The sequence below is a fragment of the Erythranthe guttata genome, chromosome 4 (assembly GCF_056151865.1).
Source record: "Erythranthe guttata isolate IM_541 chromosome 4, IM_541, whole genome shotgun sequence".
In the NCBI taxonomy this organism is placed as follows: Eukaryota; Viridiplantae; Streptophyta; class Magnoliopsida; order Lamiales; family Phrymaceae; genus Erythranthe; species Erythranthe guttata.
This window is the reverse complement of record NC_142536.1, coordinates 6,375,725-6,492,826: the sequence shown is the minus strand read 5'-3', so window position 1 is coordinate 6,492,826 and position 117,102 is coordinate 6,375,725. Positions and strand designations below refer to the sequence as shown.

The window sequence follows — 117,102 nt, the reverse complement described above, 5'->3', positions numbered from 1 at the left end:
GTAGTTCAATGACTATACGATCGTTCTAAGTGTTATAATCGGTACGTGCATGACTTAGAGAATCGAATTCCCTAATCATCACTTAGTCAGCTCTGGCCAAAGACTTATAGATTACACACTATGAGAACACATGCCATACATGACTATTCTAGCGATTGAATCCCCGATTACAATGCACATACCTCCCACTAGATTTCGGACTGCACGAACACTGGCCCTTAGGGCAGTCCTCGGTGGAACTCAGGGACATGTCACGATACAGCTGGTCCTCTAGTGAAGTTACGGTGATGTCTAGGTCTTAAGGACTAATGGTGTACAACTATACCATAAAGATCTCTACTCGATTATTGAGAACCACTTAGAGATTTCTAGGGTGAGGGAGTTCAGTGAACTCTCAACTTACGAGCACCAACTTATGCATGCCGATATTAGAATAGCATTTATCGATGAGACGCAGTACAATACATACACTAAGTGCTAGTCTCTTAATGGAAAATGCCGATATCATCATTGGTGGCGTAACCCTTCGACTAGGAACACTGTTTAACAGTTAAAATACTTAAGTAAATATCTCACGATCCTAAAAAATCAATTACAAGTAATTGGAATAACTGTAAGGACCATATCTATGTTTGAACAAGGGACAAAGATATAGAATGCCGAAGTGTTTTATCATTAATACGAAAAATGATTATTTATTATAAGAATAAATGGAAAGACCACAGCCACAAGTTGGCTTGTTGGTCACCTACTCTAACAGCGCCGCCGTCGCCACCACTTGTACCAGGCGTCGATGTGGTGGTGTTGGATGAGGGGGGAGACGATCTCCAACATCGGCGGATGAGGGCATCCTGTATGGGATTTTGGTCGGCCGGCGGTTGAAGAGTATTGTTGGTCTGGCGGTGACGAGTGCGCGAACAACGGTGGCATCTCTGAGGCGGACGGCTAGATGAAGTGGGGTGAGCGGTTGCGATCGATGGCTTGGGTAAGCGGAGTACGACGGTGGTGTGAAAAAAAAAGGGAGAAATGCGGCGGCGGCGATTACAGATCTGAAAAAAAAAAAAAAAAAAGAAAGAGAAATTGAGAACGAGAAAGTGTGAGAGGGAGTGAAAGAGAGAGTGAGAGGTATACAAGATTGAAAAATAAATTTATATCACGTTAAAAACCTAACATATAGATGCACTTTAGTCTTATTATGTTTGGTTAAGGGGTCTCACTAGTTCAGATTGCAATTTGAATTAAGCAAAAAATCTTTAAAGTTAATTAGATTTAATTTAAAATATTTTCTGGTTATTGAATATTACCCCTTCCAAATTAGATACTAATAGTTTAGTTTGAGTTTCAACAATAAATACAAGTTACAGTAGTATTCCAACTTTTCGAAAATTTGAACATTTGTGGGGTGACTTATCTAAAAGACTTCAAATTTGACCATTCTTTCTTTCTTTTTTTTTTTTAAAGAAGAAATTTGACCATTCCATTGACAAATAAAACTAATAAATTTAAACTAAAAGTAAACAAATGAAAAAAAAAAGTGGGAAAAGAGAGAACCAAACTCAAAAGCTATTTAGTATTTCCCCACAAATTTGGGAAATTTTGAGTTTCTTGAAAATATTTATCTATTTCATGAACCATATAAAATTTAACCTTCATACAAAAATGCTTTATTTTTTAATAACATAAATTATATTTCAGATACATCATATAAATCTATAAATTTATAATACTTTTGATAGTATATTTTTACTTTATGAAAAAAAAATCAACAAAAATGATCGAAATAAAATATTCATATTGAAATCAGAAGCTTTCTTTCAGATCAGAATTTTGACAAGATTCGGAATTATTTTATTTTATTTATGTATTTATTTAATAAATAAAATAGAAAAAAAGCAAAGGAAAAAGATAAATCGAAAAGAAAAAGGAAGGAAAATCGGAATCGGTAAAAAGGAGGGGCAAGGGTCAAACCCAATCTTCTCCCTCCATTCTTCTTCTTCCTCCTCTCTCTTTCTCTCTCTTACCAACTTTCTCTCTCTCTATCTTGTGTATCGGGATCTCAGCTAAGGAGGCTCCGATCCTTTCCTCCGCCGCATCCTCCAGATCAGATCGCCGCCGCCGCCCTAATCATCAAGATGATCACGATTCCCTACGTCACCGCGCTGACCACATACTTCAGCTACGGCCTCCTCTTCGCATTCGGCCAGCTGCGCGATTTTTTCCGCAAGATTTTCGATTGGTGGTCCAAAAGCACCCTTCAGGTATCCCTATATTGTATGTATTTTACAATCTTCTACACACACACACACACACACACACACATGTATATATATTTTCAAATGTTTGACTGCCGAATTTGGTTTTGATCTGAAATATTTCTGTTGTTGTTGTTCTTTTTTTTTTTTTACTATGTTAGGGCTACGCGCCGATCTGTCTTGGTCTGGAGGATTTCTATATTCGGAGATTGTACCTGCGAATTCAGGTTTCATTTTTTTTTTTTTTTTTTTTGTTCTTTGGATTCTTTAGCTTTGTTTTTGGTTGGATTCGAGGTGATCTATTATATATGTTTGTAAATGATTGTTCATTTACGATTTGATATTAGACTCTCAGAAGTTAACAGTTTTAAAAAAAAAATGATTTGAGAGTTGAGATTGGAGCTTCATCAATATGAAATTATAGTTGCAGAAATCGGAAAATTTAGCATTCCATCTTCCATCATCGAAAGAAAAGATTATGGGGTTTAAATAATTGACATCTGTTTTGATTTGCAGGATTGCTTTAACAGACCGATATCAAGCTCTCCCGATGCTTGGTTTGATGTTGTCGAGCGTGTGTCCAATGACAATAATAAAACATTATTGTAAGTATCTACTTCCGAGTTGAGACTATGTCTCGTTGCTTATTTTTCAACATTATTTTGAATTATGAAGCCATCACGTGCACTTAGAAATTGAATAGAATCTTTTTTTTAAGAACATGATTTTTTTCTACTTAAAAGCCACTTTTCTTCTTAAATAATATCCTCACTTCGCAATATCTTATATAGGCGAACCACAAAAGTTAATAGATGCCTCAATTTGGGATCATATAACTATCTGGGATTTGCGGCAGCAGATGAATACTGTACGCCTCGTGTGATTGAATCCTTGAAGAAATTTTCACCGAGCACCTGTAGTACTCGGGTTGATGGAGGTTAATTTATTTCCTTGGTGCTATACATTATTCCATCAAAGCATATACTTGCCTCTGCTTGTTATTATAACAAAATGAGTCACACTATGTGATCAGGCACAACCACATTGCATGCCGAATTGGAGGAGTGTGTCGCAAGTTTTCTAGGAAAGCAAGCTGCCGTTGTTTTTGGGATGGGTTATGTAACAAATTCAGCCATTCTTCCTGTATTAATGGGGAAGGTACAAGCAGTTAACTAGACTTATGTTTTATCTGATGGTTTGCAATTGTGTTGAGTCCTTATTTTATAACATTTGCAGGGAAGTTTAATAATCAGTGATTCTCTGAACCACAACTCTATAGTTAACGGTGCTCGAGGATCTGGGGCCACTGTTCGGGTTTTTCAGCATAACAGTAAGTTTAAGATCCTTTTTCATTTGTCTTTTGAGCCAAATATCTTGAAAGATTATTGGATATTTGATCCTTTTGCATTGAATTGATTATCATTTTTCCTGTAGCACCATCCCATCTGGAGAAAGTTCTGAGGGAACAAATTGCTGAGGGGCAACCTAGAACGCATAGGCCTTGGAAAAAGATAATGGTTGTGGTGGAGGGAATCTACAGCATGGAAGGGGAACTCTGCCAGCTCCCTGAAATTGTTTCCATATGCAAGAAACACAAGGTAGATATGAATATAAGGTAGCTTGTCTTGTATTGGATAATTACCTGTCACCACGGTTGTCTTATGCTTGAACGTTGAAACCAAAGTTAGTTCTGTTGTGTTTGCAAATCCTTAAAAAACTTGCATTAAACTTATTCTGATGCTGTTTGACCCTTTGACTTTGAACAACCTTTTCCTCTAGAATAAATCTAAAAAAACAGCGTTGATAACCAGGATTCAAATCGTACTCGTCATTGTAACAGATTTTGAATTTATGAAGGGCAAATAACTGTAAAATGGACAATGAATACCTTCCTGTGCATTACTCCTATTTATAGTGAGAAAGATATCTGACTTTATTATTTGAAGCCTGCTAAATAACAACTTATATATTTTTATTTTTGCCGTTTGCTGTTCTGATTCAATTAAATCAACTCTGTATGATTTTGCTTTATGACAGGCATACGTGTATCTAGATGAGGCTCACAGCATCGGGGCTGTTGGGAAAAGTGGAAGGGGTGTCTGTGAGCTCTTAGGCGTTGATACCTCGGATGTTGATATTATGATGGGAACTTTCACTAAATCATTTGGATCATGTGGTGGATATATTGCAGGATCTCAGGTTCGTTATAATTACTATTCAAGTATGCTTGTTAACATTCTGTATCGAGTGTTTTATAATCTCAACAGAACAGAGCTATATTATTTTTCGTTTTAGACATCTCATTACTCAAATGTAGGGGAAGTTAACATGAAAAATGTGAAATGCCTGCTTATAGATGGTTTTGCACTCGTTACTAGGAACTTATTGGATTTTATTCTGGATGTTATATCTTCTTTTCTTTTGCATGATTATTAAATAATCTCCTGAAATCATATTATATTGCACACTTAGGAAGGAAAATACAGGCATTTTTTTCATGAAAGATGTCGATAATTCCTCTCTCCCTAATGGAATTTTGCCTGCAAAGGACTGACTACTTCCTCACATGTTATTCTTGTTACTACTCTTTGAATCTCTTTATTATGGCACATGATAACGCATCATTGCACATTTTTCAGGAACTTATTCAATTCTTGAAGTACACTTGCCCTGCTCATCTTTATGCGACATCAATATCGCCACCTGCAGCTCAGCAAATTATTTCTTCCATTCAAGTCCTTCTTGGAGAAGATGGTTCTAGCAGAGGTGGAGTTTCGTTTTCCTTCTGATTGCTCCTAAAACCATATCTTAAGTCATTCCTATCTAGTACGTCCAATCACGACTCACATATGTGTAATTTTTCAACACAGGGGCTCAGAAACTAGCCAAGATTCGCGAGAATAGCAACTTTTTCAGGTCCGAACTGCAGAAAATGGGTTTTGAGGTTCTGGGTGATAATGATTCTCCTGTCATGCCCATAATGCTCTATAATCCAGCAAAAATTCCCGCTTTTTCACGAGAATGCCTCAAACGAAATGTAGGCATTGTTTAAATTTTCATTTCTAATAAAAATATATAGTCATCTGCGAATTGTTTTTTTTTTTTTTTTTTTTTTTTTTTTTTTTTCTGTTTACGACTTTGTGCTCTAAGTCATAACTCGTCGATCTTGGATGTAGGTGGCTGTTGTGACTGTTGCTTTTCCAGCCACTCCTTTACTGTTAGCACGTGCCCGCATTTGCATCTCCGCCGCTCATTCAAGGGAAGACCTTGTCAAAGCTTTGGAGGTTAGAGTCTTATCTCATATGAGTCAACTTTCTTTTCCCTTCTTAGTCCACCCTCTGCATTTCACTTCCTGAATTATACTTAGGCCTTGTTTGGTTACTAAGAAAAGCCATGATTGATTAAATAATAAAATCTTGTTTGATGTTTGGTTATACGCCCGAAGTTACAGAAAAAATGAGCTCATATCGTAGCTTATTAGGGATTGTGTTTTTGACCTCCCCTAGTCCAATTATACAATCGAGTTATCAGAAGATTGCATAATCGTATCCTGGAAACCAAACGAGACCGTATCGCAAATATTTTATGAATTATCAACGCCTTCTGCTTATAGACTTACAATTTAGAATCAAAAGAAACGATAAGAAACATTTGGATTTATTTCACCGTTCAAGCATAATATCTGCTGCCTCCTTCTCAATATGAGAAATAGTTGTAAATAGATAGATATATGGAGCCAATTTAGTTCCTTCGAGCTTGCATATAGTTATGTATTTAGTATCTATTACATTTTTTTATTTTTTATTTTCTCTAATTAATGTATTTGACACTGTGTATCAGGTTATCAGCACAGTAGGAGATCTCGTAGGTATAAAATACTTCCCTGCCGAGCCAAAGAAACAGCAGCTGGAGGGAGACAGAGTTAAGCTGGAATAGCAAGAAAATCTCGTCTCCTTTTTATAGCAAGAGTCGATAAAATTTGCACAAGTAGGTTTTTAGAAATTGTTTCCATCAGTACAATAGTATATCATTTTTCTAGCCCCCCCATTGGCTGCAGCACATTTTTTACCTGTGAAATTTTGTTATGTTGTTTGTACATATAGTTTGTAATTTTGTGCTTTGTTACAAGTGATGAAGTTGTAAGTTATATATGTTTCTTCTTGTCTGTAATTTCACACAGGAATATAAGTTGTTCTTTTCTTATTGCGGTGGATTAAACAGGTCTCGAAATTCTGCGGAAATCGATTCAGTTATTGCAAATATTCTCGGGTCGCTGTAAAATGTATGTGCATCGAACTTTTCTCGCAACACTAATTTTCATTTCAATAAAAAAATCGTGTGAATTAGACATACCTGCAAATGATTCTTAATCGACAAACAAGAATTATATCACAGGCCCCAGCAAAATCGAAACGGAACATTACGCAAGAAACTCACCAACTACACATCAACACAAACACACAAGAACACAATAAAGTGTATATAGCACAAAATCATCGATTACAAAAGTGCTCACAAAAGAGTCGTTTACGATTTTATCTACGTTTTTCCAACTAAAGCTATATATATATACCACCATGATAAGAGCAAAAGTATACCCTTAAAAGTCAGCCATCCACAAAACTAACTACATTACCATAACCTGCAAAAACAACACAATAACCACCAAACACTACACCTATATATATATATATATATATGCTAAAGGCTGCAAGAGTATATATAAATATGTCCTAAACAAAAAATCGAACTTGCAGACGTCAAAAAAACCCCACTTCTACGCTCGTTTGTTGCTTCGACTTCTTGCCATTATCCACTAGACGCAATTTCAAGAAAACCCTTGACCGAGCTTCTGAATCGAACGGTACATTTTCCTCCTCGATCCAACCGCACCAATTCCCATTTCCTTAAGATCATCAAAAGTCAAAAACGGCAAAATCGCATCATCCACTTCGTGAAACTCGAATATGTTTGCGTATTTCCCTAACCCTAATTCATTCAACCAAGCCCTCACACCATTCTTTTCTTCTCCATCCACCAAATCGTGATCGCCACTCATCAAATTCCCCTGTTTTTCGACTACATTGTCACCATCGTAATCATTATCGCCATCGGTTAGTTTCTCGTTGTCGAACGACACTTCGTGATTCATGCGGGCCCCACTAGCACCCAAATTCTCTTCCTCATCTTCTTCGGCTGTTCGATTTTCACTTTCGCTGCCGTTGGACACTTCAAATTTTTCGTCTTTCTTATTGATGGATTCCGAGGAAAGCCGTTTGTTGAAATTCGAGGGCCCCGGTCGCTTCCGCTTCGATTTCGAGCCGAATCCGCTATCCCTTTTCGATGAATTCAAATTCTTCCAACTCCCTATGACCATATCATCATCATCATCATCATCATCGTCATCATTATCGAGATTCGAGCCCTTTGTTCCTTCGGCATTGATTAATTTACCGTTTTTCGAATTACAAGTTTTGAGGGTTTTCGATTTTCTGGCTCCCTCCAAATCTTTCTTGAAAGCATCCCACCGCCGCTGCACGGGGCCGCCGCGGCCGTGGGCGGCGTTCACGTAATAGGGCTGGTTCAGCCTCACATTCGGCCGCCGCACCCGCTTCGTGGGCGGCGCCGCCGCGTTCGCCTCCTCCTGAGTGGAAACCCCTCCTCCTCCTCCGCCGCCGCCGCCGCCGCCGTCCTGCATTCTTCCCTGCGGCTGTAGCTCCGGTGAAATTCCTTCTTTTTCTTTGTGCATGAAGTCAAAAACTTTATGAGGGGTTTCCTGTGAGAAAAAAAAAGCAGCAGCAAAATGAAAAATCACAGAAAAAGAGAATGAGAAACCGAAGCGGTGGTGGGGTGAGAAATTTAATGGAGCAGCCGGCGAATGAAAAGAGTGGTGACTGCTGAGTGTGTGAGTGTGTGTGTGTGGAGACAAGGGAAAATGAGGAGACACGTTCGTTGTTTAATGATTTTTTGTTAAGAGGAATATTTTGCTTGATTCTTCAATTTGGGTAATAGATTGTCTCATGTTGTTACTATTATATTAAAATAATAATTATAATTATAATAATCACAATTTTTTTTTTAATTGAGATACTGAAATCATATTTTATTCATCTGAATAATATTACACCTTTCATCTCGTAATCTTGTCGGACCAAGGAATTTCGCCTTTTGGTACAAGCTTTCATTTCTGACTCGAGTTGGAATTGGAACGAAGTTTTCGAATTCGAAAAGTTTCAATTTTGAAATAATGTTTTTTTTTTATTATGAATTCGGTAATTCTCATAATGGATTCTTTTGATCTTTTTCTTATTGGAAATTGGAATACATTTGATCTTCTTAGGGGTGAAAATTAGATGAAATGAATCGGAAATAGTTTTTTCAGAAAAAATATTTTTTTTGAAGTAAAAAATGGGTTCCAATTTCCGTTCCAAAAAAATCGGAATAAAAAAATTCATTCATATTTTGGAATGCCCTGGATTCGGCCGAATTTTGAAATTTACAATATTTTATAATGGAAATTTTCAACAATATTTTTCTTGTTTTTGAAATTTTGCAGGAAAATGCAAGAAAATCCAAAAGATAGTTCGACAAAACGCAATAAATAAAAACACACGTAGGAAAAACAAATTGAAATATAGATTTTCTTATGAGGAAAAATGCAACATAAAATTTCTGATACCTATTAATATTTTCTAAGGTTTTAATTTACTTGACCCTTCGATATTAATATTTTTCATATAAAATATAACATAAGTTATATTTTGGAATTACAAAATATATCATAAAATTATATTATATATTTAAAAAAATAATAGAAATATTAAGAACTAAAATTAGATCGAAAATCGGAATCTTCGTTAATTTTATATGCCATTCCGAATCCGTTTCAAATCAATTTAGAAAAATCGAAAATTGGAACTTCGAAAATGGGAATGAAAAATACGATTCCGGATTCTTATATTTTCGGATGGGAATTGACGGAATACGGAAATTCCATTCCGATTTCTAGCACTTGATATTCTGATTTTCTATCCAATCTTCAATTCCAAAATAATTACAAAAAAATCAAGATTTTATTAATTCCTCTTTGACTAACTAATTTTTAGTTAGTAAAAACTTTGATTCCTTAGATTAGATCTTGTATCAAATGGCTTAATTTCACTTTGCACCCTTGAAATATACCATTTTGGCACTTTGCACCCTCGAAAAATAATAATAGCACTTTGCACCCTCAAAACACAATAAATCATTCACAATGCACCCTCAATTGAATAATAAAGGCAATTTTATTTTTCATTGGTGTTTTTCTTTTTGGGGTACAAAATAAAAAAAAATTGTTGTTTTCTTGAACCTCAAACCTAATTTCGAGCGGACAAAGTGCGAAAAAATAAAAATTACACCGGATTATTTAAAAAAAACTACATTATCTTACAAAAGAAAAATAAAAAAAATAATCTTTTATCACTAAATTATTCGATTGTGGATCTTTTATGTCACTGTTTGTAAAATATTAGGTGAAAATATTTGGAGAAAAAATAATTTTCAGATAACTTGATAACGTAATAGCTGAATGATTTTTTTTCGTAAAATATTTTATTTTGATAAAACAATATAATTTTTAAATATGTTGATGGAATGTATTTTTATTTTTGAACTTTATAGTTTCAAAATGATTGATGAATAAAAAAAATATTTGACATTTGGCATCCTAAAAAAATATCACTACAAATATTAAATTTATATTTTTTAGCTTTAAAAAATCATTTGGGGTGCATTATGCATGATTTATTATATTTCGAGGGTGCAAAATGCTATTAATTTATTTCGAGGGTGCAAAGTGCCAAAATGGTATATTGCAAGGGTGCAAAGTGGAATTAAGCCTGTATCAAATATACTAAATTATAACATTATATGTAATTTGTCTATAAAATTTCTTATTTAACAAATTTAAATACTAAAAATGTTTTTTTTTTTCCTCTTTCTAGTCACTCGTACAATGTTAGCCCCAAAATTAATCATAAGGGAGAAGTGTTACTAACTTAATAAACTAGTAACATATAAATGGTTTTCAACCTTTGTAGTGGGTTAGTAGCAAAAATATGCGCTAGTTAATTGTCGGAGCGCTTAACCAACGAAAAAACACGACTCGAAGAAACTAGCTGCTAGATATATAAAAACACTTCAATGTTAACATTTTACAATGTTAATAATAGCTCTCTCCGTTAGGAAAAGCCGCATCAACGTTAATTCTAAACCTTCCCTAAGTTGGCAGGTTCCACCTCATCATAACCGGAGGTTGCCTCTCCAAGCGCGGTTGAAAATATATATTATATAAAAACTTAAACCTTTCGTATAAATAAATTTCAAATAGTATATACACTAGAATCTCGATAAATTAATACTCAGTAAATTAATAACTTTAATTAAAAAATAGTTTCTCTCAGTTCTGACTCGGTGAAAACGTGTTTAATCATTAACTCGATAATTTAATAATTTGCTAAATTAATAGAATTTTCCTAGTCCCGATTGTATTAATTTATAGAGGTTTTAACTGTAATTATTCAAGTTTATTGAACTGTTCATTGTCCTATTGGATTATACAATATATATAGACACACACACACATACTCACATAAATTAATTAAGAAAATAAAACATTTGGCACCCATTTGAAGCAAAAATGTTTTGCATGCAGAATCATATACAACAACTGCACATAATATAATTGGCCTCAGAAAAATGGTGGCACTTTTCTCCCTATCAAAAAGAATTACAGTACATACCCCGGACAAGTCGATTTCATCTTTTTAGAAAAGAAAAGAAAAATTAAATAAAAAAAAGTCGGTTTCATAATCTTTGTGGAACGGTGCAGAGGAGACCATGTCCTGGATTGTGTTCCAAAGGATACATAGTGGTGCCTTTTACATATTTGTGATGTTCAACGGCTGCTTTTCTCGAGCCCCATTCCACTCCAAACTTTCCATTGATTTGCTTCTCGATTATCGAACATGCAGCTAGTGGATCTGAAGATCCAGCTCCAGTTCTCCTATACACAAACAAAATAAAAATTAAAAAAATTGGGCTTTATTAGATGTTTGGTTAGTCCAATAATCTTGGCTTTTTAAAAATTGTTGATTCGACAATTGGACGGACAATAAGATTGCAACTGAGCTATAAGATTTCGTATCATTGTGCCTTGACCTTAAACACTTAAAGCAGAGGGGCAACTGAAAAGCAAATAATATGCAAGAAAAATTTGAGTTGTGGTAAGAGAAAGCAACTGAAGAATAATTACCTTAACAACTTCTCTGATGCGATACGAGCAGCAGTAATCAAACTATGGCTCGGGACCCACTTGACAACTCGATTTGGATCCGCCCTCATCGGAGAATGGATTTTAATAAGCTTATTGAACACAAAAGATAAGGAATATTAGAGGTGGAACCTAGTAACAGGAAGACATGTCAAAAAGAGTAGGATCTTTTAGGCTGCGTTTGGATAAGATGATATTATCTGAGAAAATAATTTAGAGCTAAGAATTGAGAAAACCTCGATATGGGTATTGAGGGATTTAAAATCATACTAACTCAAGTTTTTCCAGATACTGGCTTTCCATTGTGGATTTTAATCCTTCGTTTCAAATAATTCAACCGACCACAGACTAAGGATTTTTATAACCAATTAGAAAACATAATTACAACTATAACACACTAAAAAGTAAGCAACCAAACGTCAAAAAATCGAGGAATGAAATGTGCGATTAGAGATAAGTTTTCTATCGTGAAGATGCAGGAACAAACGCAAATACATCACAATGATCTTATATTGATCAGAGATTTTCAGCATTAAAAAATAAAATAGTAATAATAAAGTTGGGACTTACTCCAAGACACTCCATCATTTGGTAGTAAGCCCTACCCTGCAGAGGGGTATGACCTTGTCGAGACTCTGAGAAATATCTCGTCCTGAGATTATATTAAGATTCCATCTTTAGATAAACAGTACAAAACCCAATACAGTTTTCATTTCTTGAATTATTTCAGCGATTACTCACCATTCTTTGTAACCAGGGTCGACAGTGAAACCATACATGTCAACAGTGTCACACGTGGAGAGAGCAAACTCAAGAGCCTTCAGCCCAGTACCTTTTGCAGCTGATCCAAAGGATGCACCCAGCATGAGATATACACGATTCAGAATAGGAACTTCCTACAGAGTCAAAATTCAAATACTATGTGAGATTTTTCCACAAGTCAACAGCAAACTATTCACTAACACCAGCAAATTTGTCCTAAATGCATAATTTATTTTTCTGAGGAAAAACTAGTGCGACTTGCAATGAACAGGCGAAAAATATCAGTCAAAAAATAGAGAACTACTTGGAAGAATATCGAAGTTAATTTATTTACTCAAACAATATGAAATATGTACAGACCCGGATCATCTTGTTCATGATATCGTGTATTGTTGTTTTGACTAACAAGACCTCCTTTCCCTTATCTGCAGATTCAAGAAAATATTAGCATGTACAAATATGGGAATAAGAGCTAAAGATACTGATGCGTTAGTACCATACAACTCCGCAACTTTATCAAGCGCTTTAGCTGAGCCCCTGTTGAGCAGGCGAAATGTGCTTTTTGTACCAACATGGTCTGTATAGTTCTGGTTAATGAAAATGTGATAGAAAAGAGTGAGCGAAAATATAGATTTATAGTTAATTGAGGTAGATGGAAACACTAGATATTAACCTGTATAGGTGCTCCGTTCTCCCTTATAACTGCATCATAACCATCTATTTCTTTGCCGAATTTGGTTTTCAGAAGATCTCCTGAGTTACCAATGACAGCACATTGACCAAACTGTCTTGGTGTATAGGGTGGTCTGTCTGGCAGAACCAGAGAAAGTTTCTCCATACACAGTGTTTTATTCTCACATCTATTCCTGAAGCAAATGATTCGTACACATTAGTTTATCTTTCAGACCAATGATTCATCAAGGAATGGTGAAAGAGAGATACACACGAGAACATCATAGCACAACTTACAGATTTATTCCCTTATTGATCCTCTGCCAAGCATATTCTTCCCATCCATTAGGTAAAGCATCAATGAACTCTCGAGTCAGTATTGTGGTACTATTCCGCACCTGAGCAAGACCTCACTAAATAACAAATCAATTGTAGCATACAAAATAATACCAAGAAGTAAAAAAAAAAAAAAAACCCCCTAGATCTTGTAAAACAAAGATTATGCATCCTGATGAAAAATCGTAGCAAAAATAATTTCTAATATTGACATGCATAATATTTTTCTAACAGACGCATGCCTAATATTCTCCAATAATTGCAATGAGTCACATGCTAACTTTCTGATTATTAGTTGTCATCCTTTTGAGGTAATATAACTGAAAGGCATTCTTAGTAATACAAATTTTGCGGAAAGGACACTGACCTGTTCCCACGTAGCTACTGCTTCACATAGGTTAAAGTCAAAAGTCAAGCCTTCGAGTTCACCTGTTTTGGGATCTTTCTGTTTAGATGTTTAACAAATGAAATTTTGTAAGAAAGCATGACGACAAATGTGGATACTATACATCTCACTCTTTAAAACCAAGGACATAATGAATCTAATTTTCTATAATGTACAATCTACAAATTCTATAGGACTGACTTTCTACAAGTAGAGAGGCTATGGACCCCGAATCCTGATATACTGCAAAAGACAATTAAAAAATAAATAAAATCGTAACATGGAAATTTACCCATTTAGGAATCGTGTCTTGAGGAAATTTTAGAGAAACCTCGCAATTATCCTTCCCAGGTACAGCTTGTAAACCTAATCCATTTGCACTCTGCACGGTGCAAAATCTATTAAACCGACAACGACGCACACAGACTAAACACAATCAACACAATCTATTAATGGACTATGACGTACGCAGACTAAGTAAAACATCTTAACCATATAATTATACAAATTGGGCTACAGCTCATTATATAGTTAAATACATCAAATAAGATGAATTTCCATACGAAGCATGGAGCCGATTATATCGAGACAAACAATCAATACATGCTAAATCATGGCTGACGAATCACGACCAATTTATTATTTCCGCTCTCTCTTTTTATTAATAAAAATGCACGTAATACATCATCCTTCGATGGGATACTCGAAAACAGAAAACCAAATTAGCATATAGTGAAATTAGCCATTAACATACTGAAAGAAACAAAATCAAAATTTCAAATAATTTCAGTCCCATCCCCAAATTTTTCCCCAAACATTCACAAACAAATTTCTTATCAACACTTCTTATTTACCATGAAAGAACAAAAAACCATGAGAACTGAAAAAAAAGAGAAACTCACCACACACTTCTGGAAACGAATCTGCAGTGATTTCAGCGCTTCCAGATCTTCACTAGAAATACTAAACGACCCATCTGCACATAAATAAAGCACACGTATTCTCGAATTTATACATAAAAATTCCGTCCAAGTTCATCAATCTAGAGAGAGAAAAAACGAAGTGATGATTGAATTTAATCTTAAAAATTTATAAGAAAAATAAATAAATTACCCAGATTGGAAACGCCATTGATGTAAACGAGAATGGCAGAAAGTCCAGAGATCAAAGCAACAACAAAAGCTAAATGCAACAGCCTCATCGAACTCTGAAATCGGTCCGAAAATCTATACCAAAAAATTAAATAAAAAAAAAAAAAAAAAAAGAATTTGATTATGAACTGAAATTTAAATTTATTTATCGTAATGGATCTGAATACGGAGCAAAGGTTTTAAAACTGGCTGTTAATGACAGTATTATTGAGTGTGAAAAAAGAGGGAGGAAGTTGGTTATTTTTATGGTCACCCTTGAACTTCTGTAATATTACTAATTGAGCCCCTAGATTTTGTGTCTCCTTACTCGAAATGGCCTATCATTAAATTGAATTCCATTGCCTCTATTAAATTGGATTTTTAAATAATAATTGAACAATGACAGTTTTACCCTTAGGTCTCGTTTGATTTTTAAGATAAAATTAATCAAGATAAAATTAGTCAAAATAAAATTAAATAATCTAATTAACCCAAGAGAAGGATGTTGCAAGATAGACTATACTTAGGACCGGCAATTGAGCCGGGCCTGCCCGAAGCCCGATGGCTCGGCCCGATTTATTTGAGCCAAGCTCGATAAATAGTGGCTCAGCCCGAATAAAGCCCGGCTAGTAGTAATTAATTCGTAAATTTAATCAAATCCAAGTGAAAAGTTTCTTAAAGTAAAAAATACTAACCTTTTCTTCATTCATATAAATACAAAACCTAGTATATACAAAATCCTAACGCTAACAGTATGTTGCAAAATTTAAATTGAGGGTTTCTCTTGTCATCAACGGAGGTAATTAATCTTAATTTATCACTCCTTTTTTCTTTCAATGACTATTATAGATATAAGTTTTATCTTAATTTATCATTGTTTTCGACTTGCAATGAGTATTCTTAATTTTTCATAGTATAAGTTGTTTTCTTTTTTTTTTTTTTTTTATAAATGTTCGGCTATAAAGTTTTAAAATATGTAATTTATATATTGTTCGATATAAGTCTGTTATAAACCTGAAGCCCGAAAAAATATGTGAGATGAGTTTGAGTTTATAGACACGAGGCCCGGTGGTATTTGAGCTTGAGCCTATAATAACGAGGTCCGATGGTATATGAGCTTGAGCCGACCCAAGCTCGGCTCACATGGTCCGATTGCCATCCTTAACTATACTATAATAACATTAAAAGTTGAATTTTGTACAACAGTAAGGACTCGATTGTAATAATTTTAAAGTTAACACGAGATATGAGATAAAAGAAAATTATTAAATAAATATAAATAAGGGTAAATTACAAATACCCCCTGGGGTATGGTCAAATTAGAAAACCCCCCTCTTGTTTGGATAATTACATCTACCCCCTTCAACTATGAATTTTTCCTACACCTCCACCTTTATGGTGCCCAATTCAACATAATCATCTAGATTCCGTGAAATGTGCTCTAGTTTGTACTCGTTTTGTGTAAAAATACAGTTTTCGATGCACCACAAACTGATATATACAAGCTAAAAATCTCATATTATGATCATCTAGCTTCATAATGTAGAGTTTAAATGGGATAAAACGGATACAAAAGTGATAATATTCCATATAATCTCGAAGATTCCACTAAATTTGAGGAGTTGAGGGGGTGATTGTAATTATCCAAACAAGAGGGGTATTTTTGTAATTTGACCATACCTCAGGGGGGTGTTTGTAATTTACCCTATAAATAAATAAACATAAATTAATTAATTATTAAATAATAATATAAATAAAAGAATTGATAGAAGTGGTGGAAGCACACAAACTCTCATCAGATCAGCAGCAGGGGAACCCCATTCGTCCAATCTTCGATTTCCCACGAAAAATCAAATTCCTGAAAATTTCAATTTTTCTGCAGAATTATTCGATTCGATCAACCGGAAATTGGCTGTAATGGCGACTCGTTACTGGGTGGCGTCTCTCCCCGTCGGTCAAGGCACCTCCGCCTCCTCTCTATGGAGTCGCCTTCAGGAATCCATATCCAAACAATCGTTCGACACTCCTCTTTACAGAGTAATTTGATTTACACTGTCCATGTTTTTTTTTCCTTGTAAACAGTAGATCTACTTTCAGAAATTCTGTTTTTTTTTTACCAATCAAGTAAAAAAAAAAAGTTAATTTTATATATATTGGATTTGGATTTGATTCGATTTTGCAGTTCAATATTCCGAATCTGCGTGTCGGCACCCTGGATTCGCTGTTGTCTCTGAGCGATGATTTGTCGAAGGTGAGTTGTTTGATTTTTTTATAAACTGACTTTATTTACATTATTTAGGTTTTTGATCTGAATTTGTTTATCTGATTGATGTTGGATGTTTTTGTGAATACATTTGTGTGCTTTCTGTTGCAGGCAAACAGCTTTATTGAAGGAGTGTCGCACAAAATCAGACGACAGATTGAGGAATTGGAGAGGGTCTCGGGAGTTGTTAGTAGCTCCCTTACTGTTGATGGAGTTCCTGTTGACTCTTACCTCACTAGGTAATTGTTCTTTCTTGGAATTGTCTTAACTTGATTTTTAAACGTGAGTTGCAATTGATTTTGGCAAATATTTTATGATTCGTTTAGGTTTGTGTGGGATGAGGCGAAATATCCAACAATGTCGCCACTTAAGGAGACTGTGGACGGAATTCATGTACAAATCGCCAGAATTGAGGATGATCTCAAGGTACATTTGCTTATCTGAAGTTGATTGCAGCTCACATTGGTTTTTGATACTGTTTGTTTTTCCTAATGTCAAAATCCCTTCTTTGATATATAATTGTGGAAAAGCGTATATAATATTGTCTTTTAAGTAAATTATGCCTTGGAGTTGTGGTGTAAATCCTAACATCACTAGAAGTCTAGAATAACTTTTCCTGATACAGATGTGTTTATGTCTCATGTTTGCATTCCTTTTTACCATTCAATCCTGTTTTGATTGTATGGGTGGAATGCTACAAGATAAATGTAACATGGCGCACTCAATGTTTCTATAACTGTGTTTGTTATCTAAAAGTTTAATGATTTTCCCAAATCTCATGCTATTCCATAAGTTTAAATTTGATAAAACATCGTAGTTTTTTTGTCTTCTAAGATTTTCACTCTCACTGTGTACCATGGTAATCCACATGTAACATCTCGGTTTTCCTTAAATCTCAGATTTCCAGCAGACTTCTAAATTATATCCTGTGTTTGACTTAAAGTTCCTAAGTCATTAATGTTTTCTTACCCCTGCAAAATTGATTTCTTCCATTTGGTACATTCTTAATTAGGTCTAAAGGCTCGAAAGTGTAAACACTCTCACAGCTGATGGAACAATCTTCTTTAACTTAAGTCTTTTCAGCTTTAATATAAAATAACCAACTCTTCGTAGCCAAAATCTCTCTTCTCAAACCACCCTGTACTTCTTTGTATGGCACTGCAAAATATCATAAGCAGTGTAAAGAAGTACTATAGTATTAAAGTGATTATGTCTCCATCTCAAATATTCTCTGCAGCGTACTCCTCTTATGTAATAGATAAATTTGAAGCTTTACGAATGCGTAAAAATAATAGCTTGAAGTGTCAAACAGTTGGACCCTCTGTAGATTGGTTAATATTAACTTTTTCTTAATCCATTACAAAAAGTAAAAAAAAAAATGGTGTATCTGTTTTGTCAATACATATAACTAATCATGCATTTTCTGGTTAAGAAGCACACAGTTAGAAAACAGCTAAATGAAATTCATACTTCTCCTCAGCTAAAACAATCCAATCAATTTCAAATTTAGGGTTAAGATGCAGGTTTTCTTCCAATGTGCCATTACATTTTAGTAACTTTGGATATTAGAAAATTAAGCGGATGTTCTATGGGTCAAAAGTGTGGACAAAGTTGACAAACAAGTTTTATTAACTTTGAAAATATAGAACCAATTATCCTTTTCGTATGACTGCTCAGTGCTCAGCAGTCAAAAAGTATCAGCATTTTCAAAGTAGCTGATGACATGGGATCATCTACTTCCAATTATGATGAATGATGGATGACCTACTCTAACAGTAACCTTTACCTTTTAAGGCTTCAAAAGTAGAAGTATGATGGAGTCATTTATTGGAAATTGAATAGGCTAACCTGCAAATCACAGAAATAGTGCTGTTATGGTGACACTTAGTTTTATTATTCCAGGTAAAGATCTGCAAAAGTATGTGTTTATCATTTATTGAAGGGTTTATTGGTCACAGCAACAAATCTATCAGTCTAGCATTACCTTCTGTATTGTAATGTAACTTAACCGAGTATTTTCGACCCTTCCTTTGTTGCTCTTTATAAATTAAATGTAGTTCTAGACACAAGAATTTCATAACTAAGTCTATTTTGTTAAAGCCTTTTCTAAGCATGTGACAGCTGGGTGGATTTTGTGTGACAGGTTCGTGTTGCTGAGTATGGCAATGTCCGTAGCCAACTGAATACCATAAGTAGAAAGCAGGCTGGAAGGTATGTGATCTATCCGAAGCTTACTGATCTTGATTCGGAACTGTGGCAACTAGTACAAGCAGGATACAAATGCTGCTCTGTTATGTCTTCATCAACTATGATACATGTTTCTTAATGAGTACATGGTTCTTTTTGCATATAATGGTAGATAGCAAATAAGTATATACGACATTATGTTGCCTTCAAGTGAAATATACAATCAGCTGTATACTTTTAGGCTGCAACTGGCACGATTTGTTGGAGGAGTCCTATTTATTATTTGTCTTACCAGGTGTTAGTTGTTTTATAAACCGACTTGGAACTTTTTTGGGATAAAAAAATTTTCTGCTTACAATTGGAGGATAAATAGTTTGAAGATTGAAAGGTTTAGTTGTTCAGTGGAATCTATCCTGCAAGACTCGAAATGCACTTCTAATAAATGGAATCATATCTAGAAGTGCTCTGTGACAATCTTTGGATATGGGGAATACACTAGGTATCCAACACTGGGAACTTCTCAACTATCCCTTACTCAGTCGGTATTGCAAGTTGAGCTTGTGCTCAAGTGACTATGAATAAGCAATTGGACTTGCGGTGAAATGTGATATTGATTTTCCCATCCGAAAAAATCTATGGATGATTAATCAAATCTGATCTCTCTTTCATGTTGTGAGTGCAAATATTCTTGGGCTTGGATTGAATTGTAGACTTTGTTGGTGGTGAAAGTGGGAATATTGTTACTGAACACTTAAAAGACCGCCATATTTAATTACAACTGAAATTCTAGTGTAACTTGCATCTTGAGCGTCTGACTGATCCAAAATAAATTTTCATTGCAGCTTAGCTGTTCGTGACCTTTCCAATATGGTAAAGCCACAGGACATCATTACTACGGAACACTTGACAACCCTCCTAGCAGTTGTTCCAAGTTATTCTCAGAAGGACTGGTTATCTAGCTACGAGACACTTACGACTTTCGTGGTAATTACATTTAATAGCTAAAAAGCAGTATTATTACACTCTTGGAAGCTCCCCGTCGATTTAATCATTTAATTCACCAAATTAACCTATTGAGTGTGTGAAATCCAAGGATAAATAACCATATTTCTCCATTACTGGCTTTGTGCTTGTTTGATGGCCATTAAACTTCTAAATTTCTATTGTTATTTTCTTACTTATTTTAAATATGTTTTGTGTTAGCAAATCCCACATTTTGATTAAACTATTGTTTTAGGTCCCCAGATCCTCAAAGAAGCTCCACGAGGACAATGAATATGCTCTATTTACTGTAACATTATTCACTCGTGATGCTGACAATTTCAGAACTAAGGCACGCGAGAGAAGTTTTCAAGTGAGTTGTGATCTTTCAGTATCGTGCAATCTGTGTGTTGTTTCTAATAATATCTTGCTGCACTAAATGTTACCGGTATTGAGAATGTATGACTAGCGCATCAAGAGGAATTCCCCATTAATAACATGTTCATTTTTGTGTGCTTTAGATTCGTGATTTCGAATATAATTCGGAAACACAAGAGAGTAGGAAACAGGAGCTTGAAAAGCTGATGCAAGACCAGGAATCATTGCGAAACTCTTTGTTGCAATGGTGCTATACTAGTTACGGAGAGGTATCTTCTTCTCCTCCTATTAGTTGCTGAAATTTAGTTTTCTCATTTTTGTGTCTGTTGTGCTACATTATTATAGAGAACTATTTTGGTCTTCAAGTGTGCAAGAAGTTGTCTGCTAAGTTGTTGAATGGTAACTAGAGCTGTTAGTGTTACATATCATATTTATGTAAGATACATCATCTCTTCTCCTCAAGTATCTTTAGATAAAAGTCAACCAGATGCACTAAAGATGAGATGTAATATTGTAATTTATTTGATCGGATGTGAAAATTACCATATGATACCTTCTAAGGACTTTAGATGGGTGCTATTCTCTATTGCCCAAGTACGTACTATCTTCTTCCTGTTAGAACATATTTATGTAAGTTTAGAATCTGTCTCTGGTAGTTTGAGCCTAATTTAGGGTAGGCGATTTTTGTCTATCTTTGTAAGAATTTTTCTTTTGTTAGGGTAGGCGATTTCTGTTCCCTTTAGATGTTACAGATTACCGGAAGACGTCTGGAGATGCTTCTTTTTCCAGATTTAATTCACCGCCCTAAATATAGCCTTATAGCTTAACATTTCACTTAATTAATGTGTAGAAATAAAGTTTTATTGTGGAAGTAGAACCTATTCTATAGCCCTGTGTATAATTTCATCATCAAAAGCAATTTATATAATACCCCTTACACCAACACAGACTCAAAAATCAAAATATACTCCAAAACATAAAAAGAGAAAAAAGTTTCAAAGTTCAACTGTTTATCTCATATTCATGGCATGTCAATATTGTGATTCTCTAGGAGTTGACTGTCATTTGTTCCATAGGTTTTCAGCTCATGGATGCACTTCTGTGCTGTGCGTGTCTTTAGTGAAAGCATTCTGCGATATGGTCTGCCTCCATCGTTTCTGGTAAACAACTGCATAACCCTATGACTTATGTTTCTTTAATTTTTTATCTTTATTTGATTCATGCTACAACTAAAAATTGCTATGCTCCTATAAATAAATTTTCTATTTCAGTCTGTTGTACTGGCACCATCTCTGAAAAGCGAGAAAAAAGTTCGCTCCATTCTTGAGGGACTGTGCACAAGTTCAAATAGGTATGCTACCTTTACTCACTTGTGAGCTTTAAATTCATTTCCGTTAATTTCCTTGTGACATTATGGTCGATTGGCCCCCTTTTCAATTTCTTCTCGCTCTATGAAGTTGTGCTTTTCAAATTGGATTTCAACTTTTTCTTGGGAAAACTTCTATTTTCTATCTTGATTGTTAAAGTCGCAAATGTTTTCACCAAAATACAAACAAACATCGATTCGTTTTTTGAACATCTTCTAAACTCAATTTTCTCCTAGACATAATTTGAGTTTCAAAAAAATTCAAAATACCTTTTTCCGAGTTCATTTAGACACATTTTGACTGTTGTCTTGTTCATTTTTCGTTGAAAGAACTGAATTTAAATTGCACAGCACCTCATCTATTTTGTCCAAAAGTTCGAAAAGAAAGAGACATCTATAAACCTCTGCATGATTTTGATGATTTTAGCATGTGTTCAATGATTTTTTTTTATGGTCCCCGAACGAGACAAACAATGTTTTTTTTCAAATATTTAACAAGAGAAATCTATAATTTTTGTATATAATTCGTTTTCTTTGTGTAATTACAGCACATACTGGAAAGGAGAGGATGAAGTAGGGATGGGTGGTTTCGGAGGCGATTCGGATGCACATCCTTATGTCTCGTTCACCGTCAATCTTGTCTAATAAGCTTTTGAAGCAATTAGTGTATCTGTCCATTTTGCCTTATTTTCTCATGGCCATCACAAATAAAGGAGAGAGTTTCTGCTACACTTGTATTATAGAGTAAATTATTCAATTCATTTCTTCTTTTAAGAAGTTATTTATACACTGCTTGTAAAAACATTTGCGTATATTTTGTTTTTGCCTTTCTCTATCGTGTCTTTCTACCGGCTTCTGCTTTGTGTGCAGTACAATCCGAAGCATTTGTTGTCGAGTTTGTGTTGAAGAGCTACGGAATTGGTTTGTATTATCACTGAGATGTTATTATTATTTAGTAAAATAAACTGTTCTTTTGTGCAACATTTTCTTGATTGTGGTATTGTTCATTTGTGAGGCTGAATTCCCCTTTAGATAGTGCAGGGTTTGTTTTATAAACTATACTAAATAAAAAAAATCAGGGTCGTACTATATCATACACGTGTATATTTGTGCAATTTTTTTTATACATATTCGCACATATACGTGTGAGATTAATGGGGGTGTGGTCTAGATTGGTGCCCGAGCGACCACTCCCGACGGCATTCCACGATTCTTGGCTTGCTCTCAAATGTATCGAAATGAGAGGGTTTACGTGGAACTTTTTCTCAACTGCCCATTTTTTGGTAGAGATGATCAGGTTTGTGGTTGAGGATACAAATGCGACGATTTTTGGAAGAAATTTTCGAGGAAATTCTCGGGTTTTGCTTACCCGAGTTTTCGAGTTATAACGATCCATTGATAAACCCGGCGAGAATTAGGTGTGGTAGAGAAGGTAGAAGAAATCTGTTTTTGGGTGACGAGTTTTGGTTGATTTGGATGATTGGAGAAAGGATTTTTTTGAAAAAAATAGGAACTAAATTGAAAATAAAAAATTAAAAAAAAAAAAAAAAAAATTGGGTCTTACAAAATTTTGGGTGTGAATCCGTAATTTCTGAAAATTTATTTGACGGGTACAATATTTGAGTGTTTTCAAGTTAGAAAACAAAAATACACTTGTATAACCTACGACTACGTGACAGGGGAATTTATGGCTTTGACTAAATTTCATAGGGGGTTCTTCCCTAATTTTTTTGTCAAGGGATTTTTTTTCAGAAATTAGACATTACACATGGATGTTGAGTGAAGAAAAACCCGTGTATTTTGCCACCTTGAAACGAAATAGACTAAAAACGAAATTGGACCAAACATTATTGACCAAAAGTACAATTCTCCCTTGTTTTACCCTAATTTAGACTTATTTATAGTCAGAGTCCGTTGTACTTGACATTTTTCTGTTAGTTGCTAATGGACATGAAACGAAATGATCAAATGTATATTGATATTATATAATGTGTATTTTGTCCACCTTAAAACAATCAGGAAAAACAAAATTGAGCCAAATATTATGAACCAAAAGTATAATTCTCAACTGCAGAACATGGTCAACTACACTTGTCAAAATTTAATATTTTATATGACAAAAATTGTTAATTTTTGAGTAGTTTAATATTGTTGACCCCTTAAAAAAGTTGTAGTATATGTTAGATTTTCACATAAATAAAATCTTAACTTCGCCATTGATCACCATTCGATGAGTTGATCTATAAACTGCTGTTAAATCGTACTTAATTTTCAACATGATTTATAAAAATTACACCAAGACACATAAATAACTTACATATTATTTTGACTACATATCATTTTTTATATAAATTTATTTTTTTGCTCATTCATAGGGTAAGAATCCGTTCCCTCAACATATCAAAGAAACAAAACCAAATAATAATTAGTTGAAGAAAGAGAAAGAAGCAAGTAGTGCAGTCTAATTTCGATAAATGAATACTCAACGAATTAATGTTCGATAAATTAATAATCTCGTTTATAGAATACATTTTCCATCCCAACTTGAGGACAACATATTAAAAGGTATATTATTAAATTAATATTTCACTAAATTAATAATTTTTGGCTGATCCCAACTATATTAATTTATAGAGATTTTACTGGAGTTAAAACACTAGTCAAATTTACTAGATTAGGAGAACCTTTGCCTTGGTCATAGATGCATCACATGATAGAGTATAGACACTACCTTGTTATCTCTCTCTCTCTCTCTCTCTCTCTCTCTCTCTCTCTCTCTCTCTCTCTATATATATATATATATATATATATGCACACAATTGAGGGAGACAAGGGAATTTAATAGTTCAACAAAATACGCCTCAATGTTTATGTACCACCATACCGCCACCACCGGCTGCCACCGCTAACGGTGGGGGGCCACGGCCCCACAGGCCTATACCCAGTGGCGGATCCACTATGGTTCTAGGGTGTGCAACTGCACACCCTTGATTTTAAAAAAAAAATATTCCATATTCATTTATGCTGTATATTTATTACGATATGTATTTTTGTTGTAATGTTGTTCTAGCTTGTATGGTAAAGCATTGAAGTACATTTTTGGGAGGTACAGAGTTCAAAACTCATATAGTGCAATTTACATGGTCTTTTTTTTTTTTTTTTTGTAATATTTATAACTTTTTTAAATATTTATGGCACTATATTTTAAATATACCTTTAAATTCTTATTTTTTTATATATATTTATGGTACCACTATTTAAATACACATTTTGCTACCGGAAACTATTATTAATTTACAGTTTTTCGAACATTTTTACCAAATTTGTGTACAAATATTTTCTAAATTATCTCAAAGATTTATAAATGATCTTTTTATATTTGAAGTTTTACATATTCCTATTATTTTATGTGTATATTATTTATTAAAAAAAAATCAGGGGCGCTGCCCCCGAAGCCCCGTAAATTTTTAGTCCAATCTCGCACCCCCTTGGCGAAAAACCTGGATTCGCCACTGCCTATACCTAAATGAACCGCCATCTTGTGAGGGCATGATATATACAATGGGTTAATAAATAAATTGACATACTTAAATATCATGTACATAAATGACAAATACACACACACAACACATTACACATGCATAACAATGTTATCAAAACAAACATGAATTAATTTTCTATTGAGTTAGTTTGCTGTTTGTCTCTCGACACGAACCCAATTGTTTGTCCCATCTATTGAATTTTTTTCTTCCAAGTATTTATTTCATTCACATTGCAATAAAATATATTGGAAGAAAGCTTAATTAAATCTATTTCAAAGGACTTCAAATTTCCCGCATTCTTCCCTTTTAGATTATAGTTGATGGTTGAATTAATTTGAAGTCTCGATAAGAAATAATATAATATAATATATTATTGATATGCCTAATTGGGTCAGCCCAATGGGCCTACAATTTATTCATCTACTGGGCCACAAGTCCGATTTATGAAAGCTCAACCATCTTCAAATAAGGTTTGGGCCCAACAATTTTCTTGATTAGTGATAGAAAAGCGTTTGACCAGACTTTTTATTATCGGAGAGAGACACAACTTCGACTGGGCAGAGGCCAAATGCTTCAAGGATATAATTGATGAGAAGATAAATGCTCCAGAAGATCAGTTGAGCGAACTTGTTGTTATTTTGAAGAGTTGTATCAGTGCGGATCCTGACTGTCGACCTAGCATTCATGGTGCAGCTATTGTTATGAGAAGTTTGATAATGAGATCTACAAGTGACAAAATTGAAGGAAAAAAATTGCGTCGAGCTCCATCGATTGAAGTATCGAATTAAGCTACTGTTTTTAAAACAAAATTGGGTGGGCTAAATAATAATATATGTAAAATATAGTGAAAGAATTTATAATTGAGGGGGCTTGAGTCAACCCTAGATAGGGGCTGGACTCGCCCCTGGTTATAGTCCATTTTTTTATAAAGGAACTAGATCGTTTATTTTATTTCCATGATGAGTTTGATTATAATATGTTGTATACTTGCTTTCTTTTTAGAATATTAGGATTAAGAATAACATAATACGCAAGGGTGAGTTCCCTCGTGAGATTTTGCTGTTTAGCACTTCTAGGCCTAAACAAATTATTATGTCAATGTCGGAATAAACTATATCGAGAGAATGAGATTAAAAATAACATATTGTATGTGTGAATGCCCGTATATTAGGGAAAAAAAATAGAAAGAAAAAAAACCTCACACGTATATTAAAAAAAACGACCGGTTTAAATAAACTATATCGAGAGAATGAGATTAAAAAAAAACATATTGTATGTGTGAATGCCCGTATATTAGGGAAAAAAATAGAAAGAAAAAAAACGACTGGTTTAAATAAACTATATCGAGAGAATGAGATAAAAAAAAAAAAAAAAAAAAAAAACCTTCAATACAAAAGAATTGATAAAAGATAAGGTGGTGAATTTTTTTCTTCACAATATCGAACTATAGTTCATTAATAGTCAAGTTAATATATATATATATATATATATATATATATATATATATATATATATATATATATATATATATATATATATATTACTTTTATTTATATTCGTGATGATAATTACATAGTCAAATTCAAATATTGAAATTACAAATAGACAGTGTGCGGCCGAATGCAAACCTACCATGAATTAAGAGTTCATGGCGTGCGGCCAAATGCGAAACAACCACGAATTAATAGTTCATGGCGTGACGTGAAACAGCCATGAATTACTAGTTCACGGCGTGCGGGCAAACACGAAATTATTTATTTTTAGAATTTAATTGATTATGTGATTTATATCTAGTTAATACCTAACCTACTCTAGCATATATAAACATATGCATACATACGTACTATACATACATACTTTACATGCATATGCATAATATATGTATATATATAAACTGTGTATGATGCAAGTGGGGTAATTAAAATATATAAATAAATAAATAAAGGAATTATATTTGCATGCCTCTTGTACAAATGAATTATATTTGCATGCCTCTTGCACTATCACCTCCTCTTTTTGTGTGGCATAGTCACTACACTTGTCCACTACACATCTCCTATTAGTAATGACTATTCTCTTTCTATCTCCTTTTATTACCACCACCGTAACATCCCCACCATCATTCATACCTCCAAGCATATGAAGAATGCTCCTCCCTCTCTCTCTGCTCTTATTCTCTCGGCCAAAACAAACACCACCATAGCCCACCAATAAATATTATCCATATTTTCATCTTTCCACTACAATTATTTCAAGTTCTATTTTCATCTTCAAATCCTCTCCATAGCCATATCTCTAGAGTTCCTGCAAGAACTCCATAAAAACTCACATCTCCATCATAGTGGAATTTCTTGAAGCCTTCTTGAGTTTTTTTATTTTTTATTCCATAAAGGTAAGAAATTCCGATTTCTTGATGCAATTAGAAGGTATCAATATTATTAAAGATATTTTTCAAGGTTATCTAAAAGACTCAAAAGATTTTCGAAAATTAGAGCTTTTTGGGGAAAATGGAAAAGTTGTGTTAATCTTTAATTTCTTGTTCTTGCATGTCTATTTTATGTTTATAATAAGTTGATAAAAATTTTATTTGGTTAAGGTCTCAAAGATTTCGGATTTGTCAAGATTTTTGCAAGAAAAATAGATTTTTGAACTTCTAGTGAATCTAGAAACTTTGGGACCAAATCTGCAATTTTTCGAAAGATCAGCTCTATGTAAGTTTTCAACTTTGTTTTCCAGTAATTACTAAGTAAAACTAAGTAAAGATTTCGGATTTCCAAAAGGGTTTCTAAGAAAAATGGATTTTTGAACTTCTAGTGGGTTGCATGTATAAATCTAGAATTTTTTGGATCAAATCTTCAGCTCCAAGTTAGTTTTACACTTTGTTTTACAGGAAGTATTAGTGGTAAATAATTTCATTTGGGAAAGATTCATGATTTATTGGAATCTATGAAAGAAATCAATTTTTGGCCAAGAAAAACATTTTCTAAATTTTTATTTATCAAAAATTCGAAATTTTTTAAAACTGAAAAATAATTTTTCAATCTTGAACTTAGGGAGTTAAGAGTCTTATAATTTAATTTGGGGATTTTTGGAAGTCATTTACTATTATTTCGAAATTAAATGATTATGTGTTATTTATGATGTTTTTCTGATTTAATTGTTACTTCTTGGCATGGTGTGCTATAATGATGAATCATGGGATTATACACTTTAATTTACAGAAGGAACATGTTTAATATGTTGTTGGAATTTATTGAGGTGAGTTAAATGTCTAAAAGTGATAAGAAACTCATTAAATGTTGGAAAAGAAGTGCCTTTGCTTTACAACTTACAAGCATGATTTGGCTAATTAATATATGTGTTGATGATGGTTGCATTGTATGTGTGTGTATATGTTGTGTGTAGGTATGTGCACCGCGTGTGTGCAGTGTGCGTGATTGAGATACATGAATGGTTATTTAATTAGTCTATATGATGATATGTGAATTAGTTATGTGATAATTGTGAAGTTTAAGTGTTAATTGCACGATGCGTCCATTTAGGTAGTCTAGAATTCATGCACTTCACGAGCTTTTGAAAGTTTGAAAAATTAACGAAATACTTGGTTGAATAAACAACGGATACGGTTAGACACGGCCATTTAGTGAAGCGAAACATTTAGTCAATACTCATAAGAAAGATTTCGAAAATCACAAAAGTGTTTTTTAAATATCCTAAAGAAGGGATTTTTACTAGTTTCATTTCTATCCCATTCCAAAGTTTGAAAACTTACAAAGAGATCCTTTTTTATACTAGCAATAAAATCCCTCAGATGAACAATAAATAGTGATATGTCCAATCCTTAAATCTTCATTTTTGATACTTCTAGAAATTTTAATTCCAATACTATCCTTCTGAAATTATAAATCTCTTACCAAATAATTTCACGTTTCCCGCTTTCATTAATAATACCGATATAATTGGGATTTTTTCCCACTTGATATCCCAGCTCCATAAAATCAGCCAACAAATTAAAAATAAAATTAAAAATCTGCTCAATATCCCGGCTCCGTAAAATCAGCCAACAAATTAAAAAAAAATAAAAAAATCTGCTTCGCCACATGAAAAATCAAAATGCACTGATCAAACTTTGCACGCGTATGGTTTTATTTTATTTTTTATTTTTCATTTTTTTTTATTTTTTTAATAAATATTTTTTTTTAATTCTTTTCAAACGTAAAATTGGTTTTTTTTCCCGATAAGTTTACTACGCCGAATATGACGATAGTTGAATATGACTATAGTCTAATATGACGACTATATGTGACTATATGAATTGTAGTCATATTCTTTCTTTATATTGTTTTTTTTACAATTTCAACTTAAAAATTCTTATTATATAGTGTAGTACAGTCATGTTCACCAAATTACAAAAGAAAACCCAAGATTGGCCTATTTATTTACGAAAATAATCCAATCAACATCCACACAAAAAATCACAATTTGAATATTGTTATTACAAGTCAACTAAAAGCAAGAAGATAAAACATATTCGAATATGACTACAGTCATATTTAGAAAATAGTCATATTCGAATAGAACTATAGTCATATTACTGTTGCTGCTCAAATCTGAAACTGTATGTTCAGATCTAGAGAATAAAAAAAAAATAACAAGACTATAGTCATATTCGAATATGACTATAGAAAGTTAGTTTTGACTGAACACTGTTTGATTTTCAGTTCTTGCCTGAAACTTGGTGCTCTTCTTGATGTTTTGTCCTTGCATTTTAGAACAACCAATGCATCTTAAGAACAAGAGAATTTTGGATCGAGTTAATATTATTATATAAAAAAAAATTCATGCGAACATATAGTTTCAGATTCGAAAATTAAATTGGCCAATTAAAAAAAGAGGAAATATGCAGTACCCTTCTCAAAGGAGGCGGCGTCGATGGTGCTAACGAGCGGCGACAGTGGCGTACAAATTTGGAAAAAAAAAAGAGAGAAATCGAGAGAGATAACTAAGAAGAGAGAAAGAGATTTTTGTGGAGACGAATGAGGCGTCGGTGGGGGCGGTGGCAGTGCAGGTGGAGGAATGTCGGATTTTTCGGAGAGAGTTGATGGATTTAGGTGGAGAGATGGAAAAGAGGTGTGAAGAAAGTGATAGAGGTGGGCGGAAACAAATAATTAGATTTGGGGCTATAGTAGTTGAGGGTATTTTTGTCTTCTCACGCTAGTTCAGGGGGGTCTCACTAATTTAGAATGAAATTTGTTTGAAGACAAAAGTCTTTAAAGTTAATTGAGTTCAGTACAAAAATATTTCTCGGTTGAAGGGATATTCCATATTTCCCATATATATATATATATATATATATATATATATATATATATATATATATATATATATATATAAAAGTATATATATTTTTCATAGTATGAGAGATTAAGTGTTACATAGGGTATTATACAAGGGTAAATTGTGTTTTACCCTATAAAAAATATATTGATCATAGAGAAAGAAAGAAAATGTTGACAGATGGAGAAGCAAGATTGGCTGAGAACTCAAAATATTTGGGATACAATTTAAATAGATCCTTATCATATAAGTATTTAAGCTACCATTATACTACAAAAAACTTTAACCATGGTAATATTATAATCTTATCTTATAAAATGTCTAATTAAGTACAGACAATGAATATTGAGATGCTGATTTCTACATTAATTAATTAATGTAATGAATAAAAGGTGTTGAAGTTTTGTGTCTGATTAATAATTCTTTGTCTTTGGTCTTCCTCTTCCCACAATACCTGTCTATGCCCCTGAAAATAAATATATAGTAATTATTTTATAATATTTTTATTATATATTTAAAATTTGGAAAAATAAAATAATTATGTATTAATTACCTGGGAAACAGAATTATTTAATGGATTAATAATTTGGGGTTGTTGTAACAGAAGAGAATTAACAGAATTATCCATGATGCATTCTTTCATGCTTGGCAATGGTGTTAAATTCTGCATGCAATTAATTAATTAACACCCAAATTAAAAAAAAAAATTATATTGAAAATTTTAAATTGTTTCTAAATAACGCAGTTTTAATTAAATCGTAATTTTTTTTAATGTTGTGAATTCGAAATTGGAATTTAAATGTTGATATAATTAAAGTAAATAAAAAAGGAAATTAATTAATTAAATAATATTTGAATATTGGAATTAAGTGGAAAAATTATGCACCTGTTGAATATGCCCAACCATGAATGAAGATTCCAAGTCCATCCCAAAGTCATAGAATAGAGGATTAACAGATGCAAGCTTCATTGAAAGAAACTGCAAAATAAATTATAGAAAATAAATTAAATGAGATAAAAATAATTAAAAAATAATAATTAAGAGAAATATTATAATGAAAATATAATCACCTCAACTTGATTTTGGAGTGATTGGACATAGTGAATTATTTCATCCAACATGAGGGCCTTTCCTGTTACCTGTTTATTAAATTAAAACCACATGAAATATATAAATATATATATGTCAGAAAAGTAAATAAATAAATAAAATATTGTTTCAAAGAAAAAAAAAAAAAATTAGAAATTAGAAATTGACCTTGTGACAAGCAGGGACAAGGGATTGGAGTAGCTTCATTCTCTCACTTATTCTCTCCCTCCTCACCTGAAACTTAGTTAATCATGTTTGTTAATAAAAACATCATTAAAATTAGTTAATTAGTTAATATATAAATATATTAATAATTAATTAGTATATATAAATAAAAATAAAAACAAAAATACCCTCTCAGCAAGGCTGTGTCTATCAGTGGCTTGGCCCCTCCTAGCCCTCACATGAATATATCCTTTCTTTTCTTCTTCTTCAATTTTTTTCTTTTGCTTCTTCACATTACATATCAAGTAAAAACATTAAATTAAAATCTTGAAATATTCAGTATAGTAATAAAAATAATAATTATTTAAAAAAAAAAAAAAAAAAAAAAGAACCTTGGAGTGAGCAGAATTTGGAGAAGAGGTCTGTTTGGATGATGATTTCCTCTTCTTGTTCATGGGGATTGGATTTGGAATGTGTTTGTTGTTGTTATTATTATTATTATTATTATTATTTTTGTTGTTGTTATTACCAAAGGATGATAAGGCGTTGTTTGGTTGAATATAATCCGAAAGGGCAAACATATTATTATTATTAATAATGGTGGGATTATTTGGCAGGAAAATTGGTGATGATGATGACGAATGATCAGTGAGCTGATGATGAAAAGGGTACTGCTCTGATGATGTTGATGATGATGAAAAGGCTGCCATTTTATTTTTCTTGATGATGCTTTGGAATTTGGTAATTAAGAAGAAATTGGGTTGGAAGGAATTAATTTGATATATGGAAGAGAGATTCTTGAGAATTAATTGAGGGTGTGTTTGGCACTCTCTCAAGATCAGCTGGTGTTGGGTTTATATATATATATATAAACATGAGAGGGAGTGTGTGCTAAAATCGTAGATTAGGAGTATAAACGAGCTGAGCCAGCTTGTGAGCTCGGTGAGCCGGTACCATAAAAGACCGAATTCGAACTCGAATTCCATGAGTTCGAGCTTTTTGACGAATTGATCCGAGCTAATTCTTAGTTGTTCGGCTTATTTACAACCCTAATTTAAACTGTTTAATCACAATATGTTTTTTGTTTGAGTCGCACTTGTGCGCTTTGGCTATGTTTTAAACACTTTTGGGTTTGCGTTTCCATTTTTTGGTAGGAAAGATGTTCTCGCGAAGAATTTGAAATAAAAGTAATGTTTTTTATTTTATTTTATTCTTTTGGTAATTAAGGAACTCGCACCCAACCATATTAGGTGCATTGGGTAAACTGACACTCTCGTATAATAGCTTGTAAATCATACGAAAGATGTAAATCACACTAGGTTAACCATGTGTGACAAGCTTGACCTAACAACCGTTGGCAAGGGAATTCGAATCTGGAGCAATTGACAAAGACTCACTTGCTCCAACCGCTGGATCATCCCTTGCGGGACAATTTATAAAATCATGTCTAAAAAGTGTTGAAAACTGTATATATCGGCAAAACACAATTTGAAAGTAAAGTGATTTTGATTTGTATTTTATATAAATATTTTTGTACTGTAGCAGTCAAATCATTCAAATCATGTTCGTAGGAGAGATAAACTTTTGAATTTCCTTGGGTAAAGTCTTTGAAAAAAATAATTTTATTTTCAGAAAGAGTGAAAAGATTAGAATTGGATTTTTGAATTTTGATATTTTGTTTAGTTTTTATGTTTTTTGAATTGTATGCTCAAACTCTACTCATATATTATTCTGGGCTCCAGTATAAATCAGATTCAAATTGAATTTATATATATGCATTCACTTCAATGAAAAAAATATTATTACTTTTTATTAAAATAATTTTAATATAAGCTTGGAAAGAACTTTAAGTTTAATTTTACTGGAATGCTAAATCCCACACTAATTTTACTAAATCATGCACGTAACTAAAAATATTTATTTCTCTAAAATATTCTCTTCTCCCTCCCAACCCTTCTTCTTTTTCCCTATTTTTTTCACAAAATCATACACTAAAAACGTCCTTAGGATTCCAAGTTCGATTTTGACAAAAAAAATTGCATGTTCAAACTAAAATTAAGTTGGAATTTGAGGAAAAAAATCGAATTGATATTAATTTGAATAATTAAAAAGACTTTATGAAATCGAATGAATATTAAATAAAAACGGAACTCAAGTTTTATGATTATTCACGTAAAAAATTATGAATTTTGAGTAACTTATGATAAAATCATTTTAGAGAGAATATGAGAAGAGATCAGATAATTTTTTTTATTTTTATGTGTGGGATTTGGTAAATTTTAGTGTGGTATTTAGCATGCCCCTTAATTTTAATATATCCTTATCAATGGGTTTCTGATTGACAACGGAAAGACAAATTGGTGCTAATAAATTACAATAATTTGTCCAAATGATGTGTAAAAACATATTTGTAATGAAAATTGCGTGCATGATAATTAATTCAATGAATCTAAACTCATCATAATATTATGCACAAGTCCTGTTTTAAACTTTAATGTGGCTTTGAGGTACCATTTTCTTTTTAAAAAAAGGGGGTAGGGGCCCCTTTATCTTGTTTTTCATGAAGTTGGTCATTAATTATAATATTTTTCTTATTTCTTATATACAAAATTAAGATTTTGGGCCATCGTAATTATTTTATTTCATTACATAATATAATCATAAATCTGAAATAATTCAGGGAGCTGTTGAATTCCTAAACAATTTCAGCCATGAGGTTTACACACAAAATACCATATATACATTCCTATGTTTCGATGGGTGTCCGCGGGTTGTAAATCCGCGATTTCTGGCATAACTCATCTTCGTCTTGTTGAATTATAGTTTTTTGGTTTTAAGAAATCAAATTTGTGGGTTTTCAACGGGTTCAACATAGGCAGGTCCATGACGAGTTCGTAGTGGAACCCAACCTACACGGGTCAAAACCCGATATTATTTAAAGCATGTATATATTTTTTTAAGGATTTATAAGGTTTACACGAAACTATTTGGAAATTAAAATAAAGAGCGTAAAATCTTAAATTGAAACCAACGTTGAATAACATCGATTATAAATGTCAAGAGCAAATCAAAATTAATACAAGTTTTAACCATAAATCCATTTAAAAGGGTAACTAAATTCAAAACGTATAAGACAAGAATAAAAACTAAATAAATAAAACTATAGACAAAACGTGACGACGTCGTTGTTATAGATATAAAGTTTTGACATACAAGAGACATTTTATTATGTATTATATATTATTAATTTATTATACTACATAAACTAAAACCAAACGATCTCGTTTTGTATGGCGTGGAGGGATGGACTTCACGAGGTTTTAGAAAAATTGAATAGACCTGCGAATTTTCTCCATTTCATAACTCGATCCTATTGCTGAATCTATTCGTACGGTTCCAGTGGGACGATTTTTCTCGGATTTAACGAGTTCAACTAGTTAATGAATCCAATTTGCTCACCGCTACCTCTCATTGAGTTTTACACACACAAACACGTGTTCGTGTTTGTGTGTGCTATTAAGATGTCTCTTATTTTCTTCTTTGTTTCCTTCTATTCTAATTCAGTGAATCATTAAGGACCACAGTTTGTACGATTTAGGGGAATGGATTATTAGGACAAGGACAATATATTCCACCACAAATAATTATTTTCAATGCTTCAAAGATACTCCTTGTTGTACAAATCTATGTTTTTTATTTTTTTTTCTTTTATAACACGTGAATCGAATGGAGTAAATTGAAATTTTTGGAATGATTCTTGAAAATTAAATTGAATCTAAAATCGAAATATCATATTAAATTCAATTGCGATCTGAATAATATTTTGGACACAATTGGAAATCCAGAAATTCAAAATTTGGAATAAAAAGGATTACTGGTAACCATCCTATGCATATAGTACTTGACGGATAATCTTGCACCATTGATCTATACATAATAACACATATATATATATATTTACTGGATATCCACCCATCTTAATAATTTCACGATATCCACCCATCTTAATAATTTCACGAAGATTGGAAGAAAAAAAAAATTCATGATATCACCAAGATTTTAGGGCAAATTACGGCCACCCCTGAGTTATGGTCAAATTACGAAAACCCCCCTCCTGTTTGAGTAATTACAGCCACCCCATCAACTATGTATTATCTTACGAAAAGACTCCTCGAGTGGTAAATTTAGGGATGTTAATTCGGTAAAACCGAATCGAAATTTCGGTATGCCAACATTTCATACCGTTTACCGAACTAAATATACGATTTGTTTCGGTAATTAACTGAAACAAGGGGGTGGCTGCAATTAAAAGAAGGGGATGGCTGTAATTACCCAAACAAGAGGTTTTTTTTCTTAATTTGGCCGTACCTCAGGGGTGGCCGTAATTTGCCCAAGATTTTATAATGAATAAAACTGTATATTATAAGTTTATGTATTTTAGTTCTAAAGGAAAAAAAAAATGGTAAATTACAACCACCCCTGAGGTATGGTTAAATTACGAAAATCGCCCTACTATTTGGGTACTTACAATCACCCCTCAACTATAAATATTGTTACATGTCCACTCTTGCGGTTTCAAATTTAGGGAAAACTTTAAGATTATATGGAATATTATTACTTTTGTACCCGTTTTATCCCATTCGAACTCTACATTTTGAAGCAAGATGATCATAATATGTGGTTTTGGCTTGTATATATCAGATTGTGGTGCATCAGAAACTGTATTTTTACAAAAAAAAAAAAACGAGTTCAAACTATAGCACATTCCATGAAATTAACTTAGATGATTATGTTGAATTTGACACCATAAGGGTGGAGGTGTAAGAAAAAATCATAGTTGAGGGGTAAATGTAATTATCCAAACAAAAGGGGTTTTTTCGTAAATTGACCATACCTCAAGGGGTTGGTTGTAATTTACCAAAAAATAAATGATTCTAATATCTTCGGACATGTTTGAAATTAAAGGCCCAAGATTAAAACCAAACTCATTCACATTTCGTAATCAGCCCAAATAGAATAATACTCACAGGCCTTGTTTGGTTGCATAATTTCGATTAATTTTGTATTTTATTATATTAACTGCCCATTAATTAATCTGATTAACTGTTTATTTAGTTAATAAAAAAAAATATTAAAACCTTGTACAAAACTAATTTCTCCATAACATGTCTAATTCAATAATTAATAAAACCAAATTCTGGGGGAAGAACAAAATTAAACTACCAACACATTTGAATAATTCTATAGCACAAACCTCTTTATGTTTTTTATGTTACTTTTATTTTGTTCACTTTGTTGCAGGAGCACCACCAGTTGTTGGCCTACAAAAATCGGAAGAAAAAAAAATTATATAAAGTTTGTCGGATCGAAAGAGATGCGAATTCGCCCGCCAAGAAAAACGAATTTATCGAGTTTTTTTTTTTTTTTTTTAATTTATTTATGAATTGTAAAATAGACCGAAAAGATCAAGAAGATATTTTAGTGTGGAGAAGGAAGACTTACAGCCCGAAAAAAACTTTGAATGAATCGTAAATGCCCCATTGTGCTCCCGTAAGAGTCCCGACCATGACGATTCGGAGAGGGAGTCCCCGAGTACACAAACCCCATAACCCTAGCTTGTTCACGGCCTTTTAACACACGATTGAAGAAAGTCAATATATACAGTTCAACCTCTATAAATTATTTTGTAGTAATTTTTATAGTATAAGTTAAGATAAAGATTAAAAACGAGGGGTTATTAATTAATTAATTAATCGAATATTGAATTATCGAGGTTAATTATAATATGACTACTCACATCGCCAAGTGTGGCTCCCTTTGCATTGTTGAGGAAAGAGACCAAGTTATCAGCGGGGTGCGAGATAACTGCGCACAGTATGCCGGCAACGTATCCACCGGAGAAACTAACACCGATCTGTAACGGTACGCTGCATTGCTCTTTCGGAGTTGGGATTGCGTACTTGTATATGCCTTCGACAATGTTCTCAAACGTCGCAAACTTCATCATTGTATCTGTAAACAAACCAATGTATAGAGATTTTAAAAATTGTAATGAAGCAAAAAATATGTTCCGAAGCGGTAAACTTTCGTAACGAAAAATCCCGTTCCGATTTTCGTCCCTAAATTCAGTCGGACTTACACGGAATTTGCCGTCCCCAAAGTGGAACTATCCCTTTGTAAAGCCTGCAAAAATTGTTTATAACATATTTCAATCAAAATCTCTATAGAAAATCCAACAAATTGAATAAAACCAAACATACATAAATATATTGAGTTTATTGCATTTAACACCCTAGTGCAATATCAAATTGCTAAAAAATGCCCCATGTTATAAATACCGGTGAAAAAAACCCTATCGTGCATTTTTTTAGCACGCGACCCCCTAAACAGTGAGTTTTATGGGCTGGTTCGCTGGAAAAAAAAAATTGCATCATAGGCGGGTTTTTGCTAATAAATATCTATAATACGAGATTTTTTTTTTTAAATATAATTAGAGTAAACACAAGGATGCTGAATGCAATAAACTATAAATATATTAGCAAGCAAGTAACATGCAAAATATTAATTAATTACCCTGAAACACCTTCAGCCTTGATCAACTTAGGAAACCCGTCCGACAAGCCCCGAGCGAATCCAGGTTGCGTTTGGACACGAACCTTAACGGCCTCAAAAGGGCAGAGTGCAATATCCGCAACAAACTCAGACGAAGCGGATCCTGCTAGATAAATTAACGTCTTGTATTTGGCCGCATACTCGGGGCCCGCAATATCGGAGTAGCGTTTCTTGAAGTACTCGTATAGCCCGTATTTGTACGCTCCCTGGGCACTGTATCCGACCAATGTCGGGGCCCACCCCTTGAAGAAACCTTTGACACCTTGCTCTTTGAGCAGGGTACCGAAACCGGAGCCCACGCTCTTGTACTTTGCAGGATCGATCTACATAAATTAAAGCAACACTCGAACTGAATCTAAGTATTTGCAACTTAATTAAGTTTTAACGGATAAAATCCGACAAAATTTATATTTTACTCATCCAATACGATCCCCTGAAATTGTAAATATACGACTTGCAGTCGACATATATTTATAATGATTTAACAAAATAGCTCATTCTACGTGCTTACAAGTTACAATAACATACGTAGGTGGTGTTTGGAGAAGTTTTTAAAAAGCAGAAATTAGTCATCATTAGTAATTGTGAGTTATGTTAGTTATTTCTGAAGAAATAAACTTTTAGCAACTTATTTTAAGAAAAGTTGCGTTAGAGGTGTTTTTGTATGTTAGCTTAAAACACCTTATTTTAACAATGTAGAAGCAAAAATTAGCCTTGCATACACTTCAAATGTGATTTTGAGCCAAAAGAAATTTCATAATCACTTTTCAAAAGTTTTTGCAAACACCACAATAGTACATAAGCCTAAGGCAAAAATGATCCCATAAATCATAATACCATCTTAGTAATATTAATTTTACCCATATATATGTTGGACGGAATTATTTGAATTTGAGCGATTGTTTTAAAGTATCGATAATTCCATGTTAATAGATTCGTAAGTACCCATACTCTATATTTCAAATTATTTGTCAGTAGCAACTTTTCTTGTGTCATATTATCGTCACTTTAAAATATCAATGATTCATTAATTATAATTTTCTCAATTTCGCCCTTAGCATGTAATTAATTAAGAGATACTTAGTGAAAAATAAATTTATGAAAAGGATATTTTAGTCATATCCTGTATTTTTTCTAACACCCATATATATTTTATCAGTTTTTTTAATATATGCGCACCAATTCAAAACGTAAAGTTTGTTTTGAAATGAATGGAGTGACAGATTGCGAAATAGCTTAATAAATTCATGATGATGACTCAAAAGTAGCTTAAAAAGTTAAAATAAGAGCATGAATCAAATGAAAGAAAAAAAAAAGATTTGAGGTACAATTTAAACCTGCATGTTGCACTTGAGAACATCGAGTGGTGTCACGGCGGTGTGAGTGGGCCCACAACTCAGTATCCCTCCGGCGGTGCAGGTCGCATAGAACGCCGGCGAGTACATCTCTATTCCACCCTCTTTCGGCGCTGGGATCAAGAAATTCCGCTTGATCCCAGCAGCCGTGGACGGCGGCGGCGGCGACCCTGATGGATTAATATTGATGGCCGCCGCCGTCGTGTTCGGCTCCATATTCGCCATTTTTGAAGTACTGTAAAGGAATCTCGGAATCAAAGATCGCCGCGATGGGTTATGATCATAAGAAAAACCCATTATTCTTGATCGAAAAGAAAAATGAAGTTTAATTTTCTTCAAGAAAGTAGAGAAGAAGAAGAAGAAGAAGAGGAGGTACGAGGAAAAATGGGAGGTGGTCGGAAAATTGATGTATACATATATAATATGCTCTGTCTCGCGCCAATTTGTAAGGTTTATTTTCTAATTAATTAATTAAATTGGAAATAGTACTTTTTGTTTTGTGGAAAATTCCTAATACTTGGGATGGTTGGCTTGTTTGGCCAAACTTGACTTCCAATTAGAAACGGGTACACGACTCTTTTAATTACTTTTATTTATTTATTTATATTTTGGTTGACTTGTTTTGAATTGGTCCACCTTATTCTATTATTTCAATCATCTCTATAAATTTATATGTATAATTCAAGTTAGTATCGTCAACGAATCAAGCCATGTCGAATACATCAAGCTTGTTTGAACTTTCATCGAGCTGACGTTTGTGCTTGACAAGCAAGCAATTGAATCGATGCAAAATCTTTGCTAAAAACTCGATTTGTTAGCGTGATTACGAACCAAATTTAAATTAAAATATTCTTGTTCGTTAAGCTGCAATGACCTCTTTTTATTTCCTTGTTTGAAATTATAAGTTAATTATGCTTGAATTCTTTGACACGTAACTACACTTCTGAACGAATTTTTATATGAAAGAATTCATAGTCAATCATATACATATATTTAGGGTTGGATATAGATCGGGTCGGACAATGATCGGTCAATTACCTACCCAACTGGACCACCCGATTTTGCTGAAAATTAAAAACCAATTAAAGGACACGAGAAATATATAGTTGAACTAATCCGATCTCAAACAATATTTTTGTGTGGTGGAATCTGTAATTATAAAATTTTGAATGGGACACAAGTTTCAAAATCCAAACATTGACTTCCTTTTATTCATACGATTGGCCAAAAGAATAGTCCAACTGAAGTTTCTAAAACCCATTTTAAATTAGGGTATGTGTCTATTAGTTATTCACGGTTTTGTAGTTGCTACACCCGCTGAAATATATATTGGGTGTTCTTAAATTTTTTATTTATGCATAATAGCACATACACCTATATGTATGTGTATTAGTGAATAATTATGTATATAAATTTACGGTTCAAAGCCATGCGATGTATTACACTGAGTGTAGCATCTCATAGTTATTTCATATACACTTTTTGGAAATTACAAGAGCTTTTCTATAAGAGTTATCAACAATGTTGTTAGGAGCATATTTAAAAGTGACAAACAATATTGTACCAAAATATTCTCCGGAACGACAAATAAAATAGATAAGAGTGTAACCGAAAATTATTGATATTATATGTAGTTATTTTATATATTTTCCGAAAATCACAAGAGCTGAAACTATGAAAGAAACTAGACCTTTTTACATGAGAAATAGCAAATGAAAGACTTCGACACTCCAACATAGCCCATAATGTAAATAAAAAATTTAATTTTTAATTTATTTTTAGTAAAATAAATAAGTTATAATATATATCATTATTAGTGTATTTTTGTGAAAAAATAATGGAATTTTTTGAATTAATATAATTTGGAATTAAATCATCGGATATCGAAAATTCTAAATCCTTTTATATATATATATATAATTTCAATTTGAATAAAAAAATGAAAAATATCGAAAATCAAAATGAAAAAAAATTGTTTCAAAATCGGAATAGGTGAAAATTGAAAATTTCACTCCAACTTTCATCCCTAATGAATCCATAGCCGACCGATTCACCTCCTCAAAATATATTTTGTCTGTTGCCTTCCGATCACCCAACAAATCACTACTCAATATTGAGAACCATCCAAAATTTGTTTTAACCAATATAAAATTTAGATGGGAATTGGATGGATCGTATTTTCTTTTTGATAATTGGATGGATCGTATTGAATTAGTACTTTCGGGAGAAAAAAAATGATATTTTTTTTCCAGAAGTGGAAAACTAATTCAATTATGTTCCCAAGAAAATTGGAAAAATTGGAATTTTTGAAAAAAAAAAAATATATTTATTTCAAAATAATAACAATTCAAATCGAAATTGAAAAATTTCGAAGAGTTCCAATATTTCAGTATCCTAAAAATGTAAAATATATAATAATACCGATATTCTAAGTGTAGCTACCGAAAAATCAATTGAAATTTTAAAATCGAATAGGACATCGATATCTCGTATTTATATTCCAATTTTGATCCCGAGAATTTTGAAAAAAAAAATGGAATTTCCGAAATTTGGAACGAAAAAATTGGAAAATTTCGAATTGGAATCGGCGAAATCGAAAACTCCGTTTCAATTTCTACCCCTAATAAATATGAATAGATAGATGATTATAAGCAAATTCAAATCCAATAAAACATATGCCTTTCCAAAACAAAACAATTATCAAATGTAATTATTGCAGCATTTGATGATAATAAATCCAAGTAAAGATTTGAGAAAGTTCTTGTATGCATCACGTGCTTACTATGCATTGCATCACGTGCCTACACATCACTCCTTTATTCCGATTTGGTAACCCACATCAGCAAACGAGAAAACAAAATGAAAGCATTTTTCAGGTAAAAATTATTTGTTTACAGTTTTACAACCAAAGTTTTCATTCAATCCTCCTCTAATTTACCTCTGTTCAATTTCTCTCTCTCTCTCTCTCTCTCTCTCTCTCTCTCCGATCCATCAACGAAACTGACGAATTGTAAACCCCTTCGGTAAAACATTCTGTAGTCGAAATTGAGGTACCGCCAATTCATTCTCGCACTTGATTTAGCTCGTGGTACGTTCGAATTTCTATGTGTTTTTTTTTTTTTTTTGGTTAGAATTTTGGATTCCTTTTTCCTTAAATGCAATTGTATCTCGTTCTAGTTTAGTCAGATCGAAGTCTGGTTGGAAAGATTTCTGTTGTTTCTGTAACATATATAGGTTTTTTGATATTGTTGATGATTCCAATTTTATTTTTTTTGATATTTCTTCAGCTGAATTTGTTTTATTTGGCAAAAAGATATCGTCTTGATTTATTCAGTTTTTGTTATGTAGATTTTGATTGGAGCGGATTGAATTGGGGGTGAAAAGTTCTGTGAAAGTTCGATTTTGTTGAGGATCCGGGTATTTTTTCTATCATTTCTTACAAGGTGAGTGAACTGATGACAACTCCGGGAGGACCTAGACCTAGGCCGGGTAGTTATCCTCCGAATTATAACCCAAATGCAGTTGCTAATAACATGCAAAATCTAAACATCAATCAACCCAATCAGCAGCAATCGAGCAATTTCGGTGGTGGTAGTGCCCCTAGGCCCCCTAACACCACACCGTTTGGCCAACAGCCGCCGCCTTTCACCGGCAATCGACCTGGCCCACCCCCGCCCGGCGCCTTTCTGAGGGGGCCTGCACCCCCTAACTTCCCTCCCCAAGCTACATTTCCCCCAAATACAGTGTCTTCTAGACCCACCGGTCCACCACCAGGATCGCAGCCTCCTACATTTGCATCAAGGGGGCCTCCACCCCCTGGTGCATTGCCATCATCCATTGGAGGGCCCGTTTCTCCCTCTCCCTCTGGTCCGGGCCCGCGAACGGGGCCTTTCTCGTATGCCCCTCCGACGTCCGCTCCGCCCCACATGAGCGGCTCTGGCCCAGTGAGTAACGGGCCACCTGCATATGCCCAAAGTGGACCACGGTTCGCTCCTCCAATGGGTACTAGTATGCAGAGGCCATCAATGGGGCCCCCGCAATCGCTATCATCCGGGCTGTCTTCTCAGCCGCCCCAGATGCGGGCTAGCTTTGGAAGTCCGCCACCTGGAGCACCATTTTCTGCGGGGCCACCACAAAACATGCCGCCGCCGCCACCTATGGGTTCATCCCCATTTCCAGCTCCAGTTCCAGGCATGCTTCAATCTTCTGGTAATCCTTATGGGACGCAGACGTGGCCACCGCAGCAGCCACAACAGGTTAATTTTTTTTAAGGATTTTGTTATTTGTGTAACATTTGAATTATTCTCCAATTTTAGTTAAAGCTTTAAGAATCATCAGAAATTTAAGACCTTGTTTCGAAAGTGGTGCCAGTGACTCCCTTCCATACGTTCCTCACACCATTGACTGTGACTTTAGATTTGGACGTCAGGCTACGGTTTTTGATAGTGTCATGTTATTTTACCCTAACAGCTAGAGGGTTTGCAAGTGGAAATGAATATATTTGTCGGGGATTAATGATTTGTCTAAGGTTTATCGTTCAAGTATTTCCAGCTTGGAAATGGTGTGAGATCCAGAATTAAGATACTTTCCAATGCTCCTCTTAACATTGATAGAAGTCCCGATCATTTTTGTGATTAATTTAGCCTATGTGCCACTGATATACACATGTGCAGTATAATTAGTTTTGCATGATACATAAAAGTTTATTCTTATTAAGTTTTTTTGAATTATGATTGTTATCATGAGTTTGCCATACTGGGTAGAAGTTTGAGTTATCTTTGCTTATGCAATTTGATTCTAGTTGGAAATGATGGTTTAGATGCTCTACGAAGTTCTTTTAATTGTTAGAAGTAAGTGGTGGACATGTATTTTGGAAAGAGGTTAGGGTTATAAGTAGGACCTACAATGATTTTCAGATAACAATATTAAGAAATAAAGGGCAGAAGAAATTGCAAAAGAGGAAGTAGGTAGCAAAAGATTACAACCTACGTCTCATTTGAGATATATCTTTCATTGTGTAATGTTATTGAGATACATCTAGTGGTTCTTAAAATGTTGGAAGAACTTAACTTTTTTTGGCCCTCAGTCACACCGATATCCCAGATTCAACTCGAATGGCCCCTTCATTTTCACCGAGTATATTTAATATGAAATAGACGACCTTTGCATCTATTAAAACATTATTCGGGGTTGTGTGAATCTTCATATGTTCACTTAAGCATATTTCTTTGTCATTTGGCTGCCTAATGATCTTGCAACAATCAATTAGTTCTGTGAGTTTACTACACAATAGCACATTTGGTTTTACATTATAATCTAGTATTGATGTGTAAGTGGCCCCACTTCTCCAATTCAGCAGCAGCCTATGTTTGGAATGCCGCCAGGTGGACCACCGTTTCCAAACCAATCCATGTCTTTGGGTCAAACAGGTCAATCCAAAATCGACCCTAACCAGATTCCGCGCCTTACTTCAAGTTCTGCTGTAATTTTGCATGAAACCCGTCAGGGAAATCAGGCAAACCCTCCTCCGGTAAGTCTACTTATTTGTTTAACTTTTCTTTTTTTTCTCTGTTAATATAAGTGAAACAATTCTCACATTACAACTTAAGATCTTGTGGCTTTTCTCTGTTACTTATGTGTTTTATCTTCTCCTTGACAAGCCTGCAACAAGTGATTATATAGTCAAAGACACTGGAAATTGCAGTCCACGCTACATTAGATGTACAATAAATCAGGTTAAGTATCGAATCACAACGGTTTTTTTTTTTTTTTTAACTATTGTATATTTTCCTCATTATTTTCAAATTTTCAGTCAAATATTAATGAACATTAATATGTGACTTTGTTTGTTTTGTTAGATTCCATGTACCCAGGAACTTGTATCTACATCTGCAATGCAGTTGGCTTTGTTGGTGCAGCCTTTAGCTCTTCCACACCCATCCGAGGAGCCCATTCATGTAATCTGAAAGATTCGGATTTCATTTTTTTTTTTTGGTGTTATTATGTTCTGATAGCACAAGTATTGAGCATTTTTGTCTGACTTATCGTTAAAGGAAGATTTTCATTCCATGACAAGCCAATTGAAAATTAGATCATATATCTCATACAACATCATGTTTGACTATGAAAACACCCATGCTAAACTAGCTAGTCATGGTCACATGATATTTGTTTCTGTAATTGTATTACTATTGAACCATTTTATGCGACTTATGTTATATACTTGCTAGGTTGTTGATTTTGGAGAAAGTGGTCCTGTTCGATGTTCTCGTTGCAAAGGTTACGTTAATCCTTTTGTGAAGTTTATTGATCAAGGAAGACGTTTCATTTGTAACTTGTGTGGTAAGAATAACTTTTTTTGTTTATTTTTTTTGCAATAACTTTCTGTGGCGTTATAAAAGCATCGTCCACCAAGTTCAATATCCATGGGGTCGCTTGATTAATATTTGTAGTGAGAAACATGGCAAATACAGACATTGGCCTTTGTGTCGTATCTTTCTTGAAAGCATTCCTCGATCTTGAACTGTTGGTCACATATGCAATCTAAGGTCATTACATAATTGGCCGCTTCTTACAACCTTTTCTTTTTTACAGGATTTACGGATGAAACTCCACGTGACTATCACTGCAACTTAGGTCCAGATGGTCGGCGTAGAGATGCTGATGAAAGGCCTGAGTTATGCAGAGGAACAGTTGAATTTGTTGCTTCTAAGGAATACATGGTTAGTACCACATGGGAACTAGTTTTGAATCTCAGAAAGAAATTAATATGGATAGAAGTCATTGTTAATATGACATTGGGAATTTTATAATTAATTAGAGCCATACATTAGGCAAAGGGAGGAGTCCATGTGGTTTATTCAAGTATAGGACGGTTTTGTTAAGTCCAATTTGACTCGAGCCTCTACTAATTTCCGTATCTGGAGAATACTATCTAGAGTAAATTACAATCAACCCCCTGAAGTATGTCTAAATCACAAATACTTCCCTCATGTTTGCGAAATTACTATTACCTTTATTTTGGGGGTGAGTTGGGGGTGGGTGTGACCGTGGGGGGGCTTTGCAGCTTAGACAGTATTGGTGTTTTGTATCATTATAAAAACAGTAAATTGTATTTTCTCCCTAACTCACTTTTAATATAAATGTTACTGTGATTTGCCCTTTTAACTTACTATTTGATGGCACAATGCAGTTGGAACTTTTATTGTGTTCTTGAATGTTCTTATGACAACCCCTTCAAATATAGTAATACATGATTCATATTTTGATACAATTTGAGTATATACCCATTTCCATAACATCGAACCTGATTTATTTTCATTTTCCGTGTAGTATTTTATTCTCAAACAAAATTGTAATTAAGTATGCAATGGCTCCTATTAGAGTTTCAATTATTATGAACTATGGACGACTGTGGGGTAGGAAGGAATGGGAAGGGGACAAGGGAACATATCAAGTTTCATGAAATCAAATATCTAATATGACGCGTTGATTTTCCTCTGTCTATACAAGTTCAAATATTGGTAATACTATAAGAGATTCTAAATGAACCATATTACCGGTTTTAATATGATTTGGATTTGAGAATATGCATAGGCAATCTACTTGGTTAACTTTTGTTGGTAATCAGCTATATGTCTCCCCATAACATCCAATTTTGGCATATTTCTCGATTGCATGCATATAATACTTAACCTATTTAAATTCCATTGTATGTGTGTGATATTTCAGGTGCGAGATCCAATGCCTGCTGTATTTTTCTTCCTTATTGACGTATCCATGAATGCCATACAAACTGGTGCAACTGCGGCAGCTTGCAGTGCAATCAACCAAGTCATAGCTGATCTTCCTGTAAGTTTATCTGAGCACTTTCCATCAGGTTAATGATGATTGGTGGATTCGATTCCTCTATTTTTTCTTCCTTAAAGCCAACTTGGCTGGCAGTGTATATAATATACGATGAATTCATGACTTATCTGAGAAAGAGGAAGATTAACCTGGATTGATGATCTCTTTTCCTTGCAGAAGGCTCCTCAAACAATGGTGGGCATTGCTACATTTGATTCCACCATCCACTTTTATAACCTAAAACGAGAGTTACAGCAGGTTGGTTGAGAATTATCAGTTTTTTGGTGATAAAATTGAACATATTTGTGTCACATTCTCTCCTGACTTTCCGTGACGTTAATCAATGTTATGTTTAAATTTCCCTTGTTTTATATGTCTTTATTGTTGTTTGTTCTGTCTCATTTCAGCCGTTGATGCTTATAGTTCCTGATGTACAAGATGTCTACACTCCTCTCCAAAGTGATGTTATTGTTCAACTTGCTGAGGTTGGTAATTGTTTTTTTTTTTCAGCTGTAGGTTTGACACATTTGCAACTTGTTCATTTCCATTTTAATATAGGTGTAAAGATTTCAATTTATTTTTGGGTGAATGGGTTGGGGTAGCATAATGATCGGTGACAAGCTATTAATGCATTCGCTTGTGTTACCAAATTTTGAAATGATTAAAAATAACTTTGGTAAATGCAGTGCCGCCAGCATTTAGAGATCTTGCTGGAAAGTATTCCGACAATGTTTCAGAGTAATAGAACTGCTGATTCGTCATTTGGTGCTGCAGTAAAGGTATGGGCGTAATATTTTTTTTTCTTTTATTTTTTTGTACCTTGTTAACATTGCTCAAATCATTTAGTTGTTGCATAGAATTCACTATGAGGGTAAGACTTAAATGCATCAAACTGAAAGTTTATAGTGACCTCTACAATGAGGTCATAATATCTTTTCGAGGACCATTAACAATTAGTGGCTTGATCACATCTCATTCTCACTCAATCAACCATGGAAACACACCACTTCATATAAGATTATTTTATCGGAGATTATTTACATTTTCTAATGACCTGGCATATTATGTCTTGATTTATAGTCGGCCAGAATACATGATTTTAATTCCTTGTTGTCTTCTCTCTTGTTTTAGGCTGCTTTCCTGGCAATGAAAAGCACTGGTGGCAAACTTCTTGTTTTCCAATCAGGTAAGCTGCCAAATTATATGACTGTTAAAACTCATGATGTCAAACTAATATTTTTTCCAAGCAACAGATTTTGAATTTTCGTCCATTAATAATACGCCGAAAAACTTGTTTTGCACATGATTTTTTTTCCCTTCGGTCTTGCCGGCTTGTTCAATATTATTTATTTCTGTATATTTGCTACCTTGTGACATTTAATTTGATGGACTTGTTAGTTTTTTTTATGTAACAATCACTAAACTATACTTGTATAATTGATAATTTATGACATTGCAGTTTTGCCATCAATTGGCATTGGATCCCTTTCTGCGAGAGAAGCGGAGGGTAGAAGCAACATGTCAGCAGCAGAAAAGGTATTGAGTCCTGCATATAAGATTATTATATCACTATGTGCTTGTCTCTCGAGAATTCGTTGTTGATACAGGATACTCTTTGGACAAGTTGTCTCTTGCCTTAATAAGGAAATATCTTCGTTTTTCCTAGTAGGGATCAAAATGTGTTTAGAGCTGTATGATAGGGTTGATACTGTTGATTGTCCTGATAGTATCTTTCAAAATTTCAAAATAGTGTTGATTAATTTATAAAAAGGAAAGCGAGCAGCTAATGAATAAGTTCTAATTTTTCAGGCTTGCACTTAAGAATCATTTTCGTGTTGTAAAAATATGATTGAAGTTCAGAAGGCTCTTATTAAGGATAAACTAGGCAGATAAATGCCAATAAATACTAATTTACACAAGGGCTGTATTGTAATTGTGATCTTTAGTTTGATCCTCATGTAACTATGGACCATTGGTTATGTAATGATTATCGTATATAGATTGCTTGTTTGCTGTTAATTCATCAATTAACTTGTTAATCTGTGCTGTTGGTTTTAGCACCTTCATTGGGTAATTATTGTATCCGGTTTTTTTCTGTCTTATCCTTCAGTTTGACTTCTGTGCATCTATAATAGTAATTAAAAAGCCGTAGTTCAGTACCGTAACAAATAGATTGTTCGATTAATTGAATTCATGCTGGCATTTCAGGAGGCTAACAAATTACTCCAACCAGTTGACAAGACTCTAAAAACTATGGCCATTGAATTTGCAGAGTACCAGGTAACATCAAAAGTCTGCAAAATCTTACCATTGTTTATATTCAGGATATGGGTTCAGTTTACCGTCTAATCTTGCTACTTACCATTTCTTGACACTTCCAGGTGTCTGTTGACTTGTTTATTACAACACAATCATATGTAGATATTGCTTCTCTCTCTGTCATCCCGAAAACTACTGGAGGCCAGGTAATGTGAATAAATTCAAGTTCTTGATCGTATAGCATTATGTGTGACCATTCCCAAATCGACGATTATATATTTTGTTAGTGATGGATTATTTAATTACTTCAGATGTTATTTTCGTGTACTCTAATTCAGTGCTTGAACTGTCCAGATATACTATTACCATCCTTTCTCTGCCGTTTCTGATACTGCTAAGCTGTACAATGATCTTCGGTGGAATGTTACAAGGCCACAAGGATTTGAGGCGGTGATGCGTGTTAGATGCAGCCAGGTGATTTTTCAGCTATTGTTGTTCCTTTTGCTTTGATTTATGCTGACACCATAAAATTTATTTGGAGAACCTTGTTTTGTGTATGGTGTTTTTTTTTTCTTTTTTGAGTAGGGTATTCAAGTTCAGGAATATTCTGGAAACTTCTGTAAGCGCATACCAACCGATGTAGATCTTCCCGCGGTATGTCTTTCTCTCTCTCAATAAACTTGTTTGTTTCCCATTTATAAATTTACTGAATGCAACGTGGTTGCAGTTATATTTGGTGTTTCTTAAATTTATTCTTCTTAATTCTTCAATTGCTTTCTTTAGTCATTACTTATGAAGCAGAATGTTTATTGCTGCTGCATATTTATCCTCGTGTTGCTGGGACATTCTTGTGTACTCTTAAATTAACATTATTTTTTTCTCAGATCGATTGTGACAAAACGATAATGGTAACCCTAAAACACGACGACAAACTGCATGAAGGTTCAGAATGTGCTTTTCAGGTATTATTACTTCAAGCCTTTGAACATGGCCGACTACTTGGAATTTGGAAATTTTCATCCACGAGACTGATGTATCAATAATATTTCTTTTATTTACCATGGAAAGCTAGATTGTTTTGTCCTCTTTCACTGCGTAGACATAGATCTTCTAATTACCTTTTTTGAACTTTATTATTATGTTTGTGTTGTTTAGTGTGCCCTTCTTTACACCACCGTGTATGGGCAAAGACGAATCCGAGTTTCAACCTTGTCTCTGTCTTGCACCAACATGCTCAGTAATTTGTTCCGATCGGCTGACCTAGACACCCAATTTGCTTGCCTCTTGAAGCAAGGTACTTTCCTGATATAATTATTTTTGTAGACATTCTAAACTGAATTTGCTATCGAAATTATTGTTTTTTTTGGTGCCTATCTGTTCTCTAGTTCTCGTAATTTTATTCATTTGATTATAGCGTACTGACGTCAGATTCTCTCGTTTTTGTAACTCGGGGGAACAGCTGCTAATGAAATACCTTCAGCTCCTCTTGCACAAGTGAGAGATCAAGCTACAAATGTTTGCATCAACATTTTATATTCGTATCGCAAGTATTGTGCCACGGTAACATCATCTTCTGGACAACTCATTCTGCCCGAGGCACTTAAACTGTTACCTTTATATACACTCGGTAAGTTTCCTACTATTATACGTCGCAGTTTTTTTTCCTTGCCAGTCTTATTTTTAGTTAAGTACCTTCTTCCAAAATGACCGATCATCTATTTTTCATATGTGTAATTATACTAAAGTATTTTATCTAGAGTAAATATCACAAAATAGATACAAACTGTACTGTCACAGGTTGAAAGAGTATTACTCAACTTCATGTCATTGTGTCATGTTTGGTTCTAACAGTTTAATTTTCCGACTTTTCAGCTCTGCTCAAAAGCACTGGATTACGCTCTGATGGAAGAATTGATGATAGGTCCTTTTGGATTAGTAATGTTTCCCCTTTGCCCACTCCTTCGGTAATCCCGTTGGTGTTTCCTAGGATGATAGCCATTCATGACCTTGATGACAAGGTATGGAGTTGATATACGCATACGAACACTTCAAGTTGTTTCTTTCTTCATTATCTTTTACATCAATTGCAAATTGGTAGATGATAGCAATATTTATATGAATATACTTGTATGAAAATATAATTTATAAATAAACAGAGACATTTATTTTATTATAAAATAAACCTCTATCTTTTATTTTTTTTATTTAAATTTAGCATTTGTTTTTGTATGATCTTTGTCTCATTCTTAGTGCATAATTGTCAGGACGAGTCGGATGATTCGATAATTCCAAGTCACATCCCACTTTCCAGCGAGCACATTACTGATGAAGGAATATACCTTCTCGAGAATGGAGAAGATTGTTTAATTTATGTTGGTAATTCTGCCCAACCGAATATTTTGCAACAACTGTTTGGCGTATCGTCACTCGAAGAAATTTCTAATCAGGTATTCTTTTACAACCCCGATTTTTATGTGCAACTCATTAGCAGTGTTTATGTGTATCGATTTATTGTACTAGGTTTATGCCCTTTTGTTTTTTGACATATCTTCATGGCAAAATGAACCACTTGCTTTGGCAAAAGTGTAACTCAGTCGTATAGTATATATGTGGATCAATTTATTGTATTACCGAATGAATTAGCACTTACGGCATTCTGCTCTTTTACCAGTTTGTGCTGCAAGAATTCGAGAATCCACTGTCAAAGAAGCTGAACGCTGTTGTAAACGAAATAAGGCGTCAGCGATGTTGTTATCTACGGTATGAAAATATTTTTATTATTTCTTGCGGCTGTGAATATTTTATTTTTATTCTACGACATGCTCCATTATTTTCTAACACGTCTGCACCTTTTCTGTTTCTCTTTCCAATTCTGCAGCTTTAAATTGTGCAAAAAGGGAGATGCATCAGGTCAGTGTCTGAGAAATTATGTTCCACCACATACGGCCGAATTTTTCGTGTTTGTATTAACCTTACCCTGTTAGTGCATCCCGATGAACGTCACAAATAAATAAATCAAATATAAATAAATAAAAAGGAGAGAAATGAAGCAAAATGCTTGTTTAAATAGTACATGATGAAGTACAAAAATAAAATAAAAACTTCTCTAATGTAGAAATAATATTTGTTTTTTCACTTATTTTGTTATAGTAACTCTTTGCGAGGAGCCAATTGTTTCTAAAGATTCGGTTTTTCTTTGTGTACAGGGATGATGTTCTTCTCTTACATGGTAGAAGACAAGTTGTCAAGCGGGCTCTCGTATGTTGAGTACCTCGTACATATCCATAGGCAGATTCAAAGTAAAATGCCTTGAAGTTGTATACAAATGTTTCGCCCTAAAAGTTTTGGTTACCCCGCGGAACGAAACACGAGCGAAAAATACCGATTTTGTGCTCTGATTTCCATCCGATGTAACACCTTAATTTTATTTTATTTTGTTTTTAATTTTTTTTTTTTGTTTATTTAAGGGTGGGGGTTGTAATTTTATGAGAAGAGGATTTGGGAATTTTGATGGTTCCTACATATATAGGTAAAGGAAGAAAATGAAACTCAAGAAAGGGTTTGCATTTCTAGTTCTATTGTTTGACATCCCTATTTATCATGTTTTGTTATATTTGTATTGTAATAATAATAAATAATAATGTACAATTGAGATGTATAAACGTGTTTGTGTTAGATGCGACAATGTGTTGTACTGTGTTACTTGGATTTAGTGTTTCTTGTTGAGCCTTTTTCCCTGCGGTTTTATGTCATTTTGAGCTATTGTCTACATATACCGGTGGTCTAAATATTGGCCGCCATATCGGTGGTGATCGTAAACCTTCATGATATTGGTGAGGCGGTTTGAAAAATCGGTTTTTGGACGGTGAGGCGGTTTGCGGTGGTTTGTGGCGATTTGAGGCGGGGTCAAATCGATATGTTGGGTTAATAAATCGATTTTTATTTTATTTTTTTTTTATTTTTTGATTTTTTTCAGATTTCAACCCAATTCCTTTTAACCAAAACCAACCAAACCAAACCAAGTCACGACCTCAGTAAGAAAGAAGAACCTAACCAAAACTTACTAACTCAAAACAAGCTACACTTGTCCGACCGCTGCTACAGATTGTGCTACAGATTGAGAGGGCGCTTGGCGGCGGCAGGCGGCAATGGGATAGAATGATGTTTAAATATTTTTTAATAAATATTTTGAGTATTTATAAATAATATTTGGAAATATATTACACTAAATCTAAAAATTAATTTATTTTCGATTTATCACCGCCGTGATATATCGTGTGGCAGTCCCTAACCACCTCTGATCCGATAACCGCTTTTTAGAACCTTGACAGACACAATTAAAGTACAATTTCAGCTTAAAAATTAGGCGGCCACTATATGCAATCGCAAAATTTACTTAGGGCAAGACCAAATTAAATTTTAAACCAAATTAAGTGTAGAAAGACTATAATGACTTTAGTAAAATATACGAACAAAATAAAATTTAATTCTATCAATTACTCTTGCAAGACCAAATTTATATATATAAAAAAAAAACACACACACACACAATTGAAAAACGGGAGAGAAGAAAGAAGAGGACCACTTGCAGATTTGCCGTCGCGCCGTCGCTGTCGCCGATGAAGTTGACCATCGCCTTGTAAAATTTCAACACACTGGTGTCGAATTTTTCACTAAATTTCGACAATAAGTTGTTGTCGATTATTTGCACTTTTTTCGATATTTGCGTGTCGATATTTTGTTCAAAATTCGACATCAATGTGTCGATTTTTAGTAATTAAAACGACATGTTGGAGTCGATGTTTACACAAAATGAAAAATTCGACTCTATGATGTCGTTTTGATAGCTAAATATCGACATGTAAACGTCGAAGTTTTGAGTACGGGAAATTATTTTCGAAAAACGAGAAAAACGATCACAAAGCTAAAAAAAATACAATATTTCTTATCTCATTGTGTTCTTCGACCATAGAATCATCCATATTGATGTCTTGTGTGTCCATAATGTCCAAGTTTTAGTAAGATTTGAGGTTTTTGTTTGGTGAGGGTTTTTGGAGAATATAAAAGAGTTTTTTTGGAGAAAATGTGTCAGAATGAGAGTGAAGAAGAAGAGGTTGGGCTTTGTTGGTGAAATGAGTTCCCTCTTGTTTTTTTTTTTTTTTTGGTCTTGCAATAGCAATTATGCCTAACTTGAATTAATAATACCAAAGTTAATATTGGGGTTATATTTGTAATTTTCAGTCCTACTCTCAGTAAATTTATTTATATTTTTGTCTTACATCAAATAAGATCTTGCCCTTAAAAATTTTGAGATTACAAATATTGACTGCCTAAAAATTATCCTCTTTCTTTCCTTGTTTTTGCTTTGTTTTGGGTGGTTATATAGTGGGGACCTTTTATAACTTGTCCGTATTTTCTTACCATAATTCTTTTTATCTTTTTAAAATGTTTTTCAAACTCTCACAACTTAACACACAAATAACTCAACATTCAACTCAGAAAAAATTTGATATTCAACATTGTTTTAGATGGATTGAAACGATATAGAACCGGAGGTACTTTTTTTTCGTTTTTTTCTCGAATCTTCAACTGTTCATGTAATTTTAGCGTCTTACACGAACACTTACCAAGTGTTCGTGTATAGAAGAATTTTTTTTGTGAGTTTGTGTGGCTTCACGCGAGGACTCTGTTTATGTTCGTGTGAATTCACACAAGCCTGAAAAGGTTCTTGTGTGAATTCACACGAAGAAGCTATTTTTTTTATTTTCTTTATTTTAATATTCCAATAATGTAGTTTATATATATATATATATATATATATATATATATATATATATATATATATATATATAAAATAATTTCTTCTAAGAATTTTCAATCAACAAGTTTTTTTATTCACAATTCCAAAATTCCAATTTTTGATAGTTTTCATGATGAAATCGAAATTATTTTCTAAATACAAGTGATAAATTATAATATTTTCGAAAGTGCTAATTTCGATCAAATCCGACCAATTCCACCCAAAAGCCCTTTGATCCTTTACATTCATATGAAAAAAATGTTCACTTCAAACAATAATATTATGGTTGCGGCTATATGCAAGATTAATTCCACTTGTGCAAGACCAAATTAAAATTTTCAATGTATAAATATTATAATATCCTTACTTGTTAAAAAAATAGAAAATTCCAAATGTACAATACAAAAAACTCAAAAATACAAAAAACCCTATCACAAAACCACAAGCCCAACTCTCATCTTCTCCATCTTCCAAAATGCACAAAACCTTTCTCCTTCCTCCATCCATAAACCTACAAAACCTAAACATTCAAAATCGTCAAAACTCAACAAGTCTTACAAATATGGCAAGTATGGAGTCAGAATACATCAAAATAGAAGATTCTACGGTGGAAGAACCCAAGAAGATATGCATTTATGTGTTTTTTAGCTAGAATATCGTTTTTCCAAAAAAAATCCCGCTCAGACGCAATCGACATGTACATGTCAAATTTTATAGGTAAAAATCGACATTGAGATGTCGATTTTGGAGTACAAAATCGACATATTAGTGTCGAAATTTAACTGTTAGCAAATTAGTCAAAATATACTAAATTTCGACAGTAAGGTGTCGAATTTATGGACATATAGTCGACACCTTAATGTCGAAATTTAGTTGTTTCATATTTAAAAAAAAAAATATCAGCGTAGACGCGGTTGACATGTACATGTCGAATTTTATAGGTAAAAACCGACATTGAGATGTCGATTTTGGAGTACAAAATCGACACCTTAGTGTCGAAATTTAACTGTTAGCAAATTAGTCCAAATATACTAAATTTCGACATTAAGGTGTCGAATTTATGTACATGTATTCGACACCTTAATGTCGGAATTTAGTTTTTTCATTTTTTTTAACTTTTTATTTTCCAATTACTTTTTATTTCAATATTCATTTATTTTTTAAAGCAAAAGGCGAATGCGAAGACGCAGTTGATATACCTAAATGGGCCGGCCCAATGGGCCCTCAAATATATCTACTAATCAGGCCCATTACATGAAAGTCCAAATACCTTCAAAGTAAGGCTTGGGCCCAACAAAGTAAGCCCAACCCAATCACCGAGATATAAATAGGTGTTTTACTCATTTGTAAAGGTACGTTCTCATTATTCATAATCAACCACGAGTTTAGTCTCTCTACTATCTCTACGATCCGTACATCTGACTTGAGCGTCGGAGGGGTTTCCGCCGGATCAACCCCCGGCTTAGTTCACGTGTGCTCATTTTGTAGGGACCTCAGGAACATCGAGTTGACTAGCTACTGATCAGCTTTGCTCTCCCAGCTCGTTTCTATACTACCCTAGGTGAGCTATATTTTAGCTTCATCATTTTGGCGCCGTCTGTGGGAACGATGCAAACCAGATCACGTAGCCAACAAGATCCTCCTGAGGCGTCAGCTCGGAGAGAAAATGACACAACTAATAACCTCCCAGTCCGTGGAGGATCTGGCATGCCACCTCCTCCACGCGCCGCGGAGCAACTTCCTCCACGTGCCACGGAGCCAGCTCCTACACGTGCTGCAGATCCACCTCGCGAGGTTCAGGTGATCCCTCCTCGGGACCCACTGTTAGAGTAGGTGACCAACAAGCCAACATGTGGCTGTGGTCTTTCGTATTTATTATTGTAATAAACGAACCTTTATTCGTATTAATGATAAAACACCTTGGCATTCTATATCTTTGTCCCTTTGTCACAAGCATAGATATAGTCCTTACAGTTATTACAAGTACTAGTAATTGATCGTTAGGATCGTGAGATATTTACTTAAGTATTATAACTGTTAAACGTGTTCCTAGTCGAAGGGTTACGCCACTAATGAGGATATCGACCTTTCCCATTAAGACTAGCACTTAGTGTATGTGTATTGCATCTCATCAGTAAACGGTATTGTGATATCGGCATGCATAAGTGGGTGCTCGTAAGTTGACGAGTTCACTGAACTCCCTCACCCTAGAAATCTCTAAGTGGTTCCCAATAATCGAGTAGAGATATCTATGGTATAGTTGTACACCATTAGTCCTTATGACCTAGACATCACCGTGACTTCACTAGAGGACCAACTGTATCGTGACCTGTCCCTGAGTTCCACCGAGGACCATCCCAAGGGCCAGTGTTCGTGCAGTCCGAAATCTAGTGGGAGGTCTGTGCATTGTAGTCGGGGATTCGATCGCTAGAATAGTCTTGGATGTCCTGTGTGTTCTGAAAGTTTGTAATCATTCTAAGTCTCTGGCCAGAGCTGACTAAGTGATGATTAGAGAATTCGATTCTCTAAGTCATGCACGTAAGGATTACAACACTTAGAACGATCGCACCGTCATCGAACATATAAAGAGGTCTCGATGAACCAATGCCTCTAGTTCGATCGGGACATATGAATCGAAGGGACCGTACTGTACGTTAACTATATCTGAAGGTTCTTGCAGGCACTTCATTTGTATCTAGGGAATCATGACGCGTAGTTGCTAGACGCCAATCTTGATTCGTTGGGTGATTGAGGTGAAACGAGCTTCATCTTAATCGTAACTCGAAGGGGACGAGTTTTGACCACAAAGGGTTGTGGGCCCACGGCTAGCTTACACCTGAACCATCGAGGGTCACACTGCTCGTGCACATGAGATCTTTGAATAAACGGTCAGAGATAAAATAGTTTATCTTTGCATGATTGGAAGTCAATATGATTGAGTCCAACATTCGTAATTTGGAATTATGAATGAGAATAAGAAAAGGAAAAGAATAGGCGAACGTGTTAGTGAACTTTCTAAATCGGGAAGTTTCCAAATTTAGAAAGTGCACTGAACTAGGGTTTCCACTTTTGGAAAGTTGGAAAATGAAAGATGGCACTCGTAATGACGAGGAAATTATAATGATTCCGAAAATGTAATCGTTGCAATTTTTCGGTCATTGAATTAAGAGAGACGAGCAAGTGAAAGTACTAACGGACTTAAGCTGTTGGGCCCGGTCCAACTTAAGCCCGTTAGGGTTTTATGCAAGACATATAAATACTTGATTTATAGGTCTTGCACACACACAACACAAAAACCCTAACCCTAGCCGCTCACACACTCTCTCTCTCGGCCCTCTCTCCTCGGCCACCGCGCCGCCGTCCCCGGAGCTTCACCGGAATCGGCCATTCATTGGCCGATTGTTTCGGTATTGTTTTTCCTTCTCTTTTCTTCCGTTTTATTCTAACTACTTCGTGTCTAGTGCCACGTTTTAGTAGATCGAAGTATACGAGGTGAAATCCGAGAGGAGGAAGACTTTAGATCGAAGAATCGAGGAGCAACGCACGAGCCTAAGCCGCACGCTGCCCCACGCGCCGCCCCGGAAGTCCGCGCGTGAAACTCACGCGCCGCCGTGGCTGATCCGCCGCTGCTGCCGCTGCTCTGCTGCTGCCCCGCTTGTACGGATTGGTTTCCGTAGCAATCTCGACTTGCTAAACGCTCCTACCTCACGCTTCAAGAGGTAAATAATCGAAACCCTAGTTTCGATTTGAATTTCGTTTAAACCTATGTATATGTATTCATGTTTGTCTCGTATGATTTTATGTGATTATGTGAAATCGATTTAAATCATTGCGAGCATGTTATTTGGTTTAAACGCGAGCATGTTAATTGGTTTAAATTCGATTAAATAATTAGCATGTATGTTGTTGTTTAATTTCGCTGGAAGCGCAAAGGTACGCAATTAATTGATTTAATTTGTCGGGCATGTACTTGTGTGTTTTAAAGTCGTTTAAATCACATTAAATTTTTGTTTTCCGCTGCGTATGCGTGCCCGAAACCCAACAGTGGTATCAGAGCTCGTTGCGCAATTAATTGCGTTCGTATTTATATGCTATGATTTTATGCATGTTCGATTTATTAAAGTAGTGATTGTCGTATTATGTAATTGGGAGTTTTCGTAAGTTTAAAATATTTTTGAAATATTGTTTAGAATTTTTTCAGCTTTAAAATTGTTTAAAATTGGAAAATCGGATCTAAAATTGTTTTAAAATGTCGGTTTTTAAATGTTCGGATCGAACCGGTCGAACCGGCCGGTTCGATGGTTGTGTGCGATCTAGTTGACCGAATCCACGTGGATTCGGGTCGGTCAGACCGGTTCTCGGTCCGACTGACCCGGCCCACTGATTTGGGTCAGCTGGACCGGGCAGAACCGGACCGCTTCGGTCCGAACCGGTCAGACCGGTTGGGCCGAACCGGTCCACTGAAAATAAAAAAAAAAAAAAAAAATAATAAAAATTTTTTATTTCAGATTTCTAAAATTAAACTTAAAACAAATTGATTTTAATTTTTGGAAAATTATTTTCAATTAATCCCAATTAGATAATTGGATCGACAATCATCTATTTTAGTAAATAGGTGTTAGATTAATTAAATTGATTTAAATTGTTAAATTGATTTCAATTAATAGAACACATATATAATATTGATTATAAATTCAACTTAATTAGTAGCACCTCAACATTATTTGAATGATTTATGCTAGTTGAGGTTCTATAATTATTTTGAAACCTCGATAATTAATTAATGTAATTAATTATGTAGTTAGGTCGTATGTTCCTCTTAGGACAATATGCGCTTCCATATACCTTTAGAGAACATAGATGTAGGAATCACATAGACCAATCCAAACCTTCTGATGAGATAAAACATTTTAATAAAATCCCTCATTCTTTTAATTAAGAATCATTTCAAGCTATAAAGAAAAACCCAATCTGTTGAGTTATTTCTTTCCTTCTGCCAACGGTTGGATTATGTGTAGCCCTTTACTATAGTGCAGTAAGCCGTGTTAGCGGGGAGTGCTATGGTAGAGTAAGCTGTAATTCAATTGACATAATGATGAAGGTAGCCGTAGAAAAGGGTTATGTTGGATTAACGTGGTCGGCTAGATTAACTAGGGACTGCATTAGTTTGGCATAATCAAGTTCTATGAGCATCTTTGATTGGTAGGTTAGACTTGACACACGACGATTTTGATATTCGCGAGATTAACTTAGGTCATTATCAAGTGTGAGGAAAATTAATTTAGGGTCATATTGTGGATATGATTGATTGTGATCTACCTTTGGGCAAATATAATCGGGCTAGATTAACTACGGGTTATATTTGTCTATTGGACCTAAAGCCCATTAAGAAAAATCAGTTTTCTCGTTTGTCTACTAGAGGGAAGTGGAACTCGATAAAATTAGTGGGAGAACAATTAAATAACACAAGTCCAAACATTTAATTGTAACAATCATTTAACGCGAATCTCTAATAATCATCTTCTCTATATGTCTCAGATAATCATGTCTAAGAATCCCATAATGTCAATCCTCGACAATAAACTCAATGGCCCTAATTACCTAGATTGGTTGCGTAGTCTTAAGCTTGTACTAACCGTTGAGGGGCGTCTCTATGTTTTGAACGAGAGACTTCCCGCCACAATACCTGCCACAGCGACTGATGCTGAAAAGGAAACTTATGAAGTTTGGAAGAAAGATGACACTCATGCTAGGTGCTATATGATAGCCGCCATGGAGCCCGCGCTTGCGAGGAAATATGAGTCTCACTTGCATGCTTTCGATATAAAGGCTCATCTCGATAGCATGTACAGTGAGAATATTAGGGCATCGAGGTACGCTGCTACAAAGGAGTTGATCATAGCGAGACTGCGCGAAGGGACTTCGGTCCACGAGCACTGTCTCAAAATGATCACTCTCCTTGAAAAGCTAGTGAATCTTGATGTCACCCTCCCGGCCGAGCTCTCGTTGGATTTGATCCTGTTGTCTCTTCCTAGTTCCTATGAATCGTTCATAGTGAACTTCAACATGAACAAACTAGATCCTCCCTTGGATGAGTTAATGAACATGTTGGTCAGCTTCGAGTCCACCATTAAGAAAGAGAAGTCTGTTCTCATTGCTGCTACTTCTGGAAAGAAGAGTTCTTTCCAAAAGAAGAGAAAGGAAAGAGTTCCCTTCCCTAACAGCAAGTTCGAAGTGGGTGAAGGTAGTGGGGGCCCCAAGGCAAAGGTTAGCAAACAAGTTGATGATGCTTGCCATCACTGTGGAAAGAAAGGACATTGGCGCCGCAACTGCAAGGCTTACCTGAAGCAGAAAGGTTCTGAAAAGGGTACGTATTTCATTGACGTAAATTTGTCTGTCAACTCTTCTTCTTGGGTAATGGATACGGGCTGTGGCTCACATTTGTGCAATGATTTGCAGCTAATGACAAGAAGTCGAAGACTTAGAGCGGGTGAGACCTACCTAAGGATGGGGAATGGAGCAAGAGTTGCTGCTGAAGCCATTGGCACTATTTACTTAAATGTTTTGGATTCTAGTTTTCCTATTGTTTTGAACGATTGTTTATTTGTTCCGTCGCTCATTAGAAACCTTATTTCTATTCCTGTATTAGATATTGAAGGTTTTACTTTTGTTTTTGAAAATTCGATTTGCATTATACAAAAGAATGAGAATTTAATTTGCAAAGGACGACTATTAAACAACTTGTATGAACTAAATCCAAGTGAAATACCTATTAATGTTATATCAGCAAAACGTAAGGAGATAGATCAAAACCCCGCACAACTTTGGCACGCTAGATTAGGTCATGTCTCTTTAAGAAGGATGAACGATTTTGTCAGTGAAGGATTGTTCTCTGTGGAGGACGTGAAATCACTACAAACTTGTGAATCTTGCCTTAAAGGGAAAATGACCAAGTCACCCTACAAAGGGAAAATGGAACGAGCCGAGGGTCTTTTGGATTTGATCCATACAGACGTATGTGGTCCACTAAGTGTTAGTGCGAAGGGTGGATATAACTACTTCGCTACCTTTACCGACGATTATTCTAGGTATGGGTATGTGTACTTGATGAAGTACAAGTCTGAAACATTTGAAAAGTTCAAAGATTTTAGACACGATGTGGAAAAGCAACTCGGACGAAGTATTAAGAAGCTACGATCCGATCGTGGTGGAGAATACTTGAGCATCGAGTTCATTGACTATCTAAAAGAAAATGGGATTCAATCCCAATGGACTCCACCGGGAACTCCTCAACTTAATGGAGTCTCCGAACGTCGGAATCGAACTTTATTAGATATGGTTCGATCAATGATGGGGTTCACAAACTTACCGGCATACTTGTGGGGTCATGCACTTCGTACTGCCGCGTATTTGCTGAATAGAGTTAACACCAAAGCAGTTAAATCCACACCTTATGAACTTTGGCATTCCCGGAAACCCAATTACAAACATATTAGGATATGGGGTTGTCCCGCTTATGTGAAGCGATTAGTGGGAGATAAGTTGGATAGTAAATCCGACTTGTGCTATTTTGTGGGGTATCCCGAAGACTCGATGGGATACGAGTTCTACTATGTCAAAGAAGCAAAGACGTTTGTTTCGAGAAATGCCACCTTTTTGGAAAGGGAGTTTCTATCTGATAGAAAGGGCAGCATGATAGAACTTGAAGTAGTTCAAGAACCACAAAGTGAAGTTCAAACGCAAGAACAAGTAATCGAACCAATACAACAAACCACTGATATACCTCCTGAACCTACGGTACGTAGATCCGAAAGAGTTCGGAAATTGCCGGATAGGTTATTCCTCCTCGAAAATGATGAAGATCATGTTGATCTTGGACGAGATCCAAGAACATACAATGAGGCCGTATCGGATGCGGACATGGGACATTGGCTAACTGCCATGAAATCCGAAATGGACTCCATGTACTCCAACAAGATATGGACCTTGGTAGATCCACCCAAAGGAATTATTCCTATAGGCTGCAAGTGGATCTATAAGAAGAAAATTGGAGTTGATGGAAAGGTATCGACCTATAAAGCTAGATTGGTAGCAAAAGGATACACTCAAAGGTAAGGCGTTGACTATGAGGAAACCTTTTCGCCAGTCGCGATGCTGAAGTCCATTAGGATTTTGCTGGCCATAGCTGCGTGGTACGACTACGAGATATGGCAAATGGATGTGAAGACCGCCTTCCTTAATGGAGATATTGAGGAAGAAATTTACATGGCGCAGCCGGAAGGCTTCATATCTTCTGGAAGTGAGCAAAAGGTTTGCAAGCTCCAGCGATCCATTTATGGATTGAAGCAAGCATCCCGTAGTTGGAACATTAGGTTCGACTCAACTATCAAAGAGTTTGATTTTGAGAAGAATCCGGAGGAACCTTGTATATACAAGAAGGTTAGTGGGAGGGCAGTAATATTTCTAGTGCTTTACGTTGATGACATTCTACTCATTGGGAATGACGTAGGAATGTTACAGCAAACGAAAGCATGGTTGTCCACACGTTTCTCAATGAAGGATTTGGGAGAAGCATCTTATGTATTAGGAATACGCATCTATAGAGATAGAGCGAGAAAGATGCTTGGTTTATCCCAAAGCCTGTACATAGACACCGTTATGAAACGGTTTAGCATGGAAGAATCCAAGAAGGGATTCTTGCCAATGTCCCATGGGGTTCGTCTCTCGAAATCTATGTGTCCCCAAACACCTAGTGAAATCGAGGAGATGAAAAGGACGCCCTATGCTTCTGCCATAGGAAGCATAATGTATGGCATGCTATGTACGAGACCCGATATTGCGTATGCTGTGAGTGTCACAAGCAGATATCAGTCTAACCCCGGCCCGGCTCACTGGAAAGCCGTGAAAGATATCCTCAAGTATTTGCGAAGGACTAAGGATATATTTTTGGTCTATGGGGGTGCCGAGTTGAAATTAGAGGGTTTCACTGACTCTAGTTTTCAATCGGACGTGGACGACTCAAAGTCGAATTCTGGATTTATATTCACGCTTAATGGTGGTGCCGTGTGTTGGAAGAGTTCCAAGCAAAGCACGACGGCCGATTCCACTACCGAAGCGGAATACATTGCAGCATCCGAAGCTGCAAAAGAAGGGACTTGGATAAGGAAATTCATCCAAGAGTTGGGTGTCATTCCTGATGCTAGTGATCCAGTACCGTTGTACTGTGATAACACCGGAGCCGTGGCGCAAGCTAAGGAGCCACGATCTCATCAGAAGTCGAAGCATATTCTGAGGAAGTATCACGTGATCCGAGAGATCATTGATAGAGGTGAAGTTAAGGTTGAACGAGTCACCTCGGAAGAGAACGTTGCAGACCCCTTCACGAAGCCTTTACCGAGATCGGTCCATGAGAAACATCGAGAGTCGATGGGATTGCGATTTATGGGTAGTTGGCTTTAGGTCAAGTGGGAGATTGTTAGAGTAGGTGACCAACAAGCCAACATGTGGCTGTGGTCTTTCGTATTTATTATTGTAATAAACGAACCTTTATTCGTATTAATGATAAAACACCTTGGCATTCTATATCTTTGTCCCTTTGTCACAAGCATAGATATAGTCCTTACAGTTATTACAAGTACTAGTAATTGATCGTTAGGATCGTGAGATATTTACTTAAGTATTATAACTGTTAAACGTGTTCCTAGTCGAAGGGTTACGCCACTAATGAGGATATCGGCCTTTCCCATTAAGACTAGCACTTAGTGTATGTGTACTGCATCTCATCAGTAAACGGTATTGTGATATCGGCATGCATAAGTGGGTGCTCGTAAGTTGACGAGTTCACTGAACTCCCTCACCCTAGAAATCTCTAAGTGGTTCCCAATAATCGAGTAGAGATATCTATGGTATAGTTGTACACCATTAGTCCTTATGACCTAGACATCACCGTGACTTCACTAGAGGACCAACTGTATCGTGACCTGTCCCTGAGTTCCACCGAGGACCATCCCAAGGGCCAGTGTTCGTGCAGTCCGAAATCTAGTGGGAGGTCTGTGCATTGTAGTCGGGGATTCGATCGCTAGAATAGTCTTGGATGTCCTGTGTGTTCTGAAAGTTTGTAATCATTTTAAGTCTCTGGCCAGAGCTGACTAAGTGATGATTAGAGAATTCGATTCTCTAAGTCATGCACGTAAGGATTACAACACTTAGAACGATCGCACCGTCATCGAACATATAAAGAGGTCTCGATGAACCAATGCCTCTAGTTCGATCGGGACATATGAATCGAAGGGACCGTACTGTACGTTAACTATATCTGAAGGTTCTTGCAGGCACTTCATTTGTATCTAGGGAATCATGACGCGTAGTTGCTAGACGCCAATCTTGATTCGTTGGGTGATTGAGGTGAAACGAGCTTCATCTTAATCGTAACTCGAAGGGGACGAGTTTTGACCACAAAGGGTTGTGGGCCCACGGCTAGCTTACACCTGAACCATCGAGGGTCACACTGCTCGTGCACATGAGATCTTTGAATAAACGGTCAGAGATAAAATAGTTTATCTTTGCATGATTGGAAGTCAATATGATTGAGTCCAACATTCGTAATTTGGAATTATGAATGAGAATAAGAAAAGGAAAAGAATAGGCGAACGTGTTAGTGAACTTTCTAAATCGGGAAGTTTCCAAATTTAGAAAGTGCACTGAACTAGGGTTTCCACTTTTGGAAAGTTGGAAAATGAAAGATGGCACTCGTAATGACGAGGAAATTATAATGATTCCGAAAATGTAATCGTTGCAATTTTTCGGTCATTGAATTAAGAGAGACGAGCAAGTGAAAGTACTAACGGACTTAAGCTGTTGGGCCCGGTCCAACTTAAGCCCGTTAGGGTTTTATGCAAGACATATAAATACTTGATTTATAGGTCTTGCACACACACAACACAAAAACCCTAACCCTAGCCGCTCACACACTCTCTCTCTCGGCCCTCTCTCCTCGGCCACCGCGCCGCCGTCGCCGGAGCTTCACCGGAATCGGCCATTCATTGGCCGATTGTTTCGGTATTGTTTTTCCTTCTCTTTTCTTCCGTTTTATTCTAACTACTTCGTGTCTAGTGCCACGTTTTAGTAGATCGAAGTATACGAGGTGAAATCCGAGAGGAGGAAGACTGTAGATCGAAGAATCGAGGAGCAACGCACGAGCCTAAGCCGCACGCTGCCCCACGCGCCGCCCCGGAAGTCCGCGCGTGAAACTCACGCGCCGCCGTGGCTGATCCGCCGCTGCTGCCGCTGCTCTGCTGCTGCCCCGATTGTACGGATTGGTTTCCGTAGCAATCTCGACTTGCTAAACGCTCCTACCTCACGCTTCAAGAGGTAAATAATCGAAACCCTAGTTTCGATTTGAATTTCGTTTAAACCTATGTATATGTATTCATGTTTGTCTCGTATGATTTTATGTGATTATGTGAAATCGATTTAAATCATTGCGAGCATGTTATTTGGTTTAAACGCGAGCATGTTAATTGGTTTAAATTCGATTAAATAATTAGCATGTATGTTGTTGTTTAATTTCGCTGGAAGCGCAAAGGTACGCAATTAATTGATTTAATTTGTCGGGCATGTACTTGTGTGTTTTAAAGTCGTTTAAATCACATTAAATTTTTGTTTTCCGCTGCGTATGCGTGCCCGAAACCCAACACCCACCACTCGCCGATCCACCACTCCCTGCTCATCGAACGGTTCAAATAACCGAGGACGCGCTCCAACGCATGATTGCAGAAGCCTCAACTCGCGCCGCAACGGAGGCCGTAACTCAATATATCGCCACGATGGGAGCAAACGCTCCCAATGCGATACCAGCGCCAGCTCTACCTATAGCGCCACCTGTGGCCCCACCGCCAATCCAGAATCAAATAAGTGTCTCCTCCTCTACCTCGGACCCACGGTCCCGAGTGCAACTATCTACTAATCACAGAGGGGCACAGCCCAGACAGCAGCGTCGGCGCTCACCCCCACGGGAAAATGCGTCACCACAGAGAGTCCCTCTCTTTAATGAGGGAGAAGACGAGGTAAACAGCAGAATGTCTCGCCAGAATCTTTTCTCCCAACCAAATAATCAAATGGGTGAAATAATGCCTCTCCCAACAAGACGCAGTCCCTTCACCATAGACATTCTCAACGAGGTATTACCTCAAGGAGTAAAGATCTCGGGGTTACCTCAATTTGAAGGGACCACCGACCCACAGGAACATATAGAGAAATTCAGTGCCATGGCGGATTTATATGGGCCGACGGATGCTGCGATGTGCAAAATGTTCCGTACCACTCTCTCCAAGAGGGCAATGAATTGGTTCAACTCTCCACCCATAGGGTCGATTGACACCTTCGCTCGGCTGTCAACCCGGTTCACCAACCAATTCGCCATCAACAAACAATATGCCAAGACCCCAGCTCATCTTTTCTCAGTAGTACAGAGAGATAACGAAACGCTCCGCAACTACATTAAGCGTTTCGTAGAAGCCGTCCATGAAGTCCCCAGTGTGGGGCAATACATGCTCTCCGGGATTATGCAGCAGAACTTGAAACCGGGTAGATTCAAGGAATCTATTGCCGGAAGACCCCCAGGCAACCTAGAGGAGTTGCTAAATCGAGCCGAAAAGTACGTCCGGATAGAGGAAGCCTCTACCCATGCTCCTCCTAAAAGGAAAAGGGAAGATGACCGTCAGGACAATAGGAGACGTGATGACCGACGTCCACCACTTCCACCTCAAAGCCAACCCTCCTCCTCCTACAATAGGTTCACTCCGTTAAACGCTCGCCTCACTGAAATCCTTCATGTGATAGAACAGAGAGGTTTAGCGGAGCCTCCACGTACTATGCAGCCGAATGCAAAGCGAGAAAAGTCGGATCGTTATTGTCGATTCCATAAGGACAAAGGGCATACTACGGAGGAATGTGCACAACTCAAAGCGGCAATTGAGAGGCTGATCAAACAGGGCCATTTAGGCGAATACATCGATAAGCCGCGAAATAAACGCCGTGATGATCCTCCACGCCGAGATAACAATCGAGATCAACAACAAGGACGAGAAGATGGGGGTCATCGACGTGACCTAGATAACAACGATAACCAGCCTACCCGGGGAATCATCTCCTTCATCTCCGGAGGACCGGCGGGGGGCGATTCACAAAATGCAAGACGCACCCTCGCTCGATCAACACGCATGAATCAAGAACGTGTTTCTCCATCCGCACGCATATATCAAATACGAAGACCTGATCACAGCATAGTCTTCAACTCCTCCGACCTTGAAGGTCCAGATGAAGACCATGTCGATGCATTGGTAGTAACAACGGTGGCCAACTTCTTGGTCAAGAAGATATTAGTGGACGGTGGGAGCTCAGCTGACATCATGTACCTCCACGCTTTTAAGCAGCTAGGCATAGATAATGCCCGTTTTAGTCCCATCTCCACACCCTTGAAAGGGTTCACAGGAGAAGGCATTTTGTCCATGGGAGAAGTGGAGCTGCCTGTTTCTTTAGGGGAAGACCCCTGTCGAATCACCAAACTAATCAAGTTCCTCGTCGTCGACAGGCCATCACCCTACAACATCATTCTGGGGAGGCCAGCAATCCACACATTCAAGTCAGTGCCTTCCTCCTATCATCAGAAGTGGAAGTTCCCTACTCCCTATGGAATGGGGGAAGTACTTGGAGATAGACGTCTCGCTCGAGAGTACTATGCAAGGGCCCTACGAGAACCTTCCAAGAAGCCTAAACCACCCGGAAAGGGTGACGACACCCAAAAATCCGACAAACGGAAATGAGTCAATGCGATCATCGAGGATAATAAAGAAATCCTCATCAGCGTACCTGATGACAGCATCAAGCTAGCGGCCGTCGAAGAACTTAAGCTCATAGAGCTCACTCCCGGAGATACCTCCAAGCTCGTACGAATAGGATCTGATTTAGATCCAACCACGGAGCAGCAGCTAATCAACTTCCTACGACACAATGGAGATGTGTTCGCATGGAAAGCCCAAGATTTGTCGGGCATTCCCCCTCAGGTAGCCCTACATCGGCTTAACGTCGATAAGAGGTTGAAACTAGTCAAACAGAGGAAACGGACATTTGGTCCCGAGCGCAACAAGCATATCAAAGCGGAAGTGGTAAAACTCCTTGAAGCGGGCCACATACGACCAATTCAGTATCCTGAATGGTTGTCGAACGTAGTACTCGTTCCCAAATCCGGGGGAAAGTGGAGGTTATGCGTGGATTTCACCGACCTTAACAAAGCCTGTCCTAAGGATCCATTTCCTCTACGTAGAATCGACAAACTCATCGATTCAACTTCGGGGTGTGAGCTCCTCAGCTTCCTTGACGCTTATCAAGGGTATAACCAAATCTTGCTCGCACCAGAAGATCAAGAGAGGGCTAGCTTCATCACAGACCAAGGCATCTATTGCTATAGAGTCATGCCGTTCCGATTAAAAAATGCGGGAGCCACTTACCAATGTCTAGTGAACGCCATGTTCGCGGACCAGATCGGTAAGAATATGGAGGTATATATCGATGACATGCTCGTCAAAAGTGTCAAGGTCTCGGATCACCTAACTGATCTAGATCAGTGTTTCGCCACCCTGCGGAAATATAAGATGAAGCTCAATCCCCTCAAATGTTCATTCGGAGTTCGGGGAGGCAAATTTTTGGGTTATATGATTTCGCAGCGAGGAATCGAAGCTAATCCTGCGAAAATCGAAGCAATCACCTCCATGGCTCCGCCAACATCGATCAAGAAAGTTTAACAACTCAACGGTTGTTTGGCATCCTTGAACAGATTTATTTCAAGATCAGCGGACAAGGCTCTCCCTTTTTTCAAGATTTTAAGAGGAGGAAAAAAGTTCGAGTGGGATGAGGCATGTCAAAAAGCCTTCACTGAGCTGAAGTCATATCTCGCATCGCCACCCTTGCTCACAAAACCTCAGCCGGGAGACACCCTCATGCTATACTTAGCTACCTCGGCTAACGCCATCAGCGCAGTCCTCATCCGAGATGGAGGAAAAGGCCACCAACCCATATACTACATAAGTCGCGCCCTCCAAGGAGCCGAACAACGCTACACCAACATGGAGAAACTCGCTCTCGCCCTCATCAACGCAGCTCGGAAGCTTCGACCTTACTTCCAGTCACATCAGGTGGTGGTTCTCACCAATTATCCTCTGAAGCAAGTAATAAGGAGTCCTGAGACATCCGGGCGATTAGCAAAATGGGCGATAGAGCTAAGCGAATATGGGGTCGAATTCAAACCCCGCCCAGCTATCAAAGCGCAAGTATTGGCCGACTTTCTAATCGAAATGACCTCTGTAGAAGAAAGCACCTCTCTACCTACTTGGTCCGTCAGTGTCGATGGATCCTCCACTGCCACAGGAGGTGGAGCGGGTATCGTCCTAACGAACCCCGACGGAGACGAATTCGAATATGCTCAACGATTCGAATTCACAGCCTCAAACAACATTGCCGAATACGAAGCACTGATAGCGGGGATCCGCCTCGCCCTAGCAGCCAGAGCGCGCAAGCTCCTAATCCAAAGCGATTCTCAGCTCGTCGTCAATCAAATACTCGGAACTTACGAAGCTAAAGAAGACACCATGGCGAAATATTTAGCTCTCGCGCACACTCTCCTATCTAAATTCGAGAGCTACGAGATAAAACAAGTACCCCGCTCCAATAACGTCCACGCGGACAAATTAGCTAGGCTTGGAAGCTCCATGGCTAGCATCGGAAGTCGGAAGGTGACGCTCCTCACCTCACCTCAGCCAGAGATAACTTCACCCACTGAAGTACAGTACACCGAGGAGGATGAACCATGCTGGTTCACTCCAATCCTGAAGTATCTCAAGAAGGGAGAACTTCCAACGGATCCCACCGAAGCACAAAAATTAAAGACGAGAGCCGCTCGCTTCGTCATAGTGGGAGAAGAACTGTACAAACGAGGGTTCTCATTCCCCTATCTCAAGTGCCTCGACCCGACCACAGCGGATTATGTACTTAGAGAAGTACACGAAGGCATCCGCGGCAATCACTTGAGCGGGAGAACCTTAGCTCTAAAACTACTGAGGCAGGGCTACTATTGGCCAACGATGCATGAAGATGCGAAAAGATTAGTCCGGAGGTGTAAGCCCTGCCAAGAGCATGCCAATATCACTCACATGCCAGCGGCGTTAATGCAACCAATTGACAGCCCCATCCCTTTCGCCCAATCGGGGATAGATTTAGTTGGACCGTTCCCGCCCGCCACAAGAGGACGTAAATACCTCATTGTAACAGTGGACTACTTCACCAAATGGATGGAGGCGGAACCCTTAGCACGTATCCGAGAAGAAGAAGTCATCCAATTCCTATGGAAGAACATCGTCTGTCGCTTTGAAATCCCACGTTCCATTATCTCAGATAATAGAACCCAATTTTGCGGTGACAAAGTGAAGAATTGGTGCCTCGGCTTAGACATCAAACAATTCTTCACATCCGTAGCAAATCCACAGGCTAACGGCCAAACGGAGGTCACGAATCGCACCATACTCCAGCACCTTAAGACAAGGCTTGGAAGTGCCAAAGGGAAGTGGGTGGACGAGTTGCCTAACGCACTATGGGCTTATCGCACAACCCCACGAGCAGCAACCGGAGAGTCGCCCTTCAATCTAGCTTTCGGAACAGAGGCTATCGCACCTGTCGAAATAGGAGAACCATCTTGGCGAATCACCAACTATGACCCAGCAGCTAATGAAGAGGCTATGCGGGGAAGCCTAGACCTCGTAGATGAGTTACGTGAGATTGCATACATCCGACAACAGATGTATAAATCACGCATGGCCAAGGCATATAACTCAAAGGTCCGCCCTCGCTCCTTTCAAGTCGGAGATTTAGTCCTCCGAAAAGCTGAAGCCTCTCACCCCATCGGTAAGCTCGACCCAAAGTGGGAAGGACCGTATAAAATCACAAAGGTGGTCAACACTGGAGCATATCGCCTCGAGAACATTGATGGACACCCTATACCCAGAACATGGAATATAGGGAACCTCAAACGGTTCTACGCTTAAGGTATACATCTACCTTACTTCAGATCAGTTAAGGTCACCATCCATACACCTTCAACATCTGCAGGCTCCACGACCTTCCACGTAACTCGTCTTGTAAGCTGTTCCTAGATGGTTAGAAATTTTCTACTACATAACTAGGTGCGTTAACATCCTACCTAAACTGGGGGGCTAGTAAGTTTATTTTCACCAACAACTCATCATCATATCTCACCATCTTATTACAGATTGTGAGCCAATTACGAGGGGATGCATATTACTCAATCAACGGCCCGAAGAGCGAGAACACTCCATACCACATCGCCACGGGTAACGATACTTCCACTATAATACACCATACGCATGCTCTTGGATATTCATACTAACGAGAAAAAATAATTTCACTAGCAGGCATGATCACATAGCAAATCACAACAACCCACGAGTTGATTTCGTATCTCGTAGTGCGAGAAAGAACAAACAACCCCCGTAGTAGGGCATAAAGACGCCAAAAGAAGTCAATCTGCCATAGCACAGTAAAACGAACGAGTACAAGGAAGACGTGGAAGAAGAACAAGCGTAGTACAATCACTTAGAATTTTTTTTATCAAGTCAATTTAGTTGTTTAGCGGTATTTATTTACATTCGCCTCACATAGGCTTGTAATAATGCAACTTTGCTATCCTGGAATTAATCAATTCTATTTTGCCTTACTCTTTGTGCTATCACATCTGCACATGTTATCTCTTACCAAGAGTCCAATTCAAAACAACCTTACAAACACTTAGAGAGACTTAGAAAATCCATATAGCCTGGCCAGCTGGATTGTCTAAGTCCCTTTATTTGTTTCACGAGGTATTAATTCTAAATCGTGGCCACGGACAAATATAATTAAGACCCACGCGGTCCGAACAAAGGGCACGACCCATAACAAAAACCTTGGGAGACTGATCCCCTCCTCAAGTACATCGCGTATATGCTAATGTAAATACATATAAGCAACACATTAATTCTTGACAATGTCAAAATAAACAAATCGAAATATCCAACTTCAAAGTCAAACAAGGAAGAAACTCAAACGAAATAGTAGTGGACATACCCATCTACATCAGCGATAAAAATAAACTACGAAATCCATAAAAAAAATATAATAGTAATAAAAAAAAGGGGGGGGAAGGATAACTATCCTAGCAAATAAGTCTAAGCTCCCCTACCGCGAGCGGAAGACGTACCCACAGTGGAGTCATCCGCAACCATGTCATTCACGAGCTCTGTGCCCGTCCCATTAACATCTACCTCATCCTCCTCTTCATCGGATATGCCAGCTTCCATCCCACGAATCACTTCCTCGCTGATCCCACCCGCATCGCGCAGATATTTGCGACAAGCACGCACTAATGGCTTATAAACCACAGCCAATGCATGCTCCTCAATCATAGCAGCACACTCATCACTACCTCGGAAACTAGCCTTAGTCTCCTCTACAATGGACTCCTTATAAGCCGCACCACCTGATGTCGTGAGGAACCTCTTCCCCGTCGCCTTCTCAGCTTCATATTTCTCTTTCAGCTGGTCGTAGCATTCGTTCAACTTATGAACATCATCCTTATATGCCTTCGCATCACCTCGGATAACCTCGAGCTCTTCGGTCCTCTCAGCAAGCTCCTCTGTCCTCCGAGCAAGCTCTTCCGAGCGTTGAGCAAGATCGAACCGCGCTACCTCCAATTGGCTTAGAAGTCCATCCTCACGCGCTTGACTTCGAGCCCGCTCCTCTTCCTTCCTAGCTTCCGCATTCCTACCATGCTCCATGAGATATCTCCAAGTCGCTACCAACTATATATAAAAAAAAAAAAAAAATTTTCACAAGTCAAGAGGAAATAAAAAAAAAAAAAAATATATATATATATATATATATATATATATATATATATATATATATATATATATATATATATATATATATATATATATATATATATATATATATATATATATATATATATATATATATATATATTTGTTTTAAGTAGACAAGTACTCACCCGACATATGTCCCCACCAGCTAACTCTAGCATGTGAGAAGGACCCTTACCAGACATCCGAGCACGATCATACTCCCGAACGAATCCCTCGGTACTCAACATCGGCAAATCATAGTCCGACACATCCCAGTACGACTCCTTACCATCGCAGTTCACGCCATAAGTAAACAGTTGTTTCCCTCATCCACCATGGAAAGCATAAGTCTCCTCCGGGTCTACCCGTGGATGCTTAGGCACAGCTACATACTCGGTATCCGCCCTCTTTCCCTTACCACGATCCCTCGTCGGTGGACGCCCCTCCACTTCACCAGCACTGCTACGGTCATCTGCGACTACTCGAGGAGTTTCTACACGGACCTCCTCACGAAGCAAACCACTTAAAGAACCTCCCAACGTAGAGGGCACCTTCTTCGATGCCTTCTTCGACGTCCCATTCGCCTTAGCTCGAAGCGCCGTAAAGGTGATACCCCCATCTACAAAAGATAACAAACACATAAGAGACATGAGGTATACGCTACCAAAGAACTACAAAAAAAAAAAAAAAAAAAACACACAAGCCAAGTCAACAAAAGGATATACGGTGCTGACCCTTCGCCTTTGGTATCAAAACCCTCGGGTCAAATTCCACATCACACAATCCCGACTCTTCAATCCTTTTCGCCATATTCGCAGTTAACGTGAAACTCTCGCACGTAGGATTCCAAACTAAGGGAACGTCAAAAGTGGGAGCCCTCACATAAAAAAAATGGGTCTTCCATTTCCCCAAAGATCTTCACACTCTTCACGAATTGATAAGGAACGCGAGGATGAAAACAAAAGAAAGGCGTCTTATTGGGCCGATGCAACGTAAATAACGCCTTGAACAAACTCACGGTCACAGACAAACCCACTAGAGACACCCTATGGTGAAACGCCTCGAACATAAGAATTGCAGTCGGAGTTAACTGACTGTACCCTATCTTGAATTCCTCACAAACCTTCAACAAGGTCGGATGCGGTGTAATCTGAGATGTACACGTCAAGTACGCCAAAAACACAGTATGAAATCCATCGGGAGGCGAATACAAACGGTCGCCCTTCCGAGGCAACAACAACTCCACATTACTCGGTGCTCCAGATAAACGACGAATAGAATGCAAATGCTCTTCCGTCAATACACTATCAAAATTAACTAAGTCCAAATTAATTGGCTTATTTTTCTTTTGCCTCCTCGTGTCAACCTCAACATCACCTAGCGGAACATCATCTTCCTCCTCCTCTTCATCCGTCAGCTCAACTTCACTACTTGGCACCGCATGATCACTCGCCAAAGGAGCTTGATTCGAATCATCACTATCGCTCCCAAAATCCACGACTCGACGCCCATAACGACGTCTACTGGAATCCGCTTCATCAACAGTAAGGCAAATATTAATATTGTTACGCACTTCTACATCATCACTCCACGATTCAATGATTTCTCGCCGACCAAAACTTCCCCCGTTTAAAACAACACGCGAATCAGCACCCTCGGAAATTCGCCCTTCAAATTCGCCCGAACCGGGCTCAAAACCACCCTCTAACGCGCCCTCACGCGCGCGCGGAACCCCAAGAGAACCTACCTCACGCTCGCGCGCGTCATCTAGTGCAGCAAGGCCACGTGGCTCTTTCCCAGCCACACACGCGCGCTCACGCGCCCTAACACCCCCCAGCGACGCGCGCGTACGCGCGCCCTCATTGGGCAGCGCGCGCGTTACCTACACTACCACCCTCCATCGACGCGCGCGCACGCGCCCCTTCATTGGGCAGCGCGCGCGTCATCGCTGCTTAAGCCAACTGCCACCACGCGCGCGTCGGGACACGGACCAATCCCGCGCGCGCGTTCCCTCACTCCCGACGCGCCCCTACCAGCAGCTGGCCCACGTGGGCGGCTGCCTCTCTCTCCCCTACCCGAGGCGCGCACGTGGCCTCCTCCCGCTGGACCACGTGCCCCAATTCTTCTCTCCTCAGCCGCCGACCCGGCTTCCAATTCCACGGCTCGGCTCGGCTTCTCTCTAACCTCGAAGCGAGCGCCCTCAGACGTTTTTGACCGGCTAGAAGCGCGGCTCGAGCCGGCACACCCATCCGAACCACCTACCCCACCCACCTGCAAAGAATTTCGAGCTCCACCTACCGCATATCAGATTTCTCCACCCGATCGTACTACCTTCTCGCGTTCCATGCCCACGGAACCAAAAGTTTTCTCGACCCCTTCAACCGGATCCCGAAGTTTAATACGTAAAGATTTTGAATTACCCGGATTCGACATGACTAAATTTTCTCCGCACAAAAAATCAAAAAACAAAAATTTCTACTCTACCACAAAAACAAAAATTTCAAGAGAAGAATAGCACAGAAGAAGACCTAGAGTTCAAAGAACATACCCATATTTATTGCAAGAGTTGAAGTTTAATTCTTTCCACCGTACAAGGAGTCTATTTATCTGGCCCTGGTATAATATTTAAAACCCTTAAATATATACTTCACTGCCAAATAAATACGTTTATCCCTTATTTAAACTAAGGAATTAATTCACCGCCAACGGAAACAACGCAATTAACTCTCGACACGACCCGGATCCCTCTACACAAGTCCCCGTCTCGAATCGAGAGTTGGGGGGCTTAATGATATACCTAAATGGGCCGGCCCAATGGGCCCTCAAATATATCTACTAATCAGGCCCATTACATGAAAGTCCAAATACCTTCAAAGTAAGGCTTGGGCCCAACAAAGTAAGCCCAACCCAATCACCGAGATATAAATAGGTGTTTTACTCATTTGTAAAGGTACGTTCTCATTATTCATAATCAACCACGAGTTTAGTCTCTCTACTATCTCTACGATCCGTACATCTGACTTGAGCGTCGGAGGGGTTTCCGCCGGATCAACCCCCGGCTTAGTTCACGTGTGCTCATTTTATAGGGACCTCAGGAACATCGAGTTGACTAGCTACTGATCAGCTTTGCTCTCCCAGCTTGTTTCTATACCACCCTAGGTGAGCTATATTTTAGCTTCATCAGCAGTTTATTGTCCAAATTCATCAAATGTTTCAAAAATATGTACAAGACATCAAGAACGTCCCATCAAGAGCAGCGGTTGGTGGCGAAGCTTGGCGGCGGAGCTTGGGCGTAGGGTAGGGTTTCCGCAGGGGGGGGGGGGGGGGGGGGGGGGGCTGGATTTTTTAATTTCACGTTTTCTTCTTTCTGTTTTTGTTTTTTGTTTTTCATTATTTGTTATTTGGTCTTATATGAGCAAACAAAAGCCCAATTTAATTTATGAGTATATTTGTCATTTTATCTTAATAAAATAGAATCTTTTGAAATCTTTCTTTAATTTAGTATTGCATATAACTGCAGTCTAATATTATATCTTCTATTTTTATTGTTGTCATTCTGTAAAGTATGTCTATATATTATTCTTAATTAAAAGCTATAGTTGGAAATCTTAGAGTCTATTTGGCTAAATTTATTTTAAAATTTAAACAACCAATAAGTTCTTACGTCTGATAAATTATTTTCATATATTATATATGTTACGTCTTATTTTTAAAATTAATTTCGAAAGTGTTTGGATAATGAACTTATAAGTTATTTTTACTTATTATAAGATCTTAAATAAAAATGTGAAATACATGAATTTTTTTTTTAAAAAAGATCTTAAAAACTCCGCATCAGCTTATTTTCAATTTGTAAAATATTTTTTTTAGAAATTTTACCAAACACTTTAGAATAACTTCTAAGCTCTTAAAGATCTTATAAGTTATTTTTAACAGCTTAAAGCTTAGCCAATTATTTTTAAATTTGAGATCCCCGCACATGGTTAGTTAAATAAGTTTTAAATTTTTTTATGCAGTTTGCGGGCTATTGCACAATGTCGATAGTGAGGCTTATGTAGTGCATTTTGAGTAGTCGTGAATATTATTGTTAATTAAAAAAAATATATAAAAAAGGAAAAAACTCATATGTTGGGCTATAATAGAAAAGCCCATTATATAAAAGCCCACAATACAAAAGCCCATTAATTGAGCTCTATCTGGAAATCTCACTTTCTCTGTACTTTCGTATTTTTAATTTTATTTTCCCATTTTTTTCTTCGGTTGAACAAAATATACGCTTGTTTGGGCGGCACGGATATCCACCCTATAAATACTCACTCTCTGCAGATAGAAAAATCTACTCCTTCCAAATTTATTCATTTCCTCAACACAGAGGAAAACTTGGGCCGAAGAAAAGGAGTGTCGGTGTTTGGTTATCAGTTATCGTACTCTCCGATTTGCAATTTTGAAGCGATTGTGACTGGGATTTCCGATTCCGATTCGATTAGGTATGTTCCATTTTTCAATTATTTGTTTGTACGAACGAAATGGTGTCTGTCATCGCATAAATTATTTTAGGGTTTGCGTTTCCAATTTTTGTGGTTATTTTTTGCTCGATAATCATGCTAATTTGGGGTTTAGGGTGTGGATTGTTTATTCGTGCTGTTGGAATTTGTGTTATTGTTTTTACTGCGTTTTCCCTTTTGTAGTTATTGTTGTAGGTCGGATTTCATCTGAAAAATATGGCTGTTAAACTTGTTTTTGCCATGTAATTGTTTTTATTTTGTATTAAGATTCTTTTCAATTTTGCAGTATTATTCACTTTTTTTGGCTCTCTGTATGTTTTCCATGTTGAGATCACTAAAATTGTATATCTAATTGATCATTTCTAACATTCGCTGACCTATTTATAACAAATCAAAGTTGTAATTGACTATCAACTAGCTGTAATGGCTTTTATCCGTCGAATTTCAATTTGGAGTTGATTAATATTTAAAATTTATTGCTGTAGGATATTACATAAGGTTCCTATTTTTCCACCCTTGCACTTAAGAATCATTCATGTGGTGTAAAAAAATAAAATTGTAGTTTAAAGTCTCATAAGAATAATTAGGAAGCTATATGCCAATAAATTCTGACTACAACCAGGTTAAACTCTAAATATGATCTTGAGCTTCATCCTCTTATAAAATATAAATGCATAGCATTGGTCATTTAATAAATGATGTATATTGATTGCTTATTTGTTGTTATTTTATCAATTATAACTGTAAGTCCGTGTTGTTGTTTTTTGAACTTTTATGGGGTTATAAACCATTCAACTTTGCTTTTATTTTATCAATTAAAACTTGTATCCGCTTTCCCTTTTTTAGATTCTTGATGTGGCCATGTTCCAACTTTTATTGCAATTTAGTTTTCGATGGATGATTGGTGTTGGTCGTCCCATAAACAATATTGGGGTTTCCTTTCATATTGTGGCATGTTTGATAAGTTTGCTATTTGAGTTTTATGGTGTAGATTTTACATTCATGTGATTGGTTTGCTTGTGTTATCTTTCAGTTTATTGGAGATCGGGATCCATCTACTTCCCCCACTTGTTGCTACGGATCGGGGCGTCGATAGTTCGACTTCTTTTGATCAGAATATGAGCTTTTCTGAGCAAAACAAACCTAGGGAAAGCAGCAGTCAACGGTCTAGAAATAACAACAATTTGCGGGATAATCGTCGTGAGTGGGTCCCCCGTGGCTCTGTCCCTGTCGTTTCCACGCCAGTTTCCACGCCAGTTCCATCACCTAGTGTTGATAGTTCCAGTCAGAATGCGAATGGAAATGTTGGAGAATCAGTCAGTAGGTCAGTTGGGCCAGTTCCTCATAGGAATAAGACCCATGTTGGATCAAGAGAAAACCCACCTCGGTATGTCAGTCAGCGGGAGACCCATGTTGGATCAAGAGGAATCCCACCTCGGTATGTCAATCAGAAAGAGACCCATGTTGGTTCAAGAGGAAACCCACCTCGGTATGTCAATCATAGAGAGAAGGAGAAGGAGAAGGGGAAGTATAATCACGAGGATACTAAGGTATTCAAGGGTGTGAACATACCCCAGCTTGTGCAGGAAATTCAGGAAAAGCTTTTGAAGGGATCTGTTGAGTGCATGATTTGTTATGACATGGTTAGAAGATCTGCACCCATTTGGTCCTGTTCTAGCTGTTATTCAATTTTCCACCTAAATTGCATAAAGAAATGGGCTAGAGCTCCCACTTCTATTGATTTGTTGGCTGAGAAGAACCAGGGTTTTAATTGGCGTTGCCCTGGATGCCAGCATGTGCAGCTTACGTCAGCTAAGGAGATTCAATATGTCTGCTTCTGTGGGAAGCGACCTGACCCTCCTTCAGATTTATATTTGACTCCACATTCTTGTGGGGAGTCATGTGGAAAACCATTGGAAAGGGAAGTTCCTGGTGGAGGTATGACTGATGAGGATATCTGTCCTCATTCTTGTGTTTTGCAATGCCATCCGGGTCCTTGTCCCCCTTGCAAGGCCTTTGCTCCTCCACGAAGGTGCCCTTGTGGGAAGAAAGTTATTGCCACGAGATGCTCGGATCGGAAATCTGTTCTCACCTGTGGGCAGACTTGTGATAAGCTTCTTGACTGTGGGCGTCATAGTTGTCGAAATGTTTGCCATGTGGGTCCTTGTGATCCTTGCCAGGTCCTGGTTAATGCTTCTTGTTTCTGCAAGAAAAAGATTGAGAGTGTTCTTTGTGGAGATATGATTGTGAAGGGAGAAATCAAGGGGGAAGATGGTGTATTCTCGTGCAATTTGACTTGCGAGAATCAACTTAACTGCAGCAATCATGTTTGCCATGAAACTTGCCATCCAGGCCCATGCGGGGAATGCGAGTTGCTGCCAAGCAAGATTAAGACATGCTGCTGTGGTAAGACGAGGTTAAATGATGACAGACAGAGCTGTTTGGATCCGATTCCAACGTGTTCGGAGGTCTGCAGCAAGATCCTCCCTTGTGGATCGCATTCGTGCAAGGACATGTGCCATTCTGGGGTTTGTCCCCCATGTCGTGTTCTTGTTACCCAAAAGTGTTGTTGTGGGTCAACCTCTCGAACTGTGGAGTGCTACAGAACTACCAGAGAGGATGAGAAATTCACTTGTAATAAACCTTGTGGCCGGAAGAAAAGCTGTGGAAGGCATAGGTGTAGTGACCGGTGCTGCCCTCTTTCCGATTCTGCCACTTCTTCCTTGGTTGATTGGGACCCACATCAGTGCTCAATGCCATGCGAGAAGAAGCTACGGTGTGGGCAGCATTCTTGCATATCCCTATGTCACAGTGGTCACTGCCCTCCCTGCCCCGAGACGATTTTCACCGACTTATCGTGTGCCTGTGGCAGAACTTCTATCCCTCCTCCGCTACCTTGCGGTACACTTCCACCTTCGTGCCAGTACCCTTGCTCAGTCCCTCAGCCATGCGGTCATCCATCTTCACACAGCTGTCACCTCGGGGATTGCCCACCGTGCACTGTTCCTATTGCCAAGGAGTGTGTTGGTGGACATGTAGTCCTCCGGAACATACCTTGTGGATCGAAGGATATTAGATGTAATAAACTATGTGGAAAGACGAGGCGATGTGGCTTGCACGCATGCTCTAGAATTTGTCATCCATCGCCATGTGATTCATCATATTCTGCAGCATCGAGCACCAGTTCGAGGGCGTCTTGTGGGCAGACATGTGGGGCTCCAAGAAGAGAGTGCAGGCATACATGCACTTCCCTCTGCCACCCTTCCACTATGTGCCCCGATGTGAGATGTGAGTTTTCCGTCACAATCACTTGTTCGTGCGGCAGAATAACTGCAACAGTTCCTTGTGATGCTGGAGGTAGCACTGGTGGGTATAATGTCGATACGGTTTTAGAAGCGTCTGTAGTCCAGAAGTTGCCTGTATCTCTACAACCCACTGAAGAAAATGGTCAGAAAACTCCACTTGGTCAGAGGAAGCTCATGTGTGACGACGAATGCACAAAGGTGGAGCGGAAGAAGGTGCTTGCCGATGCTTTTGGTGTAAATCCACCGAACTTGGACGCACTCCACTTTGGCGAAAATGCATCGGTTTCCGAAGTACTTTCGGACCTCCTCAGGCGGGACCCTAAATGGGTAATATCTGTTGAAGAGAGATGCAGATATCTTGTTCTTGGCAGGGGCAGAGGGGGGTTGACTGCTCTCAAACTCCACGTCTTCTGTGTGATGACGAAAGAGAAGAGAGATGCAGTTAGGCTGATAGCAGAGAGATGGAAGCTTTCCATCAATGCAGCTGGCTGGGAGCCAAAGAGGTTCCTTATTGTTCATGTCACACCAAAGTCCAAGGCGCCAGCTCGTGTCCTCGGTCTCAAAACTTGCACTCCAAGTAACATGCTACAGCCCCCGATTTTCGATTCCCTTGTTGACATGGACCCTCGTCTGGTTGTTGCTTTATTTGATCTGCCTAGAGATGCGGATGTGAGTGCTTTGGTTCTGAGATTTGGTGGTGAATGTGAACTGGTTTGGTTGAACGATAAGAATGCGCTCGCGGTTTTTAGTGATCCTGCTCGTGCGGCTACTGCTATGAGGAGATTGGATCAGGGTTCTGTGTATTATGGTGCTGTTGTGGCTCCTCAAAGCGGTGGTGGTGCTTCTTCGGGTGCAGTTTTAGGGAGTGGTGGCGGTGCGTGGGGATCCGGTGCACCTTCAAAAGATGCTGCGGTTTCTTCTGGAGTGGCGTTGAAGGGGAACCCGTGGAAGAAGGTGGTGTTGAAGGATTCTTCTGATTGGTCGGAGAGTTCGTGGGGTGGTGCTGAAGAATGGGCTACAGCTGCTAATGTGTCTGATTCCAAATCGTTACCTAATTTGAAAGCAAAGGAAGGGCCGATTGCTTCTTCTTCTTCAAGCAACAGGTGGAATGTTCTTCAGTCGGGAAGTAGCTCTACTTCGGCTGAAGCTTCTTCTGTGAAAGTTGAGAATGTTCCGGAAAGTTCTTTTGTGTCGGGTTCTAAGATGGAGGAACGTGTTTCGAATATGCCAGGTCAGCAGGGAGGTGATGTGGTGGATGATTGGGAGAAAGAATGTGATTAAGGAGGAATTATACATACTAATAGCAGATATATTTTCTTACTTGTTGTTTTTTGTGTTGTGCTGCACAAGCTGCTGCTTCTTTCATGCAGGCTTTTTTTTGCATTACATCTGCAGGAAATATTGATAGGGAGTTTTGCAGCTGCTTCTTTTATTTTATTTTATTTTCTTGAAAAATATTAGTGAAGGGGAATTGTTGTAAGTTTCTCCTTTTGTTCTTGTACTTGTGACTGTGCTTCTAACGAGTTTTAAAATCACCGTGGCATACCCGATTTCCTTTTCGTTGACGTTCGACGTTTTTTTTTTCTTTTTTTTTTTTGTGTGTGGAAATAAATGCATGATTGTTGCTTTGGTATATATACAGGATTGTTGTGTATATTGCTGAATGTTTGCAAAAATTGATTTTTTTACAAATATTATTTCTTTTTTGTATAAACAAATATTGATGCAATAACAAGTCAACATTCAACACTAAAAAGTAGGTAAATACAAGAATAAAATAAAAATGCATTTCGAAAATTAATAGTGGCCGAGTCATTGAAAAAAAAAATAGAAATAGAAATAGAGAAAATATTAGGGAATTAGTCAATGAAATTAATTTGATTGAACTGGGTTGGTGCTTAGACTCTTTTATTTGAACCATTTCTCTTCACCTGCTTCTCTAACTCCTATTAACACAAAAAAAATATATATATATATAAGCAATAAATATATATATATATGCATTATTCAGAGTACCATTAAATTAATAAATCATTGTTAAAAGTCATATACCTTTGTTAATTTCACCTACACCCCTTATAAATAGTAAAATTACAAGGACATCCTTCTTGGATGAATAAATATTCCAAATTAATTTTCTTTTTTAGATACTTCCATTTATACCAGTTACACAACTTCCGTTATTTCGATGAAGATTGAAGATGTCATAAAAGAAATTAAGTGAACTCCCTTTTTTTAATTTCTTAACCTTTTGACCGATGTTGACCAATTTTCTTCTTTAGCATGATGTTGACCATTTTGATAGATTGAAATTTGCCCTTATAATTTCAATTATCTAACATGTGGTGTAGGTGAAAATAAAGGAAAAATACAGTTTCAGTCCCTCACATTAGCACCGATTTCATATTTAGTCCCTCATATTCACAAATACATATTTAGTCCCTCATGTTTCAAAAATTCATCATTTTTAGTCATTTTCGTAAATTTTCCGCTAAAAGTGACGGAATCAAGCCTATGTCCATCAATGACTTAACTGACAGACTAACGGTAAATTGACGAAAATGACCAAAAACGTTAAATTATTGAAACATGAGGGACTACATGTGTTTTTTGTGAACATAGGGAACCAAATGTGAAATTGGTGCAAACTTGATGGACGAAAACTGTAATTTTCCCGTGAAAATAACCTCATATATATACTATTGGAGATATTAATATTAAATGATATATATATTCACTAATAGCTTAAACTTTTGGTAGAAGTGGTCGTTTGACATGGTATCAGAGTCATAACAAATACAAGGTCTTGAGTTCGAATCTCACTGCCACTCATTTCAAACATTTCAAGTCCACGACTTTTAAATGTAATTCGTATACACATAATGCGCGTTTAATTGATTGAAATGGTCATTCAACAATAAATACAATACATTGCATATACATATATATGAATCAATTTTTAATTCATACACATTGCAAATTTTGATTTCTCTCTATTTATAGGTACATGGTTAATATTGAGAGAGAGAGAGAGAGAGAGAGAGAGAGAGAGAGAGAGAGAGAGAGAGACCTGGTGGATGGAAGAAGAAGGAAAGTCATGAATAAGTAGGTCTCCAAGTTGAGAATACATTTGGTCAATGAATGCCATTGACTCTTGCTGTGGTTCCTCTATTCTCTCCTTCACCTTCTTTAGTGTCATACAGTATGCTTCCTGCACAATATTATTTTTTTATTTTTTTCCCACCACATTTTATTAAAATATCTTATTAATTAATTAACAACATATAACATATATAATAAATATATATACCATGAACTGGTCCAGCTCCGATTGATGGGATGCGAATAAGATCGGACGGTTGGGAAGTGCTGTTGAATCAACTACAATATTCTCCATCTTACCTAAGTAGCATAGCTGCAAAATTCCAATTTATATTTCCTTAAGCACACATGTTCATATATTTCTTTTCTTTTTTAATTAATTACCTTTTTATATATCGAGGTTATATAATTTACAACCTATATATTGTGTATATATATGGTTAATTCCACATGCAAGATTCAAGAATGATGTCCTATTTTTACACTAATTAATTAGTTGCATTTCTACATGAAAATTTATTTCCTTCCCAAAATCAAATTCGCCAATAAATATTTAACTAATTAATTCTTTATAATTAAAATAAATTATAAATTCGCCGATAAAATTATAATTGTGTTTGGAGGGTTTCTTCCTCAAAATAAAAAATTTAAAAAAAAAAAAGAAACCCTCATGAGAAAATGTGTATGACAAAAAACATGGTATGACAAAATATATATATATAAAACAAATTCAAGAAACATAAAAAAAAAATACACACACAGACACATAGACAGACCTTCAAGCAGTCCAAGTGGGAGTGAACCAATTGAGAATACAAAGAATGAGAAGCAATTTCTCTCTTAAGAATTATACTCTCATCATCATCACTTTCTCTCTCTAGAATATCTTTATTTCCATTAATAGTAATTTTTGAACTCTGCACCTTTTCCACTTCTTCAATAATATCTTCTCCTCCTTTCCTCTCCATTTATATCTATCTATCTCTTTCCCCACAAATATACATCCAATATATATTTGCCCTAAATACATCATTTATATATATACATGTATAGATACATATACATACATACATATGTATATATATATATATATATAGAGAGAGAGAGAGAGAGAGAGTGATTGATGGACGCATGCATGAGTTGTAATTAATTATAAATAGATATGTATATATGTTTGTTACAGTGATGAAAGGAACAATTCACAAGTTTCTTGGAGTACTACATTTCATAAAGATCCAATTCTCATCATCAATCAGTTGTTTTAACTGTTCCTTTTATTTATTTTTTGACCCTTATAATTAATTAATTTGCAGTGCTTGTCTCGGTGTTTCTCAATCACTAATAATTACTCCAAATTCATTACTGTTACTACCTTTAAGTACAATTTTTCATATATATTTTATATATATCTATAAATAAAAGTTATATGGTCGTCGCGTTTCTTGAATACTTCGTCAGGGGCGGATCCAGGAAGTTTTTTTCTCTGGGGCATGTATTGAAAAGATTAATATTAAATGATACATTTAATTCGCATGTACTTGAGAGGACGTATTGGGAACATTAATGTTCAACGATTCATTTCACTAGCAGTTTAAGTTTTTTGGTCTAGGTGGTCATTCAACATGGTATCAAAGTCAGGCCAAATGAAAGTTCATGAGTTCGAGCGAGGCTTGAAATGCAATTTGTCTCCACTGGAGGTGTGTATTGGAAATATTAATATTGAATGACACATTTCACTAACAGTTTAAGATTTTGATCGAGATGATCATTCAACAGCATGGTTTGCGAGGTTTCGAGGGCAATGCACCCTAATTCATTTGAATTCATTTTTTAGGGCTTACTTTAGAAAGCAACAATAAATGAGTAATTATTTAAATTTTAGTTATTGTAATACAAGCATATATTATTACCAAAAATCGTTAAATAATCGGTGGTAGGAAAGACGCAATCGTTAAATTTCATTAATTTTTTTTGATAAAAATACATAAGATTCTAAATTTTTGTTTAATTTTAGATTTTCGAGACGCGAAGTCCCATTTGTTTTCTATAAGTTACATTTAGAATTGTTTATATTTGTTTCTATTATATTAGGACAAATTAAAGAAATGAATTTTATTTATTTCACCGATGTTGATCCAAAATTTTCGTTTATGGAAGATTTTTTTCACGTCGATGTTTATGGAAAAACAATTAGAATTACTTATTCATTTTTCAAAAGGATGATTGTTTGTTTTTTCTTCAAATGCAAATTTAATTTCGATCGGATTCATTTGATTTTCAACATACTGATCATAAATTGAAAACTCTTATAAATAGTTGGTAGGATACTATTTAGAAAATGATATTTGATGGATTTCATATGGTAGGGAATATGCATTATCACCCATAAATTATCACAAGTTATTTATACTATAGTTTTTTTTTTTTTTTTTTTTTTTTTGGTAATGCAGGAACCCGCAGCCAACCATATAGGTGCACTGGGTAAACCTACACTCTCGTATAATAGCTTGCAAACCATACGAGAGATGTAAACCACACTAGGCTAACCATGTGTGACAAGCTCGACCTAGCGACCGTTGGCAAGGGGATTCGAACTTGGGTCAATTGACCAAAGCTCTCTTGCTCCAACCGCTAGGCCACCCTTGCGGGTATTTATACTATAGTTATTATCAATTGAAAGCGATGTAACTACACCAAAAAAAAATATGGAAAACTATAGCGAAGCCAGAATTTTCGATCAGGGTGGGGTATACGCATCGAGGTGTTTGGAGCATATTTTATTTTAGGGTTTTTAGCATAAAATAAAGATATATCTATAGCATTTAATCAAAAAAGCATACATTAAACTCTCTAAAATTATCCTAAAAAATAATTCAAGTAAACTACTTATTAAATTACAATCACCCTGATTTCAACACTTATTTTTTTTCCGTACATTTGAACTCTTAAAAATGGAAAGAGTTCGACAAAAACATGAAAACATTTGTCGATCCTAGTTACTTTTCAAGACAAAGTAGAAGACGGAAGGAAATTCTCAGGCGCGAAAACATAATTCAATGAAGTGAAAAGCCTTGAAAGAGGAGTCGAATAAGGTGAGAATTTCATGTACAACTTTGATTAGATCAAGAATTCAGAAAACTAGTAATTATTTTCATATAAAAACGATAGTCTTATTTAATAGGGGAAATTAGCTGGAAGCCCCTAAAAACTATTCTCTATAGTTATAAAGATAGACGGGTTTTGCTATTTTGCTAAAAGTCCTTGTGCGCTGGATCTGAGTCGATGCTGGTCTGGATTTTCTTTAACGGAATTGCTTAGCTAAATTAACAGTAACAGCGACGCGCTGATTAGCACAACTTAGTTATATTACAAGCATAACTTAGTTGTATGAATAAATAACAACTTAGTTAAAATAAACTGAACAATAAATTAAAACAAGAATGGATACATCTCACAATGCATACACATACAATTTATAAAACTTATTTACAGGGCTTAGTTATATTAATGGGCAAAAACTTAGAAATTAACACGTATTTCGTATATTTTTACTATGAAGTTAGACAGCTTAGAAAACTTATTTGCCCAACTTAGTTAAACTCAAGAAAAAAACTTAAATTTATGGTACGTACATCACCACCAACATTACCATCTGCCATCCCCAAACAATTCTTCATATTTTTAATTTTTGGTTGTCATAATTCTTAGGTTACAGCGAAAGGGAAGGGAAGTAACCAGAATCGTATGTGTGTGCAAATGCATGGTTGCGTATGCGTGTATGTAGGTGTGTGATCTTGTGCGTGTGCCCGTCTTTAGAGCTCTGCCGATGGCAGCGGCAGAGAGCAAAGATGGAGCAGATTTGATGGAGTGAAACGTGGTTGGACGGATCTGACGGAGTGAAGCGGTATTAAATGGATTTGAAGAAATGAAGGCGAGATGAAGAACGAAGAACTTTTAGCAAATTACCAAAACCCACCTGATTTGAAAGAGAATTAGTGCCGAATCTGCCGATTGATATTTAGCAAATTGCCCCTACTTAACATGTAAATTACTTTCTTACATCATATTTCCTATTTTAGTCATTGTGTTTACTCAATCCAATCATCTATATATGCATATATCAGCCAGATAAGCAATAGAAAAAGTGTACATATACAAAATCTTGGAAAGATGGGATGGATGAGAATAATATATCTAATAATCCAAAACTATCATAATCATGAGGCCTCTCTCTGCAATTTGGACAATTATATATTTTGGTGTATATCATAATTTTTGAGTAAATTACAACCATCTCCCTAAAGTAGAATTTATTTACGGAAGAACTCCTTTATTTTTTAGAAATTACATTCAGTCCTCTGCAGTTTGTAAATTTCTTATATTCATCCCACCCCCTGTAAAATGTTGCTACTGGAAGAAATCTATAAATGGCATGTAAGGGTGTAAAAGAGGCGAGCTCGAGCCGAGCTTGGTTGTTTCGGCGAGCTCAAGCTCGAATCCATTTTAACGAGCTCTTGCTCTTCGATTACTATTTTTTTTGCTCGAGCATGAGCCACTTTGTGAAAAGAAAAAAAAAAACTATTATTTTTAAAAAGTACAAAAAAAAAACCTATTTTTTTTATTATTTATATGAACTTATTATTTAATTTTATATTAATTAGAATTTCATATAAAACTCGCGAGCTCAAGAACAACTAAGAATGAGCTCAGCCACGACTCTTCAGAAAGCTCGAGCTCACGAACTCGTGCTCAAAAAAATTGAGTTCTTGTTCAAGCCGGCTTACCGAGCTCACGAGCTGTCTCAGCTCATTTACACCCTAAATTACAGAGGTGGATATAGTGATGAAAACATGAGGGAAATTTTCGTAAATAGACCTCACCTCAGGGGGCGATTTGTAATTTACTATATATTATATGATCCTCCTCACACCGACAATCACACACACCCATGTGGGTGTCTGTGGGATCAACAGTTCACCCTTAAAAAAAACACTGTGTTATTCACCTTAATTGCCATTTTTGTTAAAATACTTTAATTTCCCAAAAAAAACATCACACAGAATTTATTACTGAGACAAGAATCCAAAAAAAAGAAGTGAAAAATAAATAAGAACAAAAACAACAATTATTGACTGTATCATCTGTACAAATACACACAGGCAAAAGAAAATTCAACAAGAAAATTCAACAGTTATTGATTGTCACTGTCTACCAATCACATAAGTAGATACATTTTCACTTCTCCATTAATAGCAAAAGAAAAAAATAATCCTAGGGAGTTGTGGTTTTAACATAAACCATTTATTCTCATTTAATTAAAAAAAAAAAAAAAAAGGTACGACGAAGAGGGATTGAACGGTATTTACGCATTTTAGTTCGAAACCATGCTTTCGGTTTCCTTCACAAAACCATCTCCGGTCCAGTCTTTATCAGATTGTAATCCTTTCTTGATCGCCTTTCTTTCACGGATTGCTTCTTGTTGCATTCTCACTAAATCAGTATGTGTGGTGAAATACTCGAGCGAAGCCCTGCTCGTGAAAAAATGGAATAAGAAATGGGATTCATTAATTTAACAACGAAGGGATTAATTGAATAATAATAATAATAATAATAATACCCTCTGAAATCTTCGATGGATGAAAAATTGTGCTTTTTCATGAAATCTTGAAGCTCGGAGCAAAGAGTTTTTACGAGACCATACCCATGCATCATAACACCAGTGCAGACCTATAATCAGAGCTCTTGTTAGATAAATAAAAAATGACAGAAATCGAATATAATGAAATTGATGATAAAAGCCTTTTTTCGGATTTAGCATAAAGTTTTTCAATGTCATATTATATTTCGGAGTTCTGTTTTCGTTTCAATTTTCTTCGATTTTCTTTCAAGAATTTCAGAGAGAGAGAGAGTTAATTATAGTGGAGTGCAAACCTGAACAGTATTAGCTCCAAGAAGTATGAACTCGGCTGCATCACCACCTGTCTCGACACCTCCAATAGCAGAAAGGGAATATTCTTTGTCGGCAAATTCAGTTTTCATCATCTTTGCAATGCTCATCACTTTCGCAAGCGCAATAGGATGAACAGCCTTTGACGAATATCCACCAGGCGTTGAGTATCTAATTTTACAGATAAAGACACATTACAGATGCACAAAGTCGGAATTTTTTTTATTTTTTTTCTCGTGCAAAATAGCATCTTTAAGAACAAAAACAAAAACGCATACCCCTCCACACAAGGCTCCGGTCGCAATGTATCGAGATTAATTCCCATGACGCTCATGATTGTATTTATTGCAGCAACCCCTTCACATCCACTTTGCAGAGAAACTCTAGCAGGCTATATATACCCGCAAAACAAAACATTAATATTTAGCCAAAGTCGGAACTTCTGAGGAAAAAACTAAATATGCATATATACACATACACATGTGTGTGTGTGTGTGTGTGTGAGTGTGTTTATATATGTATGTATTGCAACAAATTCAACAATAACCGACAACACCAATTGCAAGTATTTCGCACAATTCCTATATAATTTTCTCTCATCCAAGAATACAAAACGATAATATCAGATTGACAAATATAAAAACCTGGGTAATATCGGTGATATTCGGTGTCATCTTAGCCCAAACGGGAATAGTTGCTTTTGCATTTATCCACCCACAAACTTCCTCCAACAAAGCACAATCTTGACCAACCGCAGCTCCCATTTTACGCTCCGGCATACCATGTGGGCACGAAAAATTAATCTCGAAAGCATCCTGTACAAGAATCAAGATTTGAATAAAAATTCATGCACTAAAGTAAGAAAACTAATTTTACTACTGTTTTTTGCTTACAACTCCAACTTGTTCGCATCGGTCGATGAGTTCCTCCCAATCTTCTTTGACGGGCTCTTCCATAATCGAAGCAATAAGAATCCTGTTGGGATATTCTTCTTTCAGACGTTTGAATTCTTTTAGCATTGTCTCTAAAGGCCTGTCACTAATGAGTTCAATGTTCTGCCACCCTATAATCTGTCCTTTTGCCGAGCCGTTTGCTCCGGCTCGTAACTTGGCATACCGAGGCGTAACATTTACAACTTTTGCAGCATCCAGCGACACCTATTTTTTAATCGAACGATTAAAAAAATCATGTTTCGATGAAAAATTACTAGTGAAATTGCATATAAAAAAAATATAATAATAAAATAAAATAAAATAAAATAAAAAAGAAAAGAAAAGAAAAACGGAGTAGATTACTAACTCTTCCAAATCCACTCCCTCTTTCATAATCACGAAAACTCCACTGTAAGTCTACCCTCAAGTTTCCTTTTTTTTTTTTCAATTAAAATATAAATTTATCAGATGACCGTTCGCTCACTGTAATCTTTGTAACGTTGGCAAGTAAAGAAATAGCCACAAACTACTAATTTAGTCGCAATTCACTAGTTTATTCGTTCAAATGCTTAAGAGTTATACTTCATTAGATTCTCCCCCTATTATGTATGTAATTGTTAAATTTTACATTACATACCATGATACACGCACTGCTTAACATCTTAACAGGGATATTTAAAATATAAGGTATTAAGGATAGCAAATTAATCAGCCGAAGTTACCATTTTTCTGTATAACAAACATTAATGAATGCTTAGGCTTGGTAAAATTATACAAGAGTTGCTAACTTAGTCATTTCATAGAGGAAAATTAAGTTAATTAACCTACAGCTCAAAACGAATCTATCAACTTCGACATACTTCACATCGAAATACGACAAGGATTAAAGATATTTACTATTGCGAACTTCCCAGAATTGTAATACCCATCCATATGCATTTACAAAAAACAATTCTGACATAATCGGACTCTCGCAATCTTAATTTGGTCCGAATTACTGACTATAATTGCTCACATATGTTACTTCATTCAAACATTCGATCAAATTCTAGAGCCGATTAAAGTGCTGAATTATGAAAATTATTCGATACAAAAACGTCGAAATCACTGAATTAAAAACACAATCCATATCAATAAGCTTATGAATCTATGATCCGTTATGAAACAAAGTTGAACAAGTAAATATAAAAAGTAATTCTACAGCTGATGAAATTGTTCAGGAAAAAAGGGTATATATATATATATACCGTTTTGGCGATGACGGCACCCCAACCTTCATCAAAGGCCCGTTTCATGACGGTGTAGTTGGTACCCGGAGGACCCGACCCGATCACAAACGGGTTGGGCATTTTCAACCCATTGACCACCACGCTGAGATCAGGCTCCGCATCGGACTGAGCGAACACCCTGAAATCGACTCGGTTTCTACCGGGGCAGCAGCTCCGACTCCGGCGCGGCGGCGCCACTTGAAAATCCGGCGACGAATTGCTGATCTGGCGAGCGAACCCTAGAGATGCCATGATCGAGCTGTTTTTTTTCTTAGTGAGGTTTTTGGAGTTTTTTGCTGGCAAATGAATATTTTGGAATCGGAGTTCAGTTTCTTAATAATGTGAGCTTAGAAAAGGGGGTTTATTTATTAATATAATATTAGTAAATGATTTGATGCTTACGTGGAAAAGATGATTACGATTAACTCCGATTCCCACACTCTTCCCTAGAAATTAGATGGGACTCGAAATTCCAAACTATTCTTTCTAATTTCTTTTGATTTATTGGATAATCCCTCACTAATTTGTAATATATAGACTTAGGCCACTCATTTCTTTTCTCATTTTAGAAAAAATCCATTATTTCTGGTTTCATTTTACATAGACCCATATAATTTGTATTATATATTATTTTACTCTTTTTAGCCCAAAATTTAGGGTTAGAGTTTAGGATTAAGCTACCAACTGTCAACACCAGCGACAACGTAGCATGCCCTTGGAGCTCCGATCAGCTTACTTTATATTAGTTGAGTACTTGATTTAGTTGATAAAGTTTTATGTGCAACTAACGGTCTTTTTCCACCAGCTGTCAGCGTCGGCGAGTCATCGGAGCTCCAATTAGTTGACTTGATTTAGTTTTCGAGTGGTCGAAGCTCCAATTAGTTTATTTGATTTAGTTGTTTGATTTTTTCCCGACAAGAGTGGCGAGTAGAGTTTCAACTAGCAGGATTTTCCGGCGAAGCAATTATCTATTGTAACTCTGATTAGTTGACTTGCATTTGTTAGTTAATTACATGATATTTTGTTATAACAATGGTCATGTAGACCTATTAAATAAAACTTACATGAGTATTTTGGGAACGTGAAATGACAAATGGTAGTTACTTTATAGTGAAGATTAGTAGGCCTATGTCAACTAAGCTCAATATATATATATATATATATATATATATATATATATATATATATATATATATATATATATATATATATATATAAATTCACCAATGTGTGTAACTTCAAAATCTAGAATGTGTTGACAAAGAGATGTGTAAATAATAAACATTATGAAGTTTATTTATATTAGAAGAGGGAAGGATGACCTTCCAAAGTCCAAACAATCGAAAACAGTCAAAGAAGCTAAATCACGAGCAAGGCGATTGCCATGACTTTTAATAAAGAAAAAAGAGAAAAATGAAAATAAATATAATAGGCCAAGTAATCAGCTCCCGGAGGTAAGCTAGCATCTACGTTTATATGGATAATGCCCCAATGTGGGGGCTTTTGCACGTTTTGATGAGCTCGTTTAGAAATGTTCAGTTGTTTAAATTGAGCGTTGGCGAAAGTTCAAAGTACGAGCAACACCATCCCATTTAGCAAGGACTCCGAACAAACTTTTTAAAGTTTATTTTTTTTTAAGATATACTGAATCTTGTCAATACTTTTAGTAATGTACTCATTCAAATATGGTATGATATGCTCGAAAAATTTAAGAGAATTTGGCTCGACACCCTTAATTTCAATCTTCTATATGCTCAAGTCCAAGAGATGGAATATTATTGTTATAGATCTCTTAACCAATTTAGTTAAATCAATTTAAATTACCTTTTAAAGGTATTGACTCAAACACTTAAGAAACTAATAAAATCTAAAAATAACTTATAAATTCTATACCTAAAGCTAAAATGCCTAAAAATGTATTTATAAAATAAGATCTAATAATTTATCAACTCTTAAAACAGTTTACCAGATGTAGAAGGTCATGAGTTGTTTAAAATAAGTTTAGCCAAATTAAATAAAAATTAATAATTTCTTTAATTTTATATATATATTTATTATTATGTCCATTTATTATTATATATATATTTTTTTTAATAAAAGTAAAAGATCAAATAGAATATAGAAATTCTCGCGAGCTCAAGCTCGTCGGAAAGCTTGAGCTCGTGAGCACAGACGTTTTGTCGAGCTACCTTATCAAGCTCACGACCCCGCTCACCTCATTTTACACCCTTATACCGCTATACGTGATATATGCGATAGATTTTCTTTTAAAGTAATCTTAGTCTTCCAAATATATGACACCTCTCTCTCTCTATATATAATATTCCTAACTTCAACCCAAAAATAACATTCATCCCATTGTTTAGCACAAGGGCGGTGGGATTATCACCAAATAATTGCAACATTTTCAAAAGTCAAAGTTGAAAAAGAAAACAAAAAGGAAATTTATATTCAAGAAAAAAAAATTAAAAGTTGAAACCTTGATAATGTATACACGTGATCGACAACCCATACTACTATGCCAGAAAAGTTGATCGTCACATGCCGTATTTACGAATACGGGTGCGCGAACGAATCGATTCGAACCGAACGCAAATATGATTATTTAAATTTGTTTGAATATGTATTGAACTTTAAAATTTTGGTCCGATAAAGAGTTGAGTAGAGTTCACTCTAATTTTAATGGAGTCGAACACGAATCAATTAAGCTCGATTATCTTGTTTTCTTATACATATTTGATCATTTTCTCTTTCTAATCGAATTTCTGAACTTATCAAATGAAATATGTGGTCAATTCAAGCTCAAAACAAAGTATACTATCGAATAATTGGTTTGATTTTCACCGTAGCTTATGAAACAATAATAATATAATAGTTAGATGCCAAATTCAAAGTGGTGTTATGTCGATTGAAAATATAAAAAGCCTTGGCATCAATTCAGATGCTTAAACAGAAAATTATAGAATAAATTTTCAGCACTGTCTAAATAAAGTAAAATTCAATTGTTTTTCAGCACTATCGAGGCACCACTTCCTGGACTTCATAAACCGGCAACTTCCTCCTCTACGTTCCCGACCAACGTCTCGCGTGGCAGAGCTTTTCTCTTCCGTTTGATACACTCCATTTTTTTGTCATCGATTTTGGTATTGTTATGTGATAGTTTATGTAATTGACTATATATAGTCGATTAATAAATCAACTATGTTTAATTTCTTTTATAGTCGAGTTATTGTTTGTAGGTCTAATATATGTTTATATTTTAATCAACTACACAAACATCATAGTCGATTTACGTCCAGTTTACTCCAGAATTTCGCGAAAAAAAAAACATAAGAAGAGGATTACCGGCCACTAACTATTTCCAAATGATGGACCTATCTCAATGCAATTTCAGAACGAGAAGGATTTCACTAATTTTAAATTTCTTAAATTCCATTAGGATTTTCGACGAGCCACCAATTTGAGAATATAACTATAATTCCTTAAATAATATGGGACTTTCTATAATTAGATCAAACTTTAGGCATTTTAATTGGGGGTTAGATGATAAACTTAGTTATTTACATCGGGCAAATTTGAAACATAGATTTTGATTAAATGACTACCCATTAAGTACACATAACATGAGCGTATGGGCACCAAATATAAATAACCAGTTATAGCATCTAATTTCCCGATTTAATCATAATTATTATTAAAGAAAAGGAAAAAAAAAGTAATAATAAAAGCACACCTCCAATTACATTTACACCTAACCCACCCAACCTCAGTACACCAGTGGAACCACACACATTCTTCATGCATAAAAGAGTAGTACTAATTAATAACATATATATGTCAGTAGTAAAGTGTTGTTATAAATAAGACAAAAATTGTACTATGATGAACACAAAGCAAGCTGTGGTTTTCACACAATAATTATCAGTTGACATGTATTATATTGGAGAAGAATAATTAAGATGCTGCATAAAAATAATAAAAGAGATAGTAATGAATCTGCAGGAGTGGATGATGATGATCAAGATTTTCAAGTTGAGGATCTGCGAGATTCGACATCCCCATCATCGTCTTCTTCGTCTTGGAAATATATGTTTCGGTTCAAGTTACTGCGTAATTACTATTCTAATAGACAAGAAGATTCCATTAGCACTTATACCAATACTCTTGCTCAAAGTAGGAGAGACCATTCCCATGGATTCATCATTCATCCTCAAAACTCTAGGTATGTGTTGTGTACTCTCTCTCTCTCTCTCTCTCTCTCTCTCTCTCTCTCTCTCTCTCTCTCTCTCTCTCTCTCTCTCTCTCTCTCTCTCTCTCTCTCTCAATATGAAGTTTCATGTTTGTGGCACTATAGGATGTATATAGGTGGTGTTATACATATACATGACACACACACACACACACACACACACACACATATATATATATATATATATATATATATATATATATGTTGTATGTGCAAGATTTTTGTTTTAGTTTGGGATCCAAGGTAAGCTTGCAAGAAATCACTAAACTTACTTGGAAAATTAAAGCTTTTCATGCTTCTTCACAATTAAATTATTTGGACATATAGTAATATATGAATCACTTTGGTGTAAGGTAGGGGTGAAAATCGGCGAAAAATATCGAAATTCTCATTTTCGATACTTTTGTCATCTTTTTTCTTTTCCGGAAGTAGAAAAATGACTTCTAATTTCGATTCCAAAAGTTTCGGAATTTAGAAATCCACTCTGAATTTCGAAAGCTTCCGAATTTTCATTAATCTTCATATTTATAAGTTTTGGAATATGTTAAGGAAATTTCCGAAAATTTTCCCAAAGTGTTCAAAAATACGTTTATATATCTAATAAATTTTAGAAAGTAATTATTGTATTTATATAAACTGCATATAATATAATATAGATATAGATATACATAAAGTCATAAACATTAACAATTTTCATGTATAAGTATATATTTAACATATATATAAGTAAACAAAATGCAGGTGGTACATTGCATGGACACACTTCATTCTGATATGGGCAGTGTACTCTTCATTCTTCACCCCACTCGAATTCGCCTTCTTCCGAGGCCTGCCGGAGAATCTTTTCCTTCTCGATATCGTCGGTCAATTCACTTTCCTCATCGACATTATTCTCTCATTCTTCGTCGGGTTTAGAGACCCCCACTCTCACTGCATGGTCGACGACCGCACCCGCATCGCCATTCGGTCAGCCCATTTAATTACCGTTCGAGATTCTTTTTTATTTACGTATGTTCTGGAGTTTCACTTTCTTGAAAAAACTCGATCGTATTAATGTAGGTACCTGAAGTCTCGATTTCCGGTCGATCTTCTCGGCTGTTTGCCATGGGATGCCATATACAAGGTAAAAATTCCTTCTTATTATACTAAGAAGGGATTAGCCATGATCAACTAAAGTGCAAATTACGGCCACCCCTGAGGTATATGGCCAAATTACGAAAAAAAATCCTCTTGTTTGGGTAATTCGGTTATTAACCGAACCAAATCTTATATCCAGTTCGGTAAACAGTATGAAATGTTGGCGTACCGAAATTTCGGTTCGGTTTTACCGATTTAACATCCCTAAATTTACCTCCGGAGGGATATTTTCGTAAGATAATACATAGTTGAGGAGGGTGGGTGTAATTACCCAAACAGGAGGGGAATTCTTGTAATTTGACCATAACTCAGGGGTGGCCGTAACCCTTAACGAAATAATAGGACTTTAATTTGTTTGATGTTTGGTATTCGCTATAACTTGTTGGGTCGACCCGCAAATATTATATTATCATGGCTTATCTTGCCTTCTAGGCGTGTTTTTTTATTAGACCATCGAAGGTCCAATAATATAATTACATTTCATTAGATTATTTAATTTTATCTTGGCAACCAAACGAGGCCTTACTGTATAAACTTGATCAGGCTTGTGGAAGAAAGGAACCGGTGAGGTATATGCTATGGATTAGGCTAAGCCGGGCGCTTAGGGTTACGGAATTCTTCGAGAAGCTGGAAAAAGACATACGTATCAACTACTTGTTTACGAGAATTATAAAGCTTTTCGTGGTTGAATTGTACTGTACTCACACTGCAGCTTGCGTATTTTACTATCTGGCGACTACTCTGCCTCCGTCGGAGGAAGGCAATACTTGGATCGGAAGTTTGCAGTTAGGCGATTATAGTTACGAGAATTTCAGACACATCGATCTTTGGACGCGTTATATAACCGCATTGTACTTTGCAGTTGTTACAATGGCAACCGTTGGTAAGCTCATTTTCATCTCGTCCGTGAAAACTAAATATTCCTTTCTTTTTTTCGAATTCACGATTGTTAAGTATATACTAGAAGTAATTCTAGTGGGACCCACAAATCTAAATTGTAGGGCCGTTACCCCTCGGGTCCTATGCTGCCTCTGCCACTACTAGGGGTGGAAATCTGAAAATTTTGGAAATTGGAATTAAAAAATCTTGTTCCAAAACCGGAAAATTTTGGATCAGAATGAGTGCATTCAGAAATTCCGAATTTTGTAAGCGTAATTTCCAGAAAACAATCGAAATTTTGGAAATTAAAATCGGATCAGTATGTATTCTAGTCTCGTTCATAGAAAAAAGAAAATCGGAAATTGGAACTTTGAGTATTAGAAATGAAAGATATATACTCTTCCATAATCGAAAATATTCGGATCGGAATCAGCTAAATTCGGAGTTTCAGTTCTGATTTCCACGCTTAGGCCCGCTAGCTACTTTCAAACACTCGATTTTGTTTTTTTTGGAAAACTTTAAGGTTATATAAGGAATTATATATATGTAACATGATACAAGGGAAAATGTATGGTGCAGGTTATGGTGAAATCCATGCTGTAAATACGAGGGAAATGATATTCGTGATGATTTACGTTTCGTTCGACATGATTCTTGGTGCTTATCTACTCGGAAACATGACAGCTTTGATCGTCAAAGGATCGAAAACCGAAAAATTTAGGGATAAAATGGGAGAACTCATCAAATACATGAACAAAAACAAGCTGGGAAAGAACATTAGCCAAGAGATCAAAGGGCACGTCCGATTGCAGTATGAGAGCAGTTACACCGACGCAGCTGCTCTTCGCGATCTTCCACTTGCTTTACGAGCCAAGGTTTTCGAGAATATATAAATAAATTTATTACAAAAATAGTTTATTTTACTAGATTGGTGTTTTTTTCTTAATGATGTCGTAATGCAGATATCAAACAAATTATACGAACCTTATGTTCGAGAAGTTCCTCTTTTCAAAGGTTGCTCGGATGAGTTCATCAAGAAAGTAGTAAGATATATACATTTATTCAACATTTATTATATAGTCTCGTTTATCGTATGTAACGAAAATAGCTAGTTTTATTCGCTCCGATTATATTTAGGCGATCAACGTACACGAAGAGTATTTTCTTCCCGGGGAAGTGATTGTCGAAGAAGGGAGTAATAGTGATCATCTTTATTTTCTTTATGATGGTAAACTGGTATGTTCTTTTTTTTTCTTTTTTTTTTTAAATTTAATAATCATATGAAACTTCTGAATAATTTTCGACTTCTTAGGATGGAGTAAGAAATCACGAGGAGACTGGGTTAGGACACGTTCCTAGTATACAAATTTACAGTTCGATCGGCGATGTGTCTGTTCTATGTGACATCCCGGAACCTCGTACGGTCCAAGCTACCGAACTATCGAAGCTATTACGTATAGACAAGCAAGCTCTTACAGAAGTTATCGAGACGTACTTTTCTGACGGACGTACCGTAATCGTTAATTTGCTTGAGGTTGATCGGCTTTTCGTCTTTGTGCTTCCTTAACTTGTGAAAAGTTAAGAATATAAAATTTGAAGTGTCGATTTCTTGTTATGTATATTCAGGGAAGAGATGATAGTCTTAGGAATAAAATATCGGAATCTGCTATGGTCGTGCGGATCGAGAAACGCGAAATGGAATCAGCTACGAGGCTGAATTTTGCTGCTAATGACGGAGATTTGCGTGCACTAAGACGTTTAGTCGAAGCGGGAGCTGATCCGAATAAGACGGATTATAACGGACAATCGCCTCTGGTATTATTTAAATGCCTAGTGTATATTTCATCGAGTGTAGCAAATATCCGAATATCAAAATGAATTATATCCTTATTTTCGACTAATATGGGACGTCGTTTATTTCCTCTCAGCATCGTGCTGCATCAAATGGCCACGAAGATATCGTTCGGTTCCTGATCGAAAGAAAGGTGGACATCAATCTTAGAGGTAAAATTTATCGAGTTTCTTGCATTTAGTAGTTAGTACGCATGTATTATATGGAATTGCTAAAAAATACCCGTATTATAAATACTAGGGTAATTTACGGCCACTCTGAGGTAGGATTAAATTATGAAAATGCCCATTTTGTTTGGGTAATTACAATCACCCTCAACTATGAATCTTCTTACACGTCCGTCTTTGCGGTGTCAAATTTAGTGGAATCTTCTAAATATTCTCAATTTTGTACCCGTTTTATTCCATTCGAGTTCCACATTTTGAAGCAAAATGATCATAAGATGTATTTTTTGGCTTGTATATATCAGATTGTAATGCTTAAGAAACTGCATTTTTGCAAAAAACGAGTACAAACTAAAGAACATTCCACGGAATCTAGAAGATTCTGTTGGGACGTGTAAGAAGATTCATAGTTGACGGAGTATTGTAATTACCTAAAAATGAGGGATTTTTTCGTAATTTAACATTACCTTAAAGTGACCGTAATTCACCATAATATTAACAACGATAACAACAACCTGATAGATGCATATATTTTTTTTAGCACACAACCCCTAAACAGTGAATTAGGGGGTAATTTGCTATAAAAAAAAAATTGCATCACATATTTATAACACGGGGAGTTTTTAGCAATTTTGTATAACACATGGGTGCTAAATGCAATAGTTGCTTGCTTCTAAGTGTTTACGCTGTTCTTCTAGATGATTCCGGAAAGACGGCCTTGTTTGAAGCAATAAAGAACGGCCACGATCGTGTTTCATCTGCATTGGTAGAAGCGGGGGCCACATTATCAACGGTCGAGAACACTGGAAATCTTCTCTGCGAGGCAGTTGCAAGAAAGGAGTTCGATTTTCTGACGAGGCTTTTGGCCAACGGCATTAATCCGAACTCCAAGAATTACGATCTTCGAACACCTCTGCATTTAGCTGCATCACAAGGCCTTTATGCAGAGTGTGTTCTACTTGTCGAAACAGGGGCCAGTGTCTTTTCAACAGACAGGTATTCAATCATTAAAAAAATTAGAAAATGGAATTTCAATCATATATACTTAATATATATATATATATATATAAGTGTGTGTATTGTTATATTCAAGAATTTACGTATTTGTCCCTCGTAGATGGGGAAGAACTCCGGTAGACGAAGCTCGTGTAGGGGGAAACCGCGAACTAGTTAAACTACTCGAAGATGCAAAGCTTATGCAAATGTCACAATTTTCTTGTTGCTATCAAAGTCAAGGTACAATTCTCTGTGATATTTAAAAGTTATTTATCTTGATGTGAAAAATAAATTAAAATTCAAATGCAGAGAAAATTAAGGACTAAGAGAAAAGTAACGAACAACGCATGTCGGGAAAACAGTAATCGAGAAAAGTTGGGTTTAATTTTATGTCCTTTTTTTTGTTGTAATTTTTGGTCTGTTGTTGTGGTAGACACATTGTGAGTTCTGCATCTCTAGTGTGTAAATTAGGCATTGGTAACGTTTGTTTTTTGACGCAAAATAAACTTTGTATGTTTCAAAGATTGTGTTATATATATATAATATAAAAAAGATGATTTATGCCCTCAATGATTGAAATGTGGTAAATGATGATGTTATTTATCAAATGGGCTTTTAGCAATAAACCCCTTGAATGAATAATAAATGATTGATATGTCCAACCCGTAAATCTTTATTTGTGATAACCCCCTATAAATATTAATTCCAATACTACCCTTTTAAAATTATACAATCTCCTACCCAATAATTGCACGTTTCTTGCTTTCCTTAAATAATGCCAAAATAATAGCAATTTTTTTCCACCTCAATATCCCAATTCCTTAAATTCAGCCAACTAATTAAAGAAGAAAATAAAAAAAAAGGGTAATTGGCAGTTTGCACCCTTGAATTACATGCATTTGGCACTTTACACCCTTAAATTGAAACAATAGCAGTTTGCACCCTCCAATTACAATTTGTTTGGCATTTTGCACCCTGCTACATGTTTGGCTGGAAAAATGACCTGCAACCAGTTTTGTAACAGTTAAAGAGGGGCCCCGTTGTCTTTCTCATTTCTCAGAAACCGATGAAAAACTTCCGATTCCGATTTCTCTTTACTGCCAAGAACTGTCATGTTGCTGAGTTTTAATTTACCATTATTTGCTTTCTTGCTTTCTTAATTTCTGTTAACAAAATATTTTTTAGAGAAAGAAGTCTTGATTTATGAGAATTGACATTGAAAATCAAATCCGGTGTGTGTGTGTGTGTGAACCAAAGACAGAGAAAAACAAATACTCAAATATAAGAATATGCTCATTTGGCCCCTAGTTGCCTCCTTGGTCTGTCGGAATTCACAATTGGATTCAATGGTATCAGTGATGACGACATCTCTCTCTCTCTCTCTCTCTCTCTCTCTCTCTCTCTCTCTCTCTCTATATATATATATATATATATATATATATATATATATGTGTGTGTGTGTGTGTGTGTGTGAAATTGATATGAATGTTCCTGCAGACTGCTGCATATTATATTGAATGGATAAGCTCAGTGTTAAGATTCAGAGTACCTAGATTCAAAGGGGTATCTAATAGATCAAGAGGAAATTAAACTAAATACAGTCAGGAGGAAATTACTGAGCGACGGCTATTCCTCCGCCGCCACCGGCGTCGGGGAGGAGAAAGTACGGCGGATGGTTTAAGCAAAAAGGTCTGCCTGGAATACGACAAATCCTTCGTTGGTGGTGACGGGAAGCAGCAATCGTCTTGGTTGGAGGAGATTGGAGAAGTATAAGGAGGTTGAGGATTTTGGAGCATCCGACGATGGCGGTTGAGGAAAAGTTAAAGGGTCTGGAAAAGATGTTTGGAACAGTGGTGGAAGAGGATTCGACGGGAAAGATGGTGAGGAAACTGTTAGAACCGGTTGCAAGTCATTTTTCCAGTCAAATATGTAACAGGGTGCAAAATGCCAAACAAATTACAATTGGAGGGTGCAAACTGCTATTGTTTCAATTTAAGGGTGCAAAGTGCCAAACGCATGTAATTCGAGGGTGCAAAGTGCCAATTACCCTAAAAAAAATCAGTACAATATCACATCTCCATAAAATCAGCCAACAAATTAAAAAAAATTAAAAATAGGCTTGATCACGTACAAATCAAAACCCACGAATTAAAAGCTTTGCAGAGTACAGTTTTATTTTTAATTTTTTCATTTAATTTTTTTTATTATTTTTTATTTTTAATATTTTTTTTTCAATATTTTCTTAAAATAAATTTAATAAAAAAATTGAATTTTTTCCAGACAAGTTTACTATGTTGAATATGACTATAGTTGAATATGACTATAATCTAATATGACTGTATGTAACTATATCAATTGTAGTCATATTCTTTCTTTATTTTGTTGGTTTTCGCATTTCCAACTTTAAATACCTGATTATATAGTGTAGTACAGTCATGTTTACTAAATTATATTAAAAAAACGAAGATCGTCTATTATTTACGAAAAAAATCCAATCAACATCCACAGAAAAAAATCACAATTTTGAATCTTGTTATTACAAGTCAACTTGTAGCCACACATATACATCGAAAAAACACATGTATCAATTCTTCAACTAAAAACAACCATTAGCATCATTGTAAATTAGAAAAAAAAAACCTACAGATCTTATATATGACTATGTACGACTACATATGACTACATGGTTGATTCTCTCCAATTAGTCTGTTTTCCGACAATTAATTCGAGAAAAAAAAAATCAATTAACCATGACTGTAGTCATATTAAGTATGTATTTATTCAATAACAGTGAGTCCAATGTGACTCCAATGTGACTACAATGTGACTACAATGTGACTACACTCCTAATTGCACTATGGGTTCCTCAAATTTCGTCGGCGTTGTTTTATTTGCATCAATCCGGTATGGGTTAGTGTTGAGGAGGCGGAGGCAAGAGTGTTTGGGGTATTGATGGGGTTGGGAGGAGGAAAGGCGTAACCCTAGATGGCGGCTGTGGCCGGTGGCTTGCATCTAGAACAAATAAAATGCAATTAAGACGACGAACAATTGGTAATATTGTCGGGCTCTCTTGAGTACTTCACCTGAGAAATATAAACAAAGTATGAATCTTAAATCATGAGAATAAAACGACGAACAACTTACAGTTAGCATTGGACGAATTTTATCACATGTTCTCAATGTTCTCAAATTACATGCCACTGTTGTAAACTGAATCAAAGACTAACAGTTCTTCCAACAATCTTCAAAGATTCAAGAGAACACATTCAATTAAAGAAGAATTGTGTTTTATATATATATGTGTGTGTGTGTGTGTGTGTGTGGAGAAAGGAGCGTGAATTTTTTTTTTTTTTGTGAGAGAATGAGAAAAGAGAGAGATAACGAAAATTTTGTGAGAGAACGAGAGGAGAGAGAGATATCGAAAGAGAGAAATATAGAGATTTAAAGAGAGAATTAATATAATCCTACAATCACGTGAGAGGTTATGAAAAATAAATATTGCAATTATTTTAAAAAAAACCTACTTATAAGGGTTGTTTCGGCTTATCACATTTGTTGAGGGGGTTTAACTAATTAAGATTGGATTTTGGGTTTGTGCAAAAGTCTTAAAAGTCAAATGGGTTTTACTCATAATATTTTCCATTTGAGGGGGTGTTGCATATTTCCCCTTTATCAAAATTGCTTAGTTGGAGTTCAATTGATGAGGTTGATTCTTCAATTGGTGAGTTGTCAATTTTATTTTGTTATGTATTTAAGTTATTTTCTATCTAACATTTATACACTCATTTAAACATTTACCACGTATATATATATATATATATATATATATATATATATATATATATATATATATATATATATATATATATATCATGAATTCAATATTCTATAAATTTGAAAAATATTATCTTTTTTATAATTTCAATTTTCTGAAATATATTTTTCGAATTTAGTATGAATACTCAAATTTGTTTTTATTTTACATATATATTTTTGAATTTAAGGTTTTTTTTTATAATAATATTCAAATCTTTTAAATCTCACGTTTTGAATAAATTTAGGACACTCAAGTTTTTATAATAATATATTTTCGGAATTAGTTTTCTTTTATAATTATATTAAAAAAAAATTAAAACAATATTTTAATATAGTTTTATAATTTTACATTAATTTATTTTATTAATGCATTATCATATTAATGGAATAATACTATGTAAATGAATGGAATGAATCATTAATACATTGTTAATTTAGATACTCATTCTTATGAAATTATAAAGGTAATAAATCATTAATACATTGTTAATCAATCATTTACATATTTTAAATTTATAGAATTAAATGTGATTTATTTTAATTATGTCCATGTATGGTAAATATATCAATTTAAAATAAAACAATTTTGACCATATCAATATATATACATGATTTTCGATTTATGTCATAAATATTTTCGATTTTGTAACTCGGATTTTTTTATTAATAATGCAATAACTTATATTTTTATGATCCGTAATATATGACATTAATTCTTAAATGGTAGTATTCATTATTAACCGGCTCTAATTATTTCAAGTAAATCAAAAAAAAAAAAAATCTTTTTTTAGAATATCAATCACTTGCGAAATATATTACACTTTTGTATAAAATTATTATATTAAATCTATATTTCCTTAATGATATAGTATTCACAAGTATAAATATTAAATATACCCACCTTCCTCCCCGTTTTCCTATCCATCCATCTTTCGCCATTTTTCTATTAGGATTTATATATTTTGCCAAAAAGAAATTCTTCATTTGTTTTGCGTCTGTCTTTCATTTTTTTATATATTATTAATGTTTAAATGTCTTTTAAATCATTGTTTTCATATAATGATTTGAATCTGTTTATTTACGCATATATTTTTTTATATCGCATTTTAATTTTAGATTGATTTGGTTTTTGTAGATGAGATTAAATTCTGAACGGATCAGTCGATATTTAATATAAATCGGATTTCACTAATTTTTTGACATGTGGCACTCTTAATTCTAAACTCTTAATAAAACACGCGGATTATAATTAGAGTTATGGATTCTGCTGGGGTTTTCTTTTTTTTTTTTTCTTTTTTTTCTTCCAATTATTAGAATCTTAATTATATTTTTATTTAAACTATCCACGTGTGAATCATCGTATGACATCCGATTTTCCTATTAAAATAGACCATCCGGTCTAAATTTGCACCATTTGTAGATATATGAACAACACTCACAAGTTGCAGCCTTGCGACGTTGTATATCATGCGAGAAGCTACATGCTACGACATTTTCGTAAATATTTATTTTCATCGTGGTTATTGTTAAGAGTGAAGATCCTCGAGAATATCATGTGAGTTTTGATGTTTTAACTGATCAAAATGTTTTGTTTAAAGTTTCCAATACTAATCTTGAAAATTGCGTATAATGTCCATAAATTATGAATGATGATACTACTACGTACTTCTTATTTCACCAAATTTTATCAGTTGAATGAGATATTAAAATCAATATTTTTTGAATTAATTATCTTTTTTATGTTTTGATAACAAATATTTAAAGTTTATTCGTTCTAATATGTAAATGTAGCCATGTATGAGTGTGAATGACAATAATGATCCTTGTCTTTTCTCATAACATTAAAGATTTGTTTATTCTTACTTAATTAGTATTTCATTGTCTTTTCTCATAACATTAAAGAAAAATTGGATTTGTGCTTGCTTTAATACTTTTATTTTTATTTGTTCTTAATGTTTAGTTTTGATGTTTTATTGAATATACAATTTTGTTTACCAACATATGTAAAAAATATTTTCTATTTGAGTTGTACATTGCCATTTATTTTGTACGTACTTTTTATTTTCCGTATTAGTTTTATTACATAAACCATAAAGAAACATAATTCATGCTTGTGTCAATTCATTAATAGACATACATATTTATATATTCTTATATTCGTTGGTAAATTTCGAAATTTTACGATTAATATTATATCTAACAATGTATAAAATTTATGACGTATATAAAGGCACTTTATTTTAAATTCTACATATTCTTTCTCATGAATTAATTATATACATATATCATAATAAATTACGCGAAATATGTTTTAAGTATGTATTCATAATTTTCGAATGAAACAATTTGCAGTGTGTTTTAAAAATTTATAGACTTTTGAGACTTATTGATTTATTTATTTGATAGTTAATTTGTTATCATATTCCATGATCTTGGGGATACAATAAAAATGGAAACTAATTAATGTATGATTGATTAATGCCTGAAATACATAATTTGATGTATATGAAATTTTGATTTACCATATTGATTATAGTTACTCCAAATGTACAATTTTAATTTGGCAAGTGTAATCAATATTTAAATTAGTAAAAACATTCAATTTTAATTGATTAAAGTCCCATTAAAGTCAAATTTTGTATAATTTGTCTTTTTCTAGAAATTCGTACATTTAAAAATGAAAATACATTATATTTTAGTTAAAATAATTATATTAAGTGAAAAATTCAATTACTTCAAAAATCTACCTTTCTCAAGATAAATATCCAAGTAGTAATATTTGTTAGTTAAAAACCAGGTATTAAAGTTCTCAACAAAGTTTATAAAAAAAATAAAATAAAAACCTGGAAAACAAAATTATTTATATGTACACACAATCACAAGTATTTTATAGCAAATAATGTGTACAAAGAATTCACTCTAATGGATAATATAAGACGGTTCTTATGAGAGAGTATACAAACTATTTTATAAAATGAAATAATAAAAATATTTATATGTTGTATTTAAAAAAATATAATTTATTGAATGGATATTCCGAAATTCTATAGTTACGAAAAAAATGTATTTTATTATTCAAATTAGTCGATTATTACGATGAAAAAAAATGCTGAATTTAATTGAATATTCATAAAAAATGGACATTCAAACAAATATATTTCGACAATTAAAATTATAAATAAGATAAATATTTTTTCGAATTTATATATAGATTAAATGCATTAACGAACATATGCATATATGGTACTGTTTAGATGATTATGCAAATATTAAATAAGAAATAACTTAAATAATACCAAACATGAAAAGCCAACTAATCAATTTGAGATGCCACATAATCAATTGAACTCCAGCTAAGCAATTTGTAGGTATGGCATCAACATTTGCCACATGTTAATCATTGAGGACAAAGATCATCTTTTCATATAGGCTATATGCCAAACACCCTTCATTGGGATTTTAATTCTTGATCAATCCTTTATTTATAAATGATATTTGAGATAAATCCAATGGGCCTCAATAACCATATATGCCCCCACTAACTATTAATTAGTATAATTATTTAATTAAAAAAAATTATACCCATAATCTACACCCAAATGTTCTCCAAAAATTATTCCCTTCATCACGACAATTCAGTTTTTCTTTTTTTTTTCCTTTTCTTCTTTATTTTGTTTAATGGTTTTCTTTATTTCGATTTAAAAGAAAATTTTATAATTATTTTATTATATTATTTTTGGTTTTTTATTTTAAATTATTGTTTTCTTATTTATATTTTTCATGTTTTTTTATTTTAATTTAAAAAATAGTTTTATTTTTATTCGTTTTTTCATGGTTTTTCTTTTTTCTTAATTTCGAATTTTTTTAAAAATGTTTTTTTTTTTATTTTGTTTCTAGATTTTTTAAATTAAAAACCACTCTAGATAAACATGAAAATCACTCTGTATAAACAGCTATATAAACATGATAATCACTATGTATAAAAACAACTATATAAACATGAAAACCACTATGTATACACAACTATATCTGTATAAACAACTATATAAACATGAAAACCGCTCTGTATAAAAACAGCTCTATAAACACGAAAACCACTATGTATACACAATTATAAATATAAAAACCACTATGTATAAACAATTATATAAACATGAAAACCACTATGTATATTTTCGAAAACCACTATGAAATTATCGAAAACCACTATGAATATACCGTTAAATTCACTATGACATTAAAGCAATGCACATTAATATTGATGTAATCCACTACAAACTTATCAAAATCTACGTAATTCACAACGAATTAAAGTAATCGACTAAAAACACAACAAAAAGTTAACAGGAAAAAAAAAAAAAAAATCCACTATTCCCGAACCCTAAATCGTCATCCATCTCCCATGGCCACCGACACCTCCCCAAAATTCCACAAAACAAAAGCTCATCCCATCTCCCATGGCCACCGACACCTCTCCAAAATTCCAGAAAACAAAAGCTCATACATATAATAATAAAAAAAAAATATTTGGTTTGATAGTTATCTCCAATAATTGCGATGTTTTTCTCCAAAGATCCAATCGAAATTCGTAGAACTTTCAACCACTCAAGAAGGTAAAGCCTCTTCTGCCCCTTTTTCATCTGTTTTAGTTAAAGTTTAAAGATTAAAGTTTTTTCTGTGTTTTTTGTTGTTCATCATGCGGCAAAAGATCCTTTTGTTTTTGTTAGTAAACTAATTCCTTAATTTAAATAATTTGCTGGTATGGTTATTCATTATTATCTGTTCTTCTTCGATTTGGGTTGTGTTGTTACGATATAATAGGAAAAGATATATTACAATTTTTTTTTTATTTTTTTATTTCCAATCATAAAACATACGTTACTTTTAAGTTGGGGGTATAATAGTGATAATTTATTATTTTTTATTATTTAATGTTGAAATGGATTTATGTCAAAAGGTTCTAAAAAATTGGATCTATTGTAATTAGACTTGTGTAATGGGGGGCTTTTGACAAATAATCCCTTTTATATAATACATAGATGTTTAAATACATAACACAATTTATAATAGACTACACCATTACTATTACTATTACTAATACTCGTACTAATACTTTTACTATTATTGTTACTATTACTATTACTATTATTTTTACATTATATTATTATTATGATTACTATTATTATTACTATTACTATTGGTATTTAATTTGTATTAACACATTAGTATTAGTATTAGTATTAGTATTAGTATTAGTATTAGTATTAGTATTAGTATTAGTATTAGTATTAGTATTAGTATTAGTATTAGTATTAGTGTTAGTATTAGTATTAGTATTAGTATTAATATTAGTGTTAGTATTAGTATTATTGTATTAGTATTAGTATTAGTATTAGTATTAGTATTAGTATTAGTATTAGTGTTAGTATTAGTATTATTGTATTACTAATATTAGTATTAGTATTAGTATTGGTATTAGTATTAGTATTATTATTAGTATTAGTATTAATATTAGTATTATTATTCGTATTAAAATTAGTATTAGTATTAGTATTAGTATTAGTATTAGTATTAGTATTAGGATTAGCATTGGCATTAGCATTAGCATTAGCATTAGCATTAGCATTAGCATTAGCATTAGCATTAGCATTAGCATTAGTATTAATATATTAGTATTAGTCTTACTATTAGTCTTAGGATATGATTAAAATTAGTATTAGGATTACGATTAATATTAATATGAAGATTTAGATTTAGATTAATTAGAATTACGATTATAATTAGTATTAATATTAATGTTAGCATTACTATTATACAATTAGAGTTAATATTAGTATTAGAATTAGGAGTATGATTGATGTTAGGGTTATGATTAAGATTATAATTAGTATTAATATTAGTAATAGTATTTATATTAGTATTACTATCAGTATTAGAATAAAGATTAGTATTATGACTGCAATTAGTATTCGGATTAGAATTAATACTAATATTAATATTATAATTATGATTAGCATTAAGATTATAGTTAAGATTAGAAACATAATTAGAATTAAGATACTTATTAGTATTATTATTAGTGTTAGTATTAGGATTGGGATTGTGATAGAATTAGTATTACGATCAATATTTTGATTAAAATTAATATTGATATTAGTAATAGTATGAGTAATAGTAATAGTAAGTAATAATGTTAGTATTAGTATTAATATTAGTATTAGTATTAATATTAGGATTACTGAATTAGTATTAGTATCGGTATCAGTATCAGTATCAATATCAGTATTAGTATTTGTATTAGTATTAGTATTAGTATTAGTATTAGTATTAGTCTTAGTATTAATATGAGTATGAGTATGAGTATGAGTATGAGTATGAGCATTATATGAGTATTGTTATTAGTATTAGTATTAGAGGTGACATAAAAATATTCATCAAGCCTGAATAGACGACTAATATAACTTGCAATGTTGTCTACAAGAATTCTTTTCATGGAATCTGAATGTACGTCATAAAAATTATATGTTGTGATTTAAATACGCATTTTGTTTCTATTATTATATATATAATTATTTGCCGTGTTATCTTTATTTGCATTTTATGCTAATTATACTGTCGACTTCACTGAAGTTTTTTTTTTTTAAATCAAGGTAATTTAGTATAAATTGTATTTATTTCTTACAATTTTAGGTGATTTGTGTTTCCGTAATGTGTATCACTGATTGTATTTGAACAACGAAAAATGTGTATGTTACTCGCAAGGTATTAGATGTTATAGACGATGTCAATGCATGTAAAACACTAATTTGATAATCACGTTTCATGTTAAGGATCTTAATGTATTGGACGAGATAATTGTACCATTCGGGTCAAATAATGTTTCTTATTTTTTATATCACAATTTTTGTATTTTATATTTTCTTTTATTATTTATTTTGTTTTATCTCAGTACTTAAATAGTTGTTTTTAATTTTTTTTAGATTATACCGTATTATATATCAACTATTCAAAGTTTTCGTTCGATTATTTTATCTAAAACATATCTTTATTTTTTATATTACCCATATGCATCACATTAGCATCATCTTTTCATTCATAAAGGTGTTTGATTTACATCATCGACGTGTTTTAATCGTTAAAAAATTGAAGTTAGAATTGATTCCCGTTCATCGCACGGGTGAGTTACTAGTAAAATCAAACAAGAGAAAAAAAATTCAGCAGTAAATCAACCACCTTTTTCAAAAAACAAATATCATATTTACAAAAGAAAAAAATAATTAAGGGCAAGCCCTTTTAATTTTTATTTCTTTCTCACAATTCGAAGGGTTGAATGAAGATTGTGAAGAAGGGTTGAGTGAAGATTGCGAAGAAAGGCCGAAGGAAGAATTCGAAAGGCTGAATGAAGATTGCGAAGAAGGGCCGAAAGAAGAATTCGAAGGGCTGAATGAAGATTGCGAAGAAGGGATGAGCTACTGAAGATTGCGAAGAATGGCTGAAAGAAGAATTCGAATAGCTGAATAAAGGTTGCGAAGAAGGGCTAAAAGAATAATTCAAAGTATTGAGTGAAGACAAACTCGAAAAATCTAGCTATAACGAGCAGCAAATTCCAAAAGAAATGCACCAAATGAAGCTTAAAGACAATAAAATCGATAACCACGACGATAATTTCAAGGTTTCAATTCACATTTATTCATATATATATATATATATATATATATATATATATATATATATGAATAAATGTGAATTGAAACCGGTCAAATATATATTAATCGATTATTTTACAAAACTCGGTAAATTTTTAATCAGAAATTTCTATTACAGGATATCGAAGCATCGGTTGTTAGTGGAAACGGAACAGAAACCGGTCAAATAATCATTACTTTGGTTGGTGGCAAAGACGGACAACCTAAACAGGTACCCTTTATCTTATTTTATTTATTTACCTCGTCCGGAAAAAAAAATCCCACCGTTTATTGTTTTTCGAAATAATTTCCGTAAACCATAATTTCCTTTTTTTTTTTTTTTCTTCAGACAATGTCTTATATGGCAGAGCTAGTCGTAGGCACCGGTTCTTTCGGAGTCGTTTATCAGGTATTAAAATAATACGCGTCCCTTATTTAATTTTGTGTTATTTATTTATTTATTAATTAATTTTTTTTCGTTGTTGTTGTAGTAGGCAAAATGTCTTGAAACAGGAGATCAGTAGCGATAAAGAAAGTGCTGCAACATCGAAGATATAGAAACCGAGAATTGCAGATAATGCGATTGCTTAACCATATCAACGTTGTTCAGTTGAAACATTCTTTCTATACGACTACCGACTAGAACGATGTTTACCTTAATCTTGTCCTGGAATACGTGTCCGAAACTGTTTATCGTGCTTCGAGGCATTACAGGGAAGTCAACCAGTACATGCCCGTTTTCTACGTGCAGCTATATATATATCAGGTACATTATCGATCTTTTTGTTTTGTGTTTTTTTTTTTTATATATCTTAGTTCTTAATATTGAAAATTTGAAATGACTGCTTAAAATTCACAGTTGAGTGCTGAATTATATTCATAGAGTTGTTGGTATCTGTCACCGTGACATTAAACCACAGAATCTACTAGCAATAATTTATTTAATTTCGTATTCTATTATTAATTTCTTATTATTATACGATCAAATCGAAACTTTTGGCAACTGTAGGTTAATCCACACACACCAGCTCAAGATTTGTGATTTCGGAAGTGCAAAAGTGTTGGTATGTTTTTTCCTTTCAATCACTACGCTTGTTGTGTAAGTTCGTTATCTTTAAATTTTAATTAATCTTCGTCATGCTCTATCAAAATCGAACTTGGGCCGGTTCAGGTCGGTTCACGGTTTATTTTTTCCGGTTCACTATATATATATATATATATATATATATATATATATATATATATATCTTTTTTTTACTCCTTTTCTTTCTCTTTTTTTTTGGCCTACCTAATGCCGAAACGCAGCCGTTTCGTTCCATCGCTCCAATCAGCTTTGCAGATTCTTTTCTTTTCCCTTTATTTTGCAAGCAGCTCGACCATGTCGTGGCTGCTTGATTTTTACTTTTTTTTTTTTTAATCCGCTTTGTGAAATACGACGTCGTTTTTTCACCCACTAAAAAACTCCTCTTCGGCAGCTATTGCTGACCTCCTTCCGGCCCTCCACGTCCTGCTTCCGTCGATGTCGGCTCCCATTCACGTGTCCTCTTCTCCTCGTCCCACCGCTGCTCCTTTTTCCACCCACAAAAACGCGCGCCCTCTACTCCCTGCAGCCCATTACTTTCCACCAGAAACGCCTCCCACCAAACCGCTCCAATTTGCCGCCGCCGCCGTATACGGATCCTTTAGCGCTGCTTCCTGGAGAAGAGATAAGGTAGGTAGGTATCGTTCCACTAAAAATACATAATTGGTTTTCTATGTTTTAAAATTTTAAAATTGCTCTTGTATTCAAGCCTTCTCAACATCCTTACCTTCTTTCGCACAAAGCCAGCACAAATTGTTCCTCCTATGCAGAGCATGGTCGTGTTTTTCCCGTCTTTTTTTTGTTCTGATTTTTCGCGTTGTTTTGATTTTTTTTTCGATTTTATTGATTTTGTATACAAATTGCCCATGTTGTCAAAAGTAGTGTTCTGGTACCGAATCTGTGTTGAAGAAGCATAAGAGGGCCGAAGAGTGGGCCTTTGCAAAGGCATACGAGTAAATGACCCTTTTTGTGATCAGTTATGAGTCCCTACAAGATTGTGGTGCTATACTTTCAATTTGTGGAACTGCTTCGAGCATCTTCGTAGCAACTGCTCAATTTTTTAAATTTTTATTTTTTTTGCCTAATTTTTTTCATGAGCATTTAATTTTGTTTCGTTTATTATAGAGCTATTATATGTTAAAACCGTTGCTAGGTATTGTACCCCGTTCCGTGATTTTCTTTATCA

At 35.4% G+C, this 117,102-nt stretch overlaps 12 protein-coding genes across 20 annotated transcripts; 6 read left to right on the top strand and 6 right to left on the bottom strand.

The window, feature by feature from the left end:
• The first annotated feature begins 1,644 nt into the window (after positions 1–1,644).
• Positions 1,645–6,470, top strand: LOC105972365 (long chain base biosynthesis protein 2a). The gene is made up of 12 exons (XM_012997316.2): positions 1,645–2,258; positions 2,414–2,479; positions 2,769–2,857; positions 3,044–3,189; positions 3,286–3,410; positions 3,489–3,582; positions 3,687–3,850; positions 4,290–4,451; positions 4,892–5,018; positions 5,123–5,289; positions 5,429–5,536; positions 6,093–6,470. Exons 1-12 carry the CDS (start codon positions 2,133–2,135, stop codon positions 6,186–6,188), a joined length of 1,470 nt encoding a protein of 489 aa, XP_012852770.2. The 5' UTR covers positions 1,645–2,132; the 3' UTR covers positions 6,189–6,470.
• Positions 6,471–10,920: 4,450 nt separating this feature from the next.
• On the bottom strand, positions 10,921–15,066 carry LOC105972428 (Glycosyltransferase family 29 (sialyltransferase) family protein). 2 transcript variants are annotated; one of them, XM_012997384.2, is made up of 12 exons: positions 14,834–15,066; positions 14,623–14,696; positions 14,013–14,102; positions 13,703–13,780; positions 13,297–13,397; positions 13,001–13,193; positions 12,824–12,914; positions 12,688–12,752; positions 12,307–12,461; positions 12,136–12,217; positions 11,548–11,657; positions 10,921–11,298 (listed from the first exon to the last, which is right to left on the bottom strand). In XM_012997384.2, exons 1-12 carry the CDS (start codon positions 14,919–14,921, stop codon positions 11,100–11,102), a joined length of 1,326 nt encoding a protein of 441 aa, XP_012852838.2. In that variant the 5' UTR covers positions 14,922–15,066; the 3' UTR covers positions 10,921–11,099. The 2 variants fall into 2 exon arrangements, with proteins under 2 accessions (XP_012852838.2, XP_088672856.1); XM_088816730.1 differs by having other exon boundaries at positions 13,703–13,764; positions 14,834–15,036.
• A 1,538-nt stretch (positions 15,067–16,604) lies between these two features.
• DET3 (vacuolar ATP synthase subunit C (VATC) / V-ATPase C subunit / vacuolar proton pump C subunit (DET3)) lies at positions 16,605–23,006 on the top strand. The gene is made up of 11 exons (XM_012997300.2): positions 16,605–16,887; positions 17,033–17,101; positions 17,225–17,352; positions 17,440–17,539; positions 19,257–19,324; positions 20,143–20,284; positions 20,538–20,654; positions 20,803–20,928; positions 21,736–21,819; positions 21,931–22,010; positions 22,574–23,006. Exons 1-11 carry the CDS (start codon positions 16,768–16,770, stop codon positions 22,668–22,670), a joined length of 1,131 nt encoding a protein of 376 aa, XP_012852754.2. The 5' UTR covers positions 16,605–16,767; the 3' UTR covers positions 22,671–23,006.
• Positions 23,007–31,178: 8,172 nt separating this feature from the next.
• Positions 31,179–32,981, bottom strand: LOC105972195 (transcription factor bHLH137). Of its 2 annotated transcripts, XM_012997133.2 has the most exons (7): positions 32,552–32,981; positions 32,348–32,446; positions 32,163–32,228; positions 31,976–32,044; positions 31,791–31,883; positions 31,458–31,568; positions 31,183–31,370 (listed from the first exon to the last, which is right to left on the bottom strand). In XM_012997133.2, the coding sequence occupies exons 1-7, from the start codon at positions 32,867–32,869 to the stop codon at positions 31,278–31,280; spliced, it is 849 nt and encodes a 282-aa protein (XP_012852587.2). In that variant the 5' UTR covers positions 32,870–32,981; the 3' UTR covers positions 31,183–31,277. The 2 variants fall into 2 exon arrangements, with proteins under 2 accessions (XP_088673768.1, XP_012852587.2); XM_088817642.1 differs by lacking the exon at positions 31,458–31,568 and having other exon boundaries at positions 31,179–31,370.
• Positions 32,982–37,194: 4,213 nt separating this feature from the next.
• On the bottom strand, positions 37,195–40,557 carry LOC105972197 (mitochondrial phosphate carrier protein 3, mitochondrial). Its single transcript, XM_012997134.2, has 6 exons — positions 40,109–40,557; positions 38,733–39,094; positions 38,299–38,342; positions 37,957–38,171; positions 37,662–37,786; positions 37,195–37,480 (listed from the first exon to the last, which is right to left on the bottom strand). Exons 1-6 carry the CDS (start codon positions 40,421–40,423, stop codon positions 37,447–37,449), a joined length of 1,095 nt encoding a protein of 364 aa, XP_012852588.2. The 5' UTR covers positions 40,424–40,557; the 3' UTR covers positions 37,195–37,446.
• A 2,413-nt stretch (positions 40,558–42,970) lies between these two features.
• On the top strand, positions 42,971–53,918 carry LOC105972333 (protein transport protein SEC24 B-like). 7 transcript variants are annotated; one of them, XM_088816726.1, is made up of 25 exons: positions 42,971–43,176; positions 43,475–44,382; positions 45,486–45,656; positions 45,787–45,861; positions 45,985–46,083; positions 46,357–46,468; positions 46,721–46,848; positions 47,858–47,977; positions 48,152–48,232; positions 48,382–48,459; positions 48,661–48,753; positions 49,106–49,160; positions 49,434–49,510; positions 50,183–50,254; positions 50,356–50,439; positions 50,588–50,707; positions 50,819–50,887; positions 51,118–51,195; positions 51,389–51,527; positions 51,693–51,860; positions 52,106–52,251; positions 52,498–52,680; positions 52,905–52,993; positions 53,112–53,143; positions 53,440–53,918. In XM_088816726.1, exons 2-25 carry the CDS (start codon positions 43,582–43,584, stop codon positions 53,544–53,546), a joined length of 3,177 nt encoding a protein of 1,058 aa, XP_088672852.1. In that variant the 5' UTR covers positions 42,971–43,176; positions 43,475–43,581; the 3' UTR covers positions 53,547–53,918. The 7 variants fall into 7 exon arrangements, with proteins under 7 accessions (XP_088672852.1, XP_088672854.1, XP_088672850.1 ...); XM_088816728.1 differs by having other exon boundaries at positions 45,483–45,656; positions 48,155–48,232; XM_088816724.1 differs by having other exon boundaries at positions 45,483–45,656.
• A 14,453-nt stretch (positions 53,919–68,371) lies between these two features.
• Positions 68,372–72,512, top strand: LOC148771004 (uncharacterized). Its single transcript, XM_088817439.1, has 5 exons — positions 68,372–69,251; positions 69,345–69,821; positions 69,885–70,828; positions 70,910–72,349; positions 72,480–72,512. The coding sequence occupies exons 1-5, from the start codon at positions 68,372–68,374 to the stop codon at positions 72,510–72,512; spliced, it is 3,774 nt and encodes a 1,257-aa protein (XP_088673565.1).
• Positions 72,513–73,716: 1,204 nt separating this feature from the next.
• Positions 73,717–75,319, bottom strand: LOC148771003 (uncharacterized). Its single transcript, XM_088817641.1, has 2 exons — positions 75,145–75,319; positions 73,717–74,935 (listed from the first exon to the last, which is right to left on the bottom strand). The coding sequence occupies exons 1-2, from the start codon at positions 75,244–75,246 to the stop codon at positions 74,303–74,305; spliced, it is 735 nt and encodes a 244-aa protein (XP_088673767.1). The 5' UTR covers positions 75,247–75,319; the 3' UTR covers positions 73,717–74,302.
• Positions 75,320–79,221: 3,902 nt separating this feature from the next.
• NFXL1 (NF-X-like 1) lies at positions 79,222–84,348 on the top strand. Its single transcript, XM_012997268.2, has 2 exons — positions 79,222–79,485; positions 80,537–84,348. The coding sequence occupies exon 2, from the start codon at positions 80,622–80,624 to the stop codon at positions 84,087–84,089; it is 3,468 nt and encodes a 1,155-aa protein (XP_012852722.2). The 5' UTR covers positions 79,222–79,485; positions 80,537–80,621; the 3' UTR covers positions 84,090–84,348.
• Positions 84,349–84,575: 227 nt separating this feature from the next.
• On the bottom strand, positions 84,576–86,987 carry KNATM (KNOX meinox protein). Its single transcript, XM_012997269.2, has 4 exons — positions 86,687–86,987; positions 86,119–86,223; positions 85,879–86,019; positions 84,576–84,754 (listed from the first exon to the last, which is right to left on the bottom strand). The coding sequence occupies exons 1-4, from the start codon at positions 86,876–86,878 to the stop codon at positions 84,707–84,709; spliced, it is 486 nt and encodes a 161-aa protein (XP_012852723.2). The 5' UTR covers positions 86,879–86,987; the 3' UTR covers positions 84,576–84,706.
• A 4,030-nt stretch (positions 86,988–91,017) lies between these two features.
• Positions 91,018–94,548, bottom strand: PYD1 (pyrimidine 1). Its single transcript, XM_012997349.2, has 7 exons — positions 94,037–94,548; positions 92,751–93,014; positions 92,502–92,672; positions 92,136–92,248; positions 91,842–92,028; positions 91,528–91,637; positions 91,018–91,438 (listed from the first exon to the last, which is right to left on the bottom strand). Exons 1-7 carry the CDS (start codon positions 94,307–94,309, stop codon positions 91,282–91,284), a joined length of 1,275 nt encoding a protein of 424 aa, XP_012852803.2. The 5' UTR covers positions 94,310–94,548; the 3' UTR covers positions 91,018–91,281.
• A 3,256-nt stretch (positions 94,549–97,804) lies between these two features.
• Positions 97,805–103,793, top strand: LOC105972387 (potassium channel SKOR). Its single transcript, XM_088816722.1, has 13 exons — positions 97,805–98,279; positions 99,048–99,272; positions 99,366–99,429; positions 99,987–100,326; positions 100,902–101,197; positions 101,285–101,365; positions 101,460–101,558; positions 101,635–101,856; positions 101,949–102,137; positions 102,251–102,326; positions 103,037–103,334; positions 103,456–103,574; positions 103,644–103,793. Exons 1-13 carry the CDS (start codon positions 98,017–98,019, stop codon positions 103,658–103,660), a joined length of 2,289 nt encoding a protein of 762 aa, XP_088672848.1. The 5' UTR covers positions 97,805–98,016; the 3' UTR covers positions 103,661–103,793.
• The last annotated feature ends 13,309 nt before the right edge of the window (positions 103,794–117,102 follow it).

Excerpts from the sequence above, each read along its gene's own strand:
- LOC105972365 (XM_012997316.2), top strand. The coding sequence starts at position 2,133 with ATGATCACGATTCCCTACGTCACCGCGCTGACCACATACTTCAGCTAC. Across the intron at positions 3,190-3,285 it reads TAGTACTCGGGTTGATGGAG|GCACAACCACATTGCATGCC; the intron begins GTTAATTTATTT and ends CTATGTGATCAG. Across the intron at positions 5,290-5,428 it reads GAGAATGCCTCAAACGAAAT|GTGGCTGTTGTGACTGTTGC; the intron begins GTAGGCATTGTT and ends TCTTGGATGTAG.
- LOC105972428 (XM_012997384.2), bottom strand. The coding sequence starts at position 14,921 with ATGAGGCTGTTGCATTTAGCTTTTGTTGTTGCTTTGATCTCTGGACTT. Across the intron at positions 11,658-12,135 it reads AAATGATGGAGTGTCTTGGA|CTTATTAAAATCCATTCTCC; the intron begins GTAAGTCCCAAC and ends GTGTTCAATAAG. Across the intron at positions 11,299-11,547 it reads GCATCAGAGAAGTTGTTAAG|GAGAACTGGAGCTGGATCTT; the intron begins GTAATTATTCTT and ends GTTTGTGTATAG.
- DET3 (XM_012997300.2), top strand. The coding sequence starts at position 16,768 with ATGGCGACTCGTTACTGGGTGGCGTCTCTCCCCGTCGGTCAAGGCACC. Across the intron at positions 16,888-17,032 it reads TCGACACTCCTCTTTACAGA|TTCAATATTCCGAATCTGCG; the intron begins GTAATTTGATTT and ends TCGATTTTGCAG. Across the intron at positions 21,820-21,930 it reads GTCTGCCTCCATCGTTTCTG|TCTGTTGTACTGGCACCATC; the intron begins GTAAACAACTGC and ends TTTCTATTTCAG.
- LOC105972195 (XM_012997133.2), bottom strand. The coding sequence starts at position 32,869 with ATGGCAGCCTTTTCATCATCATCAACATCATCAGAGCAGTACCCTTTT. Across the intron at positions 32,447-32,551 it reads CAAATTCTGCTCACTCCAAG|AAGCAAAAGAAAAAAATTGA; the intron begins GTTCTTTTTTTT and ends TGTAATGTGAAG. Across the intron at positions 31,884-31,975 it reads CACTCCAAAATCAAGTTGAG|TTTCTTTCAATGAAGCTTGC; the intron begins GTGATTATATTT and ends TTTATTTTGCAG.
- LOC105972197 (XM_012997134.2), bottom strand. The coding sequence starts at position 40,423 with ATGGGTTTTTCTTATGATCATAACCCATCGCGGCGATCTTTGATTCCG. Across the intron at positions 39,095-40,108 it reads TTCTCAAGTGCAACATGCAG|ATCGATCCTGCAAAGTACAA; the intron begins GTTTAAATTGTA and ends TAATTTATGTAG. Across the intron at positions 38,172-38,298 it reads TTGGGGACGGCAAATTCCGT|ATACAATGATGAAGTTTGCG; the intron begins GTAAGTCCGACT and ends GTTTGTTTACAG.
- LOC105972333 (XM_088816724.1), top strand. The coding sequence starts at position 43,582 with ATGACAACTCCGGGAGGACCTAGACCTAGGCCGGGTAGTTATCCTCCG. Across the intron at positions 50,708-50,818 it reads TGCGTGTTAGATGCAGCCAG|GGTATTCAAGTTCAGGAATA; the intron begins GTGATTTTTCAG and ends TTTTTTGAGTAG. Across the intron at positions 50,888-51,117 it reads CCGATGTAGATCTTCCCGCG|ATCGATTGTGACAAAACGAT; the intron begins GTATGTCTTTCT and ends TTTTTTTCTCAG.
- LOC148771004 (XM_088817439.1), top strand. The coding sequence starts at position 68,372 with ATGAATTGGTTCAACTCTCCACCCATAGGGTCGATTGACACCTTCGCT. Across the intron at positions 69,252-69,344 it reads CACCCTCGCTCGATCAACAC|GTCCAGATGAAGACCATGTC; the intron begins GCATGAATCAAG and ends CCGACCTTGAAG. Across the intron at positions 69,822-69,884 it reads GCCTAAACCACCCGGAAAGG|AAATCCTCATCAGCGTACCT; the intron begins GTGACGACACCC and ends AGGATAATAAAG.
- LOC148771003 (XM_088817641.1), bottom strand. The coding sequence starts at position 75,246 with ATGTTGAGTACCGAGGGATTCGTTCGGGAGTATGATCGTGCTCGGATG. Across the intron at positions 74,936-75,144 it reads CTGGTGGGGACATATGTCGG|TTGGTAGCGACTTGGAGATA; the intron begins GTGAGTACTTGT and ends TTTTATATATAG.
- NFXL1 (XM_012997268.2), top strand. The coding sequence starts at position 80,622 with ATGAGCTTTTCTGAGCAAAACAAACCTAGGGAAAGCAGCAGTCAACGG.
- KNATM (XM_012997269.2), bottom strand. The coding sequence starts at position 86,878 with ATGGAGAGGAAAGGAGGAGAAGATATTATTGAAGAAGTGGAAAAGGTG. Across the intron at positions 86,224-86,686 it reads CCCACTTGGACTGCTTGAAG|CTATGCTACTTAGGTAAGAT; the intron begins GTCTGTCTATGT and ends GGAATTTTGCAG. Across the intron at positions 84,755-85,878 it reads CTTCTTCTTCCATCCACCAG|GAGTTAGAGAAGCAGGTGAA; the intron begins GTCTCTCTCTCT and ends TTGTGTTAATAG.
- PYD1 (XM_012997349.2), bottom strand. The coding sequence starts at position 94,309 with ATGGCATCTCTAGGGTTCGCTCGCCAGATCAGCAATTCGTCGCCGGAT. Across the intron at positions 92,249-92,501 it reads ATATCACCGATATTACCCAG|CCTGCTAGAGTTTCTCTGCA; the intron begins GTTTTTATATTT and ends GGGTATATATAG. Across the intron at positions 91,638-91,841 it reads TTGGAGCTAATACTGTTCAG|GTCTGCACTGGTGTTATGAT; the intron begins GTTTGCACTCCA and ends CTCTGATTATAG.
- LOC105972387 (XM_088816722.1), top strand. The coding sequence starts at position 98,017 with ATGCTGCATAAAAATAATAAAAGAGATAGTAATGAATCTGCAGGAGTG. Across the intron at positions 100,327-100,901 it reads TGTTACAATGGCAACCGTTG|GTTATGGTGAAATCCATGCT; the intron begins GTAAGCTCATTT and ends TGTATGGTGCAG. Across the intron at positions 101,559-101,634 it reads TTCTTTATGATGGTAAACTG|GATGGAGTAAGAAATCACGA; the intron begins GTATGTTCTTTT and ends TCGACTTCTTAG.